Below are 103,234 nucleotides of genomic sequence, written 5' to 3' on the forward strand. Positions count from 1 at the left end.
CCATCACCACTACCCAAAAAAAAAAGGTAGTTATGTGAGGTGATGAATGTGTTAACTAACCCTATTGTGGTAATCATTTCAAAATATACATTTGTATCATATCAACATGTATACCTTATATTTACCCAACGTTATGTGTCAGTTATATCTCAAAAAAAGCTGGGGGGGTGTGGGGGGGAAGAAGTAGTAGATTCCTTTAATGATTCAAGTAGTTAAGAAAAAGCCCTAGCTGATATTGCTGTTTCTGCTTTTTTTTTTTTTTTCCTATTTTGACCTAGAGAGGAATGTGCATATGTTTGCAAAAAATTTTGTTGTTGTTCAGGGTAAGTTTACTGTACAGAAATTACATTTTCCGCAAATGGAAGCAACATTCTCTCCTTCCTCTCTTTTTTTAGTTCTTACCCTGGCTCAAAATGTAATTCCTCAAGTCAAAATATTTTACATAGGTAGGGCCATCTAAAATAAAAAGGAAGGACTGGAACCTTCATTTTGTCGAGCCATTACATTACAAAGGAGGACTTCCTGGCCCAGGAGACTCATAAGAGGAGACTCATAAGAGGCATCTTACCAACAGGAGCAGAACTGCCCAGCACTTCTTTTGCTACCTTTGGCTTACTCACACCATAGCCCCAGGTCTTGAAACCAATCTTCCTTCTAGTCAAGAGAAAGGATTTGGATATTTGTAATTTATAAAGTCAGTTTGTCTGTTTTGTAAAGAAAAAGGAATCTAGAGTTGTGTGCATCAGAAGCATGATTGCGAGGGGAATTTTATTCAGAAGCAAATGCATGAATATTCTTACAAATGCTCATAGTCTAGTTGCTCCAAAAAGCCCTAATGTACAGCTTTTTTCCTTGCTGATTCTTCTGTACTTCACCTCCTTGAAATACTAACACATGTTTTATCAAATCTATAAAATTCAACGCTATGTGCATCACCCCCTCTCTTATTCCGTCATCTCACTAACTAATATCATTGCCCACTTTGGCAACTGCTCACCTACCAAGGTGTTTCCAGAAAGATTCTATAGTAGACTATTGGCTCTTCTACTCACTTTTTTTTTCCCTCTTGCTAAGTCTCAAGGGACTGATCTAATGCCCTCTAACCATCCTCCCTCTTTTTTTTTTTTTTTTAAATAAATGAAGCCTTTAGGTTTGTTTTAGTGTTTCGTCTCACCTAGAAGCTCCACTGGCAGGTTGAGGCCCTTGTATGGTATCCAGTGATAGATGCTGAATCCCATCCTTACTGGTATTTGCTCCTTGGAGGTAAAAAAATAAATGTTTTATAAAGCTCAAATTGGCCTTATCAAACAAAACATCTGCTAGATCAGTGAATGACTGGTGACAGCAGGAGACAGCAGTGCTGGCCTCTCCAATAGAAGTCACTGCAGTTAATGGAGGCTATTACAGGAAAATTCTGGCAATAAGTTTTCTTTTTCTTTTTTTTCTCCTCCAGACAGCTAAAAAATTTTTTAAAGAAAAAAATGTATTCAGTTGCTAGGGTAACTGTGGTTTCAAAACTACCGTAACAAAAGCCAGATATCACATATCAAACTACCAAATTGTTAATTTGACTGGTATTTTAAAATAACTACTTAAAAGAGATGTTTTTTTCCTTATCTAGCTATGGAGAACAGAGAAAAGGGGAATATAGGAGGAAAGTAAGGAGGAAAGAAAGAAAAAGGAAACTGGTAGATTCGTTTAAGAAATGTTTTTGCTTTGCTAAATATTTTTTGGAAATAAAAATCCCTTCACCATGTTACAGATACATATGAATGCAGGAATTATTTAGTCAGATTCAAAACAGAAGGAGGATACTGGGTTATCCTGTTTTCAATTTCTCTTCCCACATTCAAACCCTGCCTGGGTTTGAAATGAACAGTTTTCTGTGGACGCTTGGTAAAGGAACTAGTCACTTAGGGGAGTTAGACATGTTCCGAAATCTTTTATGGGTGATTGTGTTTTTCCTGTGTCTTGCTTTTCATCATTTGATTTAAAGGGAATATAATAAAGCCATTAAGCACTTGGACTCTGGAGTCAGACGTGGCTGGGTCTGAATTCCTTTTCTATCTCTTACTAAATTCCTTTAACCTCTATGAGCCTGTTTCTTCATTTATAAAAAGGATAAATGACTAGGTTACTTCAGTAAACAAATTGCAAGGAAAGAAAAAGAGGGAGAGGGACCTATGATTAAAAGAGACATGAGAGACTAAATGTGTGGATATTGCTTAGATCTGAGTTTGAAAAAAAAAAAAAGCAATTGTAAAAAATCATTTATGAGATAATTGGGGGTACTTGAACACTGATTAGATGTCTGATAATATTAAGGAATTATTTCAAATGTGTTTATGTATGATTATAACATGGTATTGTGATTTGGGTTTTTTTTTTAGTTGTCTTTTGATATTTTGATAGTAATGGAATATTTACAAGTAAAATGATATGATGTCTGAGATTTGCTTTAAAATAAGGGAGGGAGGAGGAAATGGATGGGGTAGGGATTAAAGAAGTTTGGCTATGAGATGACAATTATTGATGCTGGGTGATCAACATAGAGGGGTTCATTATAATATACTCTCTACTTTTAAATATATATTTGAGATTTTCCATAATAAAAGTTTAAAAAGAGAGATATCAATAATACTCATAATACTTACCTGATAAGATTATTGTGTGCATTAAATCAGATGCTGTTTGTAAAGCACTTGGCAGAATGCTTGGCATATAATAAGTGCTCAGTAAATGTCATCTATTATTGTTAGGGACAACATCTCCTGTTTCGCATGTGCAGACCTGTGAAAACCAGACCATAAAATGTGTTGCTGACTGGAGCAGCTAACCTCACTCCTTCCCAAACAGGCAGCTGCTAGCTGTTGTTGCATTTGTCCTCCTCCAACCTGATTTTGTACTAGGCCCCGTACTTTCCACACACACTAAAATTCTGTATTATAGTAGCTGTTGATTTTGCTTTTAGTTCCACGGTAAGTTTTAGCTGGGAATTTCAATGGAAAATGGAAGGCAACTATTAATAAGTATTGAGCAGTTGCTAGGAATTTCCCTACACAGTTTTATTTAACCTTTCTAAAAATCCTTCGAAGTCGAAATTATTAGCTTCATTTTAGAGAGGAAGAAACTGAGAAGCTTCCTGGCCCACCCAAGGTCACAGCATGAAGTGGTGGACCTTAACTCACACCCAGCTCCTGAGAGCCCCAAAGGGCTTGTGCTGATCCAGGAGCCCTGGCCATCAGCCTCCTTGCCTTTCTTTCCTTGTCCTAGCTTTAAAACAACCGCAATCCAGAAAAAGTTAAGTTGTCCCCAGTCAAAGGGGTCCGATACCATATTTATCTGTCCTGTGGACTTCTTGGCAGGCTGGTTTGCCGCAGGGTGGTAAAAGATCTGCACATCTGATAAGGAGAGTCACAGGCTTGGGTGGGAGCTTGAGGCTGGCAGAGGGGATTCTCAGGAAGAAGTATTAGAAAGAAAAAGGACTTCAGGATTGCCCAGACATTTGTGTTTAATTTTCCTCTTGTTCTAAATGCTATTCAACTTTTATGGGAAGGAGAAAGCAGAGAGAGATACCTTATACGAGTGCTGTTCAATTCCAAAAATTAAAACCAGGCAACTACCATCCAAAACCGTGGGCCCCAATTCAAGCCCCAGCTGTCATTTAGTTCCGTGGTTGCGCCGACACCCTAAACTTGCAAATCATCAGTTGACTTCAGAATCCAGCTTATTGAAAGCGGGTCAGTTCCGTGCTAGGAGAGTATCTGATTACAACCGGAGTTTTGGTTGTTTATATCGAACATTCCCAGGAATGGAGCGGAGAAAGAGACACCAGGAGAAACAAACTCCGGCGACCAAGTGCCCAAGGAGATAGTGCCTCAAACCAGAGGCTCAGCCTCTTGGGCCCCGCTCCAGGGCGTCGGGAGGGGTTGGGTTCTTCCAAACGCCGCCGGGAAGTGGCCTAGCTAATTAACCCTTTCCCTGCAGAGCCCAGAGGCCCTCACTCTTAAGGCCACTCCCGCAGCCAAGCTGCAGGAAGGAGTCGACACCACCCCTCGCCAGAGCGGACCGCCCACCTCCCCAGGCCTGCCTATTCCCTGCTGCGAATCCGGGTCTCTCCGCCTAGCGCTGGGCTAAGGTCCTCTTAATTAGGAAACAATAGCTGTTTAGGAAGAAGCGCAAATACCCCGAGCTCTGCGCGCCCAAGCCTGGCATTCTCGAGAGTTCCCGCGGGGCGAGGAACCCGGCAACTCAGAGCAGAGGGAGATGAAGAGAAGGAGCCCGCTTGCGGAGGCCTGGGCGTCAGGAAGAGCCCGACCCGTCTCCCGGGGCCCTGCCCTCAGCCTTCCCGTCTGGCGGGGACATGCCGGGTGGGGAACCACCCTCTTCACTGCTGCAGATTTGGAGGGGAGGGGGCCAGAAGCCCTCGGGGAGAAGGCGCGGAACGCGGGATTTAGCCGCTCGGATGTCAGGGCGGTCCCCAGTCCAGCCTCAGGCCCCCGCGCCCGGCGCGCCCGGTCACAGCCACGAAGTCCTTCTCCTCCCCGAAGGGAGCCGGCCCTTGATTCCTCGGAGGGTGGAGATTCCTCGCGTTCCCTCCGCTCGCTCCCCGGGGTGGGAGAAGAGATGTGGGATTAGGCTGGAGTGAATATTCCGTGTGCTCTGTAATCACACACACAGTGAAATCTTCACCGTTGACTTAAGTTACTTGGCGCTGCGAGGGCTGGGGCCCCGCGTATTGATTAAACGCAGCCTCTATTTACCTAAACAACAAATGTAGAGATTAGCAACGTTCACTTGATCACAATAATGGGGTTGACAATTAAGGGGCAATGCATCCCAGATGTAACCGAGCCTTGGAGGAGGGCGGGCGGGCGGCAGGCTTCTTGGAGACGGGCGCTCGGGGGCTGCGGCGGTGAAGGTGCGGAGCCGGACGCAGAGCAGGGGGCGGCGCGGGGAGCGCGGCAAGAGGCGGAGGGGAGGACCAGCAGCAGCGAGGCCTCCGGCCACGCGGCAGGGGAGCCCCGCAGCTGGCTTTGGGGGACCCGAACATCCCCACTCCCAGGGTGGCATCTGGAGCGCGGAGTCGCCTCCCCGCGGCGATGTCACCTGCCTCAAGGCCGTCTCGCCTGCTGCCGCCTGGCAGGGAAGGAGGATCGACGCCGCTGACGCGTGCCCGAGTGAGTGTGTCAGTGTCATCAATGTGCATTCTGCCTGCGGCAGCGGGGGAAGTGGGAGGGGCAGGAGGAGGCGCACGTGTCTAATGTGTGCGGAGCCTCCCTCTGCCCCTCCGGGTACCCGGCTCTAGATACTTCAAGAGGCGAGTCAGGGTGGAGGTGTCAAATCTGGCCTCTCGATGGGGGTGGGTGTGACAAGAGAGGACTCTAGAGTAGCTGAAATTCAGAAAGCATGAAAGTGTCGGCCCAGGACAGGCCTGTTCTCGGAGATGTCACAGGACTACCTGGGTGCTTGGTGGGACTCTTAACCGACCATCTTTCTCAATCTCTCACTAAGCTGCAGAGCCCTGAGAAGTCCTGGGAAGGGGGGCGGGGTGGGGAATGAAAGAAAACAACTCAGGGAAGAACTCAGGAGAGTAAGATATGGGGTAATAAAGGACAGATGAGAGCGGTTGGGGGGAGAGGGGTGTGTGTGTGAGGTCACCGTCCGCCTAGAAGAGTTTCCGTATCCTGGGCTCCCATCGCAGGTTGGCTGCAAAAGACACAGGTGGCAACTCTCCCAGTGCATGTAGCTTCTCTGTTTTCCCCCTCTTCCCTCTGTGCCCCATTATCAACCCGGAATGCTTCCCATTCCACATATAGACACAAACAAAATGATTTGTCCCAGACACCCGTGGACAAGCCAGGACGAAGCCCTTTCCCGCCAAACCACTAAGGCCGGGAAATAAACTGCGCCTGCCCAGGCTCTAGGCGCTGGAGCCCGCGAGAAGACTTGAGTGGTAAGAGGATCTAGAGAATTGGAAAAAGGGAGGGAGAAAGGAAGAGAGAAGGTTGGGAAAGAGAAGAAGAGAGAGGAGAAAAGGGGGAGGGGATCTACAGGCACAGAGCTGGACGTGGGGTTCGGTTACTATCGCCCCCTCCGCGCCCAGGGTCCTTAGGCCCGCTGCCTGTCCCCCATTTCAGAGCTGAGGGCGGACTGGGGGAGGGAGAGATAAGACAAAGGGAATTCTCCCCTGGGAAGTGTGAAGTGCGTCTGTCCTCTCCTTTCAGGCTCTGGAAAAACTGGCTGGAATTTCCTTGTCGTGAGAAGACCGACGAGTCTGCAGCACAGGAGACAACTACAAACAGACTTTGGGGCGGGAAGGAGGGCGGGAGGAGGGGGCTGGCAGGGGCCTGCTTTGATCGCTTTGGCTCTGTTGTAATTTTGTCTTCGCCAGTTAGATTAGCTGAAATAGTCAGCCCGAGCGAGGAGGTCGGTTCCGAGGAGTTCTCGCCCTCCCCACCGACCCCTCCCCCGCGTGGTGTGCACGCGGGGAGCTGTGGGTCGCGGCTCCTCCCCGAGTCGCGCCTGAAACTTCAAGGGCTAATGGTTGTGTGTTCCTGCCGTAATTAGGAGGCCACACAGCACTCGAACACTCCGTTAAAACAAATCTGTAAATCATCCTCCCCCTCTCCGGGGACAGACCCGGGGAAAGGAGGCAGCTGGGACCGCTCGCGGCAGTGTCCTCCGCTGGGGGAGTGGCGTCGCTGTGAACCCCGGCCTCGGTCCTTCTAAGCTCTTCCTTAAAAAGAAGAGAAAAGGGGCAAAGAATGGGCACCTCGACATCCATCGAACGAGCCAGGGGAGCCTGTGTCTTTGCTTGAAAAGTTTTCAGAATAAATCGCTCTGGTGGTTCTAAGCAGTGACGAAGAGAGGCTGGGCCCGTGTTTTCTCCAGAACACTGCGATAATGTGAAGGATATGGAGTCGTCCTCCCCCCAGCCCCTTTTCTTTTTCCTCTCCATATAAATCAGCCATATAAATCATTTGCATTGTTTAAGGTACGTTGATCAATCTAATGGCTTGTAATAGGCTCCTAATTGCCACTTGCAGAGTTCTGAAGGCTCCGGTTTGAACGGGGAAGGTTCTCGATTCCAGACCAAGGAAGAGCACCACGATGACCAAGTCATCTGCAGTCTCAGAGCCTCAGGGGAGGGAGGAAAGGGGGCTTACTAGGGATATTTGCTGTACCTTTTTTTCTTTCTTTCTTTCAAATTTCACTAATAACCAAAGCCCAGGCTGTGATTTATTGATTAGTGTAGACAGGATGATTTTGCTTTTATCAGACAAGAAATCTTCCTTATTTGCATTCCTTGTGTCTGTATACAATACAGTAAAAAAATTCCTTAGCCACAAACCGTTCTTAGTCATACCTTTTCTTTTTATTTACTTATTTCTCACAGGGTAAGATTAGGAATTGTGATAGGAAATAATATGGGGGAGGGGGACGCTGTTAAAGGAAGGAAGAAAAAGCCAAACTTTCTCCAGTATGGAGTCCTGGAGATATGCCTAAAGTCCTGTTTCACAACTTGCAGTTGTGCTTCCTTCAAACCCTGAAAGGAGGAGGGAGAGTTGGAAGTCTCTTCAAAGCCTGCCTATGAAAGTGTAAAACTGAGGAAACTGGTACCCTGGCTGGGAGAAGCTGATGAATGACCAGAATTCCCTGGCCTTTGGCTTTTTAAAAATATTAGCTTAAGGTCTGAGTGAAAAGATTGCTTTAATATCTCCAGAGATGGTTCGATTAGAGTTGGCTGAGACACAAATGTGCTCCATTTTGGTAGAAATGCCCTAAAAGAGAAGAAGGAAGCCAACAGTGAATGGCACATTTGCTTAGGTCTAATACCCCTCTGTGGTAGTTGGTGAGGGAGGGAGGAAGGTAAAACCCCAAGCCGAATAGGCCCCCCATAGTTTCCAAGTAAGGCAGTAAACAAATCTATGATGCTTGTCGAATAATCTTCCAATAATTGCAGTCATTAAAATCATCACACAGTCTACAGTCACCTTCCTGCCTTTGACACACCAGAGTCTTTCCTTTAATTGTTCATGCATTTTTGGCTCAGATAAACAGATCAAGGCAGGCTTAAAATATATGGCCCAGATACATCTAGCAGCAGAAAATTAGTTGTGTAGCAAATGTTTGGAGTGTACTTACTAGACTAAGGGTTTTCAGTTTCTCCAGTAGACCTTATAGACAAAACGGATTTGCATCTCCTGCCATCTCTAAATAGCAGTAACACTTCTGAGATGGAGAAAAGATGAAAGTTCCAATGGCCTGGTGATCCTTCCTGGCTCTTTTATTTGCAAGGGTTGGGATGGAAGGAGGTTGTTATAGAACAAATATTAAATGAAAGCTCAATGGAAATTGTGGGAGAGTTCCTCAGTTTTCAATTTATTTTCTCCACCCAGTTGATCTCAAGGCTGGTGCTTTTAAAAATATAGATATGTTAACTATAAAAGATTCCCTTCTAATCAAAAGCTGCATTTCATTTTCACCCACAACTGACAAACTCCAACTGAGGAAAAGACTCATTGGACTCAACAGGCGCTATAGTCTGTATTGGCTTCCTCAGCCCCTGTTCATGGCAGGTGACTGTGGTACACAAGGGCAGCTTTTCGTGTGTGTGGTTTTTTTGTTTTGTTTTTTAACTCGTTATTAATGTACCTCCCCAAATCCCACACTGTGCTGACCTGATAATCACTGCTGTAGTGTAGATCATGCAAATGAAAAGCATAATTAATTGCACAAATTATCCAGAAAGGGAAAGCTGTGGCTAAGCAAATAAATAAAGGCATGCTGGAGGAGGACAGGTCAGATAGATGCTTTTCACGGGCTCCTCTCCCTGCCTTCTCCTTTCCCTGCTCCCGGGCACCCAGGTCCTGGTGGCCGAGGCTTTGGCAGCAGCCAGCAGAGTCCAGGCGAGAACCTTCGGTTCCTCCTCCCCAACCCCTTCCCTCCCGCCCACATCCTCGAGTCTCCCCAACTCTACCTCACCCCACCCCTGTGCAGTATATCCGCTGCTCAACTCTGCAACTGGCCAAAGCCCCTGGGAGACTGGGCAGCCACCTAATATTTCGAGTTATTCAGAAGATAACTGTTCCTCCCCCGTCTCCCTGTGCATCAGGGAGAAGCTTTTTTTTTTTTTTTTGTCCTGTGGCGTAGGAGCTCCAATCCTTCGGATCCGCGCTAATGACGGAATTGTTTCCCCGGTTTTGCCTACTAAATGCAGCAACTTGAGCAGTTGCTCAGATCAAAGCTCTCGGGAGAGGCAGGATGGGGGAAACAATATTTGTTCAAAGGAAGTGAACTCTTTCCTTTAATTACCCCATTCTTCTTTATTAGGATTCCTATTGAAATTTTTTGCAAAAAAATTATGTTGATTTAACCATAGTGTATTTACGATGTAAATATATTCCAAGATGAAAACGTCACGGATCAATTGTAAAGGACCCGGATACATAATTTAAAAAAATCAGTTTCAGTGTATATGAGGTTCTCACCCCACTTTCGCTGCTCAGTCAGATTTGTTTATGCAGAATCGACATTTAATAGTGCTAATTGCACTCCAGTTAAATTGCCCTGATTGCAGAAAGGGAAGCAATTTTCGTGCTCTCTGTCTGGGTTTGGAAGAAATTGTTTTATATTCACCTCTTTATAAAGAAGTGGAGATAAGGCACCGGGGCCTTTGCACAAATTGCACTTAGAGGCTGACTGGCAGCATTCAGGCGCTATAATAGAGCATTATTTGGCCGTTTTGAATAATGTAAAGCGTTTGCTGAAAGCTATTCTCCTGAAAATTGCTTTAACTTTTAAAAGGGTGATGATTCACTCCAAACCAGGCCTTTGTTACATTGTCATTATTTCCCCAAATGTTTTAACAGTCAGCTCAACACTTCAGCATAACACATTGATCTTTGTTTAAAAACTAGATTTTTTTAGAGAATGAAAAAAACTGTCACACACACACACACACACACACACACACACACAAACTGGACTTCTTCTGAAAGATTTCCTTGGGGGCCCCACTTTAGAGTTGAAGTGCCCGGAGCGTCTGCCTGCGATCGTTTGGAAGATTTCCTAACTTTTATTGTGATCCGGTGATGTGTATCTAAAGGAATATCCGAGTGCCCACGTAGAGAGTCTGACAGCTGGAACTACACTGAAAACGGAGGGAGGGGGAGGGGAAAGGAGGAAGAAGAGGAGAAGAGACAGGCAACCAAGGCGCCGGGAGCCCGAGGTGCCAGCGTGAATTGTTTTAAATGGTTGACTTGAAAATGTCACGAGTGCTAAGTGGCTTTTCGGATTGTCTTATTTATTACTTTGTCAGGTTTCCTTAAGGAGAGCGTGTGTTGGGGGTGAGGGAGGATGTGGATGGGGAAAACCTCCGCGCTTCTCCTCCCGGGGCTGCACTGGGTGAGTCGGCAACGCCTGGCTGCCACTTAACAATCCCTCTATTAGTAAATCGACGCGAAGACTCTACGCGAAGCCGAGCACCAGTCTGACCTTCCAGGGCAGAAGTCACCTGTTGGGAAGGGCTCCCGGGTCCCCCTGCCGGGCTTTCTGGCTCTTCCGGGCTGCTTGGCTCCCCCTCACCCCTCCACCCCGAGTGTCCCGGGGGCTTTTCACACCTTTCCGCCCCCCCTTCCCCCGCCGATTGCTACCACAACCCCCCAGGGCACAGAGCTTCATTATAGCCGCGTGGGTCTTCTCACTCTCTCCCCTTTCTCTGTCATACTTGCTTCGGTGCTTTCGCCACCTTAGATCAAAGTGCGGGGGGAGGCATTTTGAGCAAAGATATTCTACCGACTAGCAAAGAAAGCAACCCAGATAGCCTTCTCCACCTACGTAGTGCTCCGGGATACACGCAGGCTCCATCTCAGGGCTGAGAGAAGAGCCACGGTGGTCGCACTCTTGAGCCAAGAGATATTGCAAAAGAAGGAAGAAAACGCTGGGGGCATAGTTCCACGTCCTCCTCACATGCTCCCCCTCCTCAACAACTCGCCTTTTGCACCCAAGCATCTGAGGTTCGTGGTTTAAAATGTCTTTGAAAGCAGGATGTGGGCTTTCAGGAGAATGTGGTACATTAAAACCAGTACCCAGGTCTGTCGAGGGCACTGGTATTTCTGGTTCAAAAGCTGCTCCTGGCTGCCCTGAAGAAGAAAGAGAAAGGGAGACCCAGAAAAAAGAAAAACAAACAGCTCAGCGGGTGCCGAGGGGCTCCAGGACGCTCAGTTGTCCGTCTGAGGACGTGTCTCCTCACACCGACAGGATCCGGAGAGGACTTCAGGATGCTTCCAGCCTGCAAAATGTGGAGGCGCCCACGTGTGGCCTCGTCCCAGGCACTCGTGGACAGAGGTCCGGGAGAGAGGCTCCCTGAGCACGTCCACGAAAGCAGGGCTAGGGGCGAGCCCACTTCTCAACCCGGCGCCCTTGCCCTGCAGAGGAGCCTCTAGGCCTAGGCGGTCTGGAGTGGGAGTGGGCTGGAGCTGGGGCAAGAAAACTCGCTTCCAGGCTGAAACGTGACATGCAAATTTTCACCGGGTTAAACAAACAGCCTAGCAAGCTGCAGCTTCAGCGGGGGTGGCGATGGGGACGGACGCGGCTCCCGCGGGTCTCTGTTTCCAAAGTCGTTACATTGTGAAAATAAGCAGCTTCGTGCAGCGTGTTGTATGGGCTGATGCCTCCCACCCCCACGCCAGCCCCCAGCGAAACCCGGCAGATAATCAGCACGTCCCACTGTTTAGTCATATTTGACAACTGGGTTAGCTTGGTATCTAGGCGCTGGCGAAACGGTACAAAGGGTGCCCTCAATTACCACTAGAAGCTTCTGGTGTGAGTGGCACTTGTATTACCCCCCGGGTCAGAGGCCAGAGCGACAATTAGGAAGTCACTTAGGCCGCTAGGGGAAATGGCGGGATGCGGGAGGCTCCAGGCCCTCCCAGCAAGTCTGTGGGTGTAGACCTGGACGGAGAGGCCTATTTCTCTCCTCTCGGAGGAGCTGTCCCTTCGCCCCCTTCTCCTCAATGTGACTCTGAGAGTAAAACTGAATCCAGTGGGAATAAGGAACTAGGTAGACAAATGACAATGATAAAATCGCGAGCGAGAATGATGGATTCCAGCTGAAGTTGTGCTCCGCAGGCGAGAGCCTGGACACACAAAGTGAGCGTTGACATTTCCGTCTCCACTTGGGTCTTGCTGGTGCGGCCTCAGCCTCGGGCCCCCTCCCCGCCTGCCTCCTTTCCCACAAGTGGAGAGTCGAGGACTGTCAGTCCTAACTTGCATCATCTCGGGGAGGTTCGGGGGGCTTGTGGCTCGGTCTCAACGATAGCTAAACCTGGCTTGGTGCGTGTGTGTAAATTTTTAATTGCGCTGTAATTTCTTCAATCTCTAGCCCGCGACCCCCCCTCCCCACCCCCGCCAGCCGCGGTGACTGGCACGCGCCAGGAGCCCGGGCTCGGGCCCCTCGGCGCGTCTGATTGGCTGCGGGGCAGCTCCCGTCTGCTCTGCCTGCGCCCTCATTGGGTGAGAGGCGCCGCCAGCGGCACTTCAAAGCGGGTGCTCCTAGCACTTAGGCTGAGTTTAGCCGGCGGGAGCCCGGAGTCCGCTCGGCGCGAGCGCGGGGACACGGGAGCCGTGCGGTACCCGAACAGTTCTCCCGAGCAGCCGCCAGGTTCAGCCCCGCTCCCGGCCCCGCCGCGCCGCCCAGGGACCTGCTATGGCCACGTCTATACTTGGGGTAAGTCGGAAGTGCGGCATTTGCTTGTTTTAACTGGAGTGATTTTTCGTTATGGCTTCTCTGGGTCCGCGGCTCTGGAGAAACTGTTGCTGCCCGACTGCAGCCTCAGCTTCTTTTAGCACTTTCCACATTTCCAGGACTGATTCTTCCCAAGTTATTGGAACCCAGGAGGTGCCTTTGTAAGAAAAGGATTTTAACTGTTAAGCAAGTCCTTTTAATATTCGGTTTTAGAGGTTTCTTTTCTGCCCCTCGTGATTTATACCCCATCCCCCCTTGCTTCGGGGATTGTTGCAATTACGCGACAGCGGTGTTTCCAGAAAACAGCCTTAATTGTTTTGCAGTCCATGTAGTCACGTTAACAAACATTTACACTTCTGCGGCTCCCCAGTTCGTCTGTGACTCTGAAATCCATCGCGGGGGTCGCTTCTACTCGGATTCTTGTTTGTGTGTGTGTATGTAAACATTTAAAATGTTTTCTGTTAAAAAGAGTCAAGTCCTAGCCACCCTTGGGAAGAGTGCCCCAAGTTTCCCCCACCCCCGGCTCGCTATTTCGGCCGCCTCTGCCCTCACCTGGCGTTTGTTGTCGATGTGTTTACCTCCGAGCTTCACCCCGAAGGGCGATTTGGGGGCTTCTGTGAGAGGAGCGGGCTTATGGCGAACGGAAGGCGGGCGACTCGAGTCCGGTTTGGGGCAGGGTTTGCAGCGACTGAGGCGAGGAGAACCGAGACATCTTTGATTTGTAGTCCCACTGAAGAACAACTTTCCAGCGCCGGGACCCTCGCCCTTGTGATTGCCTCTTCCCCGCGCGGGGCGCGGCGCATCCTCGGCGAGCGTGCGGGGAGGAGGCGCGAGCCGGGGAGCCACGACCCCCCGGGACGAGCCGCGGGAGGACGAGGCTGCTCACGGGTGCACTCTGTGTCTTCCTCCCACTTGTTCCTGCCCTCCTCCTCCTTGCTCCCTCCCCCACCCCACCCACTCTAGGAAGAGCCGCGCTTCGGAACGACCCCGTTGGCCATGCTGGCGGCGACCTGCAACAAGATCGGCAACACGAGCCCGCTGACGACGCTGCCGGAGTCGAGCGCTTTCGCCAAGGGCGGCTTCCATCCCTGGAAGCGCTCCTCGTCCAGCTGCAACCTCGGCTCCAGCCTCTCGGGCTTCGCCGTGGCCACCGGCGGCCGCGGCTCAGGCGGCCTGGCGGGCGGCTCTGGAGCAGCCAACAGCGCCTTCTGCTTGGCCTCCACGTCCCCCACGTCGTCCGCTTTCAGCAGCGACTACGGCGGCCTCTTCTCCAACTCGGCAGCGGCCGCGGCCGCGGCGGCCGGGGTGTCCCCGCAAGAGGCGGGCGGCCAGTCGGCCTTCATCTCCAAGGTGCACACGACGGCGGCCGACGGCCTGTACCCGCGCGTGGGCATGGCGCACCCGTACGAGTCGTGGTACAAGTCAGGCTTCCACTCAACGCTGGCGGCGGGCGAGGTGACCAACGGCGCGGCGTCGTCGTGGTGGGACGTGCACAGCAGCCCAGGCTCGTGGCTGGAGGTGCAGAACCCCGCTGGGGGGCTCCAGAGCTCGCTGCACTCGGGCGCCCCCCAGGCCTCGCTGCACTCGCAGCTCGGCACCTACAACCCCGACTTCAGCTCGCTCACGCACTCGGCCTTCAGCTCCACGGGCCTCGGCTCCTCGGCCGCCGCCGCCTCGCACTTGCTCTCCACCAGCCAGCACCTGCTGGCCCAGGACGGCTTCAAGCCGGTGCTGCCCTCCTACTCGGACTCCAGCGCCGCCGTGGCGGCCGCCGCAGCCAGCGCCATGATCTCGGGCGCCGCGGCCGCCGCCGCCGGGGGGAGCTCGGCGCGCTCGGCCCGCCGCTACTCCGGCCGCGCCACCTGCGACTGCCCCAATTGCCAGGAGGCGGAGCGGCTGGGCCCGGCCGGGGCGAGTCTGCGGCGCAAGGGCCTGCACAGCTGCCACATCCCGGGCTGCGGCAAGGTGTACGGCAAGACGTCGCACCTGAAGGCGCACCTGCGCTGGCACACGGGCGAGCGGCCCTTCGTGTGCAACTGGCTCTTCTGCGGCAAGCGCTTCACGCGCTCGGACGAGCTGCAGCGGCACCTGCGGACTCACACGGGCGAGAAGCGCTTCGCCTGTCCGGTGTGCAATAAGCGCTTCATGCGCAGCGACCACCTGAGCAAACACATTAAGACGCACAACGGGGGTGGCGGGGGCAAAAAGGGCAGCGACAGTGACACGGACGCCAGCAACCTGGAGACGCCCCGCTCCGAGTCCCCCGACCTCATCCTGCACGACTCCGGCGTCAGTGCCGCCCGGGCGGCGGCGGCGGCGGCTGCAGCGGCGGCGGCGGCGGCGGCCTCGGCAGGAGGCAAGGAAGCCGCGTCTGGCCCCAACGACTCTTAGAGACCGGGCGAGAGGCGCGAGCGAGCGAGTAGAGACAGCGAGAGCGAGCGAGAGGTTCGGAGGGCGAGCGAGCGGGGTATGGACGGGCGGGAGCTCCACGGCCGCCCCCGGGCCGGCGCGAGGTAGAGCGGCATCCGGCTCGCGGGCCGCCGCTTGCCGGCCACGCCAGGAGCTCCCCTCTGCTGCCCGAGCCCAGACGAGAATCAAACGCGTGGTCCAGGAACAAAAGCGAAGCATCTTTCGACACAAACAACACTTTAAAAAGCTGCACGCACAGACACACACACACACCGGAGACCTACAACCACAGGCACGCACACTCGAGCGCGCGCGCACACACTTAACCACTCGCACAAACTTCTCGAGCGAAGAGCAATACACAGAAACGCTCCCTCCTCCCCCACCGCCCACCCCCTTCCACCACCCTTCTCTTTCCTTTTTTCCAAAAACAAGCCACCATCCTGCAAAGGACTGTCAGAACATTTGAGAACAAACGGGACCTATAAAAACAGACCCTTTGCGTGGATTATATTATATATAAAATGCTCCAAGTCCTGCTTGATATCTACTTACAATAAGACTTTTTTTTCCTGTAAAAGGAAGCATCAAAAAAGGCCGAAGGTGAGAAATTAAACTGGAAGTCTAGTGACAGTTTCTCTGTATTTCATAACATCTGTATAAATAGGGTTCAAAAGATTGTGTTCTCTTTTATTTTCTTGTAAATGTTCATTCGAATAGAGTTTTTTTGGTGAATTCCTGAAATTCAGGGAGTTTTTTGTTTTTAATTTTCTGATGCACTTTGTGAAAGTCAGTATATATGTAAAAGATATTTAAAATGTTGAGTTATCATTTCACTCACAAACACGTAAGTTAAGGTCATCTAAAGAAATTAAATGCGTTTATCTGTATGAAGAAAATCTTGACATCATATTTTCACTTTGGTATTATTAAAGGACTCTGAACAATACACTTTCTTTTTTTTTTTTTTTTTTTGATCCTGTTACCCCCTCAATAACCTTTAAGTGAGCCGACTTTTTTTTGTTGGGAAAAATTCCCTTAATGTTAGTTTTAGGTGGTGTAAGGTTTATGTGAGTTATAAAAGCGATACGTTTTTGAGAAGTGAGAATTATTTATTTGTATATTAACAGCGTAAATTAAATTAGGTTATAAGAAGGTGTAGTTGTATTACTAAACGAGAGAGCTCTCAAAAGGTGACATTTTAAAACTCTGGAGCCCCTTCAAAAAAGCAAAGGTCCTTGGCAGCTTTAACTGGGGAGGTGCCTACCCCTCCCGGAGGGATCAGACGAAACTCCAGTGGGTTTGTTTGTTTTTAAAAAGCGATTTTAAAACAATCTGTGAAAGGAGAAAGCTTTTTAAAAGAAGTCGTAGCTCCCAAGACCCTCTACGTTGGGAGGTGACTCAGGGGAATAAATCGCTAGAGTCAATACCCCGGAAAAGACATTTCATGCCTAAATGAAAATCTTGTTAAATGTTATTAATTTTGACTTAGAGCACACAGCAGCCCCCTGTGCCTTGTATTCCCTTATTAGGGATTCATGTCTTATCAAATATCTAATTAATCTCCTAGACATCATTTGTTCTGGCCAACTTTATCTCAGCTGGTCCACGGGGAAAACTCCAAATATTCTCCGTGACAAAGCTCCCTTGAAGATCTTTTTAATTGTCTAAATTAACTGCACCAAATTTGCATGTCAAACGGTAAAGGGCAACCTGAGATAAAATGTAAACGTTTTAAAAGCCCCCAAACTAAGCACTTGATTTGATAACTAGGCTTTTTAATGTTATGGAAGACAACTGCTCCTTTCCTTTTCAAAGACGGCTGATCTATGCAAATAGTGAATTGGAAATGCCTAGGTCCCCGCGCCGTCAAATGGCCCTCGCAGGTTATTTGAATATCAGTGGCGCTGCTTCTGAAAAGGTTCAAGGATGCTCTCTGACTTCTTTGTGATTACTCAGTGCGGCGTCTTATTCTGAAGAAAAAAAACTCAGGAATAATTAAAGGCTGGGATCAGGCCTGGGAACACATTTGGGACAGGAATCTCATTTAGACAGTCTCTTTCAAAATAAGGCACAGTTAAATTGACCAGAAGGCAATTATTGAAATGAAAATTATTTTCACTCTCTTTGTCTTCTGACCACCAACTTAACAGCCCCAGTTTAAAAGAGAGGGAGAAGAGAGGGAGAGACGAAAAGAAAATTGGTAAATGAGATAATTTCCCAATTCGAAAAAATGTTAGTTTAGAAAATAAAGTACATATTTACAGAATAAAAAATATTTCTAAAAAGCTCCCCACACAATAGGAAATGCAAGTAAAGTCAGCCCCAGTGGGGGGGAATTTTTTTTTATTATTATTATTACTGTCTTGGGAACTTGACTGAATGTTTTTATTTTTAGGGGGGAAAAATAAATTGTTATTAATAGTCAACAAAATTTTTCTCGCAAACTGCAGTGAAAAGCCAATTAGCAAAGTAGCGATAAAACGTACAGCGAAGGTCCCCAGAGGGGCGTTTGCAGCGTGGCGCTGGGTGGCTTCTTCCCGCTCCTCCTTCTTGCTGTCCCCGCAGCCTCGGCTGCCCCTCTCTTCCTCGAGTGTTTCTTTGCTTTGGCCATTTTCGCTCCCCGCTCAAACAGTTTATCACCGGGCGCCCCAGCCCACACTCCTCACGCCTCTGGTCCAGGTCTGGCCTGGAGGCCAGGGGGACGTTCACTCTGGGGGCTCGGGGCCGAGGTGCTGGAGGCCGGGAGGGTGCCCGGCATGTTTGGGGGCTGAGGGCGGGCGGCGCGGAGGTGAGGGTGTGGTGGGGTCTCCCGAGGAATGAGGGCGCCCGGGCGTCTGTCCCAGGCAGCTTTGTTTCTCGTGGATAATAAAAGCACATCAAAGGGGCTGGCCGTGCAGGTCCCGCTCGCCGCGCGGCTCCCTCCGCAGCCCAGTGATCAAGGCCTCTGCGCGCTGCCTCTGCCCCGCGGGTCAGCCGACGTCCATCACCGCGGCTCCCGGGAACGGCGGGCGGCGGCCGGGCCCGAGCGTCCAGCCGGGGTGAGTGGTGGTGGGGGGCAGAGCTCGCGGAACCTGCACGCGGAGGGAGCGGGCCCCTGCCCCCAGCCGAAACCAGCAGGCAAAGCAGACCCCCGCCCTCCTACCCAACCCCCAGCCCCAGGGGGCTCTGGGGGCGCGGGGATACCTTGACTTGAGCGGGCAGCCACCCGCTCCGGCCGAGCAAATTGGAGAGGGCGTGCGTGGGAGGAGAGCCCACGAACCCGGGAAGAGTTCAGTCTCCACCCGAGGTGGAGCCACGTCTCCCCTGGGCCACCTGGGGGCTACGGGGCCCGGGCCGCTCTGGCTCCTGGGCCCGGGAGAAATGGGAGGCCGCGGCCAGGGGTCGGGGCGCAGACGGGGGCTGCTGCTCGGAGGCCGGTGTGGGGCGAGGGGCGCAGACAGGGGTCCTGAGCCCGCTCAGGCCCGGGTGAGGGGAAATGCGATTTCGTTTCAGCCGGTTTCTCCCAGCGTTTCCTGTGCTGTAGCTTCCTGCATAGTAGAGGAACGAAGACCAAGTTTTCCTCGGCTCTTCGCCTAGCCAGCGCCGATCCACACCCTCCCCCGGCGATTTCCTTTTCTGGCTTTACATTTTCCCCCTCGGAGTGAATTGGATCCTACCTGATGAAGGGGGAAAAAAAGAAAGAAAAAAGAAAGAAAGATTTTTCTCTCCTCAAGGAGGGAAAACAGCATTATTTTGACGCGATTAGATGGTGCACCTGAGCGGCTTGTCTGGACATTCCGTCAAATCGTTATAAGTCGTGTAAAATTGAATTTCTTTTTATTCAGATGGAAACTTTATTTATTTTAACTCTAATCTTATTTGCATCTATTATCTGTATTCACCAAGGCTCTTTCCCACTACAAAAATGCAGATGAAGTAAATCTTACATAAATCCCGCCCATTTGTGTAATTGGTATACTAAGTGTTTATTTTAAGTGAGAATAATTTAGCTACAAATTTTCTTAAGGAATAACATTCTTAACACATTAAAAAAACTGAAAACTCTGATTTGCTTTTATGTTTGACAGTCGCTCTTGATTCCCTTAAGAGGAGCTTGGCGAGTGCGGCTCGCTGGCGCCATCTAGAGCTCCGGGCCGGGAAGGCCGCGCTGTCTGCCCTTGCTCGCCGCTTCGAGCGCGGGGAGTCGGCGTTTGCCGCGAGCTGCAGCAACCCAGCGAATCGAGCAAAGAAAAGCGAGTTTTTGTGCTTCGTGGGGGACAAGCCCCGCTACTGGGCGGCACTGCTTAGTAATGGCCGGTATTACCGCTCCCAGGCAAAGGAAGTCTTTTCTAGAACTTGCTAACTGAAAATCCAAACAAAACAATATAACGTCCTGTTTGGCCCTAGTCTTAGAATTGGCGCATTTAACATTTCCTTCAAGGCAACTTCAGGGTCTTCCAACTTGGAGTTGAGCACGCTGGGCGCTGTCGGCGGCGACGTGGACCCCGGCATGGGGACCCGGCCGTGGTTGCAGCGCCCCCGCACTCTTCCCCCAACTACCAGAATCCGAAGGCTCCCGGTCGGCGGGACCCACGTGGGTTATCTGGGACCGACCGAACCAAGCTGATTAAACCAGGCAAGCAGACCGTCCCAGGTCCCCAGGCCCCCCTGTGAAGGGGAGGAAAGCGAGGGACCCGCAGTTTTCTCCAACCCGGACCCGGGGATGGCCGAAGCAGCCTCCTGCCTTGCCTCTGTCTTCCAGGCGCCATCCCGCCCGAGTCGGGTGCTGGGGGCTGCTGGGCAGGCCGGGGCCCGGCGGGGCGCGCAGGGCCCCCTAGGGCTGCCAAAAGTCCCGAAATCCCTGACCCCAGACCCTTGCGAAGGGTCCGCACTCCCTGCCGGCGCAAACTGACCCCTTTGGCCCCCACCTTTTCCCTTTGAAACCCAAATCTAAAATCGGATAACACTTGGGGGCGTTGACCAATTTTCTCTCCACTCTGTGCCTCGCCCTCCTCCCGCCGCCCCCTTCCCTCCTCTTCCTAGTTCACTACCCAACCCCTCGTCTTCAGACGTCGTGCAGTGGCTTCTTCCCCTCCTTTCTTGTCCCCCACCCTCCCCGCACGTTTATTGTATTTTAATCTTGAAAGCTACACCTCCAAATCCCGCGCCAGAGGCCGCAGAGGCGCCGGAGCCCGCAGCAGCTAGAGCCGGCCCAGGCGCTGGGGCGCCGGGCTCCCCGATCTCGCGCCAGGGAAACGCCGTGCGTTTCAGGGAACTCGCAGCCACCTTTGCAGCCGGTAACTCGGCTGGGTTTGTATTTGCTGTTTTAATACAAACCCCGCCGCACTGCCTGTTTCAAAGATGTGCTAATTACTACTTGGATAGCAGGGCGCAAAGTCCTTGTCCATTTCCCAGTACAAAGTAGGTTGCTAGAAAATTTGAAATTGCCTTTCAGCCTAAAGCTGCCTTACCTGAATGTCATAATTACAGTAATTATGTACATCCAAATTACATGCTAATTAAATTAGAATCAAATCGTTCTAAATCGAAATCAAATGAGGTAGTGAAGAATTAATCAATGACAACATAAATAGAGAGCTTCCTTCAGAGATATTTATTGTAACGATCCAAGGAGGGATTTGATCTGAAAAAGTCACCTGTTTATTTACTTTCAAATTAGTAATCAGTTATTATCCCTTCTCCATAATTTTAACCGTTCGGGGTTATTTACCCCCACCTTTTCCAGACGCTGGAGTTTATAGAAATATGTATGAGGTAAATACATACAGACATGCCTACCCTATATGTTATTGATATAAATATATACAGTGTGTTTGCAACTCCAGTTAAGGGGAAGGTTTCAGTAGGTCCGTGGAAACATGTTCTGTCAGGGCCTGTTCTCAGGGACCCGGGAAAGAAAAACAAGGTTTAAGATTTTCCAAGACCCTTGCACTCTCTTCCTTTGGAATTCATACCAGGGATTTTGCATTGTTTTGCAAACATCTAACCGTTTCAGGGTGATTCATTTATAAAAGAAATACAAAGTGATGTGTTGTCCCCCCGCCCCCCTCCTCGGCAACCCCGATTTGTTTTCTGCTTGCAGATTGTTGGCAAGAGTCAACATTTTCACTTTTGCCTCAGGAGCGAGAGATTAGCAGCGGCGTCCTAAAGCGCCCTCTTCACCTGTGGAGCCCGAGAGACGAGAGAAATTCGCTCGCTTTCCTAACTAGTGAAGGCAAGTCCGCCCTCTGACCTGCGTAGGCGAAACGCGCTGGAGGCCGGGCGAGCTTAGGCTGGAACTGGCAGGCGAGAGCGCGCGGCGGCCTGGGAGTGCTGGTCCCCAGGGCGCAGCTCCCGTGGTCCGCAGCCTGGAATTTCTTCTGAGTGGGCCACTGGCAGGGTCGGGGCGGGGAGGCGGACCCTTGCCGCGAGCTAGCCCGCATCCTTTCCCGTTACACTTTGTCGGTGGGGAGTCCAGCGGCCTCCTCGCACGGGAGGCGCATATTCTAGGAGGGAGACGCGCCCCCTAATTCTCAGGCTTTCATCTGGGTTTGAGGTATGTTCAGAAGGTTGCCAGGCGCGCGTCTAGAAGGAAAGCACCACCGTACGCAGGGGTGGAGTCGCCTGTGGGGATGGGAAGGGGCACGCCAGCCCGGGACTCACTCCAGCCCCCTTCCGGCCTCCGGTCTAAGGCGAGGTCCTTGGAAGCCTCGGTCCGGCCAGCACCCAAGCCGCTGGACCTCCACTTCTGACCACCCCCTCGGGAGGACCTTCGAACCGAAGGGACCGGGTTTTCTTCCGTGACTACGAGTCGCGGAAAGGCGACTCACGGGCAATTTGGGCCACAGTGTGCGTTTTCCATGACAAGCCATTCCTGCGTTTCACCCCACGCCTCGCTTCATTATTACTGTTACATTCTGAGGGTGATGTTAAGTGTGGCGTGAAGGGAGGAGAAAGGGGGAAGGGTATGAGAATCTGCTTCCTTTTCTGTCAGCAGGAACGGGGTTTGAGGAGCTTCATCAGCTCTCAGTTGTCATGGCATTTCCCAAAACTTAAGAGTTCCCTCGATCCTATTTGTTCCTCACAACTTTAAAAAAGCATTTCTCCTTTTTGATCCGAAAAACCCGTTCCCAAGGTCTGCAGCTATTGCATGCCTTTAGCTCTTTTCAAGAAGTGGTAACTATCAAGATTTTCTTTTCAGAAAACCGAAATAAGATTTCTTAATACCCCTCAGCTACTGAAGCTAAAATGCAGCTTTCTTCCTGATCTTAAACACAGGGTGTGGAGGACGCGGCCTTGTTGAGCGGCCTCCACCTGCGTCTTGGCCGAGTGGTTGTTAGGTAAGGAGAGTGAAATGGCTCAGGTGGATTTGAAATCTTTGAGATTCAATGCTAAAACATAGTAAATATTTGGTGATTGAAACTGGGAAACGCCGAGCTCCCAACAGCGTGGACTGATGTGATTCACTATCAGCAAGCCATCGCATGGAAGAACAAGGAAGGTCTCTCCAAGCCTTTCAGATAAAAAGCTTTCTTCAGATTAAAACCGTATGATACAAAGTAAGATCTCCATTTCCTACCGCAAGGTAAGCAGACCTGCCGCTATGCTGCAGCAACCGCTGCCTATTTTGGCACATTTATCAGATGAAATTATGACTAACTTACCACATAGACGTTCAGATAAATAAGTCCTAACCTAGTAACCTGATCGTGCCTGACCATTTGTAAATCGACAGCACCTCCTACAGGAATTAATTTGCTAGTGTTAAATTATGTTAAATGTTAGGCCAGGGAAAAGGGGAGGAGGGAACCCCAATAATGTCTCCCAAGTTGGCCGGTGCAGTGCCAGGCCGCTGGACAAATGTCACTAGGCACACCCAGATTTCTTTAAAAGAATTTCTCTATTAAGGGTAAGAAGAATGACATATCACCAGACTTTTCCTGTGGTTTTCTAAAAAAAAGTCAGTTGGGGACTCTTGTTCTTGAATCATATTCATTAAACTTGGAGGATTCTTTTTTGGCGTTAGTACTTAGGGGAACCTCTACACATACAACTAGATATCCTTTTTATTATGAGGTTTATCTCTTTGGTTTTTACCTTGTATTTCAAAAGCAAAAGTATAATTAGATGCTTAACATTTTATTTTAAAAATCACTTTCAATTCCTTTTACCCTTATCATTAGAGTGTGCAGAACAAGTCAGGTGAGGCTCTTTAAAGCTATTTGTTACCATGTTATGAATGTATGTGAAAATGCCTCCCTTCAGTTTTTAAGTTTGCCAAGTTGGAATGCTAGCCCCTTGGGGCTGTCTAGCATCCTTTGGTGACCAAGTCTGAAAGCCAAACAGCAAACCAACATTTCCTATAATTACATAGGAATTTTTCTCACCATTGGATAGATAAGAATGTTGGGGCTATTGGTATAGCTTCTCAATCTTAACAGTGAAGGATAAGTAAACCAGAGATTTGAAAAATTCTTGCAGCCACTTATAAAGTTAAAAGGCGACCACACTTTTGTGGAAGTCTAAGTGTTAAGAAATGATAATGTATTTAATTCATTTTAATTACAGGATGCATTTCAACATTTCTCTTCATGAACACTGTTGGTTCAGAAATCCTTTAAGGCAGTAAGTATTGCATAGTTTTTGACATTATAAAAATTATAAAGTCTAAAAAGGCATAAGATAGAAAATAATCAGTGCAACACTGATGAACTCAAGGTGTAAATTAGCGGTCTTTATCAATCTCAAATGCATGCTTTCTTTTTTTAAATGAAGAGGGAAAGGGATCTTTGAGGTGCACTGTTAAGTTATTGAAGAGTACCGTAGAAGGAATTCAAGTTCTCCCCTCCCAACTCTCTTAAAAATGTAAATAATCAAAGGGTTGCTTATGCCTTTAGTTAGCTGCTTGTAAATCGGAGGACATCTCTGTGTGTGCATATACAAGACAAAGATATATATACCAGACTACGCAGAGGTTTTACTTAATTCTTCTTTCAAACTTCTTTCCTATAAAATTTATGAAATTAGGACTGCCATTCTCAAAACCATCCAAACTAAGCAACATTTGTATTGTATTAAATAAGAGGTGTTTTTAAAATGTGGAACCCTGATAACAATACTTGTGTCCATGATGGTTAGTATATATTTTTTGGAATTGCATGTTACTTGTAATTTGAACTAAATGATTTTTTTCTCTAGTTTTCCTTCACCATATGCTTTGAAACACAAGGGGAAACTTGCAGCTAAATTTAAACATACCTTATATACCTATACTTATGAAATATATCTAAATAGTTTACACTGGTTCATTTGTGACGTTATGTAAATGCTTCACCTTTAGAAGTAAAATCTGTAATAGCTGAATGTCAGTAGTAGAAGGGCCATCTGTCCTAGGTAGAATAATGGTCCCTTAATGACATAGCAATCCCAATCCCCTGGAACCTGTGAAGATGTTAGGTTACATGGCACAGGGGAATTAAGGTTGCAGATAGAATTAAGGTTACTAATCAGTTGATTTTGAAATAGGGAGATTCTCCTGGTGGGCCCAATGTAATCACAAGGGTCCCAAAGAGTGGAAAACAATGCAGAATGTGAAAGTGTCAGAGTGATTAGATGTGAGAACTCGACTTTGTTAGCTTTGAAGATGGAAGAAGGGGCCAGGAGCCAAGGAATGCAGGCGGCCTCTAGAAGCTGCAACAGGCAAACAGATTTTCCCTACAGCCTCCAGAACCAAACCTGCTGACACCTTGATTTTAGCCCAGTGAGACCCACTTCAGATTTCTGATCTCCAGAACTGTATTCGCATTAAGACTGAGGTTATTTGTTATGGCAGTATAGAAAATTAATACATCATCCAAATGTAAATAGCTTCTGACCCTAGAGCAAAACACCTGAAGGGAATTTAAAGTCTTAAAGAAATACTGACCAATCCATTACTTAATTCATAGCAGTGAATTTCTACAGTGATTACACTTGGCTTCAAGTAAATTCAAATCTTAAAAGTAATAAATTTGAATTGAAAAAAAAAATTAAACTATACCCATTCATTGTACTGTCTGTCATTCTTTTAATGATGTTTCAGAACAAAGAAAATGTCACATGGTTACATGGGGTTTTTGTTTTAGTATAGGGCACAGGAAACATTAAAGAACAGAAAATATTTTTACAGCCCCAAAACAGATCACTTACAAATATTTGCCAAGTTCATTCTTATGGGATTCATGTAGTTTTTGTACTTGATATAACAGTTTACAGAGATGAAAAATTAAAATAGAGTTTTATTAGAAAGACAATAGTACATAATTTAGCCCTTGCTAAAGGTATTCAAGAAGAAAGTGGAGATATTTTTATTTCCAGGTACAAGTCACATACAAGTCTCTCTTTATTCTCTACTTCTCCATTCTCTTTGCATCACTCTAGTATGCCTATCTCCTGATAATGCTCCGTGCATTTTCCCTCCTCTGTATCTATCTGTGCCATGGCTTCTGGTGTCGTTTCTCCTGTCCCGCTCTTCACTGGGACTTCGCCGTGGCCGTTTTCTCATTTCTCTTGGCTTGTAACCACCATGACTTCTGCTTCGGCTTCTCCTACTCCTCTCGTCCCTGCTCTGGCTCCTGCTGCTCCTCTCATTTCTTCCAGATCCACTCTCCTCTGGACTCTGGTTATGGTTTCTGGGCTTTCTGTCAGAATCAGAATGGCTCCATTTGCTCTTCTCCCCAGAACTCTCTTGTTTTAAAAACCTAGGCTTTTCCTTGTTACTGTGACTGCTAGAACGTTCTTCATCAAGTTTTCTCTTCTTAGACTTGTCCGTCTCTTCAGAACCACTGTTGGAATTCCCTGAACGCTTGTTTTTCTTTCTTTTCTTCTTCTGTATTTTTTTTTCTTTGTTGTCACTCTCACTGCTGCTTTCTGAAGTGTCACCAGAGGAGGAAGACGAAGAGGAGGAGGATTTGTTTTTATGTTTTTTGTGTTTACTTCTGCTCTTCTGAAGCTTTTTCTTTTTTCTATCTTTTCTCCTTTTCTTTTTTTTCTTCTCAAGTCGATCCAATTTCCTGTTATTGGGAAAAAACAGTGACAGGCTATGTAAAAACAGTCCTTTCACTGACAAATATAAAATTTTGAATAGACAATATAGTTTCTTAGAAGCTATTAAAAGTGGTATTCAAATACATTCTTTACTTTTATTAAATGACAAATCATTTTCTTCCCTTTATTCAAGTCACATATACTATAAGTTTAAATTTAAAAATGCATTAACTGTCTCAGTATACTTTCCTCAATAGTAATGACTATTAAAAAAATTCTTACTGAATCAGAATTTGAAATTATATAGTACCCTAAATAAATGGTCATCCTGGCATAAAGAAAAGTTTGTAACATTAGCTGGACCAACTGCAAACTGAAATATAAAGCTCTAATCAGATGAAACATTAATTTTATGTATGTACTATTTTAAATATGGAAATACTCATCAACATTACACTATCAAATTTCAAGGGCATTTTCTCCAGAAAGTCTGAGTAAGTATAATACATTTTACATTTTTTTAGTATTCTGTTTTAGTTACATAAAATAAAATAATCACATATTAGTTTTCAACAATTGTTTAGACTTATAAATAAATAATTAGGACAATTCTATTACGGCATTCTGAATTTCTAAAGAGTATTTCACATTCTCAGAAGAGTAACTTGTTTATATGATATGTCTGAGTTACTCTGAAATAAAAATGTCTTCACTGGATCCTGTCCAGCCATTCTCAAGACTCCGCATACTGAAACATCATGAGCTCCCTCTATTGGATTCAGCAGACATTTCTTGGATTCTTTAATCCAGAGGTACTCTGTTTAACACGATTCATACTGACTTTAAATTTAAGCATTTTTCAGCATTCCTCATAAAATTGTACAAAATGTAAGAAGAGTAAATACATGGCCCACAATTTTCTAAGAACAAACCGTATGCAAAGATATATACAAATCGACTATGAAAACTAAAACCTACAAATAAATCTATTTCCAAATTGAATGTTCTGAAAAGTGCAGTGACTTTGCGGTATAAATTGAGTATATAATCTTACATTCATTTTCATATTACTGAAAGAAAGACAAAATTGTACTACTACAGCTGAAGAATAAATCAATAAATGAATGTGATACATGGTTTTAAGTACCTTAAACTTAGGATCAGAGTTGAATATGACACTAAGATGAAACATAAGAAAAAATGTAGTTGAATTCATTAAACAGACACTTTTTAATCACCTGAGAAGTTTCTGTTTTTGTTTGGTTGTTAGTGACTTTAAAAATTCGACTTCTGGATCTTCTTCACCCTCACTTGCAACATATTCCTAAGTCAACAAAGACATAATTAAATTGCTAGATTACAAGACAAGTTAGTTATCAGACAGGAAAGGAAACGTTTACAAATAAGAAATTTTATATTAGGGACATACTGTAGATGAGTATGACATTTTGGATTGGAAAGTGGAATTTAAAAATTTTTGTAGTCTACCTGCCAAGGAGGATCATAATGCCCTAAGAGGTTAAGACGACTGCTTTGCCACCATTAACAAACTTTATCAGGAGAGGACGACAGAGAAGCATAGACAAAATGTTTATAGCATGGCTTCTACTCCCTCAATTTTCTTTTTAATTTAATGGAACATAAAAACCAGGAAGATCATGAACTTTAGGGGAAGGTCAAAACATCCACAATTTTTGCCTTTACAAATTCAACAGTACATTATCAAATATATTAAACAGTACAAATACATGATATATACGTTATACGTACAATCCCTAGCAGTGTTTGAGAAGGAATGTGACTCTTTCAGAGCAGCACAAATTTATGCCAGTGGGAGTCTGGGTTTTAGTCTCAGCTCTGTCTCTAAAAAGCCACATGATCTCAGGGAAATCACTTAACTTCTGTGGGCTCCAGTTTCCTCATTAAATGAAATACATGGTTTGTATTAGAACATCTGCATTTAACCCTTTAAACTCAACCATTTTCTGGATCTATGTACACTTTAATCAAGTAACTGTTTAAAATATTTTCCATATTTTTTAGGGGTTTGCTTTTATACACTTCTTCCCATTGGTTCTGTTTAATGTCACTTCATGGGTAAGTTAGCAGGAAGGAAAAAGTAACAACCTTATCACCAGATCAGTTAGATATTTTATCCACATAAACCCAGAGGAGCAGTTTCGTTTATTAAAATATAGGTTTAAAAACAATTTCTCATTTAGGTTAAAATAATAAAGAAGCAAAATCAAAATACGTTTTAGGCATTTTCTTTGCTCTAGCTTGCCTTCCTATGGATATATACATATTGGAAAACATTAAGTAGCAATTCACAAGCAATCACATTTAGATTTATAGACATTTTCAGTTTACTGATAAAAAGATCATTACCTGTGATGGATCATTTGCGGTCAAGTTTCTCCCCAGTACGTTTCGTTTCAGTGCAAACCCACTGTTTCTCATCTCCGCTATTAGCTCCGAGGGGTGCATCGATGGTCCTGTTCACAAAAATCACAGTTTGAATGTATCATTTATATCTCTCTACCTTTTTTGGACTCCACAGTAGGAATGCAGCTGAAGCTTTGTTAAGTAAAATCACAGCTAAATCAACTCAATAATCTTCTGCTGAGCAAATGATCAGATATGATTTTCTAAAACAGCAGTCTGGAGATTGAGAATAGAAAATAATTGCATTTTTCTTACGTGCTAGGGGATTCTCTTATGTAACTCTGTCATATTGAAAAAGATACACTGAACTGTTATCTGCTTGGTAGTTTTTAGTATAAAATCAAAGCAAAATGATAAAAGACTGTAATTAAACTTTTAATAGTTATTCTCTCAGTAAGAATTCATTGAAAGAGATACTTACACATATGCTATCGGTAACGATCAATAGTTAATCTTGCATATATACATTCCCAGAGTTTGAAACTTCTAGTCATTAGTTTGGAGTTGGTGACAAGCAATTTTAGGCTAGCTATAGGTGTGTATGTGTTATATTTTCTACAAGCTGTTGTTTCCACTTTTACAAAATCCCCAAACTTTTTGAAAAGTGAGCTTGTTTTTGGTCACATAATATGCTCTAAAGACAAACAATATGGACTAAACATAGATGTAATTAAAAATAAAAAGTTTTAAACATCTGCACCCTTCCCTCAAACATTATTATGTTTACATAAGATAGGAAAGATTCTTTCCTCGTTCTTTTGTATATTCCAGTTTCATTTTGTTTTCCCTGCAAGTAGCAAATAATGACAACATTTCATGGAAGCTTTTTAGTTTCTGGCCTAAATCATTACACTGGCTTAAAAGAACTATACTGGGCAATGTATCTGGAATACAGGGAAGAATAAGACAGTTCCTGCCAACAAGCAATTCATAAGGGAGGGTGGGGGATAGAGAAACATTCAGAAACTGATACTCTAGTTTGTTGATTAAATACATCATCTAATTTCTTTACCTTTTCCCTGATATATTGGTCTTTTACTACTTATTTTGCATGCTCACCTACATGTTACCATAAAAAAACAAAAGGCAATAGGCAATATAATTCAAATCTGTTCTCTTGCCAATAGCATCTTTGGTAAAAAGTTTGGTCAAACAAGTTCAGGTTGTAGGTTAATAACTTTTATTGGACTCTGGGCTTTACCATTCAACTCATATTACCAAAAACAATTGAAAGTTGGCTATAGGTATTAGGGAGATAATTAGAAAAAACTGCCTATTACTGGTGTATGGGAAGTATTAATAATGTGATGCTTTAATTTACTGGGGGGAAAAAGCCTTATTTAACTGAAAACAAAACAAAAACATCATAAAGCACCATCTTTATTTCATTGATATTAATATTTCATTTTAAAACAACACTGGATTTTTGATTTGTTTTTTCTTTTATACAATTAATTTAATTCCCTGTGGATCACTTTAATGACTTCTAGAAAAATTATTCAATTTGGTTGATAATACTGATAATATGACGTTAAGTAAAAAACTGAATTTTATAAATTCATTTATTTTATTTATTTTTGGCTGCATTGGGTCTTTGTTGCTGCACGCGGGCTTTCTCTAGTTGTGGCGAGCGGGGCCTACTCTTCATTGTGGTGTGTAGGCTTCTCATTGCGGTGGCTTCTCTTGTTGCAGAGAGTGGGCTCTAGGTGCACGGGCTTCAGTAGTTGTGGCACGCGGACTCAGTAGTTGTGGCTCGCAGGCTCTAGAGCGCAGGCTCAGTAGTCGTGGCACATGGGCTTAGTCACTCCACGGCATGTGGGATCTTCCTGGACCAGGGATCAAACCTGTGTCCCCTGCACTGGCAGGCGAATTCTTAACCACTGCACCACTAGGGAAGTCCCAAAAATTGAACTTTAAATATTAGTACGGAGTGCCTCTAAATGGCATTGAAGTGCTAATATAATTAATAGCTTTAAATTAATTATAGAGTGTTTCACTTTGGTGGCTTCTCAAATTTCACATGTAGGAACCTAATTTTATAAAGTAGAAAATGTCTTTCCTGAAGTGTCAAAACTACATTTCCTTGTCAACAACTTTTTTAGATGTTCAATGAATTCAGAAAGCAAACATGCTAAGAATTAGGATAAAAACCACTCCAGTAAAGGGCTAAAGAGCTTGGCCATTATGATGAGAGGGTACTGATTTCATCAGTTTTCATCAAAAGATGGGTAATTTTAATAAAATGCTTTAGAAAACATGCTTTAAAATTTTTCATTACAGTACTTCTAACTACTTCAAGAAAATGATCTCTCCTTCCCCAGGCTGACTGAGATTATTCAGACTATAAAACAAACATTACTCTTCCATCATTTATATTTCTCCAAAATCTCAACTGAAATTTTGTAGTACATATGCTTAGCATATACTTCCACACTGTAAGACTCTAAACAATGTTTAGTGAAGTACCTAACAAATAGTAACTATTATTTTTGTCAGTAGCTATAAAACTTTTGTGATTATTATATATTTTTCACAAAAAAATCCTCTTAATAGTAACATTTTTCAAAATCCAGTCTTATTCACTTCTTTTTGTACTTAAACTTTCTCCTTCTATCATCAAAACTTCTAGAAAGATATGACAAGTCAGGTTTAATTAAGATATATTCAGCAAGGTATCTTTATACTTTCATGTTACTGTGATAGTGGCTATGCAGAGTTAACCTGACAGAAATGACTCCAGCTCTCTGAGAACTCAAAATTTAATTGATATAATATCAATAAATTATATAGGTATGTTGAAGACAGATTTTACAATATGTTCAAATGCAAAATGACTACTTTTTTTGGATGCCTTTATAATTTAAATTACAGATGGCGCTGGGGTTCAGGAAGGTTTGGTTTGCTCTTAAATTTGCTATAGCAGAATGATTCTAGAGAACTCAGAAAAAGGGCATTTGTTTTAAAATGTAGATTTGTGAAGGCTCCTTTCTAGATCACTTCAGTCAGGCTGGGTTAAGCCTCCATAGCTTGAAAACCAGTGTTCCAACTTAGAAAAGTTGGTCCACTGAAGAAACTGTTTTCAACATTCATTAATTTTGCAAACTTTCTTTGCTGTGATGTGGGTAAGCACCAAAATACTAATTGTGACTATGGTATTCAGTTCTATGCCCTGATTAGACCCAGACTATTTTCTACTAGAAAAACAACATGAAGTCAATGTCACAGAAAAAATAAATTCTCAGAAGGCAAATTATGTCCTACAGAATTATGTTTGTAAAGGGTTTAATCTATTCATTAAGAGCATTCATTTTTATAGAACTAAGCAATAGAAGGTAAAAAATGTTCTGTAGTAAAATAGGTATTTTATCAGAGAATAATATAGGAGTCAAAAGAGCTGGCCGTGAGAAAGGCCCTGTCGCCGACTTCCCAATTAGAGGACAGCAGTCCCAGGTGAATCCCACAAATGGCACAGGAGGGAGACTAATGCTGAAGGCAGAGATATTCCTGTGTCTCACTGTTAGCCTGGGCCCATCTGCTCTTCCCAAGGACAGAGCTATCTTCCTTCCAAAGTTCACTGTTCCTTTCAAATGAAGCATTACCTGCTACGGTTTTATGGTATTTAGTGGGAAAGAGGACACTGAGTTACAGGTTAAGTATGGCTGTATTAGAAATACTTTCCCCTCCTTCCCCCAAATTTAATACACTAATTTAATTTATAGGATGCTACTGCTTCCTGAGACTAAAATTCTATTCCTAGAGTGAATATCATTTTGTTTGTGATGACAGTGGTGATTAATTATTTTCCTTCTCATTCTGTGTGTGTATTTTAACTTGATACAATGAAAAAATCTCAAACCTAGGGAGAATAAAGAGTTCTATATATTCATCACACAGCTTCAACAATTATCAATGTTTTGCCATCCTTGTTTTATTTATTACCTCCAGGGTTTTTTGTTTCTTTTTTGATAGAGTATTTTAAATAAAATTTCAGACATCACTTTGGTATATAAATCACTAATATGGGCTATTTCTTAAAAATAAAGCCCTAACACCTTTGTTACACTTACTAATACTGACAGTTTTAAAATCCAGTCAACATTCAGATTTCCCCAATTATCTCAAAAATATTTTTTTTTTACAGTTGGCTTGTTCACATTAGGATCCAAACAAGTTCCACACATTGCATTTGGTTTATGTATCTCTTAAGTCTCTCTCTCCCTCTCTACTTTTGAGGTACAAATGACACATATCTTAAATCTCTTTTAATCTAAAAAAATGTAGCCACTTTTCCTCCACTCCCCCCTTATTGCTATTCATTTGTTGAAGAAACTGGGTCATTTGTACTGTACAATTTCCCCCATTGTGGGTAGTGATGTCATTTAATATGTTCTTCTGGCCCTTGTATTTACTGTAAATGAGCAAGTTAGATCTAGAGGCTTATGATTAAATTATTTTGGTATTTTATAACACATACTTTGGGGGAATAATGGAAAGTTTTCTAAAGTTTGGATTCAGGAAAGTGACACCTGAAAAAAACCACATTTTTGCTAATGAACTAGACTAAGGAAAAAAGGCTGAGACTTCAACCTGGTATGTTCTTGCTTTCATCATGTATTTATTGTAGTCATAGTAACAGTGATACAAACTTAAAAATGCGTGGGTTTGAAAATAAACCCCCAAACACATCACAAATAAATTATGATTCTTATTTCCATGAAAAGTATGACATTTATTTCTTCCTTCTTTCTTACAGTTAAACTGACTATATATTGTGAAAAAGCCACTCCCTGTCACTAAATGTAAAACGGACACTTAGAAACACTAGTTACAGTACATGATCTAGAGGGAGAATTATCACAATTATCTTACATTTGTATTTGATTCCTAATATTACCTAACCTTTTTGCTTTAAAGAAAGCTTATAGAAAGTTACCTTAAAAAAAGACTGAAAAGGGGGGCACAGCATGCAGCACAAGTCCCAGGGAAAAAATGAACAAAGCTATTAATAAAGTGTGTGGGTGATTTTTATTTATATAGATGAGAATGTTTTATGTATGATTTTCTAAAGGTTATGCAAGAACCAATTGTACTGAATTGTAATAAAACTGCTCCATACTGAGAATTTTCTTGACACGTTGCCAGTTCATCTTAGTGGAGGCTGGAAACAATAAGGTTTCTTATTGCCCTTATCCTGAGTTCATACTGAAGAAAGCTAATTTGATCTCTATTAAGACATACAATGTAAAGGAAAAATTAAACATTTCATTTTTGTCTGTGTGTCTGGAAAATACAGCAAAGGCAGGGAGAGATGAAACTGCCCTTATTGTATGCTAGTGAAAAACACTTTATAAAAAACAACCTTGCCTTACAGAATCAATAATGTTAAAGATATTTGAGTTATATTTGATTATGTCTTTACACTTATATTTTCAACTTAACTTACATGCAGGTATTTTACTGATGATACAACTATCACTAAATAATAAAGTGAATAAAGATAATAAAGTGAATTCATAGTCTAAGGACTAAGAAAAATCATTTGTGTTGTGATGAACATGAAGTATTAGAAGTCAGCACTATGTTTTAAAGAAGTTATGAGAATATGAACGCTCTTGAAAAGCGGTGCATCCATGAACCTCAAAAACAGTATGTTGAGTCAAAGAAGTCAGACACAGAAGAACACATACTGTATGATTCCATTTATATGAAGTTCATGAACAGGTAAAAGTAATATATGGGATTAGAAATGAGAGTAGTAGTTGTAGGTGGAGGAGTCCAACTGGAAGGGGACAGAAGGGTATTTACCAGGGTGACAGCAATGCTCTATGCTCTGTATCTTGTCAGAAACATTGGTTACATGGGTGCATACATTTGTCAAACTCAATCTACACTTAAGACCACTGCATTTTACTTAAAAATATATTAAATCAGTCAACAGTAATTACTGAATGACTGAGTTACTATGGACTCTCACTACATTTCTATACTAGATCTCTCTCAAGCTATGGAGAGAGCCCTGCACAGGGAATTTCAACTTATTCTTCCCTAGTATATAACATAGAAAGTGATTTTACAAATCAATATGTATTATTGAGGGCTTATTATTTTATCTCACTAGGTACTTGAGAAATAAAGAATGGAGAACTTGGTTTTTGCCTTCAAGCTTATAATCTTTTTTGGGAAAATTAGTTAATATAAAAGAATAGGAAAAATATAAATTGTAAATTTGTGTTATAAGATATATTCAGAGAATAAGATGATAAACAGTGATGTTTAGTATAGTTAGCAAAGCCTAACTCTTCAGCCACTCACTAAACTATTATTTACTAAGCATGTGCATTGTGGAAAGCATTGGGAATACAAAGATAAATAAGATACATTACATATTTCAGAAAAGCAATACTTTCTAGGAAAGAACTAGAAACTGAGTTTGACTTTCAAACTCATAGGATTTAGAAAAAGGTAAAAAATATTGCATTATAAATGAGTGGAACATGACGAAGGTTCATGTTAACTTAAGTTTGGTTTGGGTAGAATTATTAATATTTACTAGGTAGACTACATTTCATTCATTCTCGTTTTCCCAGGTAATCATCAGTTAATTTCCTTTACTTGAAGTTGGCAGACCTTGAGTAGATGGAATGATATTAACAGGAAGAGTCATGTAAAAGAGAGTTATGATTGGGATCTGAGAATCATAATACCCCTTTGAGATTATGGGAGGTGTAGCCTCCACTAGCCCCACATATGCCTTTAACACAGAGCAGAGCCATTTACTGACAGAACAGGATTGCAATTAATTTGTTAACGTCAATGGAATTTCAAAGCATAGCCACTCTAACAACAAATTTAATCACTGAATTATAATAGTGATTATAAATAGTTCAAAATGAGTAACCATTTGTAATCACTTAAAATAGCCAAAATTTAAAGTACTAATCAAAAGCATCAATTTGACCTTTGAAACACTATGAATTGACAAGTTTTACTGAATAATTTCTTTAGTAGGTCAATATTTCTTTTTAGATAATTAGTTTCCTCATGCATTTAGAAACATGTATGTTCCCAACTTATCAACTACATATTTTTTTTTAAACTTCTTATCTTATTTAGTTTTTTAACTTAATTTTTATTTTTGGCTGCATTGGGTCTTTGTTGCTGCACGCGGGCTTTCTCTAGTTGCGGCGAGCGGGGGCTACTCTTCGTTACAGTGTGTGGGCTTCTCACTGCGGTGGCTTCTCTTGTTGCAGAGCACGGGCTCTAGGCATGCGGACTTCAGTAGTTGCAGCACGCGGGCTCTAGAGCGCAGGCTCAGTAGTTGTGGTGCATGGGCTTAGTTGCTCTGTGGCATGTGGGATCTTCCTGGACCAGGGCTCGAACCCTGCATTGGCAAGCGGATTCTTATCCACTGCGCCACCAGGGAAGTCCCTAAAACTTTTTATTTTATATTGGAGTATAGCCAATTAACAATGCTGTGATAGTTTCAGGTACACAGCAGAGCGACTCAGCCATACACATACATGTATCCATTCTCCCCCAAACTCCCCTCCCATCCAGGCTGCCACATAACATTAAGCAGAGTTCCCTGTGCTATAACAGTAGGTCCTGGTTGGTTATCCGTTTTAAATACAGCAGTGTGTACATGTCAATCCCAAACTCCCTATCCCTTCCCTCCACCCTTCCTCCCTGGTAACCATAAGTTCGTTCTCTAAGTCTGTCTGTTTCTGTTTTGTAAATAAGTTCATTTGTATCATTTCTTTTTAGTTTCTGCGTATAAGCGATATCATACATTTCTCTTTCTCTGACTTACTTCACTCAGTATGACAATCTCTAGGTCCACCTATGTTGCTGCAAATGGCATTATTTCATTCTTTTTTATGGCTGAGTAACTACTGACAAGGGCTTAATTTTCAAAATATACAAAGAGCTCATACAACTCAATAACAAAAAACCATACAACTACATATTAAAGGAGAGAAGAAATGGTGCCTGCCTAACTTTCCTTCTTTATTTTGAGGTCAATCCTTTATTAGTTTTAATATCTACCTATTTGAAGAGTTTAGCTTTAAAGGGATTCTGGTAACACAAATACTTTTTCTGCAGTAGAATTATGTTGAAGGGTTTAAAAAAATTCTGCCATCAGATGTAGGGCTATCTCAGTAGCTATCCTGGGAGGATTCAACTTCTTCAAGGAGTTACATAAAAGAACTCCGTAACAGATATGGGCAGGATGTGCCAGAAGGGCAACTGAGTTTATCATCTTTCTTTCTAAACAAAGTCCCTCCAGCATGCTCCTAGGTGTCCTTCTAGTACAAGCTTATGATCAGACAATTATTTTGTTAAATTTCCCAAACATGTTCTCAAGCAACAAAAATTCCTCCAACATGATAGGTTGATGGAAAGATGGAGGAGCAGCATGTGGGAGTACTCTTGCAGGAAACTGCTATTAGTACTACAGCTTAGTGTAATATTCTTCAACAAAAATTAAATCAAGACTTAGGGAAAATAAGGCAAGGAAAAGAGCACTGATATGTAAACAAATGTTTGCAGCAACTATAAAATAATACTTTCCTCAATTTAAGCTATTATTAATTTTCATATTGTTTAAACATACTAAAACCTTTGGTGTACACAAGACTGGTTAGAGAAACCTGAAACATTAAGTACCAATCATCATTTTAGCTGTTAGTGGTATGGCTGGATCTCATACTTAGGCGTTATAAAGAAAAAGAAATTTTGTATGTGTCAAGAATACCCAGTGATACCACTTTGCATTTAAAATTTACTTTTATTAAAAACGTGAAATTTACCGTATTATCATATAGAGTCAGTTCCAAATATTCTTAAAATTAAGTTTAAAAAAATGGCAGGGACTTCCCTGGTGGCACAGTGGTTAAGAATCCTCCTGCCAATGCAGGGGACACAGGTTCATGCCCTGGTCTGGGAAGATCCCACATGCCGCAGAGCAACTAAGCCCGTGCACCACAACTACTGAGCCCGTGCTCTAGAGCCTGTGAGCCACAACTACTGAGCCCATGTGCCACAACTACTGAAGCCTGTGCGCCTAGAGCCCGTGCTCTGCAACGAGAAGCCACCACAATGAGAAGCTCGCACACCGCCACAAAGAGTAGCCCCTGCTCGCCACAACTAGAGAAAGTCCAGGCACAGCAACAAAGACCCAACGCAGCCAAAAATAAATAATAAATAAATTTTAAAAAATCATTAAAAAAAATGGCAAAGTAACTTTAAATATATAGCAACTTAAATCTAAAAAAACAAAAGTCAAATAATTAGTACAATATGAATCTTCTGTTAACAAATTTCGAATCAATGTTTCTTCACTTTTATGTTGCTTTTACAACTTTTAGGCTTCAGTCCAATATATGAAGAGCTTGAAATTCCTCCCATTCTCACAAGAAAAAAGCTGAAAAAACTGAAAATCAATAAATCTTATAGATCTATCGGAGAATTGAGCTCACAGAGCAAATCACTGCCCCCAAATGGGAGAGACAGGTGATACAGAGAATCAGTTTACCAAGACCAGAAACCAACAGAGCCAGCAACTGGTAGAAATACTTGAAGGATAACTGACTATTCTTGGAGACTGAGCAAGGACTAGCTTGAGAGATGAAAACTCCTGGGGGCTCAACCTTAAAGGGGCCCCAACATTTCTGTGAGTTTTACTTCCAGAAGCCCCACCAGGTTCTCACTGTGAACATCAAATAACAATCCCCTTGTACTTCCCTTCCAACAGTGGGAAGGGAAAAGTAATCATCTTGAAATACGCCCAGAGCATTTTGTTGTCCTGAACAAATGCTTACCCTCAAAGGAAGCTATTTCATCAGAGCCTAACGTATGTGGGTGAAGAAAAAAAGCTGAGAAGTGGGGGAAAAAAAGCTGAGAAACACTTGTGAAGGTTACAGCCCAGGGGCAGAAGCTCACTAAAAAACTGAAACCTAGTCATAGGATTATAGAATGCTTCCCCTCCCCTCATATCTTACCACTACATTAGTAGGGCTCCTGTAAAATAACAGAAGATTACAACTGAAGCCAGGCTCAGCCTCTATTAACAGAGTCTGTAGGGAAACCCAAAGATAACAGAGACCAAAACAATGACACCAGAGGATATTTATCCTCTAAAATCTACAGCTATAGCAAAGAGTAAATACAACCTAACTCCTTGCCAGATAAACATAAAATCTCACACTAAAGGCCTATTTATCTCGGTTCTATCTACCTGATACACCATGTCTGGCTTTCAACAAAAAATTACAAGTATGCTAAGAGGCAAAAACCACAGTCTGGAAAGACAAAGCAAGCATCAGAATCAAGCTCAGCTATAATGAAGATTCTGGAATTATCAGGTTGGGAATCTAAAATAACTAAGATTCATATGCTAAGGGCTCTAATGGAAAAAGTGGACAACATGCAAAACAGATAGGTACTGTAAGCAGAGAGATGGAAACTCTGAGAAAGAATCTAATGGAAATGATAGAAATAAAAAACACTAATAGAAATGAAGAATGCTTTTGATGAGGTCATCAGTAGACTAGGCATAACTGAGGAAAGAATCAGTAAGCTTTAAGATAGGTCAATAGAAACTTCTCAAACTGAACAGAAAATTAAAAAAAAAAAAAGGGAACCCAGAATATCCAAAAACTGTAGGACAATTACAAAAGGTGTAACATATGTACAACAGGAATACCAGAAGGGAAAGAGAAAAGACAGAAAAGAATAGAAAAAAATATTTGAAATAATAATGGCTGAGTTTTCTCAAGACTAATGATAGATACCAAACCACAAATCCAGGAAGCTCAGAGAACATGGAGCAGGATAAATACCAAAAATCTGTACCTAGGTATATGATTTTCAAACTGCAGAAAATCAAAGATGAAGAGAAAATCTTGAAAGATATCAGAGGGGGAAAAAAACCTTACCGAGAGAGGAACAAGGATAAGAATCATGAGACTTCTCTTAAGAAACCATGCAAGCAAGAGGAAAGTGGAGTGAAATATTTAAAGGTTGAAAGGAAAAACCTACCAACATAGAAATCATCCAGTATCCAGTAAAATTATCCTTCAAAAGTGAAGAAGAAATACTTTCTCAGGCAAACAAAAATTGAGGAACATGTTACTAGTAGACCTGCCTTTCAAGAAATATTAAAAAGAAGTTATTCAGAAAGAAGGAAATGACATAGATCAGAAACTCAGATCTACATAAAATAAGGAAGAGCATTTGAGAAGAAATGAAAGAAACAATATTTTATGTTTTTTATTCTTAACTGATCTAACAGATAACATATTATTCAAAATAATAACAGCAAGAATAAACTGGATACATTATAACTTATGGATAAATGAAATGTATGACAGTAATGTTATAAGAGACAGGAGAAAGGAATTGTGTTATATAACAGAAATTGGTTTACTCTGTTATAAGGTACTGGCACTACTCATGAAGTGGTACAGTGTTATTTGTAAGTGGACTTAGATTAACTGTAAATGTATATTGCAAATTCTAGGGCAACAACTAAAATTTTTAAAAAATTAAGCATAATTGATATGCTAAGAGAGGAGAGAAAATGGAATCACATAAAATACTCAATTAAAACCAGAGAAAGCAGAGAGTGGAAGACAAAAACAAAGAACAAGGGCAACAAATAGAAGACAATTATAAATATGGCAGATTTTAATCCAATTATGTCAATAATAGATAAAAAAAGATCCGACTCTGTGTTGTCTACAGAAACCCAAGTTAAATATAAAGACACAGAGAGATTAAAAGTAAAGATATGGAGAAAGATATACCATGCTAACACTAATAAAATAAAGCTGGAGTATTACATTATTTTCAGATAAAGCAGATTTCAGACTAAGGAAATTTATCAAGGATAAAGAAAGACAATTACATAATGAAAAAGGTGCTCATTCTCCAAGACATAACAATCCCAAATGTATATGCACCTAACAACAGAGCATTAAAATATGTGAGGCCAAAACTAACAGAAATGTTTTTAGAAATAGACAAATCCCCAATTACAGTTGGAGACTTCAGTGCTTCTCTATCAGAAATGGACAGATCCAGCAGGCAGAAAATCAGCAGGATACAGTTGAACAGCACCATCTATCAACCAGACCTAGTTGTTATTTATTGAGTACTTCATCTAACAACAGCAGAATACATTCTTCTCAAGCTCATATGGCAGCAGTCCCCAACCTTTTTGGCACCAGGGACCGGTTTCATGGAAGATAATTTTAACACGGACGGGGGGTGGGGGGTGGGATGGTATGGTTCAGGCGGTAATGCGAGTGATGGGGAGCAGCAGATGAAGCTTCGCTTGCTCACCCACTGCTCACCTCCTGCTGTGTGGCCCAGTTCCTAACAGGCCGCGGACCGGTACTGGTCCACGGCCCAGGGGTTGGGGACCCCTGTCATATGGAACAGTTACCAAGACCACATGCTGAGCCATAACCTTAACATATACCTTAATACTAAAAGAACAGAAATCATATAAACAATGCTCTCAGACCCAAATGGAATTAAACTAGAAACGAATAACAGAATGATAGCCAGAAAATCCCCAAATATTTGGAGATTAAATAAACACACTTCTAAATAACACTCGGATAGAAGAAGAAGTCTCAAGAGAAACTTAATATTTTGAATTAAATGAAAATACAACTGCTGTATAATAAAGAACTCTGTCCCCAATTCGTGGAAGGGAGCCTCTAAATCTCAGAGTTTTCTTGAGTGATAGGAGTGTCTTTGTTATTCATGGTGAGCCCCTAGATAGGTTTTGCCAAGGAGATGACTCAGGATGGAGCTGGCCACACCAGAAAGGCTAACAATGTGATTAAAGAGCTGGAGCTTGGAGCCACATATCAGCCTGACCTCTGGGGGAAGGGAGAGGGACAAGAGACTGAGTTCAACCACATGGCCAATGATTCAATGAATCATGCCCATGTAATTAAACCCTAATAAAAACTCTGGACAGCCTGGATGAGTTTCCCTCATTAACAATACTCTGTGCATATTGGTGTACATCAATGGGTAAGGAAGATGACATGTCCAGACCTGTGGAGAGAGGACACTGAAGCTACGTGTTTGGGGTAGGGAGAGGCAAGGCAATTTTGTGTTGAAATGTGAAATTTTTCTTTTCTACATATTGTATGATTCCATTTATATGAAATGTCCAGAATAGGCAATCAAAAAAAAAGCAGAAAGTAGGTTAGTGGTTGCCTAGGACTGGGGGAGACTGGGGACTGGGGATAAGAACTGAGGGGCGTGGGGTTTCATTTTGAGGAAATGAAAATGTTCTAAAATTGACTGTGGTAATGGATGTACAACTCTGTGAATATACAAATTCAAAGCCATTGAATTGTATACTTCAAATGGGTGAACTGTATTGTATGTAAATTATAACTCAATAAAGCTATTAAAAACACTTGCTCAAGGAAATGAAAAGACAAGCCACAGACTTGGAGAAAATATTTGCAGAAGACATATCTGATAAAGGACTGATACCCCAAATATATAAGGAATTCTTAAAACTCAACAATAAGAAAGCAAATAACCCAGTTTAAAAAAATGGGCCAAAGGCCTTAACAGATACCTCTCCAAGAAGATATACAGATGGCAAATAAGCATATGAATAGATGTGCTGCATAACATGTCATCAGGGAAATGCAAAATAGAACAATGAGATACCACTACATACCTACTAGAAAGACCAAAATTCCTAACACGGACAATGCCAAATGCTGGTGAGGTTGTGGAGTGACAGGAACTCTCATTCATTGTTGGTGGGAATGCAAAATGGTGCAACAACCTTGGATCAGTTTGGCAGTTTCTTATAAAACTAAATATACTCTTACCACATGATCCAGCAATCACATTCCAAAAACCTGCACATAGATGTTTATAGCAGCTTTATTTGTAACTGCCAAAACATGGAAGCAACCAAGATGTCCTTCAGCAGGTGAATGGATCAATAAACTGTGGTACATCCAGACAATGGGCTATTATTCAGCACTAAAAACAAATATGCTATCAAGCCATGAAGAGACATGGAGGAAGCTTAAATGCATATTATTAAGTGAAAGAAGCCAATCTGAAAAGGCCACATACTACAGATTCCAACTGTACGACCTTCAGGAAAAGGTGAAACTATGGAGACAGTAAAAAGATCAGTGGTTGTTAGGGGTTAGAGGGGAGGGAGGGATGGATACTCCGAGCACAGATGATTTTTTAGGGCAGTGAAACTGCTCTGTATGATACTATAATGGTGGATACATGCCATTATACATTTGTCCACACCCATGGAATGTACAACACCAAGGGTGAGCCCTAAGGTAAACTATGGACTTTGGGTGATAATGATGTGTCAATGTACGTTCATCAACTATAACAAATGTACCACTCTGATGGGGGATGCTGATAATGGGGGAGGCTATGTATTTGTGGAGGCAGGTGGTATATGGGAACTCTCTGTGCTTTTCTCTCAATTTTGCTATGAACCTAAAACTGCTCTTAAAAAAAAGTCTATTAAGAAAAAACACAAATAAGACTGAAACAAAACAAACAAAAGATTAAGTAGTGGACATACAGATATATGTGACCATTAAATCTACTAAAGCCAAACAAAACAAAACAAAACAAAAAAACCCACTTGCTTTGTTGAAAACCCCCACTGTGGATTTAAAAAATGATGTTTAATTTCAATATACATTAAAAACATGAGTAAGTAACAGAAGGTAAGAGGCAATGATAAGAGTAAGGGCTGGGCTTCCCTGGTGGTGCAGTGGTTGAGAATCTGCCTGCCATTGCAGGGGACATGGGTTCGAACCCTGGTCTGGGAGGATCCCATATGCCACGGAGCAGCTAAGCCTGTGCGCCACAACTGCTGAGCCTGTGCCCTGGAGCCTGCGAGCCACCACTAGAGCCCGTGTGCTGCAACTACTGAAGCCCACGCGCCTAGAGCCCGTGCTCCGCAGCGTGAGAGGCCACCACAATGAGAAGCCCGTGCACCACAACAAAGAGTAGCCCCCACTCGCCGCAATTGGAGAAGGCCCATGCGCAGCGGTGAGGACCCAATGCAGCCAAGGATAAATGAATAAAATAAATAAATTTATTAAAAAAAACAAAAAACAAAAAACAATAACCTAATCTTAACCTTAAGAAGCAAACTAAAACCAAAGCAAAAAGAAAGGAACAATAGATATTGGGGTGAAAATTTATGAAATAGAGAATAAAATACAATAGAGAACATCAACAACAACAACAACAACAAAAAAGAGTAAGGGCTATAGAGTATAAACAAAAGGCTGGTGGGCCAGGCATTTAGTTATGTTGTAATATAAAAATATTTTATAAAAATTCAGTCACCACTGAAGCTTATAAGTTTTATATATAATTTTGATGTATCTAGAGTGGACAAAAACTTATAAAGTGAAGATGATCTTATCAGTAGAAAAGATATTCTAGACCAGCTTAGCCAAAAGAAGCATTTTGATTGCCTAATTTAACTTTGTAAAGGAGAAGTAAATCTTATAGCTGGTCTCTGTAAACCTCACAGCTGGAACATTCTAACAGCACCTTGCAGTTTCCAGTGATCAAAGTAAGTTACTTTATATACTAAACTAAGAATTTCATAATAGAAATAATGTAACACCAGGAGGTGCAGTTATCATGAAATAATTACACTCCTGGGAGATTACAGGCACAAGGCTGTACCCCAGGGGTGTGATTATCCCATGATAACCGTATCCACTGAAATTGCCTTATTGCAAAAATAATCTCTATTCACTGGTGAGACATTATTCAATAGGTGATTTTTTTAAATGAAAAGAGTTTTTAGCTTGAATCAGCAAGTGGATTAGGAAATTGGCCAGTTTATTTTTCATTGCATTCAAATTTTGAATATAACATCATTATTTGCTTTCCTATTTGATACAGTAGAGTATTTTTGATTCGGTTTTGAGAAACCTTTAGGAGTTTCTAATAATGTTAGTTAAGTGGTATTGCTAAATTCAGGTCAAACTTTAAAAGGTATTAAGTGAGCAAAACCATTTTAAATAATTTATTTCTATGCATAAGTTTTAATTCCTCTAATATTCCTTTAAAAATTATAAATGTATAACCACTGTTAATATTTTAGTGTATTTCCTTCCAGGCATTTTTATTTTTCTAAAAATAGCTCTCTATATGTCTACCTAAAGATGTAAAGAGAAACATGAATGGAATCCATGTAATTACCTTGTTTTATAATGTTTTTTTATTTGACCAAATGTTGTAAACAACATCCATTAAGAAATCTTCCTGTCATTTTTAATGGTTGCATAGTATAGTATTCCCCTGTGGCAATATCCCATAATTATTCACTTACATCCTTTTATTAGATATTTAGGTTCTCTACCTGTCTTACTATAATACACAATGCTTTACGACAAAAATCTTGGGACATATCCATGATTATTTCTGTAGGATAAAATTATGACTGTGTAATATTAGTAAAACATAATTTAAACAAACAAGGTCCTGTTTCCCACATCTTCAGTTGTTCTTACATACAGCTGAAGCTGATGGTTCTCAACGCCGACAGTGCACCAGAAATAGATCAGTAACTTTCATCATCTTATGTGGTATCACAGATGGTGAAAGTTACTGATCTATTTTTACCATAATCTTATCATAGAGTTCAGTGCTTTGAGGTATTCTTAGAAAAGTAAGACACAGGATTTAAGAAATTTAAAATACTGCTTCTTAATTTTTTTTTTTTTACTTGATATATCCTGGTATACCCTCATGTGTCAACACAGATCAACAGCTTGATTCATATATCTATATCTAACGGCTATATGGTATTCCATTTTGGCTATATTGGCATTCCAATTAATTCCGTAATTAATTTATTTTAAAAATGAAAAAAATTTTTTTGGCCACGCTGTGCATCATGCAGGATCTTAATTCCCCAACCAGGGATTAAACCTGTGCCCCCTGCAGTGGAAGCGTGGAGTCTTAACCACTGGACCACCAAGGAAGTCCCCATAATTAATTTTTTAAAAATACACCAATAGGGCTTCCCTGGTGGCGCAGTGGTTAAGAATCCGCCTGCCAATGCAGGGGTCACAGGTTCAGTCCCTGGTCTGGGAAGATCCCACATGCTGTAGAGCAACTAAGCCCATGTGCCACAACTACTGAGCCTGTGCTCTAGAGCCCGTGAGCCACAACTACTGAAGCCCGCGCACCTAGAGCCCGTGCTCTGCAACAAGAGAAGCCACTGCAATGAGAAGCCCGCACACTGCAACAAAGAGTAGCCCCTGCTTGCTGCAACTAGAGAAGGCCTGTGCGCAACAACGAAGACCCAATGCAGCCAAAAATAAATAAATAAAATAAACTTATATATGTAAAAAAATACATCAATAAAGTGTATGTGCCCGGCGCTATTCTAAACACTACACGTGTATTAACTCATTTAGTTCTCTTAACAACCTTATGAGGTAGGTACTAGTATAATACCTATTTTACAGACACTGCAAACTGAGGCACAGAGCAGTTAAGCAGCTTGCTTAAAGTCACATGGCTAGGGCTTCCCTGGTGGCGCAGTGGTTGAGAATCTGCCTGCCAATGCAGGGCACACGGGTTCGAGCCCTGGTCTGGGAAGATCCCACATGCCGCGGAGCGACTGGGCCCGTGAGCCACAATTACTGAGCCTGCGCTCCGCAACAAGAGAGGCCGCGATAGTGAGAGGCCCGCGCAACGCGATGAAGAGCGGCCCCCGCTTGCCACAACTAGAGAAAGCCCTCGCACAGAAACGAAGACCCAACACAGCCATAAATAAATAAACAAATAAATAAATAAAATTAAAAAAAAAAAAGTCACATGGCTACTAAGTAGAGAGCAGGGGTTCCAAATCAGGCATCTACGTACCTCCACACCTCCACAGTCTGAACTTATGGTTCCTTCTGTGTGGGAGGTTGTTCCTTCTGCCTGAGATACCAAATGCTCTTCTTCCAGATGCTGCATGGTTGCATTTTTCTGTCATCTAGGTCTCAGCCTAACATCACTTCCTCAGAGGGGCCCTTCCTGACCACCTCATCTAGTTATTCCCCATTTAGTTCTTATCACAGTATCCAATGTAATTTTAATCACAGAATTTATAAATACCTAGTACTTTCTTATTTATTAGTTTATTTTGTGTCATTCCCAATAGAATGAAAGTAAGAACCTCTTCTGTCTTGCTACTGTGTTCCGAGAGCCTAGAAAAATGGCTGGCACAGAGTAAGCACTCCATACGTGATTGTTGAATAAATGAGTGAGTTTATTTTACCAACCCCTTACTGACAGACATTTAGGGTTATTTCTCATATTTACTACTATTACCCTTTGAGCATCTACCTTATCACTTTCTTACTATAAATTCCTGGACGTTGAATTTCCAGTAAAACGATATGCATGTTCTTAAGGCTTTTGATACATATCATCAAATAACTCTTCAGAAAGGCTGCTCCAATTTATCATTAGTGGATTAAAATGTTCATTTTATCATACTTGCTCCAACACTGGATGTGTTTTTCTTTTAAACCTTTAGTGCTCGTTCTTTTTGTTGTTGTTAGTAGACTTTCTAATACAGATTCAAGAGAAAGCAGGTCTATTAGTTACTAAATAAAGGGCTATCCTAGTCTATAGTCTACGTCCTAGTCTCCTAGTATCCTGGAGTCTATCCTACTCATCCTCTCCAAGCAGAATCAAAGTAAGACAAGGCTGAGGAACAAAGACAGCAACTGCCACTGCCTGCCCCTAGCCAACACAGGGGTCATGCAACTGGAAGAGCACCACAAGGATGGAGAAAGAATGAAGAAAGATGCAACCCCTTCCAGCAAACAGAATATACCTTTCAAACATAACAACAGATCCCTGTGACTACCAAAATTAGTGGTCAGAGATATTTGCACCAATGGGTTCTTCATCCTACTTTGCCCTCATTTTCTTTGGGGCTTTATTTCTTTGGGAGCTTCTCTCCCCTCTTTCATCAGTTGAGTGAGGGCAGGGGAGAGGGAGCATAGTATGTGGGTTTTAAGAGTACCTGCACTTTGGCATCAGCAGGATGTTCTTTTGTCAGAGATTGCCAGACCAAGGTCTGTACGGCTATTTTCTCACTACTGAGCAGTTTTCCCTCTACTTAAGATGTGGTTTTTTAAACTGTTTTAAAGAGCAATAAGGATTTTTAAAAAATCAGGTTGCAATATTCTGTGTCTGTACTTCCTCTAGCCATCCCGACATTCGTAACACCATTAATGAGACAGTGTCAAACCTGATAATGGATCAAATTCCTAAACTCCTAATATGAGAACTGGCATCTTGAATCCTACAGCCTGCATCTGGCTTGCTGGAAGAAAGCCCAATGTCTAGCTATAGAAGAGGGCTGAAGGTCATATGCTGATTGAGGGTGAACCCTGGGCTCAGAAGTGGCAGTGGAAGCCTCAGGGAGTCTAAAGAGGTGCATCACAGGCCTAGATTAGCTGAGAGGTTGGGGCTTCACGCCCAGAACGTTTGCTTCAATACAGCAGCTCTGCCTTTATATGTTCTATACACTGGGATTACATGTAGGATTTATTTAAAAAAATTTTAAAAAGGTTCTATAGCTGTTTAAAAAATTCTGAAAATCTCGAGTTATATTATCATCTTTATTTTAAAATGAAGAACTGAAACTCATAAAGGTGAAATGACTTAAGGTTACAGGGTTAAGCAGGTTATTGCTATTATGATTCACTATGAGTTACTGTTGGATTAGTGTGGCTGTCTCAACAACATACTAACAAGGCACTGATAAATTTAAGTTAAAACTTCTCAGGTTTAGTATCTATTTATAAAAAGAACCCAAATGATCCAAACCAAATTAGACCAATTTTTCTTAAGTAAACAATAACATGCAGGAAGGTAAATAACTTTCAAGTAAAAATTAATTTTAATATATCTAACATCCTTTAAAACTCAATTTTTATTTTATCTCGGAAACAAAAAATGCAATTGTTGAGGCTTTTGTCCAGCCCAGTTCTACAACTCGTTAGGACATGAATATGAGAAATAGCCATTTCTTCCTTCTATTTTTAGGTTACCAACCTGATAAACTATGTTTAATACATCTGTTACTTTTAGAATCAATTACACAGGGCCCTTGGCTAGAAAAATTAAATTCTAATATACAGCATTTCAAACTCAAAACATATGATCAGAGTTTCCTGTTGACCATCATATTTTGGGAATGTAACCTAACCCCAAAAAACCAACCAAACCAAATCAAACTAATATCCAGAGAGACAAAAAAAAAAAAAAAAAAAAGTTATTTTAGCTTCCCTTGTTTGCCCTCTTATAAATTCTAAAACAAACAAATAAATTATGTCTGGTGCCTACCTGAGCCATCAGTGGGAACTGAACTTGCATTAATTCCAGAAAGACCAAACAAAGGACATTCTCGATCTGTATTGACATGACCCCATTTGTGACATTTAATGCACCTCACATTTCGAACCTGAGAAATAGTAAACATTAATTATTTTGGTTACTAAAATACTAATAATCTAATCAATGTTCAACTCCCCACTCCTTAGCAGAGTTTAAGTTAAATTAGTCTTGTTTTTAAAAGATCTCCAGGGAAAGAGACTCCACAACTATATTTGGTAATGTAATTCAAACACTAAAATCTTTTATCATAAATTATGCCTAAAAGCTAAGCTGAATCCTGTTTCTTTTTTCTAAAAATATTTATTTATTTGGCTGCATCATGTCTTAGTTGCAGCACATGGGATCTCCCTTGCAGCATGCAGGATCTTTCATTGCGGTGCGCAGGCCCTTCTTTGCAGCACATGGGCTTCTCTCCAGTTGTGGCGTGTGGGCTCAGTTGTTGCAGCGTGTCGGCTCTCTAGTTGTGGCATGCAGGCTCTAGAGTGTGCGGGCTTACTTGCCCCACAGCATGTGGGATCTTAGTTCCCCAACCAGGGATCGAACCCGTGTCCCCTGCATTGGAAGGCGGATTCTTTTTTTTTTTTTTAACATTTTATTGGAGTATAATTGTTTTACAATGTTGTGTTAGTTTCTGCTGTTTAACAAAGTGAATCAGCTATATGTATACATATATCCCCATATCCCCTCCCTCTTGCATCTCCCTCCCACCCTCCCTATCCCACCCCTCTAGGTGGTCACAAAGCACCGAGCTGACATCCCTGTGCTATGTAGCTGCTTCCCACTAGCTATCTAGTTTACATTTGGTAGTACATATATGTCAATGCCACTCTCTCACTTCGTCCCAGTTTATCCTTCCTCCTCCCCATGTCCTCAAGTCAGTTCTCTACGTCTGCGTCTTTACTCCTGTCCTGCCCCAGATTCATGAGATCCATTTTTTTTTTTTAGATTCCATATATATGTGTTAGTATACGGTATTTGTTCTTCTCTTTCTGACTTACTTCACGCTGTATGACAGACTCTAGGTCCATCCACCTCACTACAAATAACTCGTTCGTTTCTTTTTTATGGCTGAATAATATCCCATTGTATACATGTGCCACATCTTCTTTATCCATTCATCTGTCAATGGACACTTAGGTTGCTACCATGTCCTGGCTATTGTAAATAGTGCTGCCATGAACACTGTGGTACATGGCTCTTTTTGAATTATGGTTTTCTCAGGGTATATGCCCAGTAGTGGGATTGCTGGGTCATACTGTAGTTCTATTTTTAGTTTTTTAAGGAACCTCCACACTGTTCTTCACAGTGGCTGTATCAATTTACATTCCCACCAACAATGCAAGAGGGTTCCCTTTTCTCCACACCCTCTCCGGCATTTATTGTTTGTAGATTTTCTGATGATGCCCATTATAACTGGTGTGAGGTGATACCTCATTGTAGTTTTGATTTGCATTTCTCTAATAATTAGTGATGTTGAGCATTCTTTCATGTGTTTGTTGGCAATCTGTATATCTTCTTTGGTGAAATGTCTATTTAGGTCTTCTGCCCATTTTTGGATTGCGTTGTTTTTCTGATATTGAGCTGCATGAGCTGCCTGTATATTTTGGAGATTAATCCTTTGTCAGTTGCTTCGTTTGCAAATATTTTCTCCCATTCTGAGGGTTGTCTTCTCGTCTTGTTTATGGTTTCCTTTGCTGTGCAAAAGCTTGTTTCATTAGGTCCCATTTGTTTATTTTTGTTTTTATTTCTATTTCTCTAGGAGGTGGGTCAAAAAGGATCCTGCTGTGATTTATGCCATAGAGTGTTCTGCCTATGTTTTCCTGTAAGAGTTTTATAGTGTCTGACCTTACATTTAGGCCTTTAATCCAATTTGAGCTTATTTTTGTGTATGGTGTTAGGAAGTGGGTTTTTTTTGTGTTTTTCTTTTTTAAACATCTTTATTGGAGTATAATTGCTTTACAATGGTGTGTTAGTTTCTGCTTTATAACAAAGTGAATCAGTTATACATATACATACGTCCCCATATCTCTTCCGTTTTGCATCTCCCTCCCTCCCACCCTCCCTATCCCACCCCTCTAGGTGGTCACAAAGCACCGAGCTTATCTCCCTGTGCTATGTGGCTGTTTCCCACTAGCTATCTATTTTACTTTTGGTAGTGTATATATGTCCACACCACTCTCTCACTTTGTCCCAGCTTACCCTTCCCCTTCCCCATATCCTCAAGTCCATTCTCTAGTAGGTCTGCATCTTTATTCCCGTCTTACCCCTAGGTTCTTCATGACCATTATTTATTTATTTTTTTTAGATTCCATATATATGTGTTAGCATACGGTATTTGTTTTTCTTTTTCTGACTTACTTCACTCTGTATGACAGACTCTAGGTCCATCCACCTCACTACAAATAACTCAGTTTCGTTTCTTTTTATGGCTGAGTAATACTCCATTGTGTTTATGTGCCACATCTTCTTTATCCATTCATCTGTTGATGGACACTTAGGTTGCTTCCATGTTCTGGCTATTGTAAATAGAGCTGCAGTGAACATTTTGGTACATGACTCTTTTTGAATTATGGTTTTTTTCAGGGTATATGCCCAGTAGTGGGATTGCTGGGTCATATGGTAGTTCTATTTTTAGTTTTTTAAGGAACCTCCATACTGTTCTCCATAGTGGCTGTATCAATTTACATTCCCACCAACAGTGCAAGAGGGTTCCCTTTTCTCCACACCCTCGCCAGCATTTATTGTTTGTAGATTTTTTGATGATGGCCATCCTGACCAGTGTGAGGTGATAATTCATTGTAGTTTTGATTTGCATTTCTATAATGATTAATGATGTTGAGCATTCTTTCATGTGTTTGTTGTTGGCAATCTGTATATCTTCTTTGGAGAAATGTCTATTTAGGTCTTCTGCCCATTTTTGGATTGGGTTGTTTGTTTTTTTGATATTGAGCTGCATGAGCTGCTTGTAAATTTTGGAGATTAATCCTTTGTCAGCTGCTTCATTTGCAAATACTTTCTCCCATTCTGAGGGTTGTCTTCTCGTCTTGTTTATGGTTTCCTTTGCTGTGCAAAAGCTTTTAAGTTTCATTAGGTCCCATTTATTTTTGTTTTTATTTCCATTTCTCTAGGAGGTGGGTCAAAAAGGATCTTGCTGTGATTTATGTCATAGAGTGTTCTGCCTATGTTTTCCTCTAAGAGTTTTATAGTTGCTGGCCTTACATTTAGGTCTTTAATCCATTTCGAGCTTATTTTTGTGTATGGTGTTAGGAAGTGTTCTACGTTCATTCCTTTACATGGAGCAGTCCAGTTTTCCCAGCACCACTTATTGAAGAGGCTGTCTTTTCTCCACTGTATGTTCTTGCCTCCTGTATCAAAGATAAGGTGACCATATGTGCGTGGGTTTATCTCTGGGCTCTCTATCCTGTTCCATTGATCTATGTTTCTGTTTTTGTGCCAGTATCATACTGTCTTGATTACTGTAGCTTTGTCATATAGTCTGAAGTCAGGAAGCCTGATTCCTCCAGCTCCATTTTTCTTTCTCAAGATTGCTTTGGCTATTTGGGGTCTTTGTGTTTCCATACAAATTGTGAAATTTTTTGTTCTAGTTCTGTGAAAAACGCCATTGGTGGTTTGATTGGGATTGTACTGAATCTGTAGATTGCTTTGGGTAACATAGTCATTTTCACAATGTTGATTCTTCCAATCCAAGAACATAGTATCTCTCCATCTGTTTGTATCATCTTTAATTTCTTTCATCAGTGTCTTACAGTTTTCTGCATACAGGTCTTTTGTCTCCTTAGGTAGGTTTATTCCTAGGTATTTTATTCTTTTTGTTGCAATGGTAAATGGGAGTGTTTCCTTAATTTCTCTTTCAGATTTTTCATCATTAGTGTATAGGAATGCAAGAGATTTCTGTGCATTAATTTTGTATCCTGCTACTTTACCAAATTCATTGATTAGCTCTAGTAGTTTTCTGGTAGCATCTTTAGGATTCTCTATGTATAGTATCATGTCATCTGCAAACAGTGACAGTTTTAATTCTTCTTTTCCGATTTGGATTCCTTTTATTTCTTTTTCTTCTCTGATTGCTGTGGCTAAAACTTCCAAAGCTATGTTGAATAACAGTGGTGAGAGTGGGCAACCTTGTCTTGTGCCTGATCTTAGTGGAAATGGTTTCAGTTTTTCACCATTGAGAACAATGTTGGCTGTGGGTTTGTCATATATGGCCTTTATTATGTTGAGGTAGGTTCCCTCTATGCCTACTTTCTAGAGAGTTTTTATCATAAATCGGTGTTGAATTTTGTCGAAAGCTTTTTCTGCATCTACTGAGACTATCATATAGTTTTTATCCTTCAATTTGTTAATATGGTGTATCACACTGACTGATTTGCGTATATTGAAGAATCCTTGCATGGAAGGCGGATTCTTAACCACTGGACCACCAGAGAAGTCCCTCCTATTTTCTTTTTGTGTGTTACTTTGTGGCAATAAAACAATGTCATCCAAAAAGAAATGGTAAAATACCAAAAAAGAATGATGTCATGGCCTCATGTTAAATCCTCTCATTTTAAAAAATTAACCTTTGAGGTTTCAATTTCTTTAAACCAGGGGCTGGCATACTTTTTCTGTAAAGGGCCAGATAGCAAATATTATAGGGTTTATGGGGCCAAAGGTCTCTGTTGCAACTACTCAACTCTGCCAATATAGCAGTAATATGTAAATGAATAAGTAAGGCAGTGTTCAAAAAAATGTTATTTATAACAAGGACCTGGCCCTCTGATGATAGTTTGTTCTGGTTCCAGACAGTTTTATATATTTTTTTGACCTTGAGCTAATTCTCCAAATTCCTTGAAAACCACAGAGACCATTATCATTATAACCCTCACAACAAAACTTTGAATCCTATCTTTTATCAGTTTAGTACATTTAATATTTTCTCTCCTAGTCCTTCTATTATCTGATACAAATAGAAACCACAGAGCCCCTTTTCAGCTTAAATACCTTTTGGACAACAGTATAAAGAAGTGTTTATAAAAAAAACTTATTCTTACAGTATAAATATGTGTCACTTGCCTGAATACCAAAGGGCTGATCTCTGATGTTCATGTCATCTTTGGCATATCTATTAAAGAGAGAAAATGTACAAACGCAATATTAAGAATAATTTAATAAGTAAACTAAAAATAGTTTTATAGTTCTGAGTAAATTATGAAATGTACAACTTCAATAAATAAATAGAACCATAAAATCTATTTAGTATTTCCAAACACCACTTCATTATTAAGTATCCAGTCTGATGATCTGTGATTTAAAAAAATGAAAAAAATAAAAATAGAACTAAAGACTATAATCAAGCAAATGAGTTGCATAAGACAAATCTTTAAAAGTAACTTTTCACATTAGTTGCTTTCTCTAATGAATAAAAAGGCAACATAAGATGGGATATTAGATAAATTTAATGATACACATTTTATCTTAAAAGAAAACCAGCTCTTACTTTTCTCGTGGGGCCCCTTTTTGCCATTCAAATTTGTATTCGGTCTCTCCTTCTGTTTCTTCTTTCTAAAAACATTCATTAAAGTCTTTCAATTTTTCCATAAAATTACAATCTATTGCAAATAAATCCAAACATAGAAAATAGTACTTTACCTCTTTGTTTTCTTGATTGCATATCAAAAACATGGGAGGAAAAAAAGGTAGGTCAAGTTAAAAACTTCAACATAAAACTCTTCTATCATATACGACACTATGATATCATGGTATTTAATTGTAACTTGTAAGAATGTATTAGTTTGACTTTTTTTCTTAAGATAAAATTCAAATCACTGAAGGATAAAAAACAGTGAATAAGAGATAGTATTTAATAAGCACATTTATTTCTAGTCTTTAAATTTTTATATTTTCCATTGACAGTGAATATTATGCTTTGTATTTACAAGTATACTCAATAAGAAGGACTAAATATACAAATTATAAAAGAATAAATGTACTTCTGGTGATGTTGAGATTATTTTCCTCCCCAAAGGACAAGTCATGAAATTATTACTAGATTAGACAAATATTTTTAGTATTTATTCTACTGTATTGATTGTAGTATTTTAAAAAATTATTTTACAGAAATAATAGCAATTTTAAAAGATGAAGAGCAACTTCTAAAAAATGTCTGTCATAACAGTTCTCAATCTTTAGTTGCAAACACATCAAAGACTTAAAAAAACGAAATGACGGAGTACCTTTTTTAGCCCCTGGTGGAGCCTCATACATGAAATTAAGGCCATTCTTTACACGTTCATCTCCCATAAGCAATCTAAATAAAACAAGACATAAAGTTAGCAATTTTTTGTAGGAGGAAAAAATTACAGAAAAACTGTCCCTCCATACCCCTAAATCCTAAGGGAATTAGGATAAAATACATTTATTAGAGATGAAGTTCCAGAAGTTTACTCCACTGATTAGGTGACATCTGAAATATCTGATTGTAAATTCCAACAGTACTGCCTCTTTAGTAACTAATTGTAAATTCTGAGACTTTCTCATTACCTGAGAGATCCCGGCCCTCCCAACTGAAATGAGGGAAAAAATGCCATGCTTCCCCTCACATGCTTTTCTTAAACTTTGAAATGCTGTGGAAATAGGGACAACTTTGAAAGTTTAAGTTAAATAGTGCCAACATTTTTTCTTAATTGTGAGGAATCAAACAGTTCTAGAAAAATGAGTCTCTCTGGAATTTCTTTAGGAAGGCAAATCCAATTAATTCTTAAAAGAGTCAAAGGCAATAAGAGAATCAAATTCTTTAGCGAGGCCAATGAAGAGAGAATAGTTTAAAGATAATCTACAACAGATTAATTACTATGATGGACTGCTGCATCTTAAAAATCATTTTCTTTCTTTTTTTTTTTATAAATTTATTTATTTTGTTTATTTATTTATTTTGGCTGCATTGGGTCTTCGCTGCTGCGTGCGGGCTTTCTCCAGTTGCAGTGAGCGGGGGCTACTCTTCGTTGTGGTGTGCGGGCTTCTCGTTGCTGTGGCTTCTCTTGTTGTGGAGCATGGGCTCTAGGCGCGCAGGCTTCAGCAGTTGTGGCTCGCGGGCTCTAGAGTGCAGGCTCAGTAGTTGTGGCGCACGGGCTTAGTTGCTCTGCGGCATGTGGGACCTTCCCAGACCAGGGCTCGAAACCGTGTCCCCTGCATTGGCAGGCGGATTCTTAACCACTGCACCACCAGGGAAGCCCCTCATTTTGTTTTTTATCATTTCTGTTTTAACACGAAAAGTTCCCTGTTTGGGTTCTGTTTAGAGAGCTATGCTGTGCTTTTTAGAAAAAAAGCTCTGCTACAAATTGAATGAATGGTCAAGTTAAAGTTTTAATTCATAAGATCCAAGTAAAGTACTGATTATAAAGAAAAAGGCTAAAGAGTGAACAGAATTTCCTCTTATTTGGAAAAGGCTATCACAAAGGATAGCCTACATGATTATAGTTCCTCACTTTTTATTTCCACTGGTGTTTACAAAGAATTGTAAAAGAAGAAGAGGGCAAAAGGATGACAGGATCTACCTCTATACAGTGCGATATTATTCAGCAATAAAAGGGAATGAACTACTGACACATGCTACAACATGGATGAACTTCAAAAACACTGAAAAAAATGTTTTTTAAAATACATTTTAAAATTTTTAATTTTTAAATTTTAAATAATTATATTAAATGAAAGAAGCCAATCACAAAAGACCACATATTATATGATCCCATTTATATGACATTTCCAGAATAGGTGAATCTATAGAGACAAATAAATTAGTGGTTGCTTAGAGCTGAGAGGTATTAGGGGGCACAGGGTGTGGGAATGGGGAGTGACTGCTAATGGGTACAAGATTTCTTTTTCGGATGATGAAAATGTTCTGAAATGAGTTATGGTGATGGCTCCAAACTCTATAAATACACTTAAAACCAACATATACTTTAAAGTGTATAAATTATATCATATTAAATTAACACCATTTAAAAAATTAAAATGGACCACATGAAAAGCTCAACATCACTAGTTATTAGGGAAATGTAAATTAAAACCATGAGATACCATGTTGTACTCATTAGGATGCCTATTATCAAAAAAAAAAAAAAAAAGGAAAATAACAAATGTTGGCAAGGATGTGGAAAAACTGCATTGCTGGTGGGAATGTAAAATGGTACAGCCCCTATGGAAAACTGTTGGGTGGTTCTTCAACAGCCAAACACAGAATTACCAGATGATCCAGCAATTCTACTCCTAGATAATCCCGAAGGAACTGAAAATAGGGAGCTGAACAATATGTGTATGCCAACGTTTATAGCAGCATTATTCAAAACAGCCAAATGGTAGAAGCAATTCAAGTGTCCACTGATGGATGAATGGGTAGACCAACTGTGGTATACACATACAATGGAATGTTATTTGGCCATAAAAAGGAATAAGCTGTGATACATGCTACAATATGGATGAAACTTGAACACGTTATACTAAGTGAAGTACACCAGACACAAAAGGACAAATGTTGCGTAATGCCACTTATATGGTATATCTAGAATAGGCAAATTCATAGAGACAGAAAGAAGAATAGTGTTTACCAGGGGCTGGAGGGAGGGGGAATGGAGTTATTATTTAACGGGTATAGAGTTTCTATTTGGGGTAATGAAAAAAATTTTGGAAATAGACAGTGGTAATGGTACCAACACTGTGAATGTAATTAACGCCGCTGAACTGCACACTTAAAAATGGCAAATTTTGTTTTATATATTCCCACCCCCGAAAAAGCATTTCATTTATATTGAAATGAAAATAACAAAATCAAAACTGGAATATCAATTTCATTTTGTGCAAAACTCAACAGGTATACAAAATAAAAGGAAAAGCTATGATATTGGCATTTCTGTTTTAACTTCAACTAAAAACCTGTACAGATTCTTTTTTTTTTTTGCTGTTGACTCTAAGCAGAGTGAAATGTACAGATTTTTGGACATCCTTTTATTTATCCAGTCAGAATAATAAGTGTGATTGTCATCTTTAAAAAAAAGTATGTAGGGATCAATATCCACAAACATTAAGAAACATCTAGGACAGTTAAAAACTTGAAAGGGAAAAAAATAGAGTACTAAGGAACAGAATTGGCTATCAAGGACAATACTTCTGAATGAGGAAAAAAGAAAACTGTAGCAAATCACTCCAAATACTCATAAATTTGCTTTTATATACTCATAAATTCAAACAAACAAACCTAAAAGCAATGAACACACCTAGTGTCCAGATCCTGGTTTGTAAATATCTTTCTCCGATAAAAGGAACCAGGTTGATTCCAATGCTGGAGCAGGGAACAATAAAAGACAAATTTTTGACGATCTTGTAGTGCCAGGAAGAATTTTTTTTTTTTTTTTTTTTAAAAAGGATGGGGCATGTTAAATGGACATAGGAGTCAAGCTGACAGAGCAGGCAAAGGCCAAAACTGGAACAATTTGAGCAAAAATATAAATAAGAGTATTAGATTATAACTGATTAAATAAATATCTGAGTCCATGCTGATAGGAATAAATGATTAAATAAATAAGTGAGGGAAAGGGAAAAATCCTCTTTCCAGAAAAATTCAAATTAAACAATGTAGAGGGACTGAAACAGAAAATCACTATTAGAATACCACAGTAATAACTGATGCAGGCAAGATCTATCAATGAATACTGACATCAGTGGGCAAAGTTCAGGATATGTGCATAGCTTCAAATATTTCCACCTCCACTATCTCTTCATTGGTGTAACTCAACTATATTGGCTGTTTCCTGAACATCCTCTCCATCTTCCCACCGTGATCATCTTTAATAAGCTTTTACTATATGTAAATCACGGTCTCTCAACGGTAGTGCTATTGACATTTTGGACTTGATCATTCTTTGAGTGCACTGTAGGCTGTTTTACAGCATCCCTAGAATCTACCCACTGGGTGCTCTTATCACCCAACCCCTGAGTTGTGACAATCAAAAAATGTGTCCAGGGACTTCCCTGGAGGTCCAGTAATTAAGAATCCGCCTTCCAAAGCAGGGGACACAGGTTCTATCCCTGGTCGGGGAACTAAGATCCCACATGCCACAGGGCAACTAAGCCTGTGCGCTCTAAAACCCATGCGCCACAACTAGAGAGCCAGCACGCTGCAACTACCAAGCCTGCATGCTCTAGAGCCCACACGCCAGAACGAAAGATCCCACATGCTACAATGAAGATCCCACATGCCGCAACTAAGACCAGACGCGGCCAAAATAAATAAATATATTTTTTTAATTAAGAAAAAAAAATGTGGACTTCCTTGGTAGCGTAGCGGTTAAGAATCTGCCTGCCAATGCAGGGGACACAGGTTCGAGCCCTGGTCCGGGAAGATCCCACATGCCGCGGAGCAACTAAGCCCGTGCGCCACAACTACTGAGCCTGCGCTCTAAAGCCCGTGAGCCACAACTACTGAAGCCCATGCACCACAACTACTGAAGCCCGCCCACCTAGAGCCCGTGCTCCACAACAACAGAAGCCACCGCAGTGAGAAGCCCATGCACTGCAACAAAGAGTAGCCCCCGCTCACCGAGTAGCCCCCACTCACCGCAACTAGAGAAAGCCCGCGTGCAGCAACAAAAACCCAACACAGCCAAAAATAAATTAAAAAAAAAAAATGTGTCCAAACATTGCCGCATGTCTCCTGGGGGCAATAATGGCCCTCAGTTGAGAACCAAAGATCTAAATCCTTACCATTCTTCACAGTTCAGCTTAACCGTCACCTCTTTTATGAAGTCTTACCTTGTTATCCCAAATGGAATTATTTTCTTATGCTAGCATGCCACAGTTTTTATAAAGTGTGTTTTCAATCAGTTATTACTTTCAGCCTTGAACTATATGTATGTACATACCCCTTATTAGATTTTCTTGGGGGTAGAAACTATGCATCACAATTTTATAGGCCACTACAACACCATTTGTTGTCTTACATGAAGTAGGCACTCAATAAAAGTTAATCAGATTAAATAAATGAGTGAGAAAAGTACTTAATTAAACTAAACATTTCTTTAATTTTGCTCTCATATACTATATTTTAAAGAGAGTATTTAGTAATAGTTTAGTATTACTTCACTTAAGTTCCATGTTTTGATGAAATATACCACTGAGTGGAAGAGAAAATATGACTTATCTAACTAAAGCACCACTATTCATTTGCTTGATTAACCAAGAGAAATCAGCTTCAGAGTTAGACCTGCAAATACAAACATAAATGACAACAGCTAAAGGGCAGGTACTGTACCGTAGTAAACCAATGAAGAACTCTAGCTCTGATCCTGCCATTAATAGAACAATGACATGCAGGTCAAGTAGAGACACTTCAATTTACTTCTTGAAGCTGTCCTGTGCACCTTTTCATTTCAGTGTATGTTGAAGAAATATCTTTGTAAGAGGCCTCAGTAGCTCAAGTATAGACATTTATTTTTCTTCTAAGTTTTGTATAAGTTGGGACTTCCCTATAAACTGTATGTGGAGTCACATCAATCAATATTTTATGTGAATTATGGGTAAGGTTGGAAAAAGTGCCCATCTATCAATATAAGAGTAAAGACAGTTCACAGGGAATACAATCCTATCATTGGGGCATTCAATTCAATAAAGCTAATTTAATATATGATTCAGTAAAGGATATTATTATGCAATTGACTATTCTAAAAACACCAGCATAGTGGAATTTCTTACCTATTATCATATGATTCTTGTTCTTTAAGATATTGCTGCATTAATTCTTCTTGTTTCTTCTTATCATATGATATTTTCTGTTCTGCCATCCATACCTAAATTAGTAAAGTACAAAACTTAAGTAGGAAGTTTGCTCTCTTTATAATAAAACATAAAATGCTATTGTATATAGTTTACAACATCACCTATTTTGGTCATAATGTCATTATCACAAAACAACAGTTGAAAATCTGGTTTGTGCTTTTATACAAGTCCTTAAATATAATCATTCAAAACACCTAAACTTTCAGGCAAAAATGTCAAACTTGAGAACCACGCTGAGCACTTGGGGTACAACTGCTTCTTGCATTAAGTCACTCTGTTGTTTCAGAGATGAGAACGACCATCTCTCTACATGGAATATGTCTAGTCCAAAAAACATACAGGGCACAACCAGTAAGGTTAAACGGTGCCCATGGATGCCAGTGGGTGTCAATGACACCCCAAGAGAGGAGAAATGGAAGACAAATAGGAGAAAAAAAGGAAAGGAGATGAAAGGTAGTTGTAGAAAAAAGGGAAGAGACAAGAGAGGAATCAAAGAGATGCATCTGACGTCCTGCAGTTGCTCAAGGGCACCACCACCATAGGCTGAATGCGTCCCTATGTGAAATTCTCAGAATCGTAAAAGTGGTGAAGGTAAAAAGTCCACACAACTTAGGCAAGGATATTTAATCATGTTACTTCCAGGTTTAAAAGGTATCAGTGACTTCCCACCTCCTATAAAGTAAAGGACAAAATGTTTGATAACCATTCAACATAAACAGCAAGGCAAAACTTTCTCTCCCAACAAGCTAAGTTTTAAGAAGGTAAATTCAAGGAAAAATACTTACACTGATGAAATTATAATTATTAAATGTAGGTGGGGGCAGATAAGTGTGGGGAGAAGGATGGGGGACAAGACTGCCATTATTCAATTTTAGATGCAAAACAGTAGTTATCAGTATTTAATAGTGCGCAGATAGGAAGCTTCTATGGGCACCATAATCTGAGATTAATATGGAGATGAAAGCAAAAATAGAAATGAAAAGAGAACCCTTCAGGGACAGATATACCAGAAATTTCTTTTGGTATAAGTTTCTGAAAGTTTCTTCCACTGCCTTCATAACATAATATACATGCCATAACCAATATAACGTTATAGTAGAAGAAAAGTCTACAGTTGGGATGGGCAGTAAAAGGCACATGTTTGGAATTTTCACTGTAGCTCAAAATGCAAACAATTGCAATAGAAAAATGCAAGGTGTCATTGCCTGGTCAAATAATATATTAATAATAACATTCTAATGATTAACATATTACTTCTAACAATAACTACCATTTATTTAAAGCTTTAGATTTTACAAAGTTATTTTACTAGTCTCAATTGCTCAAGAGCTTAAATACATGAATATTTATGATGAACTAGAATAAAAAGTAGTAAAACATATTCTTGCCTACAAAATGCTCAGAATCTGCTAATAGAAAATCATACTAACTTTTCCGTATGTTTAAGATATTTCATAATAAAAAAGACAGGAATTGTGTAAATAAACAGTAACAATATTTGGGCCTGGGCTGAGGGCGGGGGAGGGGGGCACATGGTGACTGTGTTTTTCATAACTTATGTTTTTATATGGTTGCGTTTACGCCAATAAATCCTCAGCTGGGAAAAAAAATAGTAACAATAAAAATTGATATTTGGAACAGAATATGTTCAACATGAAGAAACAGAACAAGACAGTGTTCTAGGGGGCAAGGAAGAAGGCTGGTATAATGGAATGCTTTATAGCCAAGTTTTGGTTTTTAGAAGTTCTTTATTTTTTAAATGAAGTAACTATATTCACAGGTAGCCAATATTATTCCTGTTTTGTATATCCTTCCAAAGATGTTCACATGGACATACACATAATATACATAATATAATATACACACATGCATTTTTTGGTCACTCTTTTCATAAGTGGTAACATATACAGCATATATATACAATATGCTGTACACAGAGAATATGTATAAAATAAAATTCTATACCATGAAGATCATTCCCAGATCAGTAAACAAAACACTTTCTTGTTTTCTGGAGGATGGGGTACTGAAGAATATCATTCTTTTGTGGGGCTACACCACCATTCATTTAACCAATCTCCTGCTGTACTGATGGGCATTAAGAAATTTCCAATCTTTTACTATTACAAACTCAGCTGCAATAAATAACCCTGTTACACAAGTAGCTTCATACATGTTAAACAGGATTTTGAAGCGTATCAAAATTTTGCCAAGGGAAAAACAGGGTAAGATATTACCAGCAGAGGGAACAACTCAGACAAAGATCCAAAAGTGTAAAACAGGAATTAAGTAGCTTGATTTTACCGGAGTATAAAATCTATGGTGGGAGAATAGCAGTAAGGCATGAAGAAGGAAAAATAAACTGGAGCCTGGTTACCTGGACTTAATCCTGTAGTATTTTAATAAGGAGCTAGAAGAAATCAGAGTTGCGCTTTAAAATGACTACTCTATGGAAACACCCAAATATTCATCAAATGATGGATAAATAAAATGTGCTATATCCATATAATGGAATTATTCAGCAATAAAAAGGAATGTAATACTGATACATTCTACAACATGAACTCTGAAACATTATACTAAGTGAAAGAAGGCAGTCACAAAAAAATCACATATTGCATGATTCCATTTATATGAAATGTCCAGAATAGGCAAATCCACAGAAACAAAAAGCAGATTAGTGGTTGACTAGGGCTGGGGAGGGGGAAGGATTAAGGACAAATGGGGAGTGACTGTTAATAGATATGGGTTTAAGCGGGGTAGGGGGGGTGATGAAAACCTTTTAGAACTTTTGTGGTGATGATAAAATTCATAAATATACTAAAAACTACTGAATTGAACACTTTAAATGGGTGATTGTACGGTATGTGAATTATACCTCAATAAAACTGCTAAATAAAAAAAAAATTATTCTGATGGCTAGATGGGTAGAGAATGGATTTGAGAGGGGTCAAGACTGGCAGCAGAAAAACCAGCTAGGAAATATAACTGTCTAGGTGAAAGATGATGAGGGTCTACGCTAAGATACAGGCAGTAGTGACAAGGAGGAGAGATGGATTCAACAGATACCTGAGACGTAAGACCAATAGAAATTATTAGCTGACAAGATAAAGGAGTGATGGGAAAGGACGAATCCTGAGTCTCTGGCCTGGGTGACTGGATGAAGGGTTGTGTTACTACCTGTATTTCCTACTGATATGAGAACAGGAAGTATAAAAAGAAGAGCAGATTTAGGATAAAAGGTAAATTCCATTTCAAATATGTTGAGTTTGAGATGCCTGTACAATATCAAGATGAAACTGTCTAGTATATAGTTGTCTTCAGGTGCCTCCAGCTAAGGGGAAAGATCTCGCACTGTAGATTTGAGAGTCAGGAGTAAATAAGGGGTGGTTAAAACTATAAAATTGGCTGTGATTGTTTGGGAAAGCATACAGAGTAAGCAAGACATGGGCCAGGGATGACACTCTTGTTACCACCTGTATTTTAGGAGCAGACTAAGGATAAGGGTGTGTGTAGAGGCAATTAACATTTTATTGAGCACTCCCTTTATGTGTTGGGCAGAGTGCTAGGTGGTGGTACTTGTTTCAAAGTCTTTATCTACACCATCTTATTTAGTCCTCATAACAATTTCACAAGTCAAGGCAACTGATACTAATCATTCTTAACTTATAGATTAGGACACTGAGGATCAGGGACATTAAATATTTTGTGTAAGGTCTCAGGGCTAAAAGTGACTGTGCTGGAAAAACAGAATCTAGGTCTGGTTTCAATGCTCATACTCCTCCTACCTCACCATCCTGCTTTCCACTACTATAATATTCAACACAGTCTTTCTGTACTGGACGTAGTAGACCTGTAAGTGGTTATTTAAAAAGCCAAAGTTCAATGAGGTCACCAGACAGACGGTACATGATCAAGTGGGATAAAAAGAGTAAGCAAGGTGTGACTTTATTTCCCTTTTAAGATCTATCTTAAATAGACAGGGAGTCTTCTTTGTACAGGACAGCAGAGCTCAGAAGCCGTGATCTCTGGGATTAGAAAAGACAACATCAGAATCTGCTGCGGGAAGTTATGAGGAAGCCGGTTATCGGTCTTCATATCTTAAAGATTTACATTCTAGCTGACAAAACCGAAAGAGCACACAGAGCCGCCCGTCTCCTGGCTGATGTACAATAGGATAAACGTCGAGGGCCAGCCGGGAAGGGACGAGAACGCCAGGGCTTTAGGCATGGAGAAGAGGCGACTGTCCCAGGGATCCCAGAGACACCACCACTCTCACCTCCAGGAACCCCTGGGAACCCAGGCGCCAAGGGCCTGCTCCCCGTACTCACTTTTTTGATGTTGGATTTGGAGGCAGGATGAAAGTCCTTCTTGCACATGAAATTGGCGAAGGATTTTCCCATTTTGGAGCCTGAGCTGGGGAAGGCAGCCGCTAGATCTGAGAGCAACGTAAACAAACTCGGCCGCCTAACCGGAACTACGCCTGCCGTGGCAGAGGGAACTTCCGGGGTCAAAAGGGACAGCTTCCGGCAATTAGCGCCTCTGCCGCTCCCTCTTCGCCCCTTCGTCCTTTCACTTTGGGCCCCTCGGAGGCCAGGTGAGGGGCGTGCACGGGGGTGGGGCGAGCACAGTAGTTGTTGGAAGCGGAAAGTCGGGAACTGCGGCGCGGCGGGGCCGAGGGGCTCCTGGGTGGGGCTGCTGGGAGGGGCTCCTGGGGGGGAGCTGCTGGGAGGGGCTCCTGGGAGGGGTCCGGGTCGCGGCGCGGGCTGCAGTTCGAGTGCAGCCAGTTTGGGTGCAGCCAGTTTGGGTGCGGAGTGCGGGCTTGGTGGCGGCTTATCTGCAAGGAGGTGTTTGAAGTCCGAGCCCTTTACTCTGTGAACTCCATTTCGAGTTACATAAACTTTTCGAAACCAACTTTTTCCATCTGTGTTGCTAAAGTAGTAATTCTTGCCCTAACTGTAGCACGTTTGTGAGGATCGAACGATGTGATGTGTCTGAAACCGCTTGGTGAACTAAAGCATATAAAGTAGAATGTCAACTCCAAAGGAACGAGGACTCTATTTTGTTACCAGTACGGTGCCTGGTGCAGAAAGATATTCATGAACATTTGTTAAATGACGAATACATTTTAGGAGTTAGTAAAGGCTCTCAAGGCTTCCCCTCCTAAATGGTCTAGGTGTCTTCTTAACTAGGTGGCATGTTTCCTTAGCTTTCCTTATTACCGCAGTTAGCTCAGATCACCCATTGAAGCTTGATGGCTCTTGAAACTTCACGGTTTTGAGTGGACGTGGCTGCTACTGCTGAGGGGATCCACCAACCAAATCCTCTCGCGGGAGGGGGTGAGCGTGACGTCAAGAATAAGCCTTTTGTAAGAAATTGACTCTTCTGACGAATAATAACAGTAACAGCTTTAAGTGTCTGATATGTTCTAACAACTGAAAAACGCTTTACACACTGTCTTATTAAATTCTCATAACAGCCCCCGAGATATTTACCGATGAGGCAGGAGACTTAGAGATTAAATAGCCTGCCAAAGTTAGGTAGTGGTGGAATTAGCTTTGGAACACAAATAGAAGGCGATCTAGGATATAAAGGTTGAAATTCACACGGAAAAGAACAGAAGCAATGGTGACCGCTCTGTTTCCATCATTGAGGAAAAAAGAAAAACCCTTAGGTGTTTCAGGCTGAAGTTGTTTCTTTCTTACTTGAGTCATTTTGTTTTCTTTTGAATGAATCATTTATTACATTTAAATCTGAAACTCTAAGACAATGTGCCATTCTGGAAGCAAACAAATTCTACTAAATTGAGGATTTAAGATTTTCCAAATTACAAATGAAGACATGATCTTGATATTAAATTATACAATCAGGATTCACAAGTTGAATGTGAACGTCTTCCTGGAAATAACAACAATTTGGAATTTTATTGACATGTTTTTGTATTTGTCCAATTCAGTGAGTCTGTTTCAAAATTTCAGTCTTATTAGTATTGTAACCAGTTCAAAAGAGACCCCTTCTTCCTGCCTTTGAGGAAACACTGGGTATATAATACTGTGACTTTTCCATAAGTTCCAGTGATGAGAATACAAAGATTAATAAGACATACTCTCAGCTCTCAAGGATCTCACTGTCCACTAAGAAGACATATATACACAAATATGGTCTTCATAACAGTAGAGCTAGGTACAGGTGTTCCCAAATATGGAAATAGTGAAAGGAGATTCAAGGAAGACTTCAGGAGAGAAAGAGCTTAGAGAGTAAATTTGACCTATAAACTAGAAGAAGGTACTTGTCATTCCTATCTTCTTACTAAATCTTGTAGTACTAGATTGATTCCCAAGTCATTTTCTTACTGATATGAAATTTGAAACTTTAATGAGTATCCTATGTTAGATATGGCAGTAATATCCCCTGGTCATCAAGTAAAACTCTTTGTTTTGTATATACTAAAAATGCTTTTCTTTTTATTTTGAATCTTCCATATGATTTTTAGTTTTAAAAAAAATGGAACCTTGTTCCTGTGACACTTTTGTGGCACTACCTCCAGCAACAGTTAATAACAGGATTATTTTTGGAAAAAATTCAGATAGACCCTGTGATGAAGTACAGGAGGTAGTTTATTTTCCTGCTGCAGTTCATGACAACCTGAAGGAACATCTTAAGGTAAGTGAAATGCATGTTTTGTTAGCAATATTTTTCTTTAAAAATATCATAAACAGGTTTTTAAAAATCATTAGCTAGCCATTTGGCAGAGGCTATAGAAGTTAAAAATTTAAGAATTTAAATTTGAAAAATAATTTGAATCAGAACTAGACTTCTGGTCTTTAATTTCAATGATTTGGAGGAATCTGAAATAACAATAATAAGAATTGTTAATTCTTTGATCAGATATTTGAATGCTTACCATATGCAAGCATGTCGAATAGGGCAAAGGGATTTAAAGCCTGCTGTCAAGACTAGTTCTGTCTTCCAGGAGCTTAGAGTCTAGTAGAGGAATAGGATGTGTATGTAACTAACTGCATTGTAAAAAAGGATGGTTTAAATGCTAAATTTAAGTAAGGGCAGCAAGTTGTGACATCAGTGGAGAAGCAAGTAATTCAGATTAGGAATTAAGGAAGGCTTCACCAAGAGTTGGGGTTTCAGCTGGAGTTTGATGGGCAAAAAGGATTCTGATTGGTGTAGAATAGGAAAAGTCATTCCAGACTCTGGAAGTAACAATTTTATCATCAAAAAAGGTTTTTTGATCCAGTGGTAACACTGTCAACACTATGCAATTTATGCAGTTATTTGATAGTATACAGGTCAATTAAAGGATCCTTTAAATTTTTTATTAAAAAAATCCATTTAGCATGGAACTTAAAGTAAAAATTTCATACTATGCTTTTATTCCTAAGTTATATATTTTTTAGATTCCTTTTTATTGATATTCTAATACCAAAATATATTAAATATTAGACATTTTATGTATACAGTTGTTCCTCCACATCCGTGGGGGATTGGTTCCAGGAGCCCCTAGGATATCAAAATCCTTTGATGCTTAAGTCCCTTATATAAAATAGCATATAAATGCGTATAACCTATGCACATCCTCCCATAAACTTTAAATTTTCTCTAGATTATTTGTAGTACAATGTGAATGGTATGTAAATAGTTGTAAATACAATGTAAATGCTGTCTAAATAGTTGCCAGCAAGTGTCAAATTCAAGTTTTGCTTTTTGGAACTTTCTGGAATTTTTTTTTTTCCTGAATAGTTTCAATCTGTGTTTGGTTGAATCTGTGGAGGTGGAACCTGTGTGTGTGGAGGACTGACTTTACTAGGCCAATTTTTTTCTTTTGCTGAGATTATTTATTCATCTTGGGTCCATTTCTTTTTTTAATTATTTTTTATTTATTTGGTTGCACCGGGTCTTAGTTGCGGTAGGCAGGCTCCTTAGTTGCAGCTCATCAGCTCCTTAGTTGAGGCACGTGGGCACCTTAGTTTTGGCGTGCAAACTCTTAGTTGCGGCGTGCGAACTCTTACTTGCGGCATGCATGTGGGATCTAGTTCCCTGACCAGGGATCGAACCCAGGCCCCCTGCACTGGGAGCATGGAGTCTTACACACTGCGCCACCAGGGAAGTCCCTTGGATCCATTTGTATTTTATCTCTTCATATTTAAGTCTCACCTATCCTCTAAGCCAGTGGTTCTCATTCTTTTCACTGCTGTGGACATATTCGGTGATTCCCACATGTGACATGGGCATCTATGTATTTAAGGGCTACCATATGGAACTTACATCACCAATCAAGAAACACTGGACATTGAGTTTGAGATCTGTTTCCTTACACTTCAACTCAGATACATCTTTCTCTACAAAATGTTTCAAGATTCCACAACTAGAAACTATCCCTTTCCTGAGCTTCCATTAGCACTCCATCTTCACTTTTCTTCATAGTCTTTATACTTTATATTTCATTGTATCTTAGGTAATGTAGAAGTCTTAGTTTCTTGACAGCAAGATCCGCATCTGATTCATCTTTGAAACCAATATATCTCTTAGCAGAGTGCTTTATCGTAGGAGATGCTTAGCAAATATCTGAATGAATAAATGCTCTAGGGACAATTCTGAATATGTTTTAAGTGTAATGCCTCTATTATTGAAATTTTCAATTTAGTTATAATCTCTTTCATAATCGTCATGTCTTCTGATGGATTTTAAGATTCTAGACTTTGATAACTTTTCTTTTTTGGTTTTATTGTTGTTGCTATGACTTTCTCTACAGTGTACTTACATAGAAATTGATCAAGTTCCTGAAACATATGCTATTGTCCTTAGTCGCCCAGCTTGGTTATGGGGGGCAGAAATGGGAGCCAATGAGCATGGAGTTTGCATTGGGAATGAAGCTGTATGGGGAAGAGAAGAAGTTTGTGATGAAGAGGCACTACTGGGCATGGACCTTGTCAGGTTATTTTTTTGTTATATTTTTGCACTGTAGAACTTGTCTAAATTTAAGATTTGTTGTAACTCTTAACATGTTTTATCTTCCCTTTTTTTTTCATTTTTTGGACTTTGATACTTTATGGTTTGTGTTAAAAATGCTTCAGAATACAGGCATGCAATTTCAAGACTCTCAAATATCATTAATTAGGAGAAGGGAAGGAGTTGAAAATTATGATTCATTGGAAGTACCTAACTTACTTTATCGACTGTAACTAATTCTCACAGTCACCTTATGGGATATTATTATTATCCTAATTTTACAGATGAGATACCTAAGGTTCAGAGATAAAGTGATTTGCCAATAAACTACCAAGTTGTAATTTGAACGATGATCTTTTTGACTCCAAATCTTTGTTTTCATGAGTCCAAACTGACTTCGCTACTTCACAAGGAATAGTTTAGACTCCAAATCTTTGTTTTCATGATTCCAAACCGACTTCACTACTTCACAAGGAATAGTTTAGAAGTTGGATTTCAGCGTATCTGTTAACTTGAAAGGATTTTTACTTGGAATATAAACACAAAATCTCATGTGCATGAAATTATTTAAGAAACATAATGGAAATTTATTTTAATCTGAGAACTTTAATATTTTTATTTTAGACTTGGTCTTGAAAGAGCTGATACAGCTGAAAAAGCCCTCAATGTCATTGTTGATTTATTAGAAAAATATGGCCAGGGTGGAAATTGTTCAGAGGGCAGGATGGTATTTAGCTATCACAACAGTTTCCTGATAGCTGATAGGAATGAAGCCTGGGTTCTGGAGACTGCAGGGAAGTACTGGGCAGCAGAAAAAGTACAAGGTATGGACAACTTTTCATGATTTAATTTGTTTTACAATTAATAAAAAACCTCTTAGTTGCAGACATTGCATTTAATTGTTTTTCAAGATTTATACTCCAGTGCAATGAAGGCGAAAACTGAAGGGGAAATGAAAAAATTTGAAAGAACATACATTGAAAGAGCACTATAAAGGGCTTTCTTGAAAAAGAGGAAAAGGTGGTGTTATCTCTTTTCAATATATATGATATTAATTTCATATAACCTGTATACATTTTCTGTGCAGTAGCTCTTGGCTGTTTTATAGTACTTTTTCACTTTTTTTAAACCCCTCCCCTTTTTCACTTTTTTATGAAGTGAAACTATTTCTTTACCATTTTTTCCTGTTTTAACTTTGGGCTGAACTCAAAAATTTTATCATGTGTGGTTATGGAGGTGAGGACAGGGTAGTGTTATTGGGGATTGGTGACTGTGGGTTTAGTCGTTAGAAAGAATATATTGATACAATAGTAAAGTATAAAAATTTGATGTCATTGAGAAAATAACACAGTTGATTGTTTTAGAATGCTTTGCTTTTTTTTTTCTTGATTTCTTTGTAACCATATATTCCTCTCATTTTTCAAGTGAGGAAATCCAGAGATATGAAATGATTTACTCAAGGCAGTGAATGAGAGACTTAGTATGTAAATCTTTCCATCCTGACTCTCAGTTCAGTATTCTTTCACTAGAGTACAACCTTGTGCTTAAGCATGATCATGTACTTCTTGTGTAATTACCTCCTGGATCTCATAGTTTTACAGGGGGGATAAGATACACATGTGAAAATATTAAATGGCAAGTGAATGACACACACACATATATGCTATGAACATTTAGAGAAAGGAAAAGTCATCGTGAGCTGGAGAAATTTGGGAAGTCTTCATGAAGGTAGCCTTGAGCTACCTTTGGAGGATTTGTATGTTATTTTTCAAAACAGGTCATTGACAGTTGTTTTGATGGACATTTTATTTTATATTTTGCATATATGTTTATTAATACACAAAACTGAATTTAGACTCTTTTTATTATTGTGATAATTGGCCTGATTATACCATTAATTACTTTTTATTTTGTCAAGTGTGCTACATCCAAGAGAAAAACGAATTCTGTTGAAAAAGATAGCCCCACCGAGCCATGCAAAACAAACACCTTCACTGAGTCTGATTAACCAATTGTAGATTAACTTTGCCAACTTGTTTCTCTTCCTATTACTAAATTAGCCCAAGAACTAAGTAGTTTAACTATAGGGAATTATCTACTCGATGGAAAATTCCTCTTCTCTGTCTTTGATTCTATCATGACTTAAGTCTATTTTTGTAGTAAGAATATCCCAAGTATGATTTCATTAGAGTAATTAAATTGATTTCTACTTGGCAGACTATCATTCTAAATCTGTTGTAAAATGTTATTAATTTTCATTTATCATGATCTATTTCATTTATTCTGATCTGTTTAGAACAGACTTTTATTGTTTCTTCTGTTTTGTATTTTAGTTGAAAATTTTGTTATAACTTAGTGCCATGATATTTTTAGAAGCCTTATATTTCTGTTCTAAACTTACTTATGACTATTTTTTAAACAGTAATTCATATAAAAGACTAATATCTAGAATATATAAAGAACTGTCAAAACTCAACAGTAAAAAGACAAATGACACCTATAAGGATATACACATGTCACAAAAGCACATGAAATGATGTTCAACGTCATTAGCCATTAGGGAAATGCAAACTAAAACCACAATGAGATACCACTCTACCTCTATCAGAATGGCTAAAAATTTTTAAATGACACTCCCAAATGCTAGTGAGAATGTGAAGGATGGTACATTGCTAATAAGAATGTACAGTCACTCTGGAAAACAGTTTGGCAGTTAAAAAAAAACCTTAATATGCAACTATTATACAGTGCAGCAATTGCAATCTTATGCATTTATCCCAGAGAAATAAAACTTAAATGCACACAAAAACCTGTACATGAATTTTTAGAGCAGCTTTTCCCATGATACCAAAAACTGGAAACAACCTAGCTGTCCTTTAACTTGTGAATGTTTAAACAAACCATAGAATGTCTATAACACGGAATACTAGTCAGCAATAAAAAGGAATGAATTGTTGATACATACAATAACCTGGAATAATCTTTAGGGAATTAAACTGAGTAAAAAAAGCCTAAAGATTGTATATTGTATGATTCCATTTATATGATTTTCTTGAAATGACAATTATAAAAATGGATAACAGATGGTTGCCTGGGGTTAATGAAGCGGTGGGCATGAGAGACAAGTGGGTGTGGCTATAAAAGGGCAACACGAGTGATCCTTGTGATATTCTGTACCTTGACTGTATAAATACCAGTATTTTGGTTGTGATATTATACAAGATGTTACCATTTGGGGAGACGGTGTAAAGGTGCATAGCTCTCTCTTTAATTCTTACAACTGCATGTGAATCCATAATTACCTCAAAATAAAAAGTTAAATTTAAAAAAATAATCTATTTGAGTATGTAATAAATAGATGCACATGGTACATTTAGAAGCCTATATTTACATTGAAATAATGATTAAGAATCATAATGTACAGAGATAGATATATTAGATTAAATATTACTTTTCTTCTCCCTTCCTCTCTTCTTTGAAAATAGAGGGAGTTCGTAATATTTCTAATCAGCTTTCTATAACAACCAAGATTGATCGGGAACACCCAGACATGAGAAGCTATGCTAAGCAGAAAGGTTGGTGGGATGGTAAAAAGGAGTTTGATTTTGCTGCAACATACTCTTATCTTGACACAGCCAAGATGATGATTTCTCCAGGCAGATACTGTGAAGGCTACAAGCTTCTGAATAAACATAAAGGTAATTTTAAGTAATATTAGAATGAAAATGGTATTTCATGTAAATATAATGTGGGTATAATAAAGTCTGTTTTTTGAAAAATTATTCTAAGTAAGATATAGTTTTATTAAAACTGAGAACAGGGAATTCCCTGGTGGTCCAGTGGTTGGGACTCCGTGCTTCCACTGCAGGGGGCACGGGTTCGATTCTTGGTTGGGGAACTAGGATCCCGCAGGCTGTGTGGCACAGCCAAAGGAAAAAAGAACTGAAAACATTGTGATACCGTAAGCTGTTTTTTGAGATGAGTGAAGTGCTATATAATTGTGAGACGGTAATAATTTTTTCTGAAAGACAAGTTCAGATTTGCAATCCTCAAACCCTTTTTTCAGTTCTTAGTAATATTCTTAAAGCCAAATTTGGATTACTTTTCTTCTCAGAGTTCATTGGAACATGGAGATGGTTTTCTTTGACTATTGCTGCTGCTTCTTTCATTTATCTTTTGATAGTACCCTTATTGGTTATTTTCTAATTTCAAAAGTTATATCTATAACTTGCCAAGAAGACAAACTGAGCAGATATAAGAATTCTCCCTTTCCACTCTTAAACTCTAGAAATGTTGAATAAAATATTTAAACATTAAGGACATATATAGATAGGTTTAAACACAAGAAGAGGAAATCACTAGGTACCAAAAATGAAGAGAGAACCCATAGAGTCAGCAAGATTTGAGGTGTCTCTTCTCCATACAGTCCTCCTCTCTGTGTCAAAGAGGGGATTGTGGACCACGTATCATCCTTAGAGGCTAGTTTTAACATCCATGAGAATGTAGGTGCCTAGCTGAAAGACCTATTTGGGGAGCAGGAACTGGACTAGTTACTAAGATTAGTACTCTGCTCCATGCCCAGAGTCCCAGCCTGGAATTGAGCTGTCTGCTGTCCCAGGCTATGGGTCAGTACATTCTCTTGTGAGTGACTGAACTCTGAGCTACATGTATTTTGTAGACTCAGCTGAGGCTACCTGTGCTGTGTTGAGAAACAAACTGGTTTGGAACCTGCAAACCACAGGTATGCAGAATTTCAGCATACCTGTGTCTCTATGAATATACGACAAATATTCAGATTTTACTCAAATTTCCCATCCAGATGAGAAATCTGCTATAATGAATCTTCATGTAACTGCCATTAAAAACATGGACATTCAGATGAAAAGATGTAGTTTCTACATTTATTATGGATAGTTTCTATTATTATGTCCTCAAGTTCATTGATCTTTTCTTCTGCATTATCTAATATGCTGTTAATCTCACCTAGTAATATTTTCATTTCAGTTATTATATTTTTCATCTCTACATGTTCTATTTGGTTCTTTTTGTATATCTCTCATTTCTCTATTCATTACCTTCATGTTTTTCTTTAAATCCTTGAGCATATTTAGCAGACAGCTGTTTTATAATAGTTGTTTTAACATCCTTGTCTTCTAACTCCATTATCTCTGTAATTTCTGCATCTGTTTCTGTTGATTTGATTTTCTTCTGGTTTTGGGTCACATATTCCTGCTTATTCATATGTTTAATAATTTTTGATTAGATGATGGACATTGCAGATTTTAATCGTTGAGTTCTGGATTTTGTTTTATTCCTTTAATGAGTATTGGACTTTGTTTTATCAGTTAATTTCATTATTTAGGGAACAGTTTCATCTCTTTTAGGCCTATTTGCTTTTCTAGGGTAGCTCTAGAGTAGCTATTATACCAGGGCTAGTTTAGTCCCACTAAAGGCATGTGATCTTTCTGGGATCTCTGCTGAATGCCTTATGTATTAAATGAGATCTTCTTACTCCAGCTAGTGGGAACTCAAAAGATTCCCAGCCCTGTGTTAGCTTTATGGATTTTTTAAAGCCTCATAGTTTCCAATAATTGCTCTTTCCTTATAATTTGTTCTTTGTTTGGTCTTGTGGAGTTTCACCCTATGTGTGTGTGCAAATTGGTATTCAGCCAGAGGCTCAATGGACCCTCTGTACAGGTTGCTAGAAATTTTTTGAGAGGTAGCTCATTCCTCTTTGGTGCTCTGCTTTGCAAATTCTACCACCCTGACCTCCCTGAACTTCCACCTCTGTTTCCTCAACTTAGAGTGATCTTTGGGCTATGTCTGGGTCTCCCTCCCTGCACTGTTGTCTGAAAATTGCCTCCAACAACACTGAGCTCCTGGAGTCAACACAGTGGTAGGGCTTACTTTATTTGTTTCCTTTCTCTCAGGGATCATAATCCTACATTACCTGTTGTCCAATATCCAAAAACAGTTTTATATATTTTGTCCAGTTTTCTGTTTGTCTACAGTAGGAGGGTAATTCTAGACCCTACTGTTCCGTCATGGTTGGAAGCAGAAGTTCTATTTACATTATACTGAGTGTTTTTTGCAGTATAGAAGAGAAATGCAATTCATATCCAGTAAGATATGTTATTATTTTGAACTGCACACAAGCACAATTACTGGACATTCATTGAGAGTTAAATAAATAGATGATTAGTGTTTACACACTTTGCATTATGCAGAAGTTCTTGGTTGATTGTTACATACGTTTTACAAGTATTTAGTAATATTTGGGGAAATTGATTGAATTTTTAAATATGGGCTAAGGATACATTATTATTTTTTCCATTTAAAATAATGGGTTGTAGGTTCTTGCTATTCAGTGTTTATAACAGTTTAGATTCAGGTAAGGAGGCTGTATCTATTTTATTAACCACCCATATGGAAGCCTTCATTATCCATGGTCTGCCAGGACTCTACCAGAAATTCCCTTTGAAGATGATTTCACAGAAAAAAATTATAAACACATGAGCAAATACAGTACTAAAAGAGAAACAATTCATAGACCCAACAAATACAGGAAATTCACACCCAAGAACAAATTAGCTGATTTAAATTTAGCTAATGATTAAAACTTTCAAAGGTATTTGATAATGTTAAGGAATTATTATTTAAAAATTCAGATGTGGTAATTGTATTTTAGCTATATTTATTAAAAAATTCCTTTTGTATAGATACGTACTGAAGTATTATGGATGAGATGATGTGACTGGGATTTTCTTCAAAATAATTTGATGGGAGGGATTTGATAACTGTTGAAGCAGTAATGAATATTTGAGGATTCATTGTATAATTTTTCTGAACTTTTATATATTTAAAATTTTCTATAATAAAAAGTTAAAAAAATAAAATTAAAATGTTCAAAGATAAAAAGGAAGGAATGAAATCCATAAAGCAAGAGTAGGAGATTATGAAAAATAAACAGATAAATTTGAAAATTCTAAAATGTGCAGAAATTCTAAAAATGAAAATTACAGTCACTGAAACAAAACCAAAATTGAACGTTGTAACAAATGTTCAAAGTTAAGCATTTGGAAAATGCAGGTAAACAAAGAGGAACAAAAATTACTCATAATAAGTACTCAGCACTCACTTAACATTTAAATATTTTTAAATGCAAAAGTAAAATGTATCATTGCTAGCAGATATTCTTTGTAGCCATATTTCCCTTTATACATATACAGCTTATTTTTTAAAATAAAAATAGGTCAATACTGAATATATTCTACTTTAATCCACTTTTTAGTTGATGGTATATTTGGAATATCATTCAACATCTTTAGTTATCATTCATTTGAAATGTTTTAAAATTTCCCTCATGATTTTTTTTCTGACTTGTGGATTATTTAGAAGTGTGTTATGAACTTCCAAATATTTGGGGGTTTCCTAGATATCTTATTGTTATTGATTTCTAATTTAATTCCACTGAACTCAGAGAACATACTCTATATGACTTCAGTCCTTTAAAATTTACTGAGACTTATTTTATGGCCTGGCATATGATCTATTTTGGTGTACAAAATATGCACCTTGCACTTGTTAGGTATAGAGTTTTATAAATATTAATTAGGTCAAGATGGTTACTGTGATCATCTACATCTTCAATGATTTTTTTTTCTTGTTGTATATATTACTAAGAGAGGAGTCTGAAAATCTCCAATTATGTTTATGGAATTGTCTGTTTCTCCCTTTAATTCTGTCAGTTTTTGCTTAATATATATTAAAGCTCTGTTATTAGGTGCATACACATTTATAATTGTTTTGTCTTTCTGGTGAATTGGCCCTTTTCTTCATGAAATATTATTTCTCACTGTTAATACTGTTTGTCTTGAAGTCAACTTTAGCCCAGCTTTCTGTTTACTGTTTATATGACATATACTCACCTATCCATTTGCTTTCAAACTATCTGTATCTTTATATTTAAAGCACATTTCTTGTAAAAAAAAAATATGGTTTAATTTTTTTTTTTAACCATTCTGATAAGTTTTGCCTTTTACTTAGAAACTATAGTTCATTAACATTTAATGTAGGCTGGTTCTGGTTCCAGATAAGATGCTGTAAGTAAACTCTATCTCTTTTTCTGAATATAACCAAAAACTGGAAATATTGTATGGAACAGTTATCTGAGGACCTTTAAATGTAAAAAGGAACAGGAAATAGGAGAAAGAAACCAGAACCCAAAGTATGAATTCATCCAGCAGTGAGTTTCATGGTTTTTTTCCTTCCATATCACTTGGCCTGGTTTCAAACAGTATGATTCCTGGAACTGTGCACTGGGTGTGGACAGAAAGTGGGCCCAAAATCTCATAACATAATGTTATAATCTAAATGATACAATCCAAAATTACCCAATATATGAAAACCAGGAAAATCTCAACAACTTGGAAGGGAAAGGACAATAGATACCAACCACAAGATGGTCTAGATGTTGGGATTATCAAATGAAGACTTTATTCAGTTATTTTTTTTTGATTGAAGTATAGTTGATTTACAATGTTGTGTTAATTTCTGTTGTACAGCAAAGTGATTCAGTTAAACATATATATATATATCAATATATATATATATTCTTTTTTGTATTCTTTTCCATTATGGGTTATCATAGGATATTGAATATAGTTCTCTGTGCTATATAGTAGGACCTAGTTGTTTATCCATTCTATGTATAATAGCTTACATCTGCTAACCCCAACCTCCTATTCCATTTCTCCCCCAACCTTCTCCCCGTTGACAACCACAAGTCTGTTCTCTATGTCCATGAGTCTGTTTCTGTTTCATAGATAGGTTCATTTGTGTCATTCAAATGAAGACTTTAAAGCAGCTATTTTAAGTGTGAACACTCCCAATATGAATGGGAAAGTAGAACATCTCAGCAGAGAAATAGAAGCTATAAAAAAGAACTGAATGGAAATTTTATAATTGGAAAACACAGTAACCAAAGTAAAAAATTCCTCTGATGGGCTCAATAGCAGAATGGATATGACATAGGAAAGTATCAGTGAATTTGAAGATAGATCAGTAGAAATTACCTAATATGAACACAGGGAAAAAAGATTGAAACAAAGAAACAGAACAGAGCCTTAGGGACTGTGGGATAATACCTAAACATCTAGAGTCATAGAGTCTTAGAAGGAGAGAAGAGTGTGATGCAGAAAAGTTTGTAAATAAATAATGGTTGAAAACTTCTCAAAATGGCAAAAGACAAATTTACAGATTCAGGAAAGTTAGCAAACCTCAAACAAGATAAATGAAAAGAAATCCATGCCTAAATGCACAAACTGCTGAAAACCAAAGACAAAAAGCCTTAAAAGCAGCTAAAGAAAAATAACACATTATATATAGGTAAAAAATGATTTCTGTGTGTTTTTCATTATAAACCATAGATGCCTAAAGGCAGTGAAACAACATTTTTAAAGCTCTGAAAGAAAAGAATTCTGTATCTAGACAAAATATTCTTCAGGAATGAAGGTGAAATAAAAACATCCTGACGTGGGAAAACTAAGAGACTTTGTTGCCAGTATTCCTGCTATAAAAGAAATGCTAAAGGAATTTTTTTAGATAGAAGGGAAGTGATAGCACAGCGAAACATGGAACTTCAGGGATGAAGGAAGAGCCACAGAAATGGTAAATATTGGGGTAAATATAATACCATGTTTCTCCTCTTAAGACCTTAAAAATATGTCTAACAGTTATAAGCCAAAATTACATTTCCTATAATACACATGATAATCACAGTATAAAGAGGGGAGTACATATGGTGTTAAGGTTTCTACGTTGTACTTAGAGCTGTAAAATATTGATTCTAGTAAACAGATAATTTAATTACGTATATTGTAACCTTAGAGCAATATTTAAAAAGCTATGTAATAAGATACAGTAAAAAAAAAACCCAACACATGAATTAAAATGGAATACTAAGAAAATATTCAAAAGGAAGGCAGGAAAGGGGAAATGGAAGAATAAAAATAGAAGCATCGAACATAAAACAATATAACGTAGATCTAAAGTTCAACATATCTATAATTACATTAATTGTTAAATGGTCTAAACATACCAATTAAAAGATGAAGTGTGTCAGACTGAAGTAAAAAAAAAAACAAACCATGACTCAGCTATATGCTGTGTATGAGTGACTCACGTTAAGTAGGCGAAGGTAAAAGAATGGGAGAAGTTATAGCATGTAAACACTGATCAAAAGACAGCTGGGTTGGCTATATAAATATTAGATGAAGTAGACTTTTGAGCAAGGTACATTACCAGGGAGAGACATATCACATAATCAAAAAAGGGTCATTTCAGGGTTATTATTTTCTCCATGGTAAATGTATATGAACCTAACAACAAATCTTCAAAATATATGAAGTAAGAACTAACAGAACTGAAAGGAGAAGTAGACAGTTCCACAATTATAGGTGGAGACTGCAATGCTTCGCTCTCAGTAATGGGAAGAACCAGTGGACAGAAAATCAGCAAGGATATGAAAGAATTGAACAGTATATCAACCACTGGATCTAACTGATGATTATAGAATTCTCCACCCAACAACAGTGGAATGCACATTCTTTTCAAGTGCACATGGAACATACACTAAGTTGACCATATCCTGGATCATAAAACAAATCTTAAAAAGAGACATTAAGTTAAGTCTTTGACAATAATAAAATTATATTTGAAATCAGTTACATAAGGATATCTGGAAAATCCCCAATACTTGGAAATCACACAACACACTTTATTTTTTTTTCTTTATTTTTTTAAAATTTATTATTTATTTTTGGATGCGTTGGGTCTTCGTTGCTGTGCATGGGCTTCCTCTAGTTGCGGCAAGCGGGGGCTACTCTTGGTTGCAGTGCGTGGGCTTCTCATTGCGGTGGCTTCTCTTGTTGTGGAGCACGGGCTCTAGGCGCGCGGGCTTCAGTAGTTGTGGCTCACAGGCTCTAGAGCACAGGCTCAATAGTTGTGGCGCACAGGCTTAGTTGCTCCGCGGCATGTGGGATCTTCCCAGACCAGGACTGGAACACGTGTCCCCTGCATTGGCAGGCAGATTCTTAACCACTGTGCCACCAGGGAAGTCCACACAAGACACTTTAAATGTATGGGTCAAAAAAGAAGTCTCAAGGGAAATTAGAAAATATTTTGAGTGGAATGAAATGAAAATGAATATACCAAAATTTATAGCATGCAGCAAAAGTAGTGTTTACAGGAAAATTTAAAGCATTAAGTGCTTAAATTAGAGAATAAGAAAGGTCTCAAATCAACAATGTAAACTTTCACCTTAATAAACCAAAAAAAAAAAAGAAAAGAAAGAAAAAAAAGAAAAAAAAATCCCAAGCAAAGAAAAGAAAGAAATAATAAAGTGCAGAAATCAGTAAAATTGAAAACAACAAAACAGTGGAGAAAATGGATCAAATTAAAAGCTGGTTCTTTGAAAAGATTAATAAATTAAAACACTCAGCTCCACAAAGAAAAAAAAAAAAAAGGAAGAAAACACAAGTTACATGTCAGGAATACAGATATTATTATAGACCCCATAGACATTAGGATAATAGGGAAACACTATAAACAGCTCTAAGTGTGTTCAGTAACTTAGAGGAAATGAACCAATTCCTTGAAAGCCACCAATCACCAAAACTCACCTAGGAAGAAATATCAATAACTTTTGATTTAGCAGTTGAATTGGTTGTGTTCTGTCTGCAAAGTCTGTCTCCTGGTCAGCAGCTCAAATTCCAGTTTTGTTCTTTTATCTTTAGCTGAGCTGCTATCATTCTCCCCCACATATGCTGATTCATGAAACAGATGGCGATTTGGGCAGAGTTTTTTTTTTTTTTTACAAAGAATTTGGGGGTTCCTCTCTGTAACTCTCTCCTTTCTGCGATTCTCCCTTCACCTTCTAGTACCGGTAGTTGGCCTCTGGTTCTTCAGGCCAGAAAGACCAAGGTTTTCTATAACTACCTGTGCCACATTGCACGGCATTGACCATGGCCTTCCCTCAGGCTAAAGCTGTAACAAAAATGGGAAATTTACTCTGTGCTTCATCCCATCTTCCAAGTGTCACCTCTCCTCCAGAATTTTCCTGCTTTTGCTCACAGTAAAGAGCCTTAGTGTATTTTGTCCCAAGTTTATAGTTATCTGAGGGAGGGTTAATATGGTAGAAGCTTACTCAGCCTAAATGAAAGCAGAACTCCTTCCCATGTCATTTAATATTCTATAACATTCTTTTACTTATAAAAATAAATATATTCACATGATTCAAAATTCAGAGGTATACAAGAGTATACAGTGAAGCCTCTCCCTTCTAACATGCCCCTGTTCAGTCCTTTTTCCTACAGGCATTTCCTTGTATATGCCTTCAGAGATGATGTATGCTTAATGAAACAAATATGTATAGGTATTCTTGTTCTCCTTTTTACAGAAATGGTAGCATGCCATACACACTCTTCTGCACGTAGGTTTTCTCTAGTTACCAATATATAATGTAGATCATTCTATTTTAATATATATAAAGCTTTCTCATTTTTAACAGATGCATAGTATTCTATTATTTTGGTATATTATTTATTTCCATGTGGTTGTATTTTATCATTATATAGTAAAGATTGATTGTATGATTGATTGATTTAGTTAACAAATTCTCTGTTACTTAGGTTGTTTTTAGTTTTCTACCACTGAAAATTATACAGTATGCTTATAGCTTCTTTATTTTCACATCCATGATTATTTTCCTAGAATAATTTCCTACAAGTAGAATGTGGGGTCAAAGCATGTGCACGTTTTAAGGCTTTTGAAACTCATTGCCAAAATGACCACTAGGAAAGTTGCGTCAATTTAAATTTCCACCAGCAATATTTGAGTGCCCATTTTCTAATATATTTACCAACATAGGATATTGTTTTTGTTCCATCTTGTTAAATTTTTAGGCAAAATTGGCATATTATTACTTTAAAATATATTTCTATTAGTGAGGTTAACCATATTCTTATGTTTATTGAAAATTTATAATTTTTAAATAACTTTCCTGTTCTTAATATATCTTTTCCCCATTTTTATATTTGGTTACTACTAACTCTTAAAAAATTACTAGTAATGTACCTTTGTCTATTCGCCTCCAAATAATTCCAGAAAAATAACTTTTATTTAGAAGATTATTGGGTGGCAGATAAATGCTAAAAGGGTCTTTCCACTAATAAAACTCTGTGACTGATTTATCTTCCTTCACTTGAAGGATAAAATGGTTCTATAAATCAATCAGAAAGCAACTACTCAGAGATAGATAAGTCAGTGATTGATACTTGCTTCTCAGGTATTCATTAAACAAATTAATTATATGTATAGCAGAAAAAAGTTTGTGACAGAATGTTTTTAGAATGCCTTAACATCATTGTTTTCAAAGTATTTAATATCTTATATTTTAACTTCCAGAAGAATGTCATCATTTGAAAAGTTTCCTATACAGTTTCTTAATATTAGTTTGCCATTTTATAAGTAGGTTATTTAAACTATCTTTTTTCATATAGATACATATGTAGAAAATGCTAAAATATGTTATTCTAAGGATTTTGATTTTAGGCTTACTGTTATTGTAAAAGTAGAGACAGTACTGGTTGCAGCAACACCTACTCCTATTTATTAAAAAAGTGTATCAAAGGCTAGACACTGTGCTAAGTGATTACATTATTTTCTTTAAGCAACCATGTGAAGTAGGTATTATCTTCATTTTACAAATGAGGAAGTTGTGTTTGTGCTCTTCATTTATCTCCTGTATGAAACTGAAAAAAATGGACTCTCATTTGTCCTTATATTTCTCTCAGCACCTAGTTCAGTGTCTTGCACTAGTGTGTGTGTGCTTAATAAGTTTCTTTTTTTTGTTAAATTAACAAAGGATTATTAGTTGAATTGAATTAAATTGTAATTTGCAGATAGTTTAACAAAGATCACTGTTGTATGATGATGTATGATTGATGTATGTATGATGTTGTATGATTGCTTTTCTTCTGGCAATAAACCTAAAGGCTTAGGACATAAAATTAGCAAGTATTCTTAAAAAATGAAGAATAACAACACATAATTAAGGTGGAGAGGAAAATGTCAAGAATCATAAGGTTTAGGGTGATTGGACGAAAGGAAGAAAAAAATAGAAATAATTATAAATTAATTAGCCACTGTATCATAATAATTAATTCTGTTATATTTAACTATAAAATAACTGAATTATAGATTTGAAATGCATAAAATATTATAGTAATAGATGAGTCTGACATGAAACTTATTTTTCCCCTAAGTATGAAGTATAGTTCATCCAACTTTCTGTGCTTTGCCAAAAGAATAAATGTCTTTCCAGTACTTTTATAGAAAATTGTCTACTAGTACATTATGGCTAATTCTTCCTATGAGTTTTCTAGATGGAAGAGCCTACCTCTCTTCTTTACAAGTATTCCTACCTGATAGCTATTAACTGTGCTGCATGTATATGCAAATTGTATCTATATTCACTCTTGTATTTTAAATAACTAGTTTAAATTGCAGTGAAATTGTACCCTGTGTTTTGCATTCATTGTAGTGAACCCTGCCACTGCAGTCTCAGTACTTATTCAATGCTTGCTAGTGGATTACTTATAGCTATCCTACTCAAGTGATCATGTAAATCCTTCTTTCATTTTGAGAATTGTAGGTTTTGACTACAGAAAACATTTTCGTAATACTTGTGTTACTGCAGTGTTATGGTTCTGACACTTTTCGTTAAAACTTGCCATTTACAGGAATTTATATGTGAATCATTCTAAAATCTCACTAGGTGCAGAAGCTATGTCTGTGATAGATAGGTGTGGATGGCTTTTGCTTTATTGTTTAGTTTTAATATTAAGGGTTGTTTTCAGGTATATCCTTTTTTTTTCTTCCTACATTTTTCCAAAACTAACAGAAAGATATTGCTCCTGTAACAAGTTATCTATACATTGTTTTTCTTGAATTTGAAGTCATAGCTATATTATGGAGAAAGTGAAAATTTGCTATTAACATAAAACAGTTGGAAGTTTGCGTGATTAACTGAGGGTGGAACATTAGACTGTCTTATATGGAAATCAATTTTATTTTAATTTGAAATGTCACAAAAATCACAATTTGGGTGCAGACTTGATGTAACCTTTTTTTCTTTTAATTATTCCCATATATCATGAGGATGGGGGGAAATTCTTGCTCTTCATGCTTTCTTTGTCTTTGTGAGTAATTTCATTTTTTATTCCTTTGCTGTCATTGTAGTAGGGTTTGGGGAGAGAGGAAAACCATACCTGTGGTCAACCAACTATGTTAAATGAAAGTTAATTGTTTCTTTAGAACTAATTTTAATGAAGTAATTAAACATTTCCATACAAAGTATCTGAAGATATCTTATCCGCTGACAGGAACTATATGTTTTGTGTTATTTTTTAAACTGTACTTGTTACAGTATGGGTCTACTACATTCATTACTGTTATTCAGAAATTGATACTACTTGAGGGTAAAAAGAGACTGATGTATTTAATAAATGGGAGGCATAAAATTGGAGTGGTTAAAAGCACAAAGCTGGATATTTGCTTTTGGTTAACAAGGAGTAACTAGTACTAGACTAACCTCTCCCCAAGAATAACTAAAAGCTGGGAAAATAAAGCCCACTGTTTGAAGGCATGGTGAACACCCAAAACAGTTAGGACATGAGGGGCCTAGATCCAGGAGATTGGGAAAAGACTATGTGCACTCTGAGAAGAGTCTGACCTTCTATGTCACAATTTCTCCTTAAAGCAGTTGCTGGCTTGTAAGCAGTGCATATGTAGGATGAGACTCTGTAGGATGAGTAGTTACCAAGAGCTTAAAAAGTTAAGTAGAGATTTTGGCAGTCCCACAAGACCTTAGGGACAAAAATTGGATTTGATGAACAACCAAGAAGAAGGGGCCTGGGAAATACCCCAGGCTTTCAGTTGAAACCCCAGAAAGGCTACACTTTAGGAATAAGAACAAACAGAATAGACCAGTCTCAGCTGGATCAGTAGGTAATCTACCTGTATTCCATCTGTTTGCCAGAAGAAAATTAAATACTCTGTGGAGAAAAATATCATGCAGTACCTCTACAGATTTTAATCTATAGTGTCCAACGTTCAATAAAAAATTATCAGACATGCCAAGAAATAGGACCAAATGATTGAAAATCAAGAGAAAGCAGACAGTAGAAACTGACCCATTGGTTATCCCCAAATTAGTTTTTATCAGATATAGACTTTAAAATTACTATGTTTTATATGTTCAAGAAAATTAGACAAAAAGATGGAGAATTTCATCAGAGAACTGAAATCTATAAAAGAGAACCAAATGGAATTAATAGAACTGTAAATTTATAATAACTGAAATTAAGAATTCAATAGATTAGTTTAACAACAGATTAGACATAGCAGAAGAAAAAAATTGGTGAACTGGAAGATCAGTAGAAAGTTCCCTGATTGAAACAGAGATAAGAGTTTGGAAAATATAGACAAGAGTGTGAGAGCCATATAGGACTCATTGAAAAGGTCTCATATATATGTAGTTGGAGTCCCAATAGGAAAGGAGAGAGAGAATATGGAGGGGCAAAAGCAAGATTTGAAGAGATACTGGCCAAGAATTTTTCCAAACTAATAAAAGTCATCAAGCCACAACTTCAAGAAGCTCTGCAAATCCCAAGAATAAATAAAAGGAAACCACACCTGGGCACATTGTAGTGAGATTGCTGAAGGGGGAAAATAAACAGAAAATCTTAAATGCAGTCAGAGGGAAAATATATATTATCTTCAAAGGAACAACTATAAGACTGACAGATAACTTTTCAAAAGAAGGGAAAGAATCTGGAAGACTATAAGATGACATCTGTAAAGTGATGGGGAAAAATAATGACTACCAACTTAGAATTCCATACCCACTGAAAATATCCTCCAAAAATAAAATTGAGAAAATTTGTCACTAGCCAATTGGCATTAAAAGGAATACTAAGGGTCATTCTTCAGGCAGGAAAAATGATCTTTGATAGAGGCGAGGTAAGCAGGAGTGAATGAAGAGCAACAGAAACAGTAAATACGTGCATGAAACTAAATGAATATTGTCTTTTTAAAATAATAATAATTTTATGACCAATGGCCATAGCTGCAGTGCTCAAATTCTGTTGTGCATTGAATTCATGTAGTACCAAGGTTGCGCTTCCCACAGGCTGCTCCTGGCCAATGACTGAAGGCAGCAGGGAGACTAAGGCAGGCCCATTCCTGGGGTCATTGGACTCCTCTGATGGCTGACTCTGGGTCAAAGACTCCTTGATGGCCTTGCAAAGCTTTCCTTAGGTGGCATGGCAGTCTAGGTCACTTTCACCCAACCTTTCTTCCCTCTCTAGTAAAGCCAGGTTCGGACTTCTGTCGCCGTCCAGCTTCCTCCCCATTTTCTCGCATAGGCATTTTCCCTCATAAAATCCTTGTACATTTAATCTCATGTTGTGGCATCTGCTTCTCAGAAGACCCAGATGAACACAGTAGAATTAAATATATGAGAATAGCACTAAAAACAGGAGGCAGTAATTGGAGTTAAAGTGTTACAAGGTCCTTGCATTAACTAAGTGGTGAAGAACTAATTTAAGGCAGACTGTGTAAGTCAAGAGAAACTAATAAAATAATAAAAGAATATATAAGTAATTAACCGGAGAAATAGAATAATAAATACTTGGAAAATTCAAAAGAGGGCAAGAAAGGATAAAAAGGGAAAAAGAATAGCTGGCATAAATAGAAAAGTAATAATAAAATGGTTGATTCTGTCCCATGTGGAATTGCTCTTACATGGTTTCTAGCATTGATGTCATGCTTTTAGAATGGCCATTTCACTGTACCAGAAATGGTTATCTACATCTTATATTTATAGTTTTATTTTTAAAATTTATAATTCTTCTGGAATTATTCTAAAATAAAATATGAATTAGGATTACAGCTTTTTTTTTCTCACTTCTCAAATGATTACCCAGTGATCTCAACACTGTATTTTAAATGAATTATCTTTTCTGTTGATTTGAAATGCCAACCAACTTTATCAAATATTAAATTCCTAAGTAAACCGAAGTGTAAATTAGATTACTGTATTTGTCCAGTTTCATTTAGAACAGTGTAAGTATACATAATAAGTGCTCAATACTTGCTTTATGAGCCAAAGGACAATATGAATGAATTTACAGGTTTTTTTTTTAATGTGGTAGGACAAATACCTCCTCATTATTCTGCTTTTTCAGAATTTTCCTGACAATCCTTGACTGTTCATTTTTCAAGGTTAATTTTATAATCATTTTTCCAGCTTCTCCCCAAAGAATCTTTTTGAGGTTTGATTGGATTTGAATTAAAACTATAGATTATTTTAGGGGAGAATTCACATCTAATAATATTGCCTTCCTAGTCAAGAACAAGATATGGTTGTCCGTTTATTGAATTTTTCTTTTCTGTTCTAAATAGACTTTTATAATTTTATTTGTCTAGGTTTTCCATATTGACATTTTTTGTTGTTGTTAAAGAAATCTTTTATAAACACTTGCTCTGTGCTAGGCATGGGGCCACATAGTGGCAGACATGATACAGTCTATGACCTTCTGGAACATAGTAACTGGTGGAGGGGAGGACACAAATGGTATTGTTCACTATTTGGTTGTTTCCCTTTTACCACTGTAAATCATGTGAACATCTTATTTATTAAGTTTGTCTGCATTTCAAAATTACTTCTTTAGAATAGATTCTATAAGTGAAGTTGGACCTACAAAATTTGCAGTCTCAACCTAAACGAGAAAACAGTCTCTAGTTCTCTTCTATAGAGCCTAAACAAATTGTTTCTTAATAAGAACTTTTCAAAATTTCAGATTGTTTTCATTACTTTTTTGTATGTTGATCTTGTATTCTGTGACTTTGCTAAATGAATTTACTGGTTCTAGGAGGTTTGTTTTTTTGTTTGTTTTTGGTTAGACTCCTTGGGATTTTTATGTATAGACTATCATGCCATCTGCAAATAGGGACAATTTAGTTCTTCCTTTCCAATCTGTATGCTTTTTATTTCCTTTTCTTGCCTTATTGTGCTGGCTAGGATTTCAAGTGTTATACTGAATAAGAATGGTGAGAGCAGACATCCTTGCCTTGTTCCCAGTCTTAGGGGGAAAGCATTTAGTCATTTACCATTAAGTATAGTATTAGCTGTAGCTTTTTGTAGATGTACTTTGTCAACTTTATCAAGTTAAAGTAGTTTTCCACTATTCCTTGTTTGCTGAGAGTTTTTATCATGAATAGATACTGAGGTTTGTCAAATGCGTTTTCTGTATCAGTTGATATGATTCTCTTTTTTCTTTAGCCTGTTGATATGATAGATTACATTGATTTTCTAATATTGAACAAGCCTTGTATCCTGGGGAAAAAACCCAGCTTGGTCATGGTATATAATTCTTTTTATATATTGTTGGGTTCTATTTGCTAATATTTTGTTGAGGGTTTTTGCATCTGTATTCATGAGAGATATTGGTCTGTGTTGGTTTGTTTGTACTGTCTTTGTTTGGTTTTGGTATAAGGGTAATATTTGCCTCATTAAATGAGTCAGGACATGTTCCCTCCTTTTTTATTTTCTGGAAGAGTTTGTGTAGATTTGGAGTTAATTCTTCCTCAAATGTTTGACAGAATTCTCCAGTGAAACATCTGGGCCTGGAGATTTCTGGAAGTTTTAAAGTCAATTTCTTTAAGATATATAGGGCTAGTCAAATTATCTATTTCATATTGAGTGAGTTTTGGTAATATGTGCTTTTCAAATAATTGGTCCATTTCTTCTAAGTTGTTAATTTATGGGTATAGAGTTGTTCATAGTATTCCCTTATCATGCTTTTAATGTCTGCAGAGTCTGTCATGATACCTCTGTTTCATTTCTGATATTGGTAATTTTGTAATTTGTGTCTCTTTTTCTGTCAGTCTAGCTAGAGTTTTGTCAATTTTTTTTAAAATTAATTTATTTATTTTTGGCTGTGTTGGGTCTTCGTTTCTGTGCGAGGGCTTTCTCTAGTTGCGGCAAGCGGGGGCCACTCTTCATCGTGGTGCGCAGGCCTCTCACTGTCGAGGCCTCTCTTGTTGCGGAGCGCAGGCTCCAGACGTGCAGGCTCAGTAGTTGTGGCTCACGGGCCCAGTTGCTCCGCGGCATGTGGGATCTTCCCAGACCAGGGCTCGAACCCGTGTCCCCTGCATTGGCGGGCAGATTCTCAACCACTGTGCCACCAGGGAAGCCCCGAGTTTTGTCAATTTTATTGATCTTTTCAAAGAACCACTTTTTGTTTCATTGACTTTTCTGTTTTCTGCTTTCAATTTCATTGATTTCTGCTTTTATCTTTATTATTTCTTCCTTCTGCTTGCCTTGAGCTTATTTTGCTCTTCTTTTTCTAGTTTGTTAAGGTGGAAGCTTAGATTACTGATTTCCACTTGACTTTGAAGTTTTTTTCTGGATATTTAATATTTTTTTTACTGGTAATGTGAATGGAATATTTTTCTATTATGTTTGTTAATTGGTTGGTTTTGATCTATAAGAAAGCTGTCGAGTGTTTTTACTTATTTAATGGGACACCTCATTGACAGTCTTTTGTTTTCGTAGTTTTAAAATCTATTCTCTTTGGTTTTTCAGGTAAGTAATTATATGTTAGTGATTCTATTTTAATTTTCTTGTAGAATTATACTTTGGGGAATATAAACTTTGTACAAGCATAAAAAATTAGGAGGTCATATAAGAAAATTGGGGAGATGTAGGTACTTTAAAAAATGACCTCATTTTAGTCATATATCAGCTGGTTAATGAAGCAAAGATTGCAGCAAGTTGTGATGGATGGTAGGAGGGATGTCCATTTTATCTGAATTTTCAGTCTGATGCCCCAAAGTTACAAGGGTTGCATAAGGAAGCAAAGCTAGTCTCAAACATAAAGATAATCACTGATTAACCATCTATTTATAAAATTAGTCCTCATTCAAACATCTTTCCCAACTTAACACTATCCTTCCTCTTCTTTGCGTCAATATTTTTGTTGATGTGTCTTAATGATTATTAACACAATACAAGTAAAATACAAACTGAAAGTCTTACAAAAGATGCAAGATTTCCAGAAGCCCATGAAATTAATATTAGATAACTGATTAGGTCACATACAAAGCCATTGGCAAATAAAAAATGGACAGAGAGTTAGACCTATTGACAACTGAAGAAAAACTGAGAGCAGTAACACAACAAAGTGCTTCAAAAGAAAATGATTTGAATATTAAAGAATTAAGAGTAGATAACTAATAATAACCTGCTGTATAGCACAGGGATCTTGACTCAATACTCTGTAATGGCTTACATGGGAAAAGAACCTAAAAAAAAAAAAAAAAGTGGGTATATGTATAACTGATTCACTTTGCTGTACACCTGAAACTAACACAACATTGTAAATCAACTATACTCCAAAAAATTTTAAAAGAAAAAAAATAAAATTATTATACAGTAAAAAAAAAAAAAAGAATTAAGAGAGGGACTTGAGAAACTTGATGAAGTCCTCATATATTTTTGCAATCATTATCTGTATGATCATTCTGCAATAGTCAAATAAAGTCGAATTCTCTTACCGTTTTGTTGTAAAAATTACACTTGTTTCATTCTTTGTTCTAAGAATTAGCATATTAAAATTTTAACCTAAATTTTGTTAACTATAAGCTTATATAAATTTATTTTTGTATTTTAATTTCATTTTAAAGACCCAGTCAATCCTTTTCCTCCACTACTTACCATGAAGTTTTGATTCTTATTTTAAATATGTTGCTTTAAGTGGCTATTTTCTGGTACCAGTTTTCTTCTGATAATGAGAATTTCTTGCATTTATTCAAAGAAAAGGTTTCAGACCTGTTCTGAAACTCTTCAGGAGAAATCTTTTTTTAAAAAAAAATTACTTATTTATTATTTATTTATTTAGGCTGCAGTGGATCCTAGTTGCGGCATGCGGGATCTTTTGTTTTTAGTTGCGGCATGCGGACTCCTAGTTGTGGCATGCAGACTCTTAGTTGTGGCATGCAGACTCTTAGTTGTGGCATGCATGTGGGATCTAGTTCCCCGACCAGGGATCGAACCTGGGCCCCCTGCATTGGGAGTGTGGAGTCTTACCAGGGAAGTCCCAGGAGAAATCCTTTTTGAATTGTTAACTGTGGTTACCTCAATTGAAATTAGATCAGGGGACTTTCATTTCTTTATATTCACAGAGCTGTATATCCATGTCTAAATCTATCAATATCTGTCTTTCTGTCTGTCTGTGTCTATCTATCTATCCATTGCCTAGGACAGTGCCTGGCATTTACTAGGTGTTCAATAAATATTTGTTGAATGAATGAGAACTAAACAGAGAAAATCCCATTCTTGTCTTGAGAGAATTTGTAATCTAATGGCAGAGATATGACCAATACAGACAAAAGATCAGGAATTTATAATCTGATGGCAGAGATAGGACCAAGATAAACAAAAGATAGGACCAATACAGACAAAAGACAGATGGAGAGGAAAAGTTTATTTCAGTTAAGCTTAGTAGTAAGTTTTAATTTGAAGGAGTTCTAATGTGATTCAGGGAGAATTGAGTCATAAATTTTGGAGAAGAGAATTATTATCATGTGAGAAGAAGATATTTTGGCTACTTTTAGAGGACTGCATTGTGGAAGGGTAAGATTATTCATCTTGACATGAGATAGATCCTAAATCACATCTTTGACTATGGATATATATAGAAAGAAACAGAGCTGTCTGAGGGCATGATTGGCTTTTAAAATTTTTTGGTGGAAATTCCTTCCAAATATGGGATTCTGAGGTTCTCTGTAACCATGGACATGTTGTGTTTGCTAAAGAGATAGATTTTCTTCTATTTTTCTCAAAAAAATCTCCTTAAAATATCAAACTTTACCTATGAAAGCAGAAAACAGAATATAATGCCATTTATTTTCATCACGCATGATGGACATTTAAATTTTTAAAGTAGTCCAGTGGAACTATGTACATACAAATTCCATTAGCCAATAATTCCTTTTGCCTCCTTCATTCCCACTCAGGTTACAATTCACACTTTCATACAAGAGTATTAATGTCAGCATAGAAATTATATTACAGGAAAAATAATTTGTTATTTTGTAAAGAACATCTTGTATAATATTGGAAACTAAGCACAATATTCTCTTAATATTTGGTTCCCAGAATGGATAGACTCAGATAATAGTTATTGATGTCATTAGTTAATTGTTAACTACATACCTCTTAAAAAATTTTGGAACGACAGTGAGATTGAGTGTATTTTGCATTATTGATTTCTTCTTCTTAGGAAATAACAGATTTAACCTGTTATAATGTTTTGAGATTTTGTATATTTTATATTAAAAAAAAATCTTCCTTGTGACAGTGTAGTGAGTCTAACAGTTATGATACAAGATTTGCTTATAGTCAATCTTACTTAATTTATACCTAGACCAGTGTCTCATATTATGTATTATCAATAGAGAAAGCAGTTCATAATTGCAGGATACCAACCTGCAAATGCATATGTATTTGATGGTCTTAAAATTCATTTCCCTAGGAAACATAACTTTTGAAACAATGATGGAAATTCTCCGAGATAAACCAAGTGGCATTAATATGGAGGGAGAATTCCTGACCACTGCAAGCATGGTTTCTATTTTACCTCAAGACTCCAACGTTCCTTGCATCCACTTCTTTACAGGGACTCCTGATCCTGAGAGGTAAAGTCACAAAATGCTATAAACCAAGCAGGGGGTCAGGGGTAGGGTAGAGTCATTAGTTTGGTGATGATTTTGTCGGGCTAAATTTTTGTTGCACAAATACCACAATAATTTTTGAATGCATTTTCTTTTTTTAAAATAATTAATTAATTTTTGGCTGCGTTGGGTCTTCGTTGCTGCACGTGGGCTTTCTCTAGTTGCAGCGAGCGGGGGCTACTCTTCGTTGCGGTGCGCGGGCTTCTCATTGTGGTGGCTTCTCTTGTTGTGGAGCACAGACTCCAGGCATGTGGACTTCAGTAGTTGCAGCACATGGGCTCAGTAGTTACAGCTCGCGGGCTCTAGAGCGCAGGCTCAGTAGTTGTGGCACACGGGATTAGTTGCTCCGTGGCATGTGAGATCTTTCCGGACCAGGGCTCGAACCCCTGTCCCCTGCATTGGCAGGCGGATTCTTAACCACTGCGCCACCAGGGAAGTCTCTTGAATGCATTTTCTATTCAGGTTTTAGTCTGCCATTTTCCTATGTGTATCATTGCCATAACTATTCTCATTCATATGGGATGAAAATGTTTATAGTTTCTGGTATGGCAGTTATCCTTACTCCCTCTTTCCCTAACTATATTTAAAATTGTCAAGAAAAGAAAGTAGGTTGGTTTTCTAATGCAGATTTCAGTATTAAATATTAGATGATGAGTAAGAGTAAAAAGGTTAAATGATCTAGAAAATACATACATGTAAAACAAAATATCAATAGTTCAAGTTATATCTTAAGTAGGATATATATAGACTACCTTGATTTAAATCATTGGTATCTCATAAAACTTAATGCACATTACATTTAGAAGTGATCTTATGTTCACTATCTTTTAGTATTATAATCTTTCATATTATTAAAGATATCTTCCAGAAAACGGAATAAAACTTGTGAATCCCTTATTAATACTGCTGCTTATTTTCATCCCAAATCCTAATGCTCAATCTGTTACATTGAGGATTGTTCTTACCCTCCAACTGTGGAGTTTGCAGTAGAAAATGATGAACTATAATTTTACTTGACACTGTTTATATGCCAGGCCCTTTGTTAGGTTCATGGGAATACAAGGCTAAATAAAGTATTTAGGAGATCCCAGTGTACCAGGGAAGACAGGCATGGGTATAAGTAGTATGACAGGAACAATTAGTATGTTATAAATTAGTAGAAATTAGAGGGAATCTTAGAAGATTTAGAATAATGCTGAATATTTTTATATCCCCACATACCAAACTTAATACTTTTTCTTCTAGATCTGTTTTTAAGCCTTTCATATTTGTACCAAATATTTCACAACTATTGGACACCAGTTCACCCACATTTGAAGATTCAGTTAAAAAGAAGCCACAGTTTAACATTAAGCCTGACAGAAGACACCCACTCTACCAAAAACATCAACAGGCCTTGGAAATACTAGATAATAAAGAGGTATGATTAGATTATATTCTCTGTTTTATCATTAAGAATAACTTAAAATATGATTCAATCCATATTTTGAACTTTGAAATTTCAGCTTTCTTTCCTTTATATAAAAATAGGTTTAAAAATAGTTTAGATGCTTAGACTATAATAGAGCTATATTATTTTTGAACTTTGGTTAAAAAAAATGGTTAAGAATATATTATGAATTTAGAGAAATTTAGTATATTAAACATAATAACAATAGCTAACATTTATTGAACACTTATTATACACCAAGCACCATGGTACTGTTACATGGGATATTTCATTTAATCTTCACAACCACTTTATCAGGTAGGTACTATTATTGTTTCCATTTTACTGATAAGAAATCTGAGACTTGGAGAGTTTAAGTAGCTTTCTTAGTGTATCTCACACCAAAAATTACAAAACCTCTGGAGGGGAGTTAACCTGGTCTCTAAAATAATGTTCTTAATCATATACCCTCAGATTAATTTTAATTGAAAGTGACTTGACACCCCATAGAGTTAAAATAATAATTATTATAATGAGTTGAAGTTTTAAAAAAAGATAAATGCTTATTATTTTTAAATGTAAGCATAATAAAAGATTAAACACATCACCCACAATCTCATCTCCAGAAATAAGTAGATATATATTTTGGAGGGACAGATAGATTGATGGGTAGACAAATAATTTTATAATGTTCATACCTCTTCAGCCTTCCTGCCCTCTTCCGTCTCTGCCCCAGAGATTAAAAAAATAGATTAGGAGGAAATGGAAGGGCTACCTAAAGGCTTTTCTCAGAACTATCAACTGGTTCCTTGCAATGAAGGAAAAGATTGGCCATCTTATACCTTTTCTCACCTGCTTCTACCAGCTTCGCTTCTGATTTTTATTGCCTATAATTACTTTTACTTTGTGAAGGTATATACATTTACATTCTTTCTACATTAAATGAATTAGATGAATTTTCCTCCCCGGCAATTATTTATTTCTTTCCTTTTTCTGTAGTATGTTTACATAGTTGCCATGCTTTTCTCTCCGCCACCCCCCCGGCCCACCCCAGTGCTTATGCTTAAAGCAGAGAGCTCTGTACAGATCCTCTATTTGCTATAGATTCTCGACACTACTGCTTTTTTCTGAGACCAGTTTGTTTTACTTCTCACCTACAGTGTAAACACCTTTTTGTAGCCTAGTGGCATGGAGTGAGAGGCAAGTGTTTTGTTCTAGGAGCCTATTAAGTGCACTGACTAGGGCCCAGTGCATGGGGCCAGAAGTGTCATTCCCTCCATGGGCTTGGCCCATCCTCCAGAATCAGCACAGTGCTGTGAAAAATGATGAGCCCCTGGTTCTTCTCGCCTTTGCTCAAGTTCTTCAGTGATATGTTTCATGAATGTCTGCTCTGGAGGGATTTTCCCTCCTTCCTGAGCAGCCTCTGCACTGCTCTAATTGCTCATGATAATTCTCAAGAGTTGTTAGCTCCCTTTTCCCCTTAAATACTGCTTCTGGGAGGTGGGTTTTGTAGCCTTATTACTAAATGCCTGTTAAACTAAATTAAATTGCTGATTGACATTTTTCTAAGTAATAATGAAATAAAATTTAAAAGAAGTTACTATTTTAGGCTCTGTTTAATAGGTATTAAATGTTGATTGACAACATGAAGTAGTGGAAAGACAATGGGATTTGAGGGAAGAAGTGTCAAAGAGCAGGGTTCTAGTCCTGGCTCTGTAAATAACTACTGTGTTTTAGGGAGAGTCAGTCCTACTGGTAGTTTAGTTAACATTTCTTGATTACTAATGAGGTTGAAAATTTCATATGTTTATTGGCCTTTGTATTTCCTCTTAAATGACTTGCCTATTATTTTCCTTAGTCTGTTTTTCAATTGATTCTTGGTTGTTTTTGTCTTTTGCCTCAAAGAGGCAAAAATATGTGAATAACTTTGTGGTATAGCAAATTTTTAATCTCAGTTTGTTTATTTAACTTTTTTGTCAGACAAAAGTTTAAAATTTAATCAATTGCATTTGTTAGTCTTTTCCTTTAAGGCATATTGATTTCATGCTTCAAAAGGGCTGCCTCACCTCAAAATAAATATAACTTCTGTATTTTCTTCTAGTACGTATATGCGTATTTGAAAAAAAAATTTAATTCTTTATCTGGAATTTATTTTTATGGGTGTTATGAAGTAGGGTTCTAACTTCGTTTTCCAAAGAGGTGACCAATTATTCTAATACCATTTATAGATAAAATACATTTTTTGCACTGATATGAAATGCAGTGTTTCTTCAGAAAAAATTGCATACAATTTCATACTGAAGTACAGGTCAAAGTTTAGAATCCTTGTTTTGTGGAGTTCTGCCCCATTATGGTTCAAATTTTTAAAATTACGCTCACTTTCTAGTAACTCTCTTCTTATACACTTTTTCTGTCAGTACCTACCCTCTAACTGATGATGGTAATTCATTAATAACTTAAAAATTTCTCCTTTCTATAAGAATCATGACCTTTTTTCCCCCGTGTTGATACAAGGAGGAATCATAGAGAAAATGACTTTTCTTTTAGTTGCTCTTTCCCTTGAACGTCACTGTTCTATTTCCTTTGTTTAATCTGATAATACTGGTTTTAAATGTAGAAGATCCAAATTCATAAAAATATTTCAGCCTCAGTTTTCAGCAGCCTTCCCCATACACAATTAATATCAAATTTTCAATTGACCTGTTATTTGTCTTTTAAGTTTCTTGCTTATAGACTAATACTACATAATTGTTATTGTATTTTCTACTAAAAATAACTAATAGTTTGTGGTTAATAGATTAACTGAATCTAGAACGATGATTTTTCCCAAAGAATTTCATTCTTTCTTTATCTAAAGAATAGGAGAAGGGGAACCGAACCAGAAGTAGAAACCAGAATGAACAAACCTTGTCTATAGAGGTGGTTTGGAATTTTGTTAGACTCGTGTGTGTGCATGTGTGCTCATGCACACATGTGTGTCTATGTAGTTATTTATTTTTATTTTTTAATTGTTCAGGAAAAAGCCAAAACAATGTTGGACAACATGAGCAAACTGGAGAAGGAACTATTCAAAGAGATGGAATCAATCCTTCAAAACAAGCATCTTGATGTGGATAAAATTGTTAATCTTTTTCCTCAGTGTACAAAAGATGAAATTAGAATTTATAAGCCAAATATTAGTTCTTAGTGATCGCATAAATAGTCAGCAATCTTCCTCAAAATTAGAATCTGTTACCTTGGTAAATAATATAAATTAAGTTTGAGCAGATCTGATTATTCTTTAATAGCATTCAAGTGATAGCTTGGCTATTAAAACTACATGTAGCCTTGATGAAATATTAAGAAAGAAAATAACATTGGAATTGGACACATATATCATGGATAGCCAGGTATCACTTTAGGTACTGACTTGTATTTTTTTTTTAGCCACAATACCTTTTTAAAAATCACAGTAATTAAATGTCCAATTCTGCATAAAGCATGAAACATTAAAATAATGTATACATTTATTATAATTATGTATTGTCCTCAAATAATTTTCTCAGTTACAACAAGAAAGCAGATTTTTCTTTAGTAATGGAAAATATTGTCTCAACTAATAAGTTTTTGTGCTTTAGGCAAGTATTAGCCAGCTCTAGCAAAATTTTCTAGATTTACATTGTCTTATTCCAGTCTTTTAATTATGCAAATGTTTTATTAAACCCAAACATGCTCTTTGTCAAGACTTAGCTGACCAGTGAGCTTTTAGCTCTAATTATCTAGCATTTTTTCGCCCATACCCCTTAACAGACATTTATGTTAATATTTTTAGAAGAGCTTTCCTGGGAGATTAGGAAATAGAATAAGCCAAGACCTTAGGAGATATTATTTTGGTGTCTCACATCTCTCTCATCTTTTACTTCTGTTCATTCAGTGAAAACAGGAACAGGAATGAGATAGTGGTGATGAAATAGAAATATTAGCATATTATGAACATTAAGAACGTTATAATGAATAATGTATTATGAACATTATATATGAATAATAATACCTGTCCAAAGATTATAAAACTTTGTTAAAGTTACACCGGGATTACCAAGTAAGACTCCAAGTTGGAAATATAAACAAAAGAAAAATCCAACTCAAAATAGCACTATGTTTTTATTGGTTTCTAGAAATTTCCATTTTAGGTGTTTGATTGCATTATCATATTTATTGGTCACTATCACTGCAATTAGGATTATTACTAAAATAGTGGATCATTATATTTAAAGAGTCCTCAGAAATTATTTTTTAAATTCTCTCATAAAAATCATAATCTGCCTGATGGCTCTTGTCTAATGCAGGGCTGCCATTACAAAAGAAAACTGTATCAAATGCTCAGTTAATTCTGGTTTGCCTTACATATAATTCAGTGATAAGTTCTTCTTAAATCATGAAGCCCTTTGGGCAACCCCCAAATGCCCCCCCTCTCTTTTTTAATATGTGAGGAAACTAAGGGTAAGCAGTTCATTGATTTATTTAGGCACAGAAACGTGCCTCTCTCTAGGGCCCGCGTGTTTTCACTTTCTCCTTTGACACCATGCTAGACCAAACTAGCACCAAGCTCTCACCTGGACCACTGCAGTTAAGTTCTTCTGCACCCATTTTTGCTCTTTATCTTCATCCACCTGGGTCACTGCAGCCAGAGTGGTCTATTAAAATTTTAAATATGTTCATGAATTTCCCTCCTAAAACTTTTTTTAAAAAATAGACTTTATTTTTAGAGCAGTTTTAGGCTTAAAGCAAAACTGAGCAGAAAGTACAGAGTTCCCACATACCCTTGTTCCTCTATCCTCCCCTCCACCATCAACATCCCACACCAGAATGGTACATTTGTTATAACTGATGAACCTACACTGACACATCATTATCACCCAAAATCCAGAGTTTACATTAGGTTTCACTCACTGTACATTCTATGGGTTTGGATAAATGTATAATGACGTGTATCTACAATTATAGTATCATACAGAACAGTTTTACTGCTCTAAATATCTTTTGTGCTCCACCTATTCATCCCTCCCTTCCCCTAACCCCTGGCAATCATCTTTTTACTGTTTCCACAGTTTTGGCTTTTCCAGAATATTGTGTAGGTGGAATCATACAGTATGTAGCCTCCTTTTCAGATTGGCTCTTTAACTTAGTAATATGCATTTAAGTTTCCTCTATGTCTTTTCATGGCTTGATAAGTCATTTCTTTCTAATGATGAATAATATTCCACTGTCTGGATACCCTGGTTGCTGATATCCACTACTGAAGGACGTCTGGTTGCTTCTGTGTTTTGGCAATTATGAATAAAGCTGCTATAAATATCCATGTGCAGGTTTTTGTGTAGACATGGTTTCAACTCATTTGGGTAAATACCCAGGAACATGAGTGTTGGATGGTGTGGTAAGAGTATGTTTAGTTTTATAAGAAACTGCCAAACTGTCTTCTAAAGTGACTACTGTACCATTTTGCTTTCCTACCAGCAGTCAGTGAGAGTTCTTATTGTTCCACATCCTCGCCAACATTTGTTGTTGTCAGTGTTCTGGATTTGGGCCATTCTAATAGGTATGTAGTAGTATCTCATTGTTTTAATTTGCATTTCCCTAATGACATATGATGCAAAGCACCTCTTCATATGCTTATTTGCCATCTATATTATCTTCTTTGGTGAGGAATCTGTTCAGATCTTTTGCTCATTTTAAAAAATCAAGTTGTTAATTTTCCTATTGTGTCTAAAACTGTAAAGAGTCAATGAGATAAGTTCCAATCCTTAACAACTATCAACAAGATCCTGCCAATCTGCCCCATCTATATCTTATGCTTTGTTATTTTTAAAGTTTCTATTCTGCTCTTTCAATTCCTTGAATGTGCCCAGTTCCTTCATCATGACTGTACCCTCTGCTTGCACCATTCATTTCATGTGCTTTTTATATAAGTAGTTCTTTCCATCCTTTAGAGTTTTGCTGAAACATGACTTCCTCAGGGAAGTTTTCCCCACTCAGGATCAAGCCTCTTGATACATACTCTGAGAACCACATGTGATCCTGATCACAAGTGTAATTAAATGTTTAACATCTGTCTCTCACAGCAGAAGAAGCTTTATGAAGATAAGAACCATATTTTTTCCCACTGTTGTGTGCTTAATGTTCAGCATTATGTCTGGCACAAGCTAGATGCTCAATAAACATTTAAATTAACATTCAAGGACTGATGGAGAGAATTTACACAGTCCTCTTCTCTTCTTGTAAAGTTGAGAAAATTAGCTAGGCAATCTATCTGTACAACTTGATAGCCTTTTATAAGGCTGAGGTCAACCTGTTCCCTTATTCCATATTCAAAATAGGAATAATAACTCCCCAGATAAAGATAAGGATTATTATATTTATAAAACAGCCAATTAATTTATAAAACATTTTGGGAGACTTTCACTCTATAAATCCAATATGGTATTGGGCTTTGGTACTTCAGTGAGTAATTAATACCTTGTGGTATATTTTAGAAAATTTAAGGTTTTCTTAAATTTCATGTGTTTCTTAAGAGTAAATATATATTAGCTGGGGGGACCTTCAAGATGGTGGAGGAGTAAGATGTGGAGATCACCTTCCTCCCCACAAATACAGCAGAAATACATCTACATGTGGAACAACTCCTACAGAACACCTACTGAACGCTGGCAGAAGACCTCAGACTTCCCAAAAGGCAAGAAACTACGCATGTACCTGGGTAGGGCAAAAGAAAAAAGAAAAAACAGAGACAAAAGAATGGGGACGGGACCTGCACCTCTGGGAGAGAGTTGTGAAGGAGGAAAAGTTTCCATACACTAGGAAGCCCCTTCACTGGCGGAGATGGGGTGGGGGTAGGTGGGGAGGGTGTGGGGGGAAGCTTCAGAGCCACGGAGGAGAGTGCAGCAACAGGGGTGCAGAGGGCAAAGCGGAGAGATTCCCGCATGAGGATCGGTGCCGACCAGCACTCATGAGCCTGAGAGGCTTGTCTGCTCACCTGCCGGGGCGGGTGGGGGCTGGGAGCTGAGGCTCCAGCTTTGGAGGTCGGATCCCAGGGAGAGGACTGGGGTTGGCTGCGTGAACACAGCCTGAAGGGGGCTAGTGCACCACAGCTAGCTGGAAGGGAGTCTGGGGAAAAGTCTGGAACTGCCTAAGGGGCAAGAGACCATTGTTTCAGGGTGCGCAAGGAAAGGGGATTCAGAGCACCACCTAAACGAGCTCCAGAGAAGGGCGCGAGCCGCGGCCATCAGCATGGACATCAGAGACAGACATGAAACGCTAAGGCTGCTGCTGCAGCTACCAAGAAGCCTGTGTGCAAGCACAGGTCACTATCCACACCTCCCCTCCTGGGAGCCTGTGCAGCCCGCCACTGCCGGGGTCACTATCCACACCTCCCCTCCTGGGAGCCTGTGCAGCCCACCACTGCCGGGGTCCCGTGATCCAGGGACAACTTCCCTGGGAGAACAGTGCGCCTCAGGCTGTTGCAATGTCACGCCCGCCTCTGCTGCTGCAGGCTCGCCCTGCATTCCATACCCCTCCCTCCCCCTGGCCTGAGTGAGCCAGAGCCCCCTAATCAGCTGCTACTTTAACCCCATCCTGTCTGGGTGGGAACAGACGCCCTCAGGCGACCTACATGCAGAGGCAGGGCCAAATCCAAAGCTGAACCCCAGGAGCTGTGCGAACAAAGAAGAGAAAGGGAAATCTCTCCCAGCAGCTTCAGGAGCAGCAGATTAAATCTCCACAATCAACTTGATGTACGCTGCATCTGTGGAATACCTGAATAGACAACGAATCATCCCAAAATTGAGGAGGTGGACTTTGGGAGCAACTGAAGACTTGGGGTTTGCTTTCTGCATCTAATTTATTTCTGGTTTTATGTTTATCTTACTTTAGTATTTAGACCTTATTATCATTGGTAGATTTATTGATTTGGTTACTCTTCCTTTTTTAAAAATATATATATTTTTCCTTTTTCTCTTTTTGTGAGTGTGTATGTGTATGCTTCTTTGTGTGATTTTTGTCTGTATACCTTTGCTTTTACCATTTGTGCTAGAGTTCTGTCCGTTTTTTTT

The 103,234-nt window shown here is 39.0% G+C and overlaps 3 protein-coding genes across 4 annotated transcripts; 2 read left to right on the forward strand and 1 right to left on the reverse strand.

The window, feature by feature from the left end:
• The first annotated feature begins 12,712 nt into the window (after positions 1–12,712).
• Positions 12,713–15,142, forward strand: SP9 (Sp9 transcription factor). Its single transcript, XM_036858777.1, has 2 exons — positions 12,713–12,733; positions 13,715–15,142. Exons 1-2 carry the CDS (start codon positions 12,713–12,715, stop codon positions 15,140–15,142), a joined length of 1,449 nt encoding a protein of 482 aa, XP_036714672.1.
• Positions 15,143–25,197: 10,055 nt separating this feature from the next.
• On the reverse strand, positions 25,198–65,385 carry CIR1 (corepressor interacting with RBPJ, CIR1). The gene is made up of 10 exons (XM_036857853.1): positions 65,233–65,385; positions 60,818–60,912; positions 55,309–55,382; positions 54,725–54,735; positions 54,573–54,637; positions 54,149–54,197; positions 49,025–49,142; positions 28,556–28,662; positions 27,406–27,491; positions 25,198–26,193 (listed from the first exon to the last, which is right to left on the reverse strand). The coding sequence occupies exons 1-10, from the start codon at positions 65,302–65,304 to the stop codon at positions 25,524–25,526; spliced, it is 1,347 nt and encodes a 448-aa protein (XP_036713748.1). The 5' UTR covers positions 65,305–65,385; the 3' UTR covers positions 25,198–25,523.
• On the forward strand, positions 65,249–100,486 carry SCRN3 (secernin 3). 2 transcript variants are annotated; one of them, XM_036857852.1, is made up of 8 exons: positions 65,249–65,498; positions 67,488–67,564; positions 69,666–69,847; positions 70,487–70,686; positions 73,348–73,560; positions 93,523–93,685; positions 94,967–95,141; positions 98,167–100,486. In XM_036857852.1, the coding sequence occupies exons 1-8, from the start codon at positions 65,279–65,281 to the stop codon at positions 98,335–98,337; spliced, it is 1,401 nt and encodes a 466-aa protein (XP_036713747.1). In that variant the 5' UTR covers positions 65,249–65,278; the 3' UTR covers positions 98,338–100,486. The 2 variants fall into 2 exon arrangements, with proteins under 2 accessions (XP_036713747.1, XP_036713746.1); XM_036857851.1 differs by having other exon boundaries at positions 65,406–65,498; positions 67,395–67,564.
• The last annotated feature ends 2,748 nt before the right edge of the window (positions 100,487–103,234 follow it).

This window comes from Balaenoptera musculus, chromosome 7 (assembly GCF_009873245.2).
Source record: "Balaenoptera musculus isolate JJ_BM4_2016_0621 chromosome 7, mBalMus1.pri.v3, whole genome shotgun sequence".
NCBI classification, from domain to species: domain Eukaryota; kingdom Metazoa; phylum Chordata; class Mammalia; order Artiodactyla; family Balaenopteridae; genus Balaenoptera; species Balaenoptera musculus.

What these genes read in the sequence shown, in the direction of transcription:
- CIR1 (XM_036857853.1), bottom strand. Translation starts at nt 65,304, where the DNA reads ATGGGAAAATCCTTCGCCAATTTCATGTGCAAGAAGGACTTTCATCCT. An exon ending in AGTTCCCACTGATGGCTCAG is followed by an intron (nt 28,663 to 49,024) that starts GTAGGCACCAGA and finishes TTTTGTGAACAG; the next exon opens with GACCATCGATGCACCCCTCG. An exon ending in CAAAAACAGAAACTTCTCAG is followed by an intron (nt 26,194 to 27,405) that starts GTGATTAAAAAG and finishes TCCCAATAACAG; the next exon opens with GAAATTGGATCGACTTGAGA.
- SP9 (XM_036858777.1), top strand. Translation starts at nt 12,713, where the DNA reads ATGGCCACGTCTATACTTGGG. An exon ending in TGGCCACGTCTATACTTGGG is followed by an intron (nt 12,734 to 13,714) that starts GTAAGTCGGAAG and finishes CACCCACTCTAG; the next exon opens with GAAGAGCCGCGCTTCGGAAC.
- SCRN3 (XM_036857852.1), top strand. Translation starts at nt 65,279, where the DNA reads ATGAAATTGGCGAAGGATTTTCCCATTTTGGAGCCTGAGCTGGGGAAG. An exon ending in GGCAGCAGAAAAAGTACAAG is followed by an intron (nt 70,687 to 73,347) that starts GTATGGACAACT and finishes CTTTGAAAATAG; the next exon opens with AGGGAGTTCGTAATATTTCT. An exon ending in AAATACTAGATAATAAAGAG is followed by an intron (nt 95,142 to 98,166) that starts GTATGATTAGAT and finishes TTAATTGTTCAG; the next exon opens with GAAAAAGCCAAAACAATGTT.